The 144,179-nt window shown below is 44.2% G+C and overlaps 2 protein-coding genes and 1 pseudogene across 3 annotated transcripts; 2 read left to right on the top strand and 1 right to left on the bottom strand.

Annotated features, from left to right (window-relative positions):
• The first annotated feature begins 1,710 nt into the window (after window positions 1-1,710).
• LOC119827075 lies at window positions 1,711-11,604 on the top strand (annotated as a pseudogene).
• Window positions 11,605-21,266: 9,662 nt separating this feature from the next.
• Window positions 21,267-61,458, top strand: Capn7 (calpain 7). Of its 2 annotated transcripts, XM_038348654.1 has the most exons (21): window positions 21,267-21,588; window positions 24,319-24,427; window positions 29,758-29,915; window positions 30,784-30,851; window positions 32,922-33,122; window positions 34,916-35,002; window positions 37,932-38,058; window positions 39,818-39,903; window positions 41,775-41,868; window positions 44,967-45,113; window positions 46,642-46,748; window positions 47,778-47,898; window positions 51,593-51,737; window positions 52,783-52,882; window positions 54,759-54,894; window positions 55,364-55,439; window positions 57,206-57,351; window positions 58,264-58,326; window positions 59,056-59,186; window positions 60,113-60,205; window positions 60,290-61,458. In XM_038348654.1, exons 1-21 carry the CDS (start codon window positions 21,487-21,489, stop codon window positions 60,432-60,434), a joined length of 2,442 nt encoding a protein of 813 aa, XP_038204582.1. In that variant the 5' UTR covers window positions 21,267-21,486; the 3' UTR covers window positions 60,435-61,458. The 2 variants fall into 2 exon arrangements, with proteins under 2 accessions (XP_038204582.1, XP_038204583.1); XM_038348655.1 differs by lacking the exons at window positions 54,759-54,894; window positions 57,206-57,351.
• A 1,695-nt stretch (window positions 61,459-63,153) lies between these two features.
• Sh3bp5 (SH3 domain binding protein 5) lies at window positions 63,154-131,795 on the bottom strand. Its single transcript, XM_038348656.1, has 9 exons — window positions 131,497-131,795; window positions 129,680-129,742; window positions 109,153-109,281; window positions 77,366-77,530; window positions 69,847-69,977; window positions 67,861-67,903; window positions 67,024-67,243; window positions 64,788-65,048; window positions 63,154-64,523 (listed from the first exon to the last, which is right to left on the bottom strand). Exons 1-9 carry the CDS (start codon window positions 131,638-131,640, stop codon window positions 64,312-64,314), a joined length of 1,368 nt encoding a protein of 455 aa, XP_038204584.1. The 5' UTR covers window positions 131,641-131,795; the 3' UTR covers window positions 63,154-64,311.
• Between the last annotated feature and the right edge of the window lie 12,384 nt (window positions 131,796-144,179).

The raw sequence follows: 144,179 nt of genomic DNA, 5'->3' as shown, positions 1-144,179 counted from the left end.
GGTAGACTGCGAACCAAAAGAAAAGAAAAAAGGTCCCCATCTCGATTTGGGAGCTCCTTCCCAGAGCCTTCCCATAATGATCCCATTTCATAGGTAGGAAAATTGAGGTCACTGAGATATACGAATACTGATGGAGGTAGCAGGGTCTGGTGATTATTATTGTATGGATCTTATTTATTGTATTAGTATTTCTGGCTTGTTGCCAGGCCTGCAGTGGACACTAAGTGCCTGGAATTAAATTGATCCCAGTCTGGGCTGTATAATATGAATAAATGGGCCAGAGAAACAAGGGTAGGAGGAACCTTAAGGCAGAGAGAAGCTTTGCTTGGGGACAGAGGTCTGCCTTTGCAGAGGCTCACACCTTCCCTTCAGAGCACCTCTCTCTGGCACCTCCTCTTGGCCAGCTACCATCACCCATCAGACCTGGATTCTGGAGCAACCTTTTCTGAGTCCAAACCATGGCTTCATTTTCTTGGTTTGTGGACGTTCTTATAACCACTCAGTACTTCAGAGAAAAGCAGGAGTCGGAAGAAAACTAGAGACAGAAGTCTAAGGCTTCCTCCTCTCACTCCCTGGTCCCCATCACCAGCCAACTAGCAGCTATCTAGCCCCAGCAGCTCCTGTCCAGCATCCTCCTATTTTGGAGCGGGTACCATCCATTGCTTTGATAAAAGTTTAGACAAATTAAGTTCCCTTTACTCAATTTGTCACTTGACAGAAAAAGCAGTGAAAACGTAGTGCATGGGGAGGAAGCATCTTGGACTTCCTATATTTTTCCTTCCATCTCAGACCACTCTGCCTCAGGAAGCCATCTCCTAGTGTGTAGAGGACACAAGGTCCTTGTACTCACAGACAAGCAGTAGGGAAACCAGGAATGTTAGGCCCACAGGGTTGTCCTCTTCAAAGGGACCAGAAGATTGGGAACAGAAGTCGTTATAGCCTGGGGACCTTTGCGTTATCTGTGTGCTTAGACCACAGTAGATCTTCCCCCCAGAATGTCACGTGTAAGTCATATATAGAACCCATCTTCGTGGAAGATGCCACTAAAGAGTTTTGATGTAGCCGGGCTTAAGTTTTATTGTGCACATAATGAGTGAATTAAGTATCATCACCAGGGAAGTGTTTCCCTCCAAATTTTCCATGCTTAAATATGCCTGAATAAACTACACAGTGTCAGACTCTTGAAGTTTGAACCAACACTGGCGATGAGTCATGCTGAACCAGAACTTTATTCTTTCCTTATTGTACACTCTTCTGAGTGTAGTATTTGTAGAAACCCCCACATTGCTGTCTCAGCCCACAGAGCCAACAACACATTCTCCTCAATACTGTTTGGGTAGGTGACCATGCAGTAATGTGTCTCCAGCTTTGTCTTGAGTCCATCCTCATGCCCTTCCTTCTACAATGCTTAACCTCTCACCCAGATTCAAGACCATTCTTGGAAGAGGGTCCAAGATTCTGAGCCCCTGTTCTCCGGGAGCGGCAGACAGGAGAGTCTCCCCTGCTTACTACCTGTCTAGGCTGAAGCCCCAGATGATAGGCCTGAGATGTGACGTCTTCCACAGGACATTTCCAGCAGACGTCTAAGAAGTGCATAGGAAATGGTTTAGCATAGTCAGGTCCTGTTCTACATATGATGGGTTCATATGGAGTCGGGGTAGAATTCATCGCCCCCCCTGTGTGGGGATGAAAGACTCAGGCTAGTGGAGGATGAGCCTGTCCAGTGAGCCATCAAAAACCCCCAAACCTCCTGCACCGTCCCTGGAGCTTGGGTGGGGAAAGGTGAGTTGGCAGCCTGTTTCTCAAAGTGGATAGTTCTGGAAAGGGGAAAAGTGGAAGGGCTCCCACGAGACTCAGCAGACCCAGTTTTCCTGGGAGGTTGTGGTGGTGACCTTGGGTCAGTCAAGTTCTTTGGAGCCGAGAACTAATAGTGTACTTAGAGCCGTAACAACTCTGTCCTTCTTAGGTTGCCCTTGGTCATGGTCTTTTATCACAGACAGCAGAAAAGGAACTAATACAAACCCAAAGTAATTGATTTTTTTTCATTAAAAACATCACTTTCTGGTGCTACTATCTAAATGGCTCAATGGTTAAGAGACTCACTGCTCCTCCAGAGGACCTGGCTTCAATCTCCAGCACCCGCACAGCACTCACAACCATCCTGTAAACTCGAGTACCAGGGGAACCCTCTTCTGACCTCTGCAGGCACACACTTGGTGCTAGAAGTACATGCATGGCAAAACACCCATATACATAAAAATAAATAATTGAAAAAAAAACCCCACACTTACTTCAAAGAAGAAAAGACCCCCCCCTCAGTTCTTAAAAAAAACCCCTCCCAATATTAGAATCAATCCTCGTAGAAACCCGATTATGAAGGGGTGAAAAGTTGAGAGTCACTGCTGTAGTAGGGTTAATTGTCAATCTTACCAAAGATCCTCCAAGGAGTTGGGCTTCTGGGCATGCCTGTGGGGGATTGTCTTTAATATGCTAAAGTAGAAAGCCAGTCCACAGGAGTGGCACCATTCTCATGACCCAGGGGGACTGTATAAACAGATGGAGAGACCCAAGCACACATGTGTGCATTGCTCTCTCGGCTTTTGAGTATGGGTGCAATAGGAGTCGCCTGGCTTCTGGGACTCCTCTGCCAGTATGAACCGTACCTAGAGCTGTGGCTGAACAAACCCTTTCCTCAAAGCCCGCTTTCGTCAAGAGTGGTTTTAATTCATCACGAAGCAGATCACTAAGATGCGTGTGTCAAGTGTGCTGCCTGGAGTTTTCATTTCAACTCTTTTTTTTTTTTTTTTTTTTTGTTTTTGATTTTTTCGAGACAAGGGTTTCTCTGTGGTTTTGGAGCCTGTCCTGGAACTAGCTCTTGTAGACCAGCTGGTCTCGAACTCACTGAGATCCCGCCTGCCTCTGCCTCCCGAGTGGCTAGGATTAAGTCGTGCGCCCACCACCGCCCTGCTCATTTCAACTCCTTGACACATTTTAAAAGCCCTTAGAGGTGTAGCCAAGGAAGGCTGCTGAAACGGAGGCTTCGCGGTACCATAAAGACCTGTGCAGTGAATGAATCTGGTGCTCTCACACTGCCGCATCCTGGTAAGGGAAGGGAGGGCACAGGCTCAGAGGGCAACACTTCTGGGGGTAAGTGTGAGAAAGCCAGGGAGATGTACGTTTTTCCTCCAAGGAAGGATTTCAAACCGTAGAGTTAGTGGGTTTTAGTGGGTTGGTGTAGTCCTCCAAAGTTGAATTCTTCCTCTAGTAGCCCTGGTCTGTATGTCCTACTTGCTCCAACAGAGAGAACCCCTGAGAGGACAGGTGAATATTCTCATAACCACGCTTCTTGTACTTTTGGGTCTTGAGACTTTGTAGTGTTTGAGAAGGTGGAGGTTTATTTGGTTGGTTTATTTTGAGACCTTGCTTGGTTTTGAGTGTTTGTTTTCAATATGACTTTGTTGTTTGTAAGTCATATGGTGTGGACCCAGAAAAAGTAGGCCTAATTACTATTGAACGGCAAGCTTCCTGGTATATGTTTAACTACTCACAAGCCGTAAGGTTATGGCTGAGAGTGGAAAACAACTCTCAGCCAGAATAGGAAAACAGCAACAAACCAACTAACTATTTGGTCAGTTTGTAGGGCCTAACTTACTTCATTATTTTAGTATGATGTATTTTCAGTATAATTGGGAAAAGGAACCATGTTTATTTTCTAGTGCCCGGTAATGCCTAATTGTCCTATATGAACATGAAATTTATTAATCATAAAGATTAGCCCCTGAAGCACAATTAATAAAAAACTCAGAGAGAGAAATTGGAGCTTAACCTGAAGCAACAGCAAAGCAGCCAGTCACTGGCTCTTACCTTAACTTCAGTTCAAAAATGGTGATCCTGCCTCCAGGAATCTCAGAATGAGACTGTGTTTGGAGCTGTTTCCCTCCTATTTTATAATCTTCTCTAGTCTGGGATTAAATGTGTGCACCATTGGGATTAAAGGGCATGCACTGCCCAGTTTCTTCTTTGGCCACTAGTGTAGCTACGGGGATTAAATGTGTGGTTTCATGTAAATTTCTAATCCTTGAAAATTATTATTAGCACTGCCTGCCCAGTGGGGATGCTTTACTTTTCGGATCCTCAGGCAAGTTTTATTTATTAAAATACAAGTTAAATAACACTACATTTCCCCTTTTGTCTAAAATAAAAAGGCTATAACTAACTAAGAAAAACTATATATGGTAAGTACAATAACTATATACAATATATACAGGCAATAAGTATATCAACAATGTCTACCGCCCAAAACTATCTTTTGATATTTCTCAACCTTATAAATTTTACATTCTTTAGTGAATTTCTTTTCTGAGTCTCATAAACAAGGAAGACTATAACTATCTAGTCTTCAACTACCTCAGAAACCTGAGAAGGAAATAATATTCACCGAGTAAGCAGGAAGTTCAAGCAAAACAACTTTCAAAAAATGTGAGAGATGACAGAAACAGCTGACTGCCTGGACAGTCACCCAAAGTTCCTCTGCAATGTTGGGGCATCCATCTCTAGCCTACAGGCTTAGTATATCTGACAGACTTCTGTGGCAGGATATTTTGTGTCCTGCTTGTCTAATTAGGATGGCATACTATCAGCAGTCAAGCAAGGCAAGGGGGCATTTTCTTGCCCAGTGGCTTACATTTGCCACAAAGAAAGTAAACTCCTTGTGGAGTTTCTTCGAGCCCATTATCATCTCTCAAGTAGATTGGTGCTGCCAGGAGCAGACATGTCTTGTCATAAAAAGAAGAACCTAGGTTATTAAAACATCTTAAATGCCATATTCTGTAGATCTGTGAAGTGTTTGAAGATGACCTGTCTATCTAAAATACACATTGTTTGACCTTGAACACATACCTAATGTGACTACAAGTTCGATTATAATAGGTGACTGATTAACTAACCCGTATTTCCTATTATCCTAAACAGTTGGTAATTAATTTCAAGGACTAGAAATTTTCATTACAATGTAAATGAGCTGTATAGGTACAATACTTGAACAAGAGTAGAAATGTATGTGCAGTATGTTTAACAAAATCACAAATTTGTATCCATATACAAAATTTGTATACAATATACAAAAGTCCAATGCAATGTAAAACATAGTAGTTGCTTTTTTGTTCTTAGAGATAGGTTTCTCTGTGTAACAGCCCTAGCTGTCCTGGAACTAGCTCTTGTAGACCAGGCTGGCCTCGAACTCACAGAGATCCGCCTGCCTCTCTGCCTCCCGAGTGCTGGGATTAAAGGCGTGAGCCACCACAGCCCGGCTAAGACGCTATTTTTTACTTTAGGTTTTTGTCCCTCTCGTTCATTTTTTGTCGCTTGTCTGTTAGTTTTACTGACTTGGTTTTAGCCCGTGTAAGGCCAATGTACTCAGTTTAATTTTAGCACTGTGGTCACTGACATCCCGTAACCTCTGCCCTCCTTTCTGCTTGGGTAAAGTCCTAGAGGTTTCTGAAATCTCAAAAGGGGACCTGCTCAGCTTTTCTGCTTTACTTTGGTCTTCTCTTTCTACCTGCCATCGTGGTTCTCTGCATAATGGGAAGATATAAAAAGAAAAGGACACAATGTGTCCACTCCTGTCTTTAGGACCTGGAATTTACATTAACAGCCAAGATTTAGAGAATGCGTTTGTGGGGTTTCAGGAGCAGAAGGAACCATTCTCTCTCTCCCTCTGTACTGCATCAATCCTTTCCCTGTGGCAACTGCCCATTGCGATTCTGGGGGCAGCAAGACAGCGAAGGTGACCTTTGAAATGCACGAACCAAGTGTGCCACTGCGCACCGCAGAGGGGAGCTGCTCCTGAGCTCCAGGAATGGATTCTGGAGATGCCTTCTGACTTCTCACTCCTTAACCATGTCTGTCACACCCTGGGACATGCCGACTCCAGCACTATCATCTACTTACAAAGCCTGAAGGATTCATTCAAAGCTAGGAGTGGGTACCCAGTGGGTTTATGTAACAAACAAGTTTTTACAATTCCATAATGCTGGCGTAGACTGTAAGACAAGTTACTTTGTACCTTCGTTGAATTAATCAGGTAAGTTTAGGAAGTGTGAGATTTGCAAATTAATTTAATTGCCACTTGGAAGATGGGGAGGGGAGCCTTGTCTACTTTATGTTTATAGCAAATAGTATCTCTAGATGTTTTTTGGCTTTTAGAACCCAGTGTATCTCATAACTTAGCAGTCTATGTCAGAGTCAATATCAAATTTGCTGATGGTGTATTCTATTTATGCGAAAACCTCATATACATGCCACAAATTATCAAATGATTGTGACACAGAGATGACTAAAACAAAATATTTTATTGTTTTTTGAATTATTGTTGAAAAAATGTTGTAGGCTTAACAGATACTTGTTGAAAAAAAATGGTGGGCAGCTGCTGGCCACTCGCTGCGAGGGTTGGGTAGACATAGAGGCTTGCGGACTGTGGGCCCCTGACCTGAAAACCATCTTCTTTATGGTAACTGAGCTCTCTGTTTTCTTTGTATGGGACAGTTTAGAAACGCATTAGTGACGGAAAGAGGGTCATTGTTTTGAAGAACCACCTGGCCAAAGTTGAATTCCCTTTAAAACTTTTGAAAATGGATTTTTTCGGATTAATGGAGGACCGTACCGATTCTCATATGGTCGGACACCAAATTAGAATCCACTTAAAGCTTTTATGAAAGCAGGGCTTACATACCTAGAAAACTCATCAGCACCTACTTTAGAACATCACTTAACTTTGTGGAAACAGAGAGAGCTTTCAGAAAAACTAAGGTACAGGATGGCAAATGGTGGCGATCAGAATCAAAAAGGTGGCAGGTGAGGCTTTGAAGGGAGAAGATTGTGACAGTCAACCTGAATTTCTGCCACCATCCAAGTCAGCCTCCAAAACATAAAGGAAAACAAAAATCACAAAACAATGAATCAGAAAAGCCCAGTTTCTAATTCACAGCTGACTTTACCAGTAAGATTTGAAAAAACTTTTTGAAGAAACAGTTTTTAAAAATTTCCAGAGCTGTATACCAGGATTTTGCTACCATCATGAAAATGCTGAGAAGCTAAATTCAGGATGGGTGCACAGCCTTGTTGCCGCAGCGTTTGCCGCAGCGCAGCCCAGACCTTTACAGAGTTGTGAAATGGTTCAGATCCTCAGACAATCAGGCAATTGAACCTGGCCATGATTAATTCCGTACTAGTAGTCTATGGACTTGCTATTTCTCTCCTTGGAATAGGACAGCCTGAGGAGCTGTCTGAAGCAGAAACCATTTCAAAAGGATCATGGAGCACTACCCCACGAAGGGCTTGACTGCTTGGCCTGCTGTGGAATAGGAAAGGTGTATCTGAAGAAAAAACAGGAAGTATGGGTGGCATGCAGGCAGACATGGTGCTGCAGAAGGGAGCTGAGAGTTCTGCATCTGGATTTCTTGAGGCTCTTAATCACTTTGAAAAAGCAAAGACTTTGGGTTATGGGCTCCCTGGAGTTCTAACGTGGCCTACAAGTAGTGTGATCATTGAAGAATCTAAGCCAGAAAAATCAAGACCATGTTGGAGAAATTTTGTTGAAGGAATGCAAGTTTCCCCCAGTGCCTGGTGCTGTTTGCTGCTATCAGAAGCGCCGTGGATATTCCAAAATTCAGATTTACCTAACTGATCCAGACTTTAAGGGTTTTATATATGAATCAGGTGTTGCCAATACTGTAAGGTAGAATTTCACATGAACTGCTGGAAAAAGTTAAAAATGACAACTTTTAATGATAAAATCGACAAGGATTTTCTACAAGGAATTTGTCTCATGCCTGACTGTGAGGGAATCATTTCTAAGATTATCACCTTAGCAGTAGGGGTCAAGTTAAATGTGAATTTGAACACAAGGTTGTAAAAGAAAAGGTTCCTTCAAGACCTATTCTGAAACAGAAATGTTCTAGCCTAGAGAAGACTGAAAGAATGCAAAAACAACAAAAAAATGAAGAGAAAGATCCAAAAACAAGAGGCCAAAAAGTTAGCACCAGAAAGAATGGAAGAAGACTTAAGAGAAAGCAGCCCACCCAAAAAACAAAGAGCCAGAAGGAACTGTAAATACTGTTAAAAGTTGTCAGTTTCTTGATGACAGAATCCTGCAGTGCATCAAGCAGAATGCCGACAAGATTAAGTCTGGTATATTGAATACTTCCACACTTCTCCAAGATCTGCTTTCTTGGAAGGTTCTGAGCACGGGAGACTACACAACATGTTTTTTTTTTCTAGGAAAAAAATTCTCCATGAAGCAGTAGACTATGTTATCAGTCACTTGATTCAAGAAAAGAACAGAGTGAAGGCATGAATATTTCTGCATGTTTTGAGTGAGCTTCAAGAAGTAGACCCCAAGTTGGCTCCCTTTACTCAATATGGAGCATCTCTCAAGGAACTTGATTTTAGCGTCATGACTTTCCTCTGGAATGAGAAACATGGCCATAAACTGGGCTCTATAGAAGGAAAGCAGCTGGATTACGTCTGTGAGCCTGAGTCAGTGCAGGAAGCCTGCTGTTTGATGTGACTGCTGGCAGAGCACAGAGACGGGCTCCCCGCCTTGCACAGCGCTCTAGATGAGTTCTCTGATATAACGGATAGCTGACGCACTGTATTAAGGAAACAAGACAGCAATGAAATGCCGTTTGGTTGTATCAAGTAAAAACAAAGGTAAGAAAAAGAAGCCAAAAGACTCAAAGCCAATGTTAGCGGGATCTGGAACAACATCAGTAACAGCAAGTAGTAGGCTGTCACTTCCAGAAGACCATAGCAGGCGTGAGTCAGATCTGCAGGCCTCAAGCAGGATGTCAAAGTATTTGAAGCTCTTTATGACCAGCACAGTAGCCAGTATGTTGTCCGCCAATAAGCTGTGGGACGTTAACCCCAAACAGAAACGTTTGACTGTGTATGATTACTTCTCTCAGTTGTTGGAAGAGCATGGCCCCTTGACATGACTGACAAGGTGTTCTCTGAAGAACATGAGTGTTTCCCAAGGGCACTCGGCAGATGCTGGAAAAAGCAGGAGGTTTGAAGTCTTTCCTCCTGGGGTGTCCACGTTGTGTTGTGATAGATAACTGCATTGCCCTGAGGAAAGTTGCCTCGAGACTCAAGAAAAAAAAAAAGAAAGAAAGAAAGAAGAAAAACATTAAAGCTAAAGTTGAAGAAATTTCAAAAACAGAGAATATTTACGAGTTAACCCTACCACTGCATCCAACTGCCAGGGAGTTTAATAAACCAGATGTAATGAGCGCAGCAGCGTGTGAAGACATGGCGTGCGCCGAGTCCCTGAGACCAGTTCCTGAGGACTTGAGGCCCCCACTGGACTCCGATAGCCTCTTCTTGGCTCAGCCTCTGAGGACAAGCAGACTGGAAAGTGGTCTCTTCTGACTCTCCCACCCCACTCTGTGAGGGTGCGCACCACGGACCAGCCTCCTCTCCTTCCCCCACACCAGCTCATGAAGATGCCAAGCCGACATACAGGGCTCAGTCACACGTGGTCACAGGGTTCTGCACATACCTTCCTTTCCAAGGGTTTGACATCGGCCAGTCGAGGCCAGCGTACCTCACATGGTACCAAGCCTGTTGCAGCTCACCAGCATCCACACACATTTGGCCAGCATTTCTCTGAATATCCATGCCCGTGGTGCCATCTTTTGTAGCCAGCGACAGAGCAGATAAAAAAAATGCCACTGCATATTTCGAGAGTCGTAATTTGTATGCTGAAAATGACTCTGGGAACCAGATTGCCTCTGAAACCCAGATCCTTGAGGAGCCTTTGGGAATATTTGTGAAGTCCCAGAGCAGCTCGGCTGATGCTGCTACAGCTGAGAGAGCCTGACAGACACAGCAAGCATGGAGGGAGCTCCGACGGCCAGTGTGAAACTTCTCTAGAAAGTACCTGTGGGGTAGCAGATACTCCACCCACAGCTGTGGCTGCTGTACAGGTGTCTAGGAGTGTAATACATCAGGGAATCAATACCGAGCCACATGGACCTTTTGAGACACGGCGGGGGGGGCTTTCCCAGATTGAAAAGGAGTACCACCTGTTAAGAGACCAGCCGAGGGCAGCACGCTATGAGCAGATAAAACCCAAGAGCTCAGGAGAGACCAGGGATCTGGAAGAAAAGCCGAAAAGGAATGCTGAAGAAAACAAGATCTCAGAGACAGAGAAATTAAAAAACGGCAACAAGAGAAAAAAGAAATCCAAGAAAGATTGAAGGCCCTGAAGAAAAAAGTTAAAAACCTTGTAAACACCAGCGAAACGCCTGCCCTGATGGATTAGATAAGGAATGCAGGTCACATCTGGACCAGTCCATGGGAATCAGTGGCGTGCTCACAGAGGAGACAGCAGTGGAAGAGTGTGTCAGGAAGGGGAGAGAGGTTCACGAAGAGAGTCATCAGAGAGCAGCGACTGTGGAGATGTCTGTCCTTGAAAAGTGGAAGGAGTGAGAAATGTGTAAATTACAGAGTGTGGCAGCACAAGCAGAAGCCTATCTTAAGAACTTCAAGCTGCTGAGCCGTGATTCTGTGTTGTCCTGAGACAGAGCGCGATACATACTCCTGGGAGTCGTTCCCTTCAACGGAAGAGAAGAAATGGAGAGCACAAAATCTCAGTTTCAAGATCAAATTAAGGCCATTAAAAATGGCTTTTGGCTCAGTGAGCTTTCCAAAGTGCAGACTTCTGGGCTTTCCTTTCCTGCTTGTACAATGATTCATCCTCAGTTACCCTCTGAGTCTTCAGGCCATGAGGATCAAGGGCCGTGACTTCTGTAGACATGACTGGAGCAGTCCACAAGGATTTTCTTGTGGCACCTCCTAGTGGCTGCCCAGAGGGGGTTCCTGAACTGGTACCAGGATCACCCACCCAACAGCCTGAAGTTGCTCAGCCTGAAGAGCTCGAGGGCTAGCCAGGCGTTTCCATCAGAACAAAGCCCCGAGGCTGAGGAGAAACCACCCGGACAGGCTACTTGGTCAAGCCAGTCTCCAAAGAAGCCTTTCAAACATTTGTTATTGAACATTTGTCAGTGATATTCCCATGCTATTGCTAGCACTGAGCTTGCTGGTTTGTTAAAAAAGTTTGAAACAAAAACAAGAACTCACTCTGTGGATTAAGTATGAGGAGACTGCTGAAGGAGTAACAGAAACACATTCTAGAGGAACAGAAAAGAAACAGCCAAATCCAGGAAAAGACAAGAAGACATCTGAGGCTCATGCTGCTGCTGCTGTGGCTAAGTCCTCCCAGAGTACAGCCTTGGCCGTTGTGGGACCATCATCCAAACCATAGGCCAAAAAAGAGATGTTCCTTGTGAGCCCCGCACCAGGTGCCGATTCCTGAGAGCTATGCCATGAGATGTTCAAGTCAAAAAACACGCGTGTGCTAAATGTGGGCACAAGTTTCACAAAGGGTGCTTTAAGCAGTGGCTTAGAGGGCAGAAGACTCGCCCCACCTGCAGCAGCCGGACCTGCTGTCAGGAGTGTAGCCTGCAGCAGCCCTTGCCAACCCAGCCCAGCAGACGACGGAAACTGCCTTCTGTTGCCTTACTAATGCATTGTTCACTTGTGTGATGGCCTGACAGCAGTGTCCTGTTGCCCATGTAGACACAGATGTGCAAACTCTGACACTATGTACCACAAAGCTAACCAGCAAAGTCTTGAGTGCCGTCCAGATCAAGTCCCCAGCAGTGGCAGCCGTGTGTGGACCTCTGCGATGCTGTGGCTCCACATTCCTACGCTGTTGGGGCTGATGCAGGGGCTCTGAGACGAGAGGTTTCCTGGGGAAAGGGCTGTTGAGCACCTCAAAGCAGTGCTCATCCATATTCTCCCTTATTTTATTAATATTGAATGATATAATTTTTATACAGAAGTTATAATTTGATATATAGAAAGCTACATATTTAATAGACTTGACTTAAGTTCTTAAAATATTTGTTTTTATTTCGTGTGTGGATATTTTGCTGGAATGTATGTCTGTGCATCATATGAGCCTGGTGCCACTGGAGGCCAGAAGAGGGTGTTGGATCCTCTTGGACTGGAGTTATAGACAGTTATGAGCCACCATGTGGGTTCTTGGGCTGGAAAACAGGTCTTCTGGGAAAAGCATCTTTTTGATCTTAAATACTAAGGCCATTTCTCCAGTTCCTATAAGTTTCTTGATCATACATACTTATAATATAGTACCACTTAACCAACCATCCAGGTTATGTGTTTACCCCAACACACATACATACACACACATCACACACATACATACCACACACATATACAAACACACACATATACACACATATATATATACACAACATACACATACACACTACACAAATATACATACACACAAACACATATACACATATATACAACACACACACACCACACAATACACACATACACATATCACACACATACACACACACACCACATACATACATACACACATACAAACATGAACACACATACAAACACACACACTACACACATCACATACATATATACACATACATACACATACATGCACATACATACATATATACACACACCACACCACACTACACACATGTACACACACATACACACACACACACCAGGAATATTTGGAAGTACAGATATGATGGACATACCTGTACTACTTTAGATATTAAGTCACATATCATGGCACAACCACACTCTGTCATGATATACGATGTGTTTTATGTTACTATGTTCAGTTTGATAATATTATATTGACTACATCTTGTCTGCATTCAAGAAGGCAGTTACTCTGAGATCTTAGTTTCTTTTGATGCTTTTTCATAGTTTTTGTGTAGTGACAATCTAATCTACAGAAAATGTCACCATAAAAATCCATCATTATGTATATTAATATATGCTAACAATACATACCAATACATATAAAAGCTCATTTTAGCTAGCATATTGCTTCAATTGGATCCTTTCTAATACAAGCTACATTTTAATTATCACCTACTTTGGGGGATCTTTCCCCATGTGGTAAAATATACTATTATTTCATCATTATTGAATAATCTCAAACTATGTTCTAAAAACCCATTAAAATAGACTTCAGTAATTGGAGACTGAGGCAAGACGATTATGAATTCAAAGACAGCCTGTTATAAATGAGACCCTGTTTCAAAAATTTACAAAAATAGCAAACCAGAAAGTAGAATGAATACGTGAATGAAATAATTATTATGGTGGCGGCACACATTTAATTCCATTACTTGCTAGGCAGAGGCAAGAGGACTGCATGAGTTTCAAGGACATCCAGGGCCTTATAACAATACCTCACCAGGAAAGAAGCAAAGGAAAGAAAGAAGGAAGCAGGGAGGGAGTGGTTACTGCTTTCCTGGAGTTATCGTAAACTTTGAGCACCAACATCTCCAAGATTCGGTTTTCCTGTCCCAGTAAAATGGGAGCATTTGTTGTGGAATATCCTTTAACTATGTAAGGGTGTGTTACATTTGTTTATGTTGTGGACTATTTAACTATGTAAGGGTGTGTTACAGTTGTTTATGTTGTGGACTATTTAACTATGTAATGGGGTGTTTACAGTTGTTTATGTGTGGAATATTAACTTTAATGTAAGGTGTGTTACAGTTGTGTTATGTTGTGAACTATTTAACTATGTAAAGGTGTGTTACAGTTGTTTATGTTGTGGACTATTTAACTATGTAAAGGTGTGTTACAGTTGTTTATGTTGTGGAATATTTATGTAAAGGTGTGTTACAGTTGTTTATGTTGTGGACTATTTAACTATGTAAAGGTGTGTTACAGTTGTTTATGTTGTGGACTATTTAACTATGTAAAGGTGTGTTACAGTTGTTTATGTTGTGGACTATTTAACTATGTAAAGGTGTGTTACAGTTGTTTATGTTGTGGACTATTTAACTATGTAAAGGTGTGTTACATTTGTTTATGTTGTGGACTAACTATGTAAGGGTGTGTTAACATTTGTTTATGTTTGTGGACTATTTAACTATGTAAAGGTGTGTTACATTTGTTTATGTTGTGGACTATTTATGTAAAGGTGTGTTACATTTGTTTATGTTGTGGAATATTACTTTATGTAAAGGTGTGTTACAGTTGTTTATGTTGTGGACTATTATTACTTTAACTATGTACAGAGAGTGAAAGAAAGGTTAAAAAAGTCCTGAGGCAAAATGCAGATGAAGAGAAACAGGTTAATTTAAGTTATAAGAGCTGGTGGGACAAGATTAAGCTAAAGCCAAGCATTTATAACAATAAGTCCTCAGTGTCATGGTTTGGGAGCAGGTTGGTGGCCCAAGAGAAAGGCCTGCTGCAGACATTAATCTTACTACATAAGGTCTTATGACTAAGCAAGATGATGCTGGAAATGCACAGTGCCTGGAACATATAGACAAGATTAAGTTCTGTAACAGTATGGTCTTTGCTCTCCTGCTTATTTCAGGGATGATTCATCAATGCAGAGTCGGAAGAAATGCATGGTGGTCTAGCTTTCTCTCATTGGCTGCTGAACTTTGATTCCATGTCCTGAAGTCTGACCATCTTGGGAGACACAACCAACAGCAGTATCTAAGAGCTGGGACTATGGAATATGAGTATTCATAGGCTAGAAATAACAATGCTGTTCTCACACTTCTTTGTCTGCAGTGGTGCTCACTTCCTCTGTTTCTGATAAACCTCTCTTCTCTGAAAGCACTTGCAATGAGGGCGACCACTTCAAACTGACGCCTGCTGTAAACAGGGACAGCGAGCTATGTCTTTAGAATTTAGCACAGAAGAGAACGTGAAGTGCTGTGGTTTTCGTATTAGTTGAGATAAACCATTTTCCAAGATACAGGGTTAAACATATTATATTTCAAAAGCCAGTTTCTCTTGCTTTACCTTCTCTGTGTGTGGCAATGTATGTTTACACACATCAATGTATGTGATTGTGGGCACATATGATGAAGTACATATGTGGAGGCCAGAGGAAAACTTTGGGGGGGTTGATCTTTGCTTTCCACTTTGTCCGAGACAAGGTCTTTTTTTGTTTTTCCGATGTATGTGCCAGGCCAGCAGCCATGGCTTTTAGGGACTCTTGTCTACATATCCCATCTCTCCACTCACATCCAGTTTTTACTGGGATCCTGGGCAGTCAGCCTGGGATCCTCACCCTTTTGCCAGAGTGGCATTTACCCACTGAGCCATATCCTCATCATTTTTTGTTTCCTTTATAATAATGTGTCTATAGGAGGCAGAGGCAGGGGGATTGCTGCTAAATCAAAGTCAGCCGAATCTAGGTATTGAGTTCTAGGCCAGACAATGAGACTCTTGTCTTAAATAAACAAGTAGAATAACAGACAATAAAATGTGTTTCCTAGGAAATTTACAACTAATGTGGCTCACATTACATTCCCACTGGCAGCAGGGTTCTTAGATAAACATACTGTGTTCATCCACATAGTATAGACTGTAGCATTCACTCTTTAGTCGAGATCTTGACGGTATTCTGTCACCTTGTCACACACTAGGATCTCAGGCAATCATATGCTAAAATGGAGTCAGGAATCTAAGGAGACTGTTAAGAACAGCACTTGGGAAAGGAAATGGGAGGAAGACAGAATGGAAGGCAGCTAGGGGTCGTTAGGCAGACCCGACAGTATGCACCTTCCAGATTGATGAGTAGCTTGTCCTTTCATGGTGTTCCTCTTTGGGCAGAAATGGCTGGCCCATATATCATTGTCTTGATCAATTATCAATTGGGAGTTGGCTGTCTTAGTCTATTTGTGGTGCAATCCCCCACAAATACTTTCTGGGCTAACTTAGAAACAAAAGAAACTTATTTCTCACAGTTCTGAAGATTGGGGGTCCACGATCAAAGCACTCATACTGACCCCAGTTAAGATGACTTGTTGTCATGTACTCATATGGCAGAGGGGACCGGCTCAGAAGGGCCGGATGCTGTGTGAAGCCTCCGGATGCTGTGTGATGCCTCCAGATGCTGTGTGAAGCCTCCGGATGCTGTGTGAAGCCTCTTGTACAGGTCGTTTCCACCCTCATGACTTAACCTCTGCTCTTCACACTTTCACATTGGTGATTAACTTCCAGTCTGGACTTTGGAGGGACACATTCAGACCGTGGCAGGAGTATCTAAGAAGAGAGAGCCTTCGACTTGAAGGCAGAAAGAGACTAGGAAGAGGCCAGCAGCTAGGCCACATCATCCTCAGCCAGGCAGTGAGTTCTCTCTTGTACAGGGACCACTTATGTCTAAACATACCACAAACACACATGGTTATTAAATTCTAATAAGCATTTAATGATGTATATCTAAAATAATTTAAATTTCCTATGTACTTATTAAAACATATCAAAATTAAAATATATAATACAACAGTTCCAACACCCCAGATGCCCCCTTTTATCTTTTCCTAGATAGTATTAACCAGAAATAATCATTATTTCAACTTTCTCACTTAGATCAGCTTTGCCAGATCTAGTTTCATACAACTGAAATCATAGGTACATACCCCTTTTGACCTGGATTGTTTTAAAACATAATTATTTATTGATTCTTTGAAAAATTCATATCATGCAATCCCAATCCCACTCAACTCATAATCATCCCATATCTGCCCCCCACCCATACAACATCCCTCCCTTAAATTAATTAAAAACAAACAAACAAGAAAATTCCTTGATCTTCCATCATCCCATTGCCTCTCCGTTCATCCTAGCTGCATTGGGAACTGCAATGTGTCAGGCAGCATAACCTTCTGTTCAATCAGTTCCACCCCATAAAATGTTCCTTGCAGTAAGTCATTGGTCTGGTTCAAAGTCTCCGGCACACACCATCACCACTGGGCCCTCACTGAAGCTCCTCTGGATCCCCTGCTGTTTTCCAGAGTCATGGAGATTCTGCAGTTACCATTCTTCAGGACCAGTCCCAGCATGCACGCCAGCAGGTCAGAGATGGGGTAGATGTTATGGTGGGCCAACCCAAGGTTCAGGATTGTAGGCTGGTGAGGGTTGGAGTGAGGGGTGGGGCCATCTCTTCTTATTGCATGGGGGGGGGAGTGGGGAGGGTATTCCCCATGGGGGGTGGGCCAGCTCTGCTAGGCCCATGGGGCCATCACTGTGGGTGTGGGGAAGGTGGCAGTTCTCCTGCTGTAATGTCCCAGGGCCAGGGAGGACCTGACTGGCCCAACACAGCCCTTGGATTTCAACATGCATGGTTTCTATTACCTCCGGCGTTTACATGGGCCTTGGACATAATCACAGACCCCAGCTGTAGTAGGAACATGAACCCAGACATGGCCCACAGCAGCAGCTGAGGCCTGAACACAATGGCCCTGTGTGGCAGTGTAGACCAACCAGACTGGCATGGCCCCAGTGGCAGCACAGCCATCAGACACTAACATGGCCACAGGTTGTGGCCCAGATCCCTGGCAGTCATGTGGTCTTTGGTGGTACCATGGACCATGGACATCAACACAGAACTTAGCTGTGGTAGGACCAGAGACCCAGACATGGTCCTTCGTAGCAGCCCAGGCTTGGGTGGTCACCATGGCCCCATGCCACTCAGATTGTCATGGCCCCTGTGGCAGCATTTGGCCTGGATTCTTTAATTCCTCATGTCTTTGAGATTCATCTTGCTTTTCTCTTTTCATCCCTTTAATCCCACACCTTTAATCCTAGCACTTGGGAGGCAGAGACAGGCGGATCTCTGTGAGTTCAAGGCCAGCCTGGTCTACAGAGCAAGTGCCAAGACAAACTCCAAAACTACACAGAGAAACTGGAGAGAGAGGAGAGGAGAGAGAGAGAGAGAGAGAGAGAGAGAGAGAGAGAGAGAGAGAGAGAGGGAGAGAGATCTAGGCTGCCTTTCTTAAAAGGAGGAAGAAGAGGAAGAAACAAAAAAAAGATTAATAACACTCTGGAGCAGAGGCAGGCAGATCTCTGTGAGTTCAAGTCCAGCCTGGTCTACAGAGGGATTTTGAGGACAGTCAAGGCTACACAGAGCAACCCTATTCCAAAAAAACAAACTAAACCCAAACCAAAATAAAACAAAAAAGCTTCTTGTGTGCTATTCAATTGCATAAATATGACTTCATTCACCTACCCATTTTATTTTTTTAAACTTTTCTTAGATTTTAATTTAATTTTATGTGTATGGGTGTTTTGCCTGCATGTGTGTCTGTGTATCATTTAAGTGTCTGGTACCTGTAGTCAGGGGAAGATGCTGAGTACCCTGGAACTGGAGTCTGACGAACCATCTCTCCAGCCCCAACCCGTTCTGATCATTTCCAGTTTCAAGAGTAAAGTTGAGGAAAGCCTATTTATCTATGTCTCACGGTGGATATGCACAGTCATTTCTCCTGCGTATGGGTCTGGAAATGGAGCTACTGAATCAGAAGCTATGCTTCTTTTAACACAATAAGCAGCTATCAAACCATTTTCCAAGTGGTTGCTCTAGTTTATATACCCACCAGCATGGACTCAGTGCTGATTCAGCTGCTGTTCTTGAGCCCCTCCCAGCCCTGACAGCTTTCTCATTAATCACCCAGAGGTGCTGCCACCTGTTGGCTAGTGCGGGTCAGCTAGTCACCTTGCCTTAACACCCAGCTTATTTATTGAATGAAGTAATAAATTACCACTGCCTGACTAGGAGTAGTAATGAAATAGCTGATAAGTCACTTCACATTTATGAAGTCCTTCCTATGATCATTTTTATATTTAAAAACCAATTTTATCAGGGTGAAATTTTTTTATACTCATATAAAACACTAACACTTTGAGAGCTCAGTGATCCTTCCCCATCAACCATTCTATCCCACAGTTCTTGGTACATTCTGACATATTTTCTGTCATAATTTAGTTTTATGTTTTTTTGAGTATTAGAGATATAGAGTCAGAGAACATACTCCTTTGCCCTTGCTTTCTTTGCTCAGAATAATATTTTTCTTTTTTTGTTTTTCGAGACAGGGCTTCTCTGCAGCTTTTTTAGAGCCTGTCCTGGAACTAGCTCTTGTAGACCAGGCTGGCCTCGAACTCACAGAGATCCGCCTGCCTCTGCCTCCCGAGTGCTGGGATTAAAGGCGTGTGCCACCACCGCCCAGCTCAGAATAATATTTTTAAGATTCATCCATATTAGAATGTGTCAGTAATAAAGCTGAGCCGAATTTCATTGTGTAGTTACATCATGACATTTTTTTATTTGTGCTTTGAATTATTTCTAGCTTTTAGTTAGTAAAAATAAGACTATGTGCATTTGTTGGCTCAATTTAACCTTTCAAAACTATTTTTAAGGTAGCATCTTATACACCATAGATATGTATATTTACTAATTACAAGATAAATTTAAAAATAAAGTTGCTATGAACATTCATGGCTTTTTGTGAAAAAGTACTCCTCTTAAAATTATGTTTAGATTTATTTATGTACGTAAATATTTTGCTTGAATGTAGTCTGGTGTGTGGCTGATGTCCTAAGATGTTAGCAGAGAACATAGAAACCAGAGTTACAGATACTGTGAGCCACTAGGTGGATGCTGGGAATCCCTCCAGAGTCCTCTGCAGGAGCCAAGTGCTCTTAGCCACTGAGCCAGATGGCTCCAGCCCTGGGGGAAAAAGTATTTACTCTTAAAAGCACTTCTTGCCTTTTAGGTTCATGAACATCCTTTTTGAGCTTCGTGAAACCTGGGAGATTTGACAGGACAGGAAGGACCTGGCATGTGTGAGAATAAGTAAATATTTCTCAACTGATGAACAAGTATACAAATGTGTAATTACCCACCTGAAAGATGATTTGTCTAAGCCTCATCATGGTGCATTTGTGATGGACCATCCAAGACTAAGCCTCAGCCTAGAGCTTCCCTAGGAGATGACATGGAACAAAAGCCCTGGACCCATGCCTCTGAGGGGCTGGCATGGAGAAAATTCTAACGCTGGGGCTTGAGACAGTAAGAAGGGAAGGAGGAGATGACAGTCGTAGCTGGAACAAGGAAGGTGAAAGGCCCAGGTATTCAAGATGAACAGGGATGCTGAGCACGGCCTATTTATTTGGACACTGACTAGTTCCACATGGTTGCAACCTTGATAATGAACTTCCTGAACCACCAGCATTAGTGTTACTAGGGAGTCTTTCTTGAGTTTGTGGACAGCTGACACCACTCTGGACTGGATCACAATCAACTTGTCTTTTTTCTTCTGTGACAACGTTTCTCTGTGTATCCCTGACTGTCCTGGAATATGCTCTGAAGATCAAGCTGGCCTCAAATTCAGAGTTCTGCGTGCTTCTGCTCCTGAGTGCTGGGATTAAAGGCATTCATCACTACGCTCAGCTCACAATGAACTTTGAACAAGATATCCCGGTGACCTGTGTTCGTGTTTGCATGGAGAAGCATTGCACTATGACAGATATATGCTTCCTGGGGTTGTTCAGGGTTTTTTTTTTTTTTGCTGTGTAAAATGTGCTGGGCTAGTCCTCTTACCTCAGCCTCCAGAATGCTGGCTTCCCGGCATGTGTTACCATTTGCTGCTCTAACGTTTCCTATTAGTAGAATCATACTACAGTATATAATTTTGTCAAGACCTGCTACTTTGACGCAGCATGAATTTTGAATTTCATCCAAGTTCTAGACTCCCCTATTAGCTTATTTTTTATCACCGCTGAATTCAAACTTTTAAAAGGACAGAAGAAGGCAATTAAAATATCATATTTTATTTAATTACATATTTAAATTACAACGTTAAACATGTCTAAAGATATAAGTAAAAATACATCATTTGGTTCGTAGGCAATTCAAACACTACCACACTTAGGTGTACCTTGGGGAGTCATATAAAGTCATGTTTTAGTTTGTGAAAATGAACACAATCTCAAGATCACGCAACAGATCATCTCAAGAGCACGTCCTAGCCTCACTTCATATCTCTGATTTATCCCCAATTAATCCAGTTGGCGACGGGAGGTGCTACTGATTGTTTCTTTCCGCCTACCTGACACTTAGTGGATGAAAGGCTCTGAAGCGCATGCTCCTTTTAAGCAAAACCGGAACCGTCTGCCACAACCTCACCCGCGTGGCCGCCTCTCCTAGGCGGCCGTAGAGAAGCCCTCGGCGTCGACCTGGCACCTGCTTCTTCTCGCCCAATCCCACGAAACACCGTTTAGGCCCCGCCCACCTGCGGTGCCTTGAACCCCGCCCTCTCTGGAGGGAGTGCCTTGGGGCCGAGTGCGCCTGCGCAATGCCGCCAGTGGGCGGAGCGAGGACGCGAGGAGGGGAGGATGTGAGGAGGGACGGCCGGGAGGACTCCGAAGCTAAGCTGTTCAGTGCTAGCAGGCGTCCTGGCCGGTTTGAGGGAGTAGAGGCTCCGTCTTCCCTTCCTCCGCCCTCGAAAGTCAACTTCGCCGCTCCGCCCGCGGAGTCTGCGGGCGGCGCGGGCCGGCGTCAGGGCTTGTCTGCCTCCTCCGGCGTGGGGCCTGGGCACCATGGACGCGACGGCGCTGGAGCGGGACGCCGTGCAGTTCGCGCGGCTGGCGGTGCAGCGCGACCACGAAGGCCGCTACTCTGAGGCGGTGTTCTACTACAAGGTAGGGCCAGGCGTCGGGCGGGCTCGGGCCGGCTCCCCGGAGCGAGCGCTGGCGGAGGCGGAGGGGCGGGGTCCTGCTGCCCAGGCCGCGGTCTAGCTGGCAGATGCCCTGGCAGAGGCGGGCGGGGAGTGGACGGCCTCTTCGCTGTACCTTGGCCCTGATGTGTGGCCAGCCGTGGATGATCTGTCATAATATGCCAAGAGGGCATGTTCGATGTAGAAAAGAAAATGTAAATTAGAAAAGAAATGCATCTATTACCAGCATTTGATGTATATGTTAATGGTGGTTTTTCTAAACGTTTGTGTACACGGATTTTTCTCTCCGAAACTTGAATCCTATCGTTTATACTATTTTAACACTTCACTTCTGCGTTGTTCTAGATAATATTTTGTTGCTTGCATGTGCCACACTTGCAGCCTATTCCGTAGTTTGGTTGTGGTCTAGCAATGTAATGATTGCGGGTTCCTTTTGGGCATTTGTGATACTTCTTTTGGATGAATGACTGGGAGCACAATTGCTAAACCAAAGGATCATGCGCTTCCGCAGCTTATCCTGAGGGTTTGCAAACACACCCCTCCTGTTACAGCTTCACGATGTAGGCATCCTTGATTATACAGAGTAGTAACACCCCGCCCCCTCGCATATGTGCTATCAATAAAGCATGGTTTGCTTTCCCTTAATATTTATTGCTTTTATTTTACGATCTACTGTACACTTAGCGACTTTCGGTGTGTTTTAGGATCATTCATTTTAAATTTTCTAATTTTAGATTTTACATCCCTGTGTGTGTGTGTGTGTCTGTGTATCCGTCCGTCCCCATCCGTCCGTATGTGTGTCTGTGTGTCCATGACCCTCTCTCCCTCTGGGATCTAGCTATATAGTGGAGGCTGGTCCTTCTTGCCGTAGCCTCCCCAGGGCTTAGATTTCAGGAATGTGCCACCATGCCTGACTAACAGTTGATAGTTCCTAAAAAGAAAATTCCATTTTAGTTTTGTGAAACGACTTCCCAACTACTAAACCATTGAAACACTGCCACATAGTCTAATGGAGTAGCACCTGCTTATTTGCTTGTAATCCCAGCACTCAGGACGAAGAGGTAAGAGGATCGCTGTGTTCAGGACAGCTTGGACTACATTATAAGACTTTGTCTCAAAAACAAAACCCGATAGTACAATATAAAAATAGCTTTTTTTTTTAAAACAAAAGAAACCATTGAGACATTTTCTTTTAGAAGTTGTAATTTGAAAATTAAAATTCAGATCCTTTGAGGAGGGCTGTGGCTCTCCAGTGCTTCATAAAAACTGGAGTCAGGAGGATCAGCTTAGGGCATATGAGACACTGTGTGTGTGGGGGTGGGGTGGGCAGGGTTGGTCGGTCAGGGGAGAGAGGGAGAGAGATAGAGAGTCCTTTTACCCACATGTAGTCCCCAGCACTTGGGAGGTAAAGAGTGGTGGGTCTTTGTAAGTTTAAGGCTAGTCTGGTCTTCATCTCAGTTTCCAGGCTAACCAAAGTTACATAGTGAAACTGTGTCTTTATTAAGGGGGGGGGGGTGTTGAACTTTGCCCCGATTATGTTTTCACTTTTGAATATAAGTGAAATGAGTAAAATAAGATTAATAGTTATTTGACTTTTTAAAAAGCAAGGTGATTATTTGAAAATCAGTACTTAATGTGAAGGGTAAACTATTTTCAGGTTATTATTTAATTTTGAGAATATTTAATTTATATACAAGGGGTTCAGTTCATTGAAATTTAATGTATTTTAATAATTATGATAAATATATAAGATTAGATATTTAATGTTTGTATGGAAAATTATTTTTTTTCTCCCTTGAAATACTTGCTTTGTGGACCCTGAAGAAATGTTTTCTACCCCATCTGGCTTTTATGGTTGAATTTCTCATGGGTTGTAAACTTCATTTACTGACTTTGTAGGATTCAGTTAAACAGTTTCTGTTTAAAACCTGGTTTGCAAAGTGAAGCTCAGTGGTAGCTGCTTTGGAAACAGCATGAGGCCTGTGATCATAGCACACAGTTGACCTTGGAACAGTGATGGGAAAAGTAGAAGCTCTCTCTCCCTTGCCGGCCGCAGTACAACTGACTATGGAAGTTAAGGAAAACTGGACGGCAAATTAGGCTTTCTTAAGTTTGTTTTATAAAACTGAAATCTACTTTATGTTATTATATTCTACTGTGAGACTTTTAACTTTTACAGTTTATGACTTCTTTAATTGATAATTTGTTTTGGTGATGGTTTTAATTATTTGGTTTTGGTTTTGATGGTTCTGGATATTGAACACAGTGCTTTCCTTACACATGCCAGTCAACTGCTGTGCATAGCTAAGCCCTAGATCTGTTTTCATGCTTTTAAGACTCGGTGTGCCTTTTCACAGTTGTACAGATTACACATAAAAAACACAGAAAACATGTAAGTCACTCAGTGTGTCTTTTCAGAGTATACAGTTTACACATAAGGAACACAAAAAACATGTAAGTCACAACTATTCTGAAGAAATGTTTAATAATTAGGTTCTTCAATTTTAAGCAGAATATAAAAAGGATAATGAAAATGGAAAGATACTAAACTTTTAAACTTACTTGCTGTATAAAAAGAACTTGTAGATGCTTTTGTTTTGTTATGAAATGACTAGAAAATTAGAAAGTAGTAATTAAAATTTGTATTGTGAAAGTCTTTTGAATTCTTTAAATTATATTATTATTATTTTTTAAGGAAGCTGCACAAGCCTTAATTTATGCTGAGATGGCAGGATCCAGCCTAGAACGGATCCAAGAAAAGATCAGTGAATATCTGGAAAGAGTCCAAGCTCTGCACTCTGCAGGTTAGTCAAAGGTGCCACATTACTCCTGTGTTTGTCTTTCCTCTTCATCTTGGATCTTTTTCCAGACATGGTTTCTCTTTGTAGCCCCTAGCTGTCCTGAAACTCACTCTGTAGACCAGGATGGCCTGGAAACCACAGAGACACACCTGCCCTCCTGAGTGCTGGGATTAAAGGTGTGTGCCACTGCCTAGTTTCACCTTCGATCTTGACACTTGCTCTTTCTGTTCGCTGAGAAGAATCTCTTAAAGAGATTTAAGAAATCATGATAGGGAAATAAGAAAAATGCTCCAGATCTATGTAAAGCACACTTTCCTAGTTTTCTCTAGCTGTAGAGATAGTAAATTCTCGATAGTAAATTCTCCACATTGAATTTATTATTGACAGAGTTGCAGTGAATACCATGTCAGAACCTGTTTTAAAGTGTTAGGTCTGACACTAAAGTTAGGACACGAGTTGTTCTTACTGTTTAAAGACTTCAGCAGTAAGCAGTAGATTCTCAGACTTTTCTCTCAGTGTCTTCTACCTTAAGGAACTTTTTTTTTTTTTTAATGTCACACCTTGGAAAGACAACATGTAAACAAAGACCTGGAGCAGCTTGTATTTAGCTTTATGAACTTAGCAGTTGCCACAAGAGATATATTTTTAGTTTAGTGGTCAGTTTTGTTAGAGAAAAAGGGTTTGTGTTCAAAATCTGCTGTTCATATGGGTAGGAAAGAAAAATATTGCTGACCTTTGGCTTAGAAATATATTCATCTCACTGGGTGGTGGTGGTGCACGCCTTTAATCCTGGTACTTGGGAGGCAGAGGCAAGTGGATCTCTGAGTTCCAGGCTAGCCTGGTCTACAGAGCAAGTTCTAGGACAGCCAAGGCTAACAGAGAAACCATGTCTCAAAAACTGAAAAAAAGAAAATATTTGTCTTTAGGATGATTTTTCAATCTTTTATCTTTTTCTGTTGTTGGCTAATTCACAGAGGACTACTCAGGATTTCGTTCTAGATGGGTTCTGTTACTGTCCACCGCTCCTCAGTGGAATGAGTGAACAGTTATAAGCACATAATTAGGATGAAGTCTATGTTACCTGCTTTTGATTCCCTGTTACGACAGTCTTCTGGCTGCTGTACAGTGGTGTCCAGAAGTTGCCTGAGTTATAGGAATTGTTTGACAGAAAGTTACACTAATTGCTGCATTCAGAATATCTTTTTTTTTTGTTTTGTTTTGTTTTGTTTTTCGAGACAGGGTTTCTCTGTGGCTTTGGAGCCTGTCCTGGAACTAGCTCTTGTAGACCAGGCTGGTCTCGAACTCACAGAGATCCGCCTGCCTCTGCCTCCCGAGTGCTAGGATTAAAGGCGTGCGCCACCACCGCCCGGCCATTCAGAATATCTTGTTGGGAGCTCTGGGAGTGGCTCAGCTAGGAGACCTATTTAGCATGCTTTAGGTTCTGGGTTTCCTTCTTAACATGGGGTGAAGGTGCATAGGAGCTGCTGCATGATTAAAAAGAATTTCATTTTCCCAGCCAAGTAAATGAAGCTCTTAAATGTAATTGCCTTGTTTAAAAAATAAGTCACATTATTTCATATACTGTTTTCCAAGAAAATTATTATTATTTTTTTTAATTTATTTTTACTTCATGTGCATTATATGTATGAGTGAGCGTGTTGGGTCTCCTAGAACTGGAGTTACAGACAGTTCTGAACTGCCACGTGGGTGCTGGGAGTTGAACTCGGGTCCTCTGGAAGAACAGTAAATTCTCTTAACTGCTGAGCCATCTTTCCAGCCCCAAGAAAATTATTTTTAAAGTTCATAAAATAATCCTTCAGGATTATTTCCATGATTTCCCTATTCTCTCTATAGATATTTTAGTTTATTTCAACAGTGATGTACTGAATTAATGTTTGAGCTGAGTGGTAAATGGGTGGGTGGTACAGAGCCCACAGGAAGCCCTAAGCCAGATGTGGAAATCTAAAAATAGGAACATTGCAATCTTTTAGAAATCTCTTTCTGAAACATATTAGCCAAATGTGAACATAGACTTATCTAGAAGGAAAAGAATGTGGGATAGTACTAGCTTAGGAGTAGGAACTAGTAACTGAGGGAATTTCCATCTTCTTAGTCCATGGGCTGTTATATTCATTCCAGTCAGTGGTCTCTAAATTCTTCAAGTTCTTCCAACAATTGTGAAAAAAATACAATTTTTCCCCTAGAGAATTAGGAAATATCTCCCTAGTTTGTGTTATATTTTAAAATTTTAAAAATTGCTTTTAAACTGGTGTAGTGGTATGAGCCTGCAGTCCCAGTACTCAGGAGGCTTAAGCAGAAGGATCACTTGAGTCTGAATGTAAGGCCAGCCTGAGCAATATAGCAACAGTGCAGAACAAAAACAGAATGCATTTGATCCTGGAAAGTAAATTCTAAAGTTGATGCTATGAATGTGATTCTTTCTTACAGAAGAATAACACTAATCTCTTAAAGAATATGCCAGTGAAATAAAACTGGAAAAGGATTTTTAATGCAGACAATATCTTAATTGTTTGACTAATATTTTCCTTATTTTGTTCTGTAAATGTATTATATATAGTCTGTGAGAAGTCAGTGTGGTTTCTATATTTATTACTTTAAACAAAAAAAGGACTTTTTCTAAAAACCTTGTTTAGAACCTCAATTTTAGTCAGGTGTGATGAGACATGTTTATAATGCAGATACTTAAAAGGTTGAGGCAGGAGGAGTCTGAGTTTGAGGCTGGCTTGGGCTACATAATGAAACTCTGTCTCAAAATACAAATAAATAGATAAATAAAAATTAAGGTTGTGATGTAGCTTAGTTGGTATAGTGCCTGCCTAAAGGCATGATGCTCTCGATTTGATTCTTTATAACATAAACCACATGTGGTGGCACAGGCCTATCTATAATCCCAACATGCTGGAGGAAGATAATCAGAAGTTCAGGGTCATTCTTGACTGCATAGTAAATTTGAGGACAGCCTGGGCTATATGTGACCACTCTCAAAAAAGTTTCTTTTTAAAGAAAATAGAACCTCAAATTTCAAAATAGCCTGTTGATAGTCAAAAAACTCTTGACAGGATAAGTTAACTTCTGAGTAGAGAAAAATATCAATTTGAAGTTAACAAATGTAGATGTAGAGATTAAGATTATTAGACTGAGTTTCTACTTTAGGTTTCTCATTTTAGATATTTAATGGAAATGAATCAGCTAATAGAGCTGTCTTACTCTTCTGTCATTTGGCTTCTTTCAGTGAGCTTAATGTTTCTAAGATTTATTCATGCTATAGGATGTAGCTAATCATTCTCTGTCCTGCCAGCCAGCTCCCAAATCTCAACACGGAGACTTATTATTAATTATGAAACCTCAGTCCATAGCTTATTTTTGGCTAGCTCTTATAACTTAACCCATTTCTATTAATCTGTGTGCTGTACTGAGGCTCATTTACATCATCTACGTACTGCCCACACTGCTTTCCTGCTACTTCTGTGTCTCCTTGCATTTCTACCCTTCTTCCCAGCGTCCTCTGTGCCTGGAAATCCCGCCTAGTTATTGATTGTTCAGCTTTTTATTAAACCAACCAGAGTGACACTTCTTCACAGTGTACAAAAGATTATTCCACAGCAGTAGGATATATCAGTACTTTATTCCTTTTCATGGCTAGATAGTAGTCCATTGTATTAACATACTACAATTTGTATGCCCATTTATCAAGTGGTAAATATTTGGGTTTTCTCCCTTTTGTCTATTGTGAGTAATGCTGTGCACGTTCAGGTACTACGTACATTCTGTGCATAGTGGACTGTGTACACTCAGGTATAAAATGGCTGCACCATTTTATGCTTATTGTTCCACCAGCAGCATAGCTGGTTCCAGTTTCTTAGTTCCCTTATCTTTTTGCTCTTTTTTTTTTTTTTTGGTTTTTTCAAGACAGGGTTTCCCTGTAGTTTCTAGAGTCTGTCCTGGAACTAGCTCTTGTAGACCAGGCTGGCCTCGAACTCAGAGATTCGCCTGTCTCTGCCTCCCGAGTGCTGGGATCTTCTTACTCTTATTTACAAGCTCTCTCTCCCTCTCCTCTTCTCTCTGTGTGTGGAGAGTGCTGGGAATTGCCTGATATATGCTAAACAAGTGCCCTGCCACTGAGCAGTATCCATAGCTCTGCAACACCTTTTTTTAAAGACTAGACCTTGCTGTCCAGCTTCAAACTCTGATACCCCTGTCTCCACCTTCCAAGTGCTGGGATTACAGAGCTCTGCCTCCAGTATTGCCTTGTTAATGACTTTTATTTTTAGCCATACTGATGGATTATATCTCCTTGAGTTTTGATGTGCATTGCTTGAGGAGTAATGATGTTGAGCATCTACACATGTGCTGTGGACTGGAGAGATGGCTGAGGAGTTAAAAGTACTTGTTCTTGCAGAGGTCCCACATGGTGATTCACAACTGTCTGTAACTCCAATTCCTAGGAATCTTATACCCTCTTCTGACCTCAAGGGCACCAGGCATGATCGAGTGTATAGATAGATGTACATGCAGGAAAAACACCCATGGACATAAGCACATCTTTCAAACAAAACACAAACACACACAAAAACAAATTGAAATACTTATTTCAAAGACCTGTAAAAGCATGATGGCTTCTTCTGTACTCAGATGGATAAGAAAAGTGGGAACTTACCATCCTGGTCTAGTATTATCTGTACTATGTACTAAAAAATACCTTAAAATATGATGATTGCTACTTCTCGCCCATCTCATCCCTTCCTCCTCTTCCTTTCTCCTCCTCCTCTTTTCCTTTCTCTTCCTTTTCACTTCTTCCGCTTTTCCTTTTCTTGTAGTAGCCATAGAGCCCAGGGCATCCTATGAAGCAAGTTTGTTCTGCCCCTGAGATATGCCCCCAGCCCTATGTGTTTCTTAATAGTTAGCATGTTCCAAGTTTTTAATTTGTTCATGTGGAGGGAGAAGTATATGAGGAAGACTCTCCTTTTTATTGCTTTTTATTCTAATGAAGGGAGTGCTAGTAGAAAACAATTCAGGGGAAATTTTCAATAAAGCATTTCTAATACCCTGTCTCTGATGTCTGAACAATTGGGCTTGGCCAGGGGACTTAAGATTAGAGAGAGAAAGGAGAAATTATTCCTCTTTAAAAAGATGTTTGTTGTATAGCTTGCTAAGTCTTTTAAATGAGGGATGTAAAGTTTAGTAAGGAATGTCTTAAATATATTAAAATGTTGGTACTCCCTTGCTACATTTAAATAATCTTTCTACATTTAAATAATCTTTCTACGTTTTTTTTTTTTTTTTTTTTTTTTTTTTTTTTTGTTCTGTACTAGTTCAGTCAAAGAGTGCTGATCCTTTGAAATCAAAACATCAGTTGGATCTGGAGCGTGCCCATTTTCTTGTTACGCAAGCCTTTGATGAGGATGAAAAGGGAAATGTGGAAGATGCCATAGAATTATATACAGAAGCTGTGGATCTCTGTCTAAAAACCGTAGGTATAGTTATGAGTTAAATTTGATGGAATTATGTTAGGAAATTGCTTCCCTTACTCATGAATTTTATTTAATTTGAAGGAACCCCTACATTATATTGTTATGAATAAAACTAATTTAATCTTCATTGAAAATGTTGAGTAGATCACTAATAATAGAGTTTTATACCTTATTAAAGTTTAGCTGCTACTGAATCACTAAGCAATTGCTTTTAAAACATTATATTTGCTTATTATTATATTTAAACTGTTTAAGGTTATCATGTGACTAAAACTACTATAAGAAGGTTCACCATCATGAATCTGTAAATTTAGCATAAACTTTTTTCAATTTCATACAGTAAAAAATAAAGTAGTAGTTTGGGAGAGCTTCATTAACTTGCAATATAAAATCTATATGCTGAGTGGCTCTTAGTACTCCCTGATGGACCTTGATTGAGATGCTCAGCTTCAAGGGGCATCTAGTACTTAAGAGTACCATGCATTTAGGAGGAGGATGATGAGGTAATATAGTAGAGGATGTTCCCATTGTCTTTCACATGGAAGCTTTTTGGCAGGCTGTTGTGGTAAGAAAAACCATCCACTTTGATTTCTACAACCCTGGAGAACGTAGATAAGTGCTGGTCTCCCTGGTTCCTCCTGCGCAGCCTTCCCATGGTCCATGTTTACACATGTATGGTCTAGTTCACATTGTCTACAGAAATGGGACAAAATGCTCAGTATGGTTTTAAGTGATAACCTTTAAAGACAGAAATAAAATGTTGTCTTTATTTACTCGTAATTTCAAGAAATATATTTAATTTTGCATAGAAATATGGATTAAGCAAATTAAAGAACTATGCTTTAGAATGTCTCTCTTTCTCTTAAGTCTTATGAAACTGCTGATAAGACTCTGCAAAATAAATTGAAACAGTTGGCTCGACAGGCACTAGATAGGTGAGTTTTCTCACTTAAGTTCTTATCAATGGACAGCATGAATTTTGCTCTTTTTTTTTTAATCATAACATCTAAATGTGTGGTAGAGGTCTAAATGTTAGTCCATAAGCTGAGACTCAGTGCTTCAGACCAGGTAAGTAGCCCATTCATTAGTCAAGAAGTCTTTCAGTTTTTGCTTATTTAGAGAATTAACTGTGATGTTTGGTTTGTTTTATTGCCCTGTTACTGAGTGTCTGTGGTAGTCTTGTGACTTGACCCAGGACCTCGTGTATGGTGTTCATTCTACCACTGAACCATATTCCCAGCTCCCCGCAATCATATTTCAGATGGAATACTTTCTCTGTGTTGTATAATATCAGACTTCCAAAACAGCCTTTTCAGAAAGCCGTCCAGAGTTGCTATTAAAAGATAGACATTGAGAATGGCCTTGCGTTCACCCCCAACATCAAATTGTATATGTTGCCTTCATCTTAAGCTTGTGTCCTGAGACTTGCTAGACACATTTTACTTAAAGTTGAGTTTCCTCCAACACTTTCATTCTGATTGCTCTTCTTGTTTCAATATTCTTTTCCATTGTTATTACCGCATTGTGGGATATAAAAAAAGACCAGTTTGTTGTATTTTTTGTTGATGTCTGTGTTACATTCAACCTTTATTCCCTAAGTGGAAACTTGAGAAGACAGAGTTGCCTATTTTGTTCACTGCTTAAGTGAGCACCCTGCAGAATGCCTAATGTAGATGTGTTCAGCATGTATTTGGTGAATGAATGGATCTGTGTAAGTGAATAATGCTGCCTCTTTCAAGAGCTGAGGTAGAAAACTACTTTCTTGTAAAGGAAGGGAGTAGAAATTTCATCTATTCCTAGAATGTGAATTTTTGAAATTCTTAGTTTGAAGCTTTACCTGTAGCTGTGTTCTGGTCCTTTCATTGCAGAATAGCTTATCCCTTCTCTCCTTCGTCATCAGTGGAGCTTTAGTTTGTTTACCCAAACTCATGAAGTGTGAGCACTTGACACAGTTGCCTTCTCCAGTTTCCGTGACATGGGAATCACCGTGTTCACCGGGCATGGTTGCCTTCTCCATCATGATTTCTTTTATCAGCTCTAATCATAGTTGGTTTTTATTCTTGTGTAGATAAAGCCATCCAGTATTTCTGAGTCCTTCCTAGGTGAAGGTAGGTAGGGCAAGGTATCATTTAGATCATCCTTTGTGGATCTGCTGAAGGAAGATTAAGGACCTTCTTCTAGGAAAATGTATGTCTAGTGTTCTTGGCATATAATTTTGGAGTGTTATAAGATTCATGAAGCTCATATGTGGATCTTAGGTGAAGAACGTTTTTAGATTGTTAGTTCTTTGACAGAACAGTCAAAATCCCCTTGCATGTCATGTAATGCCCCCTGTCAATCAATTCCTACTTTTCTCTCACCTCGTCTCCTGCTGTCTCTCACTTGTACTTTTGACGGGGCCTGTATCCATCCTTTGATGTTACCATAGCTTGCTCTGCTGTTTGGTACTGCTGTGTGTTCTTCACTGCAGAGAAAGTTCTCTAAGACTCAAGCATTAAGTCTCAGTGCCCTTCCCTCCATTCACCCTCTTTTCTTGGTGACTAGGGCTATTATTTCTTTTGTGTATTCATTTGCATGAAACGTTTCTGTCCTGGCATCTGTCGTTTTGACACAGTTGTCTTTTTTTATCCACAAAAATCTTAAGGATATGATTTATACATTATTATATATATACCCTTTACCTTGCATATAATAAATAAAATGTTCATTTAAGTATTACTTACAAAATATGTACAGTAGCTTACATGGAGAAATTTTGGTTAGTATGTAAGGATTTTATGAACTGATTTTACATTAGGGTACTTTACTAACTCAAAGTAAGTTTTGTGTCCTGTAAGTTTAAATGAAATACCCAAGAGGTAGAGGCAGGAGGATCAGGGCTTCAAGGCCAGATTGCTACATAGCAAGTTTGAGGCCAGTCTCTTTATTGAGACCCTGTTTCATAAAAGGCAAAATCATAAATGTAAGAAAAAAACTAGAACAATTCTTCTGTGCTTCTGTTTTAGAGCAGAAGCATTGAGTGAACCTTTGACAAAGCCATTTTGCAAACTCAAATCAACAAATATGAAAGTGAAGACTGCCCCCGTAAGAACACATTTTCCTCTGGGACCTAATCCTTTCCTTGAAAAGCCTCAGCCATTTATAAGTCCACAATCATGTGATGCCCAAGGACAGAGATACACAGCAGAAGAAATAGAAGTACTCAGGTAAATCCACTCATGACTCAGGGTAATGAAAACTTTAACCAGTACAGACCATTTTATTTGGAATTACATGAATAATTACATAGCAGTATGGCAGGCTGCTAATTTTCTGTGTACCTTTGTAACCACAAGTCTTATGGGGATGGAGGGTTACTTTGAAATAGCCAGCAAACAAAAGTCTGGAGTTGTGAATCCTTTAATTTGTTTGGTTTTTTTCAAGACAGGGTTTCTTAAAAAAAAAAAAAAAAAAAAAAGACAGGGTTTCTCTGTATAGCTCTGGCTGTCCTGGAGCTCTCTCTATAGACCAGGCTGGCCTAGAACTCACATAGATCTGCCTGCCTCTGCCCTTTGAGTGCTGAGATTAAAGATGTGCACCACCGCCTGGCTACTTTTCACTTTTTAAGAGTTAAAAAAAAAATGAAAACAGAATTATGACAGAGACCACTTTGTAAAACCTAAAGTGTGTATTATGTCAGAAAATGTTCATAGACTTCTGATCTAGACAGACAGTTCTGTGTATTTGAAAGCAGTCTTGGGGGCTATTAAAAATTGAAAGCCTGAGTTTGACATAGAACTTGCCTGTAATCCCAGCACTCTGGAGAAAGGATACTTATAAATTCAGGTTCAAGGCCAGCCTGGGCTGCAAAGGAAACCCTGCCTCAAAATAACAAACAAAACAAACAACAACAACAACAACAAAAAAAAACCCCAGTAACAGCAAAACCCACGATAATGTAGAGATCCTTTACTGTCTTCTGAACCAGTTGATCAGGTGAAAGAGGATAAATCTCTGAACCAGCTGATGGTTCTTGAGTTGGGCAGGTCATATAGATGTTAATTTTAAGTTTTCAGAGATTGAGCTGAAAGGAACAGTGTTCCCTCCTTGGTCACAGCCTTCCAGAGCATTTTCCTTTTTTCCTGAAGATTTACATTACACATCTCTTAGTTTGGTTCCTTTGCCTAGGAAAAATAGTATGTAAACAAACACAGTAGAAACAAAACAATAACAAAAGGGTCCTTTTAAAGATGAGGCTTTAAATTACTGAGTGTCTTAATTAGGGTTGTTATTGCTATGATAAAACACCATGACCTAAGCATTTTAGGGAGGGAAGGGTTTATTATTCAACTATGCTTCCACGTCACTGTCCATCATCAAAGGAAGTCAGGAACTCAGGCGAGGCAGGAGCTCACATAGATACCATGGAGGGGTGCAGCTTACTGGGTTGCTCCTCATGGCTTGCTCAGCCTTTTTCTTATAGAATGCAGGGCCACCAGCCCAGGGATGGCACTCAGAATGAACTGGTCAATCACTAAGAAAATGCCCTACAGGCTTGCCTACAGCCTGATTCTATGGAGGCATTTTCTCAATTGAGGCTAGCCAGTACAGTGAGAATTCATCATTTTGGCTACTCAGAATCTGTATACTACTTTTGTATATACTGCACATTTGAAGTTCCACACTGTAACAAAACAACTCTTTTCAAACACAACTATCCTTCTTACAAGTGAAAATGATTGCCGGGCAGTGGTGGTGTATGCCTTTAATCCCAGCACTTAGGAAGTAGAGGCAGGGGTATCTCTGTGAGTTCAATGCAAGAGCTAGTTCCAGGACAGGCTCCAAAGCAACACAGAGAAACCCTGTCTTGAAAAAACCAAAAGAAAAAGAAAAAGAAACTTTTCCTTCAGTATTAGCTAAAAGACTGAGATGCTATTGTATTTTAAACTTAGAGTTTAACTAAAATTGGTGATTTATAAGATAGACTTGAAAACTTAGATCTTTTTCTTGTGCCTTATAGGACAACATCAAAAATAAATGGAATAGAATATGTTCCTTTCATGAGTGTTGATCTGAGGGAACGTTTTGCTTATCCAATGCCTTTTTGGTAAGTAAACACATTTAACTTTTATTTCCAGTACTCTGAAGTTCAATTTAATTCATAGCTTTGAAGTTAAATTTTATATGCAAAGTTGGTTGGACAAGAGGATTATTTATGGGAAAGAGGTGGAAAAATAAAGAGGTTGAAATAAAGATCTGAACAACATGAAGTTGTCAGTTTAATAGAGTGCCATGATAGAGAACCATTATATCTCATTGATCTTAATTGGCTTGGTTATGGGCTCAAGGGGATTTTTTTAACCTAACATTATAGACATAGTGCTTAATATAATAAATATAATACTTGGTACAGTGTAAGTACTGGGCAACCATTCGTCTAGTTAATGATTGGATCACAGTAGAAAAAACCCCAGAAAGTAATCTAAGTGTTTAGAGATATACTCAAATGCCTACACAAAAGATACTATAATTGTGAAATTATTAGAGTAAATCACTCTAGTATGTGCTATATCTATGTACTTACACTAGTGTATGATTATATTTAAGGAGATATAAATTTGTGTTTTCAGTTTAAATGTAGCAAATTAAATTACATTTCTCATACGAGAATGTCCAAAAGAAAAATATAGCATGAATAATAAAAGTTGAGACAATTAATAATATAATTGAAAAAGTAAAACATGAAATACAAAAACTCCTTTAATTTGCAGGAGATCAATGTGTTCACGGTGGTGTGGCCATAGACAAAGCTCCCTCGGTTTAGGAATTAGTATTCCTAAATTGGGATTTCTAAGTTCCACAGCTAGAAGTTCCCCCTCCACTTTTTCTTTTTTTGATAATTACTTGCTTAGTACATGTCTTAGATCATGTCTGTTTAACTAAGTTCCACCCTGTATCTAGCACAATATCTCTTTTTTTCTTTTCTTAAAATTTCTATAATATCTCTTTATAGTAAATACTCAAGATTTACTTACTGAGTGAATTATATTTGAAATTATAATATATTGAATTATATTATCTATTTGAAGAATAGATAAATACTAAAATTGACTAAGTGGCAGTATTTTCCCACTTTTGTCATCTAAATTATTTTACATAGAGAATAATTATAAGAAAAAATGTAAAAATTTAAATTCATTTAACAGATTGACAGGGAAAAGGCTTCATAATTTAACTTAATTTCGAGCAGTGGTTCTCAACCTTTCTAATGCTGCGACCCTTTCTCATGTTGTGGTGACCCCCCAACCATAAAATTATTTCGTTGTTACTTTATAACTGTAATATTGCTACTTTTATGAAATGTAATATAAATAACTGATATGCAGTATATCTTATATGGGACTCCCCCAAAGGGCTTATGACCTGCAGATTGAGAACCAATGATTTAGAGACTGATTTAAATTTTTTTTTGTATTCTGGTGATATGTTAACCTTTAAATCATAAGCATTGTAGTTTATAAAATACTTTAGTACCCTTATGAGTCTAAGAAATGTGTTTAACACTGACTTTAATCACCTAACAGTGATTTGAGAGAACAAATACCGTGGAATCTTCAGTTTATTCTATAGTATCTGTTACATGGAAGGCTAATAATGGATGAGCAATAGATAAAATTATAGGCTTGAATTAGTTTTGATTTTCTTCCTTACGAGTTTGTGATTGCTGTCCTTTAAACTCCTAAGTTTACTGAGCCCTGTCTCTATTTATACTCGGCTCCTGATATTACACAGGTTCTAGCTAAAGTGTTACCTAAACAGCACAGGTTCTGTGAGGTGATGATCAGAATTTTTGAGAGTCTAGGTATGACGGCACACCTGCAGTCACAGTACCCTGAAGGCAGAGGTAGGGTGATCATAAGTTCAAGACCACTTCTCAAAATGTAAAAACAACAAAACGTTTTTAAGCAGTGTTGTGGGCAGTTGTTTCTACCCAAGAGATTTGCAACAACATGGGCTCATAAAAGTCTAGAGGTGTCCTACCTACAGTGAAGAAACTAGTACTTTAAGTTTTCAGGTCATACTTGAGCACAAAATCTTCTTTATCTAATACTCATAAGCATTCTTGGATAAAAGAACTACACAAATTTGTTTTAGTTTGCATATTACACATTACCGCAAAATCTTTTGAAATCCAAAGAGACCCATGTTGCCATTGCTGTAGGAAGGTGAAGACTTGGGGTTTGGGGAGGTAGGCGGTTTTTATTTGGGTTTTATGTCAGCTTTAAAGAGATCCTACAGCACAGAGTGAGTACAGTGCAGTGGGTGACATGGTGGATGTGGTGCCACAGGCTTGGACTCGCTTGTCACCTCTTAGCTTCATGACCTTGGTGACCAACCAGTTTATGCTTGTCTAAAAAGTTCTTAACTGAGTAGTTATTTTGAGCATTTAAGTGGAGAATAATATATAAAGCATGTTGGTGTGATGCTTGGCACAAGGTCCCTGTTTAGTAAATTTGCTGGTCTCTCTGCCCTTTCAAGAGCAAGGGAAGGAGCTGGTAGTTTCCTAGGTCCTCAGTAGATCAGTGTGTATTGTTAATGACTCCATTTTATTGCTGAGTTTCCTGACCATCATAACTATGCTAAGTGTCTATACCATATTTTTAAGTAAATATAAACTTCTGTCTTCACTTTTTTTTTTTTGGTTTTTCGAGACAGGGTTTCCCTGTAGTTTCTAGAGCCTGTCCTGGATCTAGCTCTTGTAGACCAGGCTGGTCTCGAACTCAGAGATCCACCTGCCTCTGCCTCCCGAGTGCTGGGATTAAAGGCGTGCGCCACCACCGCCCGGCTACTTTTATTTTTTTAAACTGGAGAAGGTGTTCAGGTTGACTGATTTTAAGGTTAAGTGTAAAGAGCCAGATCTGACTGATTATTTCAGGAAGACAGAAGTGTAGCTGTGTGAAATTTGTGCCAAAAAGGAGGTTTAAATTAATTATTATTTAAATTAATATATTCTTTAACTTTTATTGTTTTCTCAGTGATAGATGGGGCAAGCTTCCATTATCACCTAAACAAAAAACTACATTTTCTAAATGGGTACGACCAGAAGATCTCACCAACAATCCTACAATGATATACACTGTATCCAGTTTTAGTATAAAGCAGGTAAACATTTATTTTGTATAATGTTTAAGAAAATTGGTACTCTAAGGAAATTTGAATTTAGATTTGATTTTTATTAGATTGTATATATTTAGATGCATAAGTATAATTGCAAAAATTTCTCATCCTTCTCATTATTTCCAGCTTGGTTTGATAGCACATACCTATAATCTCAACTCTCATGGTTTAATGCTGTCGTGGGCTACATAGTAAGTTTGAGACCAGTCTGAGCTACATAACAAGATAAATCTCAAAATGAGACCAAAAATTTGTCATTTTTTTTCTTCTGAGATAGCATCTTGCTCTGTTGCCTGAGCTGGCCTTAAATACAGTAATCGCGCCGGGCGGTGGTGGCGCACGCCTTTAATCCCAGCACTCGGGAGGCAGAGGCAGGCGGATCTCTGTGAGTTCGAGACCAGCCTGGTCTACAAGAGCTAGCTCCAGGACAGGCTCTAAAGCTGCAGAGAAACCCTGTCTCGAAAAACCAAAAAAAAAAAAAATACAGTAATCGCCAACATCAGCCTCCCAAGTAGCTGAGATCACGGGTGTGTGTCACCATGCCTAGTGCATTCTGTGCATTCTGTCTTTAACATTTAGAAAATAATATGAGAAACTGTTCTGAGCAATTACAGATTTTTTTTTCCAATAATGGGAATTGAATTTGGGATCTTGTGCATGCTAGGCAATCACTGTATAACTGAGCTACAACCCAAGCCCCAAGTATAGATTTTTGCATTTGTAGATGTGAAACTTGAGAATTGAATTTTATACTTGTCAAGGAAATTTTATACTTAATTATTTAAGTATTTAACTCTTGGAGGCTAGGGAAGTCCCTGCTGCATAAGCATAAAGACCTGAATTTGCATCCTCAGAAACACGTAAAAATTCAGGAGGGGATGGAGATGGCTCAGTGGGTAGGAACACTGGCTGCTCCTTCTGAGGACCCAGGTTCAATTTCCAGCACCTACATGGAATCTCATACTTGTTTGTAACTGTAGTTCCCGGGGGATTGAATGCCTTCTAATTTCTTTGATCAGTGGGCACACATGTGGTGCACAGAATTATATGCAGACTGAACACCCATACACATAAAAATTTTTAAAAAGGAAAAGGATGGCTGCATACTACTGTAACCCTGCCGTGGGGATGCAGATAAGTGATCCCTGATGCTATCTGGCCAGCCAGCCTACTTGAATTGGGAAGCTTCAAGTTCAGTGAAAGACCCTCTCAAGAGTAAAGGGCGGATAAGTTTGGTTCCCACTGCATGATATGGAGGTCATAAGCCTGCAACTCCAGCTTCAGGGGATCCAATGTTCTCTCTTGTCCTCCTTGAGTTTCCACACTCCATGTGCACATACAACCCAAAATAGACACATACAGAGATACATAGTTAAAAATAAACACAGACACACATACACGTATATTTTAAAAGTAAAAGGTAGAAAGTGATTGAATGGAACATACTTATCATTGACCTTGGGCCTACGTATACACATATGCCTATGTGTACATGCTTACACTCACACTAATACACCACCCCATAAAAGTATATAATATACCACAAACCTAAAAGTCTTCATTGGGATACTTTTTCTAGGATTTGTCTGGATAAAATATATGAGTTAGTAACATGACAGTTCTATTTTTCTATTTGAATAATAACCAAGATATTTAGTATAAAAGCTAAGGTGGTAGGTGTAATGTATAAATATTGTACAAATGCTGAAGTTACATGAATGAAAGAATATGTTCTTATTAACAGACAATAGTATCAGATTGTTCCTTTGTGGCTTCATTGGCTATCAGTGCAGCTTATGAGAGACGATTCAATAAGAAGTTGATTACCAGGTAAATTTTTGTGTTTGTCCTTTATATAATTGTTACTTAACTGGAAATTTAAGGCTTAGACCATATGCATGTAGTAGTGGAGAGGGTATATCACTAGATTATTATGACCCTTCTGTGGGTTAAATAGATGATTCCTGAATGTGGGAAGTTCGTCTAAAGAACGTACATACGTTGCAAAATAATGTATGTGGAATGTGTTTAGAAATTGATGTAATTAAGGTAGAAACCATGTCCTATTTATACTTGGTAATTTTAACTGTACAGAAAGTTAGCCACTAGATGACTGGTTATTGAAAACTTGGAATAGGTTAAGATGGGTGGCAAGTGCAAGATGTACATGAGATTTTGTAAACTTAACATACAAATTGTAGAACTGGAAAATATCTCTAAGTATTGAGTATTTGTTGGTATCATAATTGGATTGGATTAAGCAAAATATATTATAGAATGAATCTGATTTTTAACTTTTTTGTTTGTTTTTAAAGACATGGTCTTCATGTTGCCTGACTGGCCTCAAACTTAACAAAGATTTACCTGCTTCTGCCTCCCTTGTGTTGAGATTTCATCTTTAACTTTTAACATGGCTACAGGAAAATATAAGATGGCATGCATTTCTGTTGACAATAACAGCTCTAAATTGTATTGAAATGTTTGAGTTTTGTTCAGTTTTTGAAAGTTATATTAAGCTTAAAAGCACTCAGTATAATTATAACCATGCTTTTGTTTAGCTTGTCCTAAGAATAAAAGATAAATCAGGCAGTGCTTAGTTTCATTTATTTGCCATATAAATAAACGATTTGGAATGTGCTTGATTTGGTGCACACTTTTAAAAGAAAATTGGTAGTGAAAGTTCTTAAAATATCTCATTGTATAATTTAAAAAATTTTTAAATGTGTACGGATAGATGTTTTGCTTGCATGCATACATGCATATCTGTGCACCACATGCCTTTTGTGCAACTTTGTAATTTATTAATTATATGATCATATATGTTGTGTCTTTACTCTCTACACAAAAGTTGTCTAGTGCCCTTAGAAATTAGATGAGGGTTTTGGATTGCCTGGATCTGGAGTTAAAATGGGTATTAGCCACTGTGTGGATGCTAGCAACAGATCCCAGGTCCTTTGCAAAGACAAGAAGTACTTTTTTAAGTGCTAAGTCATCTCTCTAGAATTCATTATATACTTTTAATTTTGTGTAGCCTTATTAGAATGGTGCTAAGTGCTTTAATTGTATTTATTGAAATGATCTTTTAAAAACCATTGATAAAAGATAATTATAACTGGCTTAAAATATATTTATTCAGTATGTGATTTATTAAAACTTGTAGTTAAAAACTGAGTACTATAGACTGTAGTTCAGTTAATAAAGTGCTTGCCTAGTACACGGGGCCCTGGGTTCAATCTTCAATATTGTATAAACTTATAATGGAGTACACCTATCATCCTGCCATTCTGGAGGTGGAAGCTGGAAGATCAGAAGTTCAAAACCCTCCTCTGCCTTATAGTTAGAAGCCAGCCTGAAGTATTTAAGACCCTAACACAGAATATTGTGAAGATTTATGCTCTAGTTTATGATTTTAGAAGATATTTCCTTAAGCTGGGAATGGTGGTACTTTTGGTAGGTTGATGCAGGAAGCTTATGAGTTCAAGATCAGCTTGGCTACATAATGAGACCCTATATCAAAAGGAAAACCAAAACCAAGAAATGTTTAAAATATTAAAATAAAATAGTCTGTTCATTTTTATAAAGTTTGGAAGAAAATATTTATTAGTGAATGGCTTATATTTAAATGTAATGTAAAATTTTATATATTAGTTGATGCTGAATATTAACATTGGTATTTTAATACCTATTTTTTCTTTCCAAAGCATAATTTATCCACAGAATAAGGATGGAGAACCAGAGTACAATCCCTGTGGAAAGTATATGGTAAAACTTCACCTCAATGGTGTCCCAAGGAAGGTGAATATCTTTTTCCTTCCCAATCCCTACTTCCATCTCTTCTTTCTTCACCTCTTCTCCCTTGAATCTTGAGGGAAACAAACTAAGTTGACTGTGTAAAGATTTTAAAAGTCAATTTGGTTGATTTGAATATGTGATATATTGTATATACTACTACCAATAGAATCATTTGTTAGTAATTAAAAATAAAACAAGTTGAAATTTTTCTAATTTGTGTGTATTTGTGTGCATGCATTACATGTGTGCAGGTGCCTGTGGAGGCCAGAAGAGGGCGTCAGGTCCCTGGGACTAGAAATTACAGGTCCTTGTAAACTGATATGGGTACTAGGAGCTCAATTCTGGCCTCTCGAGGAGCAGCGAGTGTTCTTAACCACTGAGCTGTCTTTATAGCCCCATAAAAATATTTTCTTACAGATTTCATTGTTTTGCCCAAATTGTCTTCAGTTGGTCTCAAGTGATCCTCATGAATAGCTGGAGCTATAGGTATGAGTCACTGCACTAAAGTCTTTTTTAAAAATTGGTTTTCAAATACCTTATGCAGAGTTCTAAAAGAATTGCTAATGATTGACAATTTTTAATCTGATCTAAATTTTTGTTTTGCTTCCTTTTTTTCTGACAGGGTGTGGTTAATGTATCCCATTCCTGCCTCAACCCTGTAATGCTTTTGCCTCACCTTGAGAACAATGGAAAGGCTCTTTAACTCTTTTAATTAAAAGGAAATGAGGATCAGCCAAATTGTTTCATGGGTAAAGGCACTTCCCTTGCAAACCTAGTGGATGAGTTCAATTCTTGGAATGTAAATGTGGAAGGGGACTTGAGTGCCTTCACTCCTGCTATGACATATCCTTCCACACGTGTACATGCATCATACACATTCACACATAATAGTAATATTTTTTAAAAAAAATTATAAATTAACAAGAGGTTGGTGGTACATGACTTTACTTCCAGCATTCAGGAGACAAAGGCAGGCAGATAGATCTCTTGAGGCCATCCTGGTCTACATAGTGAGTTCATGCCATCCAAGACTACATAGTGAGACCCTGATTCAAAAATAAGTAAGTTAATTAATTAAGAAAACCAGGTAAGTCTGTTAGATCAGACTTATTTTAGCTCAGAGTTCTAAAATAATCATAACATAATGTGAGGAGCCTTTATTTTTCTTGTGACATATTTGCAGTTTTAAATCATGCTGTTCTGGCTTATTTTAGGAGTCTGAACTCTATAACAGGACCTTCCTTGCATAATTAGCATTCTGTAGCACCTGTCAACTCCCAGGTCCATGCACCAAATTCAGCATCTCCTGGGAACTTTTAGAATTGTAGAATTTCAGGCCTGCCTTCAGATATACTGTATCAGAGTTGTAATTTTTTTTTAAAGATTTACTTATTTTTGTTTTATGTATGTGGGTGTTTTGCTTTCATGCCTATCTCTGCACCATTTGTGTGCAGGACCTGAGCAGCTCAGAAAAGGGCCCTCAGGTTCTCTAGAGCAGTGATTCTCAACCTGTGTGTCACGACCCCTTTGGGAGTCAAGTGACCCTTTCAGAGGGGTCACCTGTCAGATACCCTGCTTATCAGGTGTTTACATTACGATTCATTAACAGTAGCAAAATTACAGTTATGAAGTAGCAATGAAATAATTCTATGGTTGGGGTCCCCACAACATGAGGAACTGTATTAAAGGGTTGCAGCATTAAGAAGGTTGAGAACCACTGTTCTAGAGCTAGAGTTAGACTGCTGTTAGCTGACATTTGTTTGAATGATAGGAATTGAACCCAGGTCCTCTAGAAGAGTAGTCAGTGCTCTTAACTACCAAGCCACCTCTCTTGTCCTCAGAGTCTATATTTTAACAAAATTACCTGGCTGTTGAGGCTGAAAAATCATTGTTCTAAAGCTCAGTGACACTCAAATTTTAGTGGCATTGATTGTTGTGATTCACCTCCCAAGTAAGTGTGCTTTGGTAGAGCTGAGGATTGAGTCTGCTAGGGCCTTGCTCATGGTAAAGCAAATGTTCTGTCTCTAAGATGTAATGACTCCCCAGTCTCCCCAGTCTCTCGCTGTCTCTCTCTCTCTCTCTCTCTCTCTCTCTCTCTCACACACACACACACACACACACACACACACACACACACACACATATATTTTAAATTTTTGGACCAGTGCTCAGTGAGTTACAGGTTATCCCTGAACTCATGCTTTATATAGACCTTGAACTTGCCATCCTGCCTCAGCCTTTGGAGTGGCTTAGAATGTAGGCTGTATCACAGCCCTGGTTTACTTTTCTCATTTAGTAGATCTGGATGAGACCAGAACTTGCCTTTCTAACAGTCTCAGTGCTAATCCTAATGCTGATGCTTTTGTTAGAATTAATTTGATTACTTAAACACTAAATAAACAATTTTGAGAAAGATAGTAACCTCTTGTTCAAAAGACCTTTTCAGTGTTGAGCATGGTGGCACATAGGCACATACCTATATCTAGGACTAAGGAGGTGGAGACTGGAGGATGGCTAGTTAGAGGCCAGCCTGGGCTACATACCTTGTTTCAAAAAGTTTTTGAAGTAATAATCTTTGTACTATTTTCAGATTAGAACTCTTATTTTAGCCCCATGTCTTCCAAATCATTTTCTTCTTCTTTTCTTTTTTTTCCAAGTCATTTTTGGTATTAATTAGATACCAAATCTTGTGGTATTGCTTGCTCAGTTATTTAAATGTATTTTTTAGTTAGAATATTCTACTGGTACAATCATATATAGTATAAATCTTTTTATAAAGATACACCAAAAATAGGAAGGCTCTTTTGTAATTTTAAATATAGTATACATTCTAGAATCCCTAATAATTTTAATTATATATATATATATAATATATATATACACACAAATACACATCTCTTATGTGTAATTATTGGCTTACTTGTCAGTGAGATTAGCTTGTAAGACTGAATAAAGACATTGTATTAAAATGGTAAGCATTTTATAAAGCTGTCGTTATCTTAATAATAGGTACATTGTGGCTGTTGTTGATATAAAGTTGGTTTTTTAATTGAGATTTAAAGATTGTTTCACCTAATGAAGTTAATGTTCTCTTTTTGCAGGTGATAATTGATGATCAGCTACCTGTTGATCATAAAGGAGAATTGTTGTGTTCTTATTCCAACAATAAAAGTGAATTATGGGTGTCACTTATAGAGAAAGCATACATGAAAGTTATGGGAGGATATGATTTCCCAGGATCCAACTCAGTAAGTCATGGATATGTGTTACAAACACACACTTAGGCCAACTAATATATTTTAAAGTTGAAAAGTTATAGTTGTTTTTGTTTATGGAAAAATAAATCATATTCTCAACCCCTGAGAAATGTAATCAGTTTTCTTATGATAAGGGTACATATTTTTTTATGTAAGGATAGCACATTGTATGAATTATGTATACAGTGAAGTCTGAAATATATGTGTGTCTGCTGTTACGTTGAAATAGAGCAATGTTTCCAGGTTAGAGAAGGGGTGGGTATCATATTGATAGTCTTGTGTATATCTTTAGTTATAAGTTCAGTAACAAGGAATTATTTTCCAGCCATTATTAATATAACCTGTAAAATTAAACTGTGTGCCAGGGTCCTTGATTTGCATGAGATAAACTATTAGATTTAAGCCATAAACTTGTCAAATTGACATAACTTTAAATTTTGATAATAACCAACCTGTGACCTTAGAAGTGGTCTGCCTTTCCTCATTGTGTGTCTGTAATAGAACATTTAAAGTCATCTCTTGGGTTTGTAAAGAATGAGTTAGTGGGTGATGGCATAGCCCTCGGGAAGCATAGGTAGGATTGCTGCAACATTGAGGCTAGATTGGACTGCATGTGACTTCAGGTTGAGATATAAGAAGACCCTGTGTGCATAGAAAACATAAATTTTATAAATTGCAAATTACCCATCATTTGTATTTGATAAATCTCCTTGCCTAATACGAGTCCTTCATCATTCTTCAGGATCTTAAAAATTAAAATGCAAGGCAGTGAATGGAAAGGTCATACTTATATCGATATTAACAGTTTTACTTCCCAACCTGCACATTCAGTTATGTTTTTTTCAGATACTTTTAATTTAGTTTTATAATTCATTGCCTTTTTGTTTGTTTGTTTGAGATGCTGTTTCTTTATGTAGCCCTGGCTGTCCTGGAACGGGCTGTATAGAGCAGGCTGGCCTAGAACTCACAGAGATTTATTTGCCTCTGCCTCCATCATGCCTACCTAGTTGATTGCCTTTTTATTCAACTTAGAGAAAGAAAGAGTAGGAGTGTAACATGCTAGAACAGACTGATTGTGAAAACCCACTGTATGATAAATAACTTGTCATCATAGCAATCTCTTGTATTGCATTTTGAGTCTTCTTATATCTACCAATAAAAAAAAGTCTTTTTTGAGGCTTTTAGATGGCTTAGCACTTAAGAACTCCTGTTGCTTTTGTAGAAGACGTGAGTTCTGTTCCCAGCTTCTAACATGCCAGCTCCCAACTGTCTGTGATTCCAGTTCAAGAGGATCTGATGCCTGTTCTGGTCTCCATGGGCACCAGGCACACAAGTGGTGCACAGACACACATGCAGGCAAAACACCCATACACATAAATCTTTTTTTAAAGAATTCTCGAGTTCAGAGAGCAGAAAAGCCACTTTATCTTCAAGATCATTATGCCAAATCAGTAGCTCTTCTGGGAATTTATTAACAGACTAAAAACACTGACAGTTCTGAGTTGTGTTTATATTTCAGAATATTGATCTGCATGCACTGACTGGGTGGATACCAGAGAGGATTGCGATGCATTCAGATAGCCAGACCTTCAGTAAGGATAATTCATTCAGAATGCTTTATCAAAGGCAAGTGTGTTTCCTCACTCTCTCCCTTCCTGTTTAAAGGCATCACACTTTATTTAGGGTAGGAATGGCAGAAACTGTTTTTTGAGAAGTATGGGTGGACCTCCAACTTGTGGTCCTCCTGCCTCAGCTTTATGGAATCACCTCTGCACACACTACCTCTAGTAGAAGCAGTCATTTTACATGTGTGCTAACTGACAGCCTTAGTTGTCCTTAGTTGTAGACACAGTTAATCCAAATTTTAGATGTCCCATAGTTGTTGAATATGGAATGTGGAATGTAGAAAAACCATATGCTCCTGCCAAAGTACTTATCAAGTCTGAGGGAAGGTGGGAAAAGAAGTCTTGAGACGGGCTCTGTGGGAGCCTTCTCAGCTTGGTCGATCACCTTCCTGGACCTGGGGGGAGTTGGGAGGACATTGGTCTTAGCATAGAGTGGGGAACCCTGATGGCTCCTTGGCCTTGAGAAGGAGGGAGGGGAGGTATGGGTGGAGGGGAGGGGAGGGAAGGGGGAGATGGAGGGGAGGGAAGGGGGAGGAGGAGGGGAGGGAGGGGGAGGAGGAGGGAAGGAGATGGAAATTTTTAAATATAAAAAAAATAAACCATGGGGGGAAAAAAAAAAAAGAAGTCTTGAGAGTTTAAACTGCAAATGGGTAATTTATATGGAAGTTCTGGGAAACTCTCCAAACCATAACAAACATACAGTATCGGAAGTAGGAAACTTGTGATTTGGTAAACAAAGCAAAATCCATTTTGGAGAAGTAAATTTGATATTTTATATCTGTATCCTTGTTTGTAAGGTAAAAATTTAGCACTTGTTTTTCTTCACTGATAGGTTTGTGCCTGAGAATTAAGTTGTCCTGGTGGAGTGGTGGGTAATAAAAATGATAATTCATCTGTTAAAATAGCCAGTTTTTAAAACAGTTTTCAAATGTGAAGTTTTTGTGTAAGCCAGCAGACAGTAAGAAAGATGGTGTGATCTGAGATTTAAAGTGTGTCGTGCTCTAACTGCCTGTCTCTGGTGCCCTTGCAGATTTCACAAAGGGGATGTCCTCATCACTGCATCAACTGGAATGATGACTGAAGCGGAAGGGGAGAAGTGGGGCCTGGTTCCCACACATGCATATGCTGTTTTGGATATTAGAGAGTTCAAGGTTAAGCCTTATAATTTAATTTTTCTTGATTGATAACATCTTATAGTATCACAGTGATCAGACTTTTAGAGCCATTCTACTAATGTAAGCAACTTGGTTTCTGCCATTGGAAATCAGGAGACCAAAGGTGCAAATGAATTGCAGTGACCTTGCAGTGACAACGGAACAGATGCCAGCACATCTTTTCTTCTCCAGGACAGTCACCACAGTCGAGACTAGTACATAGCTCTGACGGACCCAGGTGCATGTTGGTGCTTTGAATTAGTCATGGTAGAAAGCTCAAGGGCATAGGAGATACATATCTGTGAAAGGAAATATGGGAAGATGGCTAGAGATATGATTGGGCCTGTGTGCATGTGCATTTCTCTTCCTTGAAGTCTTTGCATGCTGTCAAGCCCTTTACAGCCTTTCCCAGTATGTCCTTGGGCATTCTGAGGTCTTCAAATGTGTGACCTTATTACTCTGCAGATTATTGTTATTTTTAAATGAAAAATTGATGAGTTCTCTGCAGTAGAAGATACAAGTGTCCTTCCTTAATTGGATAGAGAGGTGTGATCATTCAGCAAAAACAGTACCCATTATTTGTTAATTAAACTTCCAAGTTGGCACACAGAAATAGGTTATTTAGCCCAGGATATAATCTAAGAAATCTGTCTGTGATTTTGTTATGCAGACACGAGAGTTCCTTACAGAAGCCTAGATGGTATGGTCTATTATACAGCTAGGCAATATTGTGTCTGTCTGTCTTGCTCCTAGGGCCTTCAAGAAGAAATACCAGATTAAATCAAACAAGAGAAAATGGTGCAGCAGGAGACACAAGATGTGTGAAGCTGTTGTTAGCTTAAGGTAGCAACATACAGTTTGACAGTTAAGGCTTTTTTTAAGACAGGGTTTTGCCATGTATCCCAGGCTGGCCTTGAACTCCTAACCCTTCTGCCCGGCCTCCCAAGCACTGGGATAACAGGTACGTGCTACCATGTCTGGCTCCTTTTTTTTCTTTTTCTTTTCAGGAGGAGTATATTCTAAAATGATGATAAAAAATATAGGGAGTATATAAACTAGTGCCAGGCCGGGCAGTGGTGGCGCACGCCTTTAATCCCAGCACCTGGGAGGCAGAGGCAGGCGGGTCTCTGAGTTCGAGGCCAGCCTGGTCTACAAGAGCTAGTTCCAGGACAGGCTCTAGAAACTACAGGGAAACCCTGTCTCGAAAAACCAAAAAAAAAAAAAAAAAAACAAAAAACTAGTGCCAGAAGTATTTGTAATTATTGGATATTGTGCACTTTGCATAATTATATGTGCTATACTCTTTACAGTTGACTGTACAAATACAATAAGTTTATTTTTACAAGCCTCGCAATAAAAGAAAAGCAAATTTTAAAAAAGGTTAAAAAACAATTCCAGAGACAGGGTAGGAAACAAACTCTAAAGGCCAACCTGGGCTACATAGTCACCCTGGGAGATGTAATGAGACCTTTTAAACAACAAATGCATAGTATTTAACAGTAATAACTGTTACTCATAATATTTTGGCCAGTGATTGTGGTGTGTTCAGTTATAAACAAACAAGCCTCCTAGCTTAGTTAAAATGTGTATGTATAATGCATTGCACTCTGACTTAGGATGGCTATGATGTCACTAAGCAGCAGGAATTTTCAGATCCATTATAATCTTATGTGACCACTGTCATATATAAGGTCCACTACTGGCCAAATGCTGTTGTGACACATAATTGTTTTTTTTTTTTTTTTTTGGTTTTTCGAGACAGGGTTTCCCTGTAGTTTCTAGAGCCTGTCCTGGAACTAGCTCTTGTAGACCAGGCTGGCCTCGAACTCAGAGATCCACCTGCCTCTGCCTCCCGAGTGCTGGGATTAAAGGCGTGCGCCACCACCGCCCGGCTGTGACACATAATTCTATAGGAATGAAAGGCAGTATGAGCCTGCCACAACAGTTAAACTTTAAATCCTCCACTGGATGATGTTGCTGAGTGGCAGAGCACTTCAGCAGGCATGAGGGCATAGATTCACATAGATTCAATCCTCAATCCTTGGTAAAACTTTTATGATCTTAAGGCTTTATGAATTAGGCAGGATTCCAACCCCAACCATGTTGTATAAAATTGTTTATTTCCTTAAACATGTCAGTAAAATTGAATCCTTAAAGCAAAAAGTAAAAAGTTAATGCAAAGTTCAGGAAAGCCAAAAGGTGTGCTTGTTTTAGAATCGTAGTTTTCTCCACACAGGAAGTGCTACAGTTAACAGTTACTATCCAGGCCTGAGCTCCTTGTTTGTTTGTTTGAGACAGGGTTTCTCTGTAGCTTTTGGAGCCTGTCCTGGAACTAGCTCTTGTAGACCAGGCTGGCCTCGAACTCACAGAGATCTGCCTGCCTCTGCCTCCTGAGTGCTGGGATTAAAGGCATGCGCCACCACCACCACCTGAGCTCCTTTGTTAGAGCCTCCTGTGAGGTTGGTGTCAGTGCAGTATGAAGAATAGTAAAAGATAGTGGCCTGTGATTAAGTTTGGATAGTGAAACAGCAGCCTTTCTAGATAGATTAGTGCGTTTACACTAATCTTTACAGTCATTCTGTACACGTTGAGGCATTTATTAGAGTATGTGTAACCAAAATAAGTTGTGGCCCAGTAATAGTTTTTTCACTAATAATGTTCCCTTTCAGACTGCAGTCATGTGCATTGTTGCCCAGCTTGAGCAGGTTTTATAACCTATAGAGTGCCCACTTTAAGCATGTTTGTGAATTTCATGCTGTCAGAGTTGATCTTTGCTCAAATTCTTGATGTGTGTTGAAATTGAAAGCTTTAACTAGTGTTCTTTAATTGTGTATAAATTTGAACCTTTCCTGGGCTTGTCCTTTATTGTGTGTGTAGTTTTATTTCTGCTGTATTTAGTCTTTGAAACATTTACTCAAATATTCCCACCCCCTTCCTCCCCCCCTTTTTTCTTTTTAAGACAGGGTTTTACTATGTTGCCCTAGCTGGCTTGGAACTCAAGAGATCTGCCTTTCAAGTGCTGTATTTAAAGGCATATCCCACCATGCTCTGCCAATTTTGACTTCTTTCTAAAATGTTATGCCTATAAGACTTCTTTTCACAGTCTTAAAGCTACTTAAAATCTCATTTGTGACTTTTATTAATATATTTCCAAAAGTTTGTGTGTGTGTGTGTGTGTGTGTGTGTGTGTGTGTATCTGTATCTAACATGCTTGCATGCTCTGTGATCTTTATTCCCATTTCCCACCCTCCTTCAATTCTGTGTCTTCTCCTGGAGGGACTGTCCCATAGTTTATTCTAAGACACATCCATGGTTCTGTCCACTCACCTTACAGCATTTCTTAACCTATATTAAGGCTTTCTCCTTTGCTGGAAATAACTAGAATTTGTATGTTGCAGCATATACCAATTTTTTTCCTGAACTTTTCTTGCATTTCTTCCTCTGTTCTGGGCCCTTTCTGCTTATCAGTAAAATCTCCAGTCATATGCCTTTGAATGTCTCTGATGCCTAAGATCTGCCTCTGAAATTTCTACTCCTTTATGCTCCCCTTTTAGAAAATATTGATGTAAATTAAGAATTGATATTTGATAAGTGATGAAGTTTATTCTAAGATTATAACATGGTAAATCTCTTTCAATTTAATGTTATCTTTTGTTGTTAATCTTTTTGTTTTGTTTGTCTTTTAATATAGGGCCTGCGATTTATCCAGTTGAAAAACCCTTGGAGCCATTTACGCTGGAAAGGAAGGTACAGTGAAAATGATGTGAAAAACTGGACCCCAGAATTGCAAAAGTATTTAAACTTTGATCCTCGAACAGCTCAGAAAATAGATAATGGTAAATACCTCTTTGTTACTTTAATACCATTTTGGGATTGGGAGGTGTGTATGAGTACCTGTGTGTGCATGCATATGGAGGTCACAGTTCAATATCAAACATCTTCCTCTGTTGCTCTCCACCTTACTTTTTGAGAACAGCGTGTCTCGCTGAACAAGGAGCTTACTGATTGACTAGCCTGGCTAGCCAGCAAGACCCCAGGATCCTCCAGTCTTTGCCTCCCCAGTACTGGGAATATATGCACACACTGGCATGCCCAGCTTCTGTATGGGTGCTGGAGATGGGCTCAGGTCCTCATGCTTGTGCAGCAAGCACTTTGCTGACTAAGCCATCTCTCTAGCCTTTACTTACTTTTATGTATGTGTTTTGTCTGCATGTATGTATGTGCACCAAATGTGTGCAGTCTCTACAGAAATCATAAGAGGACTCCCTGGAAACTAGGGTTACACAAGGGTGTGAGCCATTGTGTGGGTGTTAAGAACCAAATCCAGGTCTTCAAGAGCAGCAGGTACTAACATTTGCTCTCTCAAGGTCCTCCCGCCCTTTAATAATCATTTCAAGATGAGATAGACCACTGGGTGGTGGTGGCGCACGCCTTTAATCCCAGCACTGGAGCAGTGGCAGGCGGATCTTTGTGGGTTTGAGGCCAGCCTGGTCTACAAGAGCTAGTTCCAGGACAGGCTCCAAAACTACAGAGAAACCCTATCTTGAAAAACCAAACAACAACAACAAACCAACCAACCAACCAAACAAACAAACAAACAAATAAATGATGAGATAGACCTGTCTCAAGAGTTTCTAATTTTTATTGTTTTTTTTATATATGTAGGTGTTTTGCCTGAATGTATATCTGTACAGTATGTGTGTGCTTGGTGACCTTGGAAGCGGATCACTGAAACTGGAGTTAAAAAGAGTTGTGGGCCATTGTGTGGGTGCTGGGATTGAATCTGGGTTCTCTGCAGATCAGCCAGGTGCTCTTAACCATTGAGTCTTCTTATTTATTGCTAAGATATGTTTTAGATTAACAAAGACATTTAATTTTTAGGAATATTTTGGATTTCCTGGGATGATCTTTGCCAGTATTATGATGTAGTGTATTTGAGTTGGAATCCAGCTCTTTTTAAAGAATCAACTTGCATTCACAGGTAAGTTTTTATACATTTTAGAATATGTGTCATAATAGTCTCTACATTTGAAAGATTTAAAAATTTTAAAATTTATGTGACGAATGAGAATGGGGTTTTCACATGAGTGCATGTGTCTGGGAAGCCAGAAGAGGATGGATGTTGGGTTCTGGGAATTGAACTCAGGCCATCTACAGGAGCAGAACACGTTCTTAACCACAAGCTGTCTCTCCAGTGCCTATTCTCCACATTAAAATTTTTAAATACAGTGATAATTCAGAAGGACCATCAGGCCCTCTTTTTGGTATTCCTGATAGAGATTTTTTCGATATTACTCTATTACACCAAAAACTTTTTAAAGGATGAAACAAAAAAAAATTCTGATAGTTAATGCATAGCAATGGTAGTGCACACCTTTAAGGCCCGCCTGTCTACGTAGTGAGTTCCAGTACATCCAGGGCTACACAGAGAAACCCTGTTTTGAAAAATAATAATTGATTAGGGCTGGAGAAATAGCTCAGTATTTAAGAGCACTGGCTGTTCTTCTAGAGGACAGAGTTCAATTCTCAGTGCCCACATGGTAGCTCACAACTGTCTGTAACTCCATTCTAGAGGGGGGGAATCTGACACCTTCACACCAGTGTATATAAAGTAAAGTGAAATAATTAAAAAAAGAAAAATACTTAATAAAAAAATCTTTGAAAGCTTATTTGCATTTGAAGCACATCACTTTTTTCTTTTTTTATTGATATTTATTGAGCTCTACATTTTTCTCTACTCCCCTCCCTGCCTTTCCCCTCCCACTTCAACCCTCCCCCAAGGTCCCCATGCTCCTAATTTACTCAGGAGATCATGTCTTTCTCTACTTTCTACTTTCTATGTAGATTAGGTCTATGTAAATCTCTCTTAGTGTCCTCATTGTTGTCTAAATTCTCTGGGATTGTGGTTTGTAGGCTGCCTTTCTTTGCTTTATGTTTAAAAACCACCTATGAGTGAGTACTTGTGATACTTGTCTTTCTGGGTCTGGGTTACCTCACTCAAAATAATGTTTTCTAGCTCCATCCATTTTCCTGCAAAATTCAAGCTGTCGTTATTTTTTTTCTGCTGTGTAGTACTCCATCATGTAAATGCACCACATTTTCCTTATCCATTCTTCAGTGGAGGGACATTTAGGTTGTGTCCAGGTTCTGGCTATGACAATCAAAGCTGCTATGAACATAGTTGAGCACATGTCCTTGTGGCATGATTGAGCATCCTTTAGATATATACCCAAAAGTGGTATTATTGTGTCTTGAGGACGGTTGTTTCCTAATTTTCTGAGAAATCGCCACACTGACATCCAAAGGGGTTGTACCAGCTTGCATTCCCACCAGCAATGCAGAAGGAAACACATCACTTTTTGTTTTATTTTTTCAAGACAGGGTTTCTCTGTAGCTTTGGAGCCTGCCCCAGAACTAGCTCTTTTAGACCAGGCTGGCCTCGAACTCACAGAGATCCTCCTGCCTCTGCTTCCCAAGTGCTGGAATTAAAGGCCTTGTCACTGCCGCCTGCTAAAAGCACCTTTTAAAGTAGTGTTTAAAAATTTACTTGTGGACTAGAGAGGTGGCGCAGCAGTTAAGAGTTCTTGTTGGTCTTGTAGAGAACCCAGGTTCAATTCCCAGCACCCACATAGTGGCTTACAATCATGTTAACTCCAGTTCCAGAGGATCTGATGCCCTCTTCTGGTCTCCACAGGCACCAAACACACATATCATGCACATAGATACATGCAGGCCAAACATTCATATACATAAAATAATAAAGTAAATATACAAAAAATTAATTTTTTTAAAAAAGTTTAAAAATAGCTTTATGGGAAATTGAATCATTGCTGTCTTTTTGTTGATTTTTCTTTTAGTTCTTGGGATGCTAAACAAGGACCTGTGAAAGATGCTTATAGCCTGGCCAACAATCCCCAGTACAAACTGGAGGTGCAGTGTCCACAAGGGGGTGCTGCAGTTTGGGTTTTGCTTAGTAGACACATAACAGACAAGGTATGGATACCTTCTAATTTACCGCATAGAAATTCTTTCAAAGACAATTGTTAGAACCATAGTTTTTATGACTAGCCAGTTCCATGTATATAGGTGGTCAGAAAATGTTTTCTCAAGTAAATGATTATTATCAGGTCAATTTCCTTATAATTATACACCAAAGTCTTAATCAGATTTCTCTGAAGGAGAAGTTTGCTTTTCAGTGAGAACATAAGGGTTGATACATACTTTGGAATTTATGAATAGAAAGCTTAGACTATTCGGGAATTTGGAAATGTTGGATCATTAGTTTTGATTGTAGAAAGGTTTACTGTAATCGTAATCATTCACATAGTCATTTATTCAGAAAAGCATGGCTCCTATAGAACTAAGTAGCTGAGTGTTCTTGAAAATGAGTTCAGTAGGCATTTAGAATAGAGAACATCCTGAGTCCATTTTCCTAACCACCTTGCATTCTCTGTGATTTTAGGATGACTTTGCAAATAACCGTGAGTTTATCACAATGGTTGTGTACAAGACTGATGGCAAGAAAGTTTATTACCCAGGTAAATTCTATTATTTATATAATTGAGTTGAAAAGGAAAGACTTGGATATAGGTGGCATGTAGAAATCATTAATGATTATGCTGTTGGGCTAATAAAATAGCAAAACAGATTGGGTATTTAGGTCTTGTTTTTAATTTTGAGATTTTGAGAATTTGGGTTTATATGTTCTTGTACATACCACCAGAACTTGATTTCTAAGAGGTGCAAAAGTCTACAAACCGCCCAAAAGAGAACAGAGGGAAGATGACATGGCTTGATTTTGTGTTTAAAGAGCATTGAGTTTCTTCTCAACGTTTATCAGTTACAGCCCAAATGAAGCATTTCACTTGAGGAATGATGGTTGAACTTGGGTTGCTGTAGTGTAAGGTAAAGAGGGCAGATATGTGTTTCAGGAAGGACCCTGGGATCAGGTGTCATAGTTACTAAGACGGATAAGAATTGGTCAGATGCAAAGAGGGAGCAGATTTATGTTACAGAGTAAAATCAGATGTTAATTTTTGGCTTGTTAAATTTGAGGTAATAAGACTTCTAAGTTAGGATGCCAAGTGAGCAGTTGATTTCTGAGCAGGGATATAAGGCAGGTTAAGGACTTGAGGTGCAAATTGATGATGCAGAGACATATAGGTAGCATTTGAAGCCTGTACTGTACAAATCAGTTTTGGAGAGGGCTGTAGGTAGAGCTGAATGCCCAGGACTGACCCTTAGGTTCTCATACATCTTGAGGCTGGGCAAAGGAGTTGGTACTATTACTGGAAAACTTGATCAGGATGCTGGTGAAACAATCGACGAGACAGTGAGGTTTGACAGAACCTCAGCAAAGGAGTATTCCAAGAGAAAAGTGAGGACACCTGTTTCCTGCTGTCTGAGAGGCAGAGAAGATACAGCTGGACTTAACATCTGGTAGTCACTGTTGACCTTGACAAGAACAGGCCAGTCCAAAAGGTAGCTCTAGAGAGGATCAGAATGAGTTCATGTTTTTCTTTGTTCATTCATAAAGGAAAATATGAATTCTTCACCATTACACTGGTTATGGAAGGCACTAAACTTTAGTAATCAGTATCTCAGTATTGCAATTGGCATGACGTGTAAGGTCAAGTCAAACTAGCTGTTTTCAAATGTTGATCATTATATAACTAAAAAAATAATTTCCACGCATGAAAATTTTATATGGCTTTATAATATCAAATACATTTTATTACTCCCTTTTAAAACTAAAGGGTTTTTTTTGTTTTTGTTTTTAGTTAAACAGTGTTCCCTCTTTTATGTGTAGTGATTTTTCAGGATACTTCTAGGGTTACAGTTTTATTTTCATCACACTAGATCAGGTATTTTGCTCTCCATTAACAAAATAAACAGACACAGATTAAAAATTTAGCCCGTGGGCTGTTGAGATAGCACAGTGGATAAAGGTGTTGGCTGCCAAGTTTGACAACCTGAATTCAATGTCTGTAATCCATGTGGTGGAAGGGGAGACTGACTCCCTCAAGTTACCCTCTGACCTCCACATGTGCACACACACAAATCACTGTTAACAAAACCCCCTTTGTAAAAAGCCCCACTAAATCATTAGTGAAAGGAAGATAAGATTAGTAGTTAAGAGGGACTTTAAGAAACTAATTTAACATCCTCTAAGGTTTATTTAGATCTGGGGTTGGGCTAAATAGATGTCTTTATATACCTTTTTGTGTCTTTAAAAAAATGTTAACCTTCAAGGAAGCTAATCCTGGCTCTGAAAATCTTTTCTATAAACTCGATGTGTGTGCAGCTGACCCACCTCCATACATTGATGGGATTCGGATCAACAGTCCTCATTACCTGACTAAGATAAAGCTGACCACGCCCGGGACTCACACCTTTACCTTAGTGGTTTCTCAGTATGAGAAACAGAACACAATTCATTACACAGTCCGGGTAAGAAATTCACCAACCATGAACCAGTCATGCAGTGACAAAACACAGTAATAAGGGTCTATGCCATGTTCTGCTTTATAAGAGGGGCCATTTGAGATAGTCTTGCTATGTACGGCTTCAAGATCACTATGTAGCGCAGGCTGGTGTTGAATTCATATACTCTGACCTCAGCTTTTAAAGTGTTAGAGAAAAGAATTATTTCTGAAAATCATTTTGGTTTTGTATGTTTATTAAATAATTATGCTTCCTGTAAAAATGTAAGTTGTACTTTACTTTGAATGACATTTTAAGTAAACACATTTTCATAGTGATGGTTTATTCCTGAGATAATGTGGCATATTGGATTAATAAGTGCAATTAAATGGCAGCTTTCAGTAAGGCACAATGATGGCAGCACACACCTATAAAAAGTTCAAAGAAAATAGTTTTCAACTGTCCTTCTGTTGTACATAGATTTGTTTGTCACATATAAGAAGTTCAATTTGAATGGAATGCTTTTTTTTTTTTCTCTAGCTTTGTCTGTAGCTTTGGGGCCTATCCTGGAACTAGCTCTTGTAGACCAGGCTGGCCTTGAACTCACAGAGATCCGCCTGCCTCTGCCTCCCGAGTGCTGGGATTAAAGGCATGCGCCACTACCACCCAGTAACTTGAATGAATTTATAATGATAAAAGAGATATTGGGAGCTTCGTTCCCCACTTGCAGAAGCTAAGGCTGGTAAAATTGTCCTGAGTCATACACAGTAACAGACTAAGCCAGAATCCTCTAGTTCCTGGTTACTTAAGTCCGACTTGATCCCAACTAGTATTTTAGCCATAGAATAGATCCAGTGTATTCCCTTAATCATTGTGATTAATTCTTGTGATGTTTCTCAGAATAATCTTTCGTGGGCCTTACCATGTTTTTAAATCTAGGTATATTCAGCGTGCAGCTTTACTTTTTCGAAGATCCCTTCACCATATACCTTATCAAAACGGGTAAGGAAGTCTCTGGGTTGTAATCTCACTGTTCTTTTTAGCTTTTTAGAAATCCATTTCACTGCCATTAAAACACTTCATGGGATTTTACAGAAATAAAGGGAAAAAGTGTTTGCCTATTTTGGTTAGAATAAAAGGTCAGTGAGCAACATTGTTTCTACGGAAATAGAAAACAAGTAATTCTAGAGACAGGATTAGGATAGCCTTGCTTATCAAAAGTCCATTTAGATGAACTGAAAGAGAATTTGAAAATAGTTTGCAGTGTGGGTAAAATAAATATTCAGAAGAGTCTAAGGAGAATTCCTGGTAGGGAGAACAATGTAACCGAGTGAGAGGCAGAGCATAGTAAAGCAGCCTGGCTGAAGGAGGACAGGCGGTCAGTGACAAACAATCCCACACCAGTTTGGAATTATGAGTAATAGAATGGTTATTTATTTAAAGAGGAAAAACTTACTGATCACGGTCCCAGCCAACAGCCCTCTGCACAATCAGGAAGGGAGCCTAGTCGCCAGAAGCAGAGCCGGAAGCCAGGAAGCCAGAGAGCGAGCCAAGGGTAGTTGCTGCTTTTTTAAAGAAGGAGAGACCATGTCTCAATGGGCTGGTATCTCAGCAGCTATTGGCTGAAGGAGCGGAAGGAGCTCCCGCAACAGACAAAGATTGGAGAAACATACTAAAACTGTGGTGGAATCAGAATGTGAAATTTTGTAACGACAAACTTATATGTTATAGATTAATGGAAAGTGGAGTGGTCAGAGTGCCGGAGGATGTGGAAATTTTCAGGAGACTCACAAAAATAACCCCATCTACCAATTCCATATAGATAAAACTGGACCGTTACTGATTGAACTGCGAGGACCAAGGTTTGTGATTTGTAGCTGCCTTTTTTTTTTGTGCTGCAGATGACCCTAGGGCTTTGTGTTTGTCAGCAACCACTCTAGCACTGAGCTATGTTTTTACTAACTTAGAATCGTTAGTTTTAAATTAATGATATATTAAAACTGATCTTAAGGGAACGTTTGGAAACAAATCCATGCAAACATAGGCAAAGGATTTTTGATAATTACAGCATTATAAAGGGGAGGTCAGCCCTTAGTAAGTGTATAGTAACTTCACCTATCTCACACCAGGCCTAAAAGTCAGTTCTGGATTACAGACTAGATGTTAAAAGTAAATAACTTCTAGAATATAATACAGATGATATCTGGTATGAAATGCAGTTCAGCATTTTTTTTCTATGAGTGTGTCTTGGAATGCTATATGAGTCACATACTAATTATTCTGTGAATTTAGATTTTGAATTTAGATTTCTTCTGTTCTGTAGGTTTTCTGTCAGTTACAGTCTTTCATCTAGAAATTTATGTTAAATGATGTTTTATCTTTTATATTATTCCCTGGGGAGCCTGTAGTTTAAAAAAAATCTAGCTGGGAGTGATGGCACAATGCCTTTAATTCAGCACTCAGGTGGCAGAGGCAGAGAGATCTGAGTTCAAGGCCAGCTTGGTCTACATAGTGAATTCTGGGACAGTCAGGGTTACTTTCTGAGACCTTGTTGCAAAAAGCAAAAGTCTGTGTTAAGGTAAGCTTGATGCGTTATTAGTCTTTATAGATTCCATTTTAAAACTAGATAGAAATTGTGAGTAAAAACAGTATGCAGAATTTTAGAGTGCTTTCTTGTTGGTAAAGAGTGGAGCACACACACATACATACTTTAATAGCTCACCTACACTTTACAGTGTCTTTTAAACTGTTTACTAACATAACAGTGCTGTTTGATTTCTAATACCAGGCAATACAGTGTTGGATTTGAGGTGGTAGCAGTTTCCATAACGGGAGATCCTGGTCCTCATGGCTTTCAGAGGAAATCTAGTGGTGACTATAGGTAACAGTGGCATTTTGTGTTCAATGTACACTTTGTGACATTATGGTCACATAATAACCTTATTCTCATTTTCCTTCAATATAGGTGTGGATTTTGCTACTTAGAATTGGAAAATATACCTGCTGGAATCTTTAATATCATCCCAAGTACTTTTTTGCCTAAACAAGAAGGACCTTTTTTCTTGGACTTTAATAGTACTGTCCCCATCAAGACAACACAACTCCAGTGATAGAGAAATCTCAGCTATTACTGGATTCTATATTTTGCAGTCATTGGCTCTTCAGACAGAGACAAATTATGATGGTAAACCATCAGAATGGAATTCAATCAAAGACATGTTACAGTGAAATCTGGTACTTGTCATGCTGTTTGCTAAGAACTGTACATAAAATTACCTTAATCTTATGAGTACTGTTTACATGGTTTTGTGCATACAGAGTTGGCATGTATTTAGGGGCTAACTTTGTATAAAAACTATATATGATTACAGATTAGATTCAGCTATCACTGTGAGATGCTTTTGCTAACAGGACAAAGGAACTGAAACAAGATGAGGACAAGGGCCACAGATCCACTGAATGCAAGAGCCGGCTATTTTAGTATCTTGAAATACGTACATTATGTTTCCCATTTTTTACAGAGCACGTAAGTTTAAGCTGTTCATGTTGAATCCCACCATATATCTGAGGCAACTAATTACCAAATGAATCATGCCATTATAACTAATTTGAATTTTTCATTGTGTGTTTAAATGTTTGTTGCCTAGATGTTATGAAAGAATAAAGCTTTAAAAAGTACCATTTAGCTTAGCATGAAGATGCTCAGGCTTAAGAATGAAGGTTCTCAGTGTTAGATAAATCATTCATTGTAGAGAGAGAACAGAGGTATATTTATTGCCATTTTTTAATTCTTAGCAGGTTGGTGAAATGTAGTAATCTGAGACTGGAAATGTTAAAGTTTAGTGTATAGAGTTTTAAACCTGCTCCATAGTTGGTGCTTTCATAACAGGAATTTGGAGAGTCCTTGAGACTTTAGTATGTGGTGATCGAGTTATACAGCATTCATAAAAAGTGAGTTACCAGGAATTAGTGTTGTGTAAATTCCCATTTGTTTACATAACAATACAGAATGATGCTCAAGATTTTAAAATTCTGAAAAACAGGATGGGATCTGTTATTGTCTCTACTTTATAATTATCAAAACTATTTCTACTGCCTTTAATTGAAATAAAATATTTATACTTATGGAAACTATATAGTTTAACCTCCAGAACTTGATTTGAGTTAATCTACTGTGTTTTTGGTAAAAGACAGGTGTATATTGAAAATACATGCTTCAATGATTTTTTTTTTTTTGAAACAGGGTTTCTGTGTTGCTTTGGAGCCTGTCTGGAACTCTCTAAGCTAGATTGGCCTCCAGCTCAGAGATCCGCCTGCCTCTGCCTTCTGAGTGCTGGGATTGAAGGCCTATGCTTCAAGGATATCTTAATTCAGTAGTTGGAAGGTATTTATCAATGAAATTTTTCTTAACTAAACTCTTAGGACTTTTGATTTAGCCATATAAACTTGAAATGTGAGTATAAAGGTTAATTTTTGCATTTAAAAAACCTAATAGAAGGCTGAGAGGCAGCTCATTGGCACAGCACTTAGCATGCCCAAGATCCTGGGTTCAGTCCCCAATAGCACAAAAACAAAACCCAGTGGAAAAGACCTATATGTAAACAGTATTGATTCCTGTAAGCAAGCTCCATGGAGAAATCAAGTGTAGGCACTATTCCTACCATCCCGCAGCCCAGCTGCTTTCTATGTGGGGACAGCAGGCTGGAATTGACGGTTGGATCTGTGTTGTAGGAAGGTGACTTCATTGAATCAGAAGCACAGTAGTGGAACAGATTTTTTAAAAAGGGAAAAATTAGAAATTGCTAGTGAGAGGAGGGGATGGCTCAGGTTATCTCATTTCAGTACATGCATAGATGTTAAGCTTCCAGAAACTCCCCCTTGACACAAAAAAGAAAATTATCCAGAAAAGGTTACATCCTAAAATTAGTAGCACATGGTTCGTGGTCACCTCAGGGGGGAAGAAAAAGCCAAAGAGGGCCAAAAACTGAAATTGGTTAGTAGCTGAATTTCAGACATGGTGACCACAAAGACGAACAAGAAGAGTAAAGAAGTCAAAATAACAGTGATGGGACACAGGTTGTGCCACTGTTGTGTCTCACTTGGACACGTGAGAGGAGGTGAGACAGGAGCCAGGATCAGAGGTCATTCATGCATTCCCTTCCTGATTTAGGAGACAGGCAGGTGGCAAGCAACCAGATTATGAAGCCCCAGTGCTCAAGTAAGGGGTACAGTGCTATGCTTCCCAACACAAAATCCATCTGCCATAAATGCTTACGAGATTTTACCATGTGACTCCAACTTAAAAGGCAGATGTAAGGACCAACATTCAGGGTGACAGGTACTTGATCCTGTGGTGATCCTGAACATTAGAGTACACAGCTTTACTCCTTTCCCATCCTGTAAACATTGCTGAGGGAGAGAGGGACTAACAGTGATGGGCACAGCTAACTAGGATGTCATCCCACAACACATTTCAGTGTGTAGCATATACATTAAAATCCAATACTCTAGCTTCCTATTAGAAAATGCGCTTTAGAGCCAGACTGAGTCAGATGAACCCGTGTTGCAGGATTGTAGCTCCCCATCCCAGCCATCCCCAGGAGACTACACTGACCAGTGAAGCAGAGACCCTCTTTTCTTGGGCCTGTGGCTGCCTGCCTCTATCTCTCCTCGGTGCTCCCCTTTGTAACACCAAAGGTGGAATTCTAATTCAGACCTTGGGATTTTGAGCCTAAACCACCAGGATGAAATGAGAGCAGAGGGCCACAGCATCCCATGGTCCTTAACAAAGCCAGGGACGTCCCAGAGTGGAAGACACACAACAGTGGCTTTCTCAGCAGAAGTCACAAAGTTTTCTTAGTTTTTATTACCCTCAAGGTATTAAAACAAGTACAAAATAACCTTGTAATTAGGATAATGTATCCATCAATAAAAAAGAAGAAATCACTATTGTATGAAGCTATACACACATGGCTAAAATATACAAGCTGTGACAGAATTAAAAGACAATTTGAAATGGGGGGGTTGCTTTCTTCAGAAAAGCCAAATCAATAAAACAGGACAAAATACAGTGCCCTAAATACGCATAAGTATAAACACTAAGAGTCTAAACACACTACTATTGGCATAACATCCACTGCTTCTATTTCCCAGCCCCTGCCAGCACATGCCTACTCCCTCTAAAGAATACTAGGTGCAGCATAAACCTTAAATAGTCTGTCTAGATAGAACAGTGGCATGCACTTCTAGAATAAACCCCCTCGGCTGGCGGGCTAAGGTTAGGCTGTAAACCTCCCGCAACCACAAACCCCGTATGCTATGTCCCTGCTCCCTCATTCCCCATCCCCATATTGGCATTCAGTCACCTTTCCCACCCCCAAAAAGTGCAGTTCATGGTACCTTTCCTAGGAAATGGTTATAATGGGTGTCCCAGAAGACATGCTTTTTTTTAAAAAAAAATCCCCCTCTGCGCACCAGAGGTGATGAAAATGAAATTGTGTCTTGGCATTGTTTTTGAGATTTCACTGGGTCAAAACAATGTGTTCTGAACACTTGAGTTTCTGTTTGTGAGTTTTAAAATTATTTTGGTGCCCTGTGATATAATGGAGAGAACATCTCAGTTTCCCCAAATAGAGGGATAGAGATGTAGGCTGGTGACCCCAGTCTGGCTAAGTGTCCAGTTTCCCTCCTGGCTCGGGTTCTTTCACAGAAACTAGTTATTGCTTCTACACTGCCGCTGCAAGGGAACGTTCTGCAAAAGCTGTGACCCTGGTCACAGTTTACCTGCGATGGCTCTGCTCTGAAAAACACCAGCCCAAGAGCTCTTACCAGAGGGAAATGCTTCAGCCCTCAAGGTCACTGAAACTTGGTTAGTGCAGTTTAGAGTAAATGCATACTATCTGGCTTGTGTTAAATGAGTATTGGCACGATGTTTCTCAAGTTTCATGTATAAATGTGATTTGCACATGGGCCATAGCCCTGGGTGAGTCAGCCAATCTGCACCATTTTTATGTCAGCGATAATCCCATCTCTTCCTTTTGAGCACTGTAGGGAGAGGTGCTTCATACGGGTTTCCAAGGCCTGGCCTTCAGGGGGTGTGCTGCTTTGGCTCCTGCCCTTGCCACCACCACTGTTGCCGTGAACACGGTTGTTGTTGGCTCTGTCACTCGTTTTATTCTCAGCCCCTTCCGCTCTGTCTCCTGTAGAGATACAAAGGTTGCCGAATGGGAGCTGACAGTTCCAGCCGCCTAAGCCCTCTACGATTCCCACTGCCACCCACCATGCATCTCAGGGCCTCTCCAGCATTGGATGATACACTATTTATCCCTTAGTGTGTATCCTAAGATGAGATTTACTATCCTTACTTTGGAGTTAGGAAGCAAACCTCTCTAGCAGGAACCTGCCAAGGGGATTGCTCTAAGGAGAGACTCAGGGCCAGGCAGAGTGCCAGGGGTCAAACTTACCTCGTTCCACCTCACATTCAGGGGAGGAGGCCCCACTGCATTCACTTCGAGGGCCCAGTATTGGAAACATCATTCCAAATTCAGACAGGGACACGGGGCTGGGCAGATCCAAGCTGCCAGGCCTTGCCACTGCAGGGAACTGGTCAGGCACATCAGATGGACTTGTTGGTCCTGAACTAAAGCTGGACACAGACTGAGTTTCTGAGTCGTCTTCAGACACTAAGTTGCTGCAGTTGTCGTCTTCAAAGGCTTCGGAAGCCACTGTGGGGTGAGAATATCAGTCACACGGAGCCTGCTAACAAGTAGCCCAGGTCCCTAAAGGCTTGCAAACAAGCTCTCTGCTGGCAGGCAGGCAATCCCACAGCGTGGAGTGCAGGTTCTACAACCGTCCTGAGCCTTCTGACTCACCTCCTGCTAGGTCCCATAGAAAGTCAGTGTTCCAGAAATAAAATTAACTCCTGCACTATAATTTTGCGCTATAATTTTATGCCAGCAGGTACTACCTAGAGAAAGGATAGCTAGGGTAAAGCACATGTCTAGCATATACTGCACTGTAGAAAAGGGAAGATAAATTTAGACACTAGCCCTTTGTGATGTGTCCTGCGGAGGCAATCTTACAATGAAGACTGAAGGTCTTCCTTCTGGCATAGACAGCAGTTGCTGCTGGAAAGGGCAGCTCTGCATGCAATGTATGTCTGTAGTAACTTTTGATCTCATAAGCCTGCCTAGACCACTGTTTGCAACAAAGAACAACACTTATTCTGGTGCATAAACAGAATAACCAAGGCTCAGAGACACACCATTCTTGTTTTCAGAGCCTCTCAGCCTGCATTCTCGCTTTAAGATCCTTTCTAGTTCTCATTATGCCTATGGCATCTTTTTTTTTTCTTTTCTTTCTTTTTTTTTTTTTTTTTTTTTTTTGGTTTTTCGAGACAGGGTTTCTCTGCAGCTTTTTTAGAGCCTGTCCTGGAACTAGCTCTTGTAGACAAGGCTGGCCCCGAACTCACAGAGATCCGCCTGCCTCTGCCTCCCGAGTGCTGGGATTAAAGGCGTGCGCCACCACCGCCCGGCGCCTATGGCATCTTTAAAAATGGTCTAGCATTCCAGAGAGGGTTGCTATAAGTTATATATATATATACACACACACACACACACACACACACACACACACACACACACACACACTGCTTGAGACAGACTGAATTCAGATCCGGACCCCACTGTTGACTGTGTGGCCTTGTCAAGCTACTGCTCAAATGATCTACATACAGGATTAATGAAGTGATATAAAGCAACTCATTCATAGCTATTAATTATAGTTTCATTTCTCTTCAACCTGGCGATTCAACCTTTGTTGATGGCCTTCAAGAATTACTGAGGATGGGATTAGAGCGGGTTCAGTGGCTAAAGAGCACCTGCTGCTTTTCTAGAGGACTCAGGCTTGATTTCCAGCACCCACATGGGAGCTTACAACTGTAATTCCAGAGTATCCAGTATCCTAACACCAAGCAAGAATGTGGTATACGTAGATACATGTAGGAAAAACTCATACACAAATTATTTTTAAAAATACTAATAAGGAAAAGAAAAAAGAATTGCTGAGGAAGGCACCTTGGAGAGTCACAATGTATTATTCCACAGGAAAAGAGAAGCTGCAAAGTGTTCACTGTCACAGGGTAGCTTTCTTGATTAACAGAAACTAGGTCAGTCTTCTATTCTATCTGCACAGGATATCCTTGGACAGAAGAGACCCATGTGCTCAGACCCCAGGGAGAGCTGCTAGCTGTCACTTCTCACAACCCTCCTGACCACTCTACCCAGCAGAGAAGACACTATTCTCACCACACAGCTGAAGCAGCTAACACACCAAGACCCCAGCTAGCCCACTCTATGCCGTGGTAGAGTGGGGTCTGAATCAGATCTGGGTCCCAAATCCCTTTTAATCTTCCCTCAGAACATCTTAAAGTTTTGAACGTTCTAAAGTGAGCTTAGACTCTCTGAGAAGGGTAGGGATAGAGCTGGAACATTTCCCAAACTTACTTGATCATGGAATGCTAACATTCAGTAGCAATCTGACAAACATAGTGTCCCACAAATCATGAGAAATTACCAGATAGCCTGCAGGGTTGCCCAACTCTCCAATTCTTTAGTGATAGGCAAAAGACGGGGTCTGTGGGACAAGATGGCCCTGAAAGCAGATCACATATGCTGTGTGGTCCCTGCTGGCCAGACTCACCAGAAATGGCATCAGGCTCAGGTCTGCTCCCAGACAGCTTCTCCACTGATATGCTGCTGCCCTCAGCCCCCACGCCACAGCCCCGAGGCCCCATGGCATTGGAACGTCGGCGCTCGTGGATCTCATCTGAGATTCTCTCCAGGCTCTTCAGGGCTGCCTTATACTCGCCTTTTGCCAGGGCCAGCTTGGCCTGAAGGTCATCCACTGTCTTCTTCAGTTGCTGATTGGGAAGATGGAGGACCTGGTAAGCCAAAGTGGCTCTGTGTATCTCCATTGAGAGAGGGGCTACAGATGACTACAACAGAACTTTCTAGAACACCCAAGACATGGCCTAAGGAGGATCCAGTTACTTTTATTGTGGCTAACCATTCACTGTAAAGAAAATGACTATCATCTCAACACCAGTCCATGTGACATAAAAATACGCAGAAACAGCTATTAATGGAATGTAGCCCTCAGGGAAGGAACCGTACACTTGGTCACAGACAAGTTCTTGGCCCCATATTTGAAATCACCTGTAGAGCCACTTCCAGTGTAGACTGCTGACCCAATCCCCAAAGGTTCTGGAAGTAAATGGAGAGCCTGGGAACTCTACTACAGACGTTTCCGGGACCGCTTGTCTTAGGCACTCACGCCAAGATCGAATAAGTTAGTACCATTCAGTGAGCAGTGAGTGGCAAATAGCTCCAGACTACACACAACGCCCAAGACCTCTTGAGTACTGAGGTGGAGGAACATGTTTCCCTGTCCTCCCCTCACATGGGTCATTCAAAGGCCTGTACCACACTAGAGTTGAGTTGGGGGACAAAACAGTAACAAATCCAAGGTCACACGTACCTCGAGTTGCACATAGTACTTTGCCTTGAGCTCAAAATAAGGCCTGCAGAAGACAGGAACAAATGGTAAGAATATGATCTTATGGTCAACTCCTATAGATAAATTTGCTACAGCTAGTCAGGCCATGGCAGCGACAGACACCAGCAGAGCTCCTGGCTCACCCAAGGCCTCTTCGTTCCCATCTCAAAGTTTTAGAAACCTTGCATCCTGGTTCCTTTTACCCTAGGAGACTGCTTGGGTCTACTGACCAATAAAGAAGACGGGACTGAGGAACAGGCTGCTGAAAACACTTCCTCCGCTGGGACCAACTATGGAAGAAAGCAGAACCACTCCCTGTCAGCTGGGTATAGCAGGACCACCACTTCCTCAACCTCAGATCAGTCCTCTTGTACAGTGATTAAGACTAGGTGTTAGTGAGCTAACCAGGTTATAGGCAAGGAAAGATATAAGACCCCTGGACTCTGCATCAGACAGAAAAGCTGGCACTTTATAGCAACTTTGGTGTCTGAGCTATTTCTCGTCCATCAAATTCCTAAGTCCTGCATCTGTAATTGCTGATGACGATTTTACATTGGAGGACCCCTTTGGTGTGCAAGGAAAATCTGAAATGTAGGTATAAGTGGCCAAATGGGGTGAATATCAGCCCAGCCAAGGTGCAGAGAAAGTGTGGTAGGTGTATGAGATTCCAGGTGAAGGAAATATGAACTTGTCAAAGATGAAAAAAGGGAAGCAGGTGTGACCAAAGCAGGAGGGGAAGGCACTAGAGCCCCTGAAGCCCTTCCATGGAAGCACAGACGGGCATCTAGTCTCACAGGCAGACAGGAGTCATCAGAAGCATCTGGAGAGGCTGGCAGAGTGTGGCCACAGGAGTCATGCGTGAGCAGGTCAAATGTGAGAAGACTGTACAGAAGGCACCATGAACCTTAAACTCCACAAATTCACACCAGACAAAGCAAGCTCAGAGGCTTCCCCTCTGCAATAGGGGAGGGAAGGGCTTTCCACCTCTCCCAGCTGTGTCCCCTGGAAGTGCAGTGGCAAACAAAGCGTTTTCTCTGATGCATGGATGTAGGTGTGTTGGAGGGAGCAGGCAGAAAGCAGGGGCAAGCCCAGGAGAAGACATGGGGCATACAGAACACGGAGGCTCCACCTCTTCCTTTAATAACGCCTCCCTCCTTTAATCCCAGCACTTGGGAGGCAGAGGCAGGCGGATCTCTGAGTTCGAGGCCAGCCTGATCTACAAGAGCTAGTTCCAGGACAGGCTCTAGAAACTACAGGGAAACCCTGTCTCGAAAAACCAAAAAAAAAAAAAAAAAAAAAAAAAAAAAAAAAAAAAATAACGCCTCCCTCCCTACTTACCTGAACCCCAGTTCTCTGTCAAGCTTCTAGCTGTCCAGTCTCAGGACGAGCAGATAACCAAAAGTTTAGCACATGCTTTCTGTCCCAGTTCTGGCTCGCTGTTTCTCTCTAAGGCCCAGTGAATGAATCAGGGACCCAGTCTTCCCAGCTGTGCTTCCCACTGATTGTTACTTGGTCAACATGTAGGAGGGTGTCAGAAGAGTTTGGGGAAAGCACCGCTACCCTAACTTGTAGCATTTCATCAGCTACTTCCTTGATCCATAGAGACCATGAATGATGAGCAGAACTCACCCCCATGATGCTGATAGGTAAACTGAGGGACAGGGCCCCAGTCCACACCATCAGCTACAAAGCCAAGCATACAAACCAAGCTCCCGAAAGCAGAACCTCTAGGCCAAATAATGGTTTGCTTTGGAATTTCCTTTTCCCGTGTCATCTCCTGTTTCCCGCCAGCATCCTTGCCCATGGCAGCGGCAGCAGCAGGAATACTATGGTGTGTCATATGTGACTACAGGGGCACAGGGCGCTAGGCAGCAAGCTCCAGGCAATCCCTCAGTGAAAGTACATAAAAGGGGGAGCAGATGCAGAAGAGAGCCGCTCCCACCCAGGGAAGGATGTGCCCAGACTTACTTGGATTTGTTGATGGCCCGCTTGAGTTTCTTCTCCAGCTGCCGCATACGGCCCATGGCAGCATTGTACCTGGCTGCTGTCTCCTTGTGTACCAGTTCACTCCTTGTCTTGGTCTGCTCAGCCTCCATGACCTTTCAAACAACAGCAGAGGCCAGCCTGGTTAAGCTCAGAACAGCACCCAGCTGGCGTACTGCTTATACTTATATCATTAAAAAAAAAAAAGTTCATTGAAGCCAGGGTGGTGGTGGCGCACGCCTTTAATCCTAGCATTTGGGAGGCAGAGGCAGGTGGATCTCTGTGAGTTCAAGGCCAGCCTGGTCTACAAGAGCTAGTTCCAGGTCAGGTTTCAAAGCCACAGAGAAACCCTGTCTCGAAAAATCAAAGAACAAACAAAAAGAAGTTTTTTGAGTAAATCTACAGGAATATTAAGATTAAATGTCAGTAAAACAGGATCTGCTTTCTTCCTGACGTACTTTAAAAAAGCCTGTCAGATAACGTACCCAAGTTGACCCAAGTACTGGGAAAAAAAGGCAAAAGGTAAAAATCTTGAGAAATTTGTGAAACACTCAGATCCAACCAATATCTATTTTCTTCTGCTTGGGCCTGCAGAACCTAGGAGAACCCTGAGGTGGTGTAAGGAGGGGGCCCGCTTGTTCTTCTCGGCCAGTTGGCTAGCTTAGCCACAAAATAACCACACAGAAATTTTATCAATTAAATCACTGCTTGGCCCATTAGTTCTAGCCTCTTATAGGCTAACTCTCACATCTTGATTTAACCCATTTCTATTAATCTGTATATCACCATGTGGCAGTGGCTTACTGGGAAAGATTCTAACTGGTGTCTGTCTTAGGCAGAGGATCCATGGCTTCTCCCTCACTCTGCTTTCTTCCTCCCAGAATTCAGTTCTGTTTTTCCCCACCTACCTAAGTTCTGCCCTATCAAAAGGCTAAGGCAGTTTATTTATTAACCAATGAAAGCAACACATAAACAGAAGGACCTCCTACACCACTAAGGCCAGCCTGATAGACAGGCAAATGCCCTAAGAGCACAAACTCCTGTGGTCACACTCTCCAGATGCTTCTGGATGACTCCTGTGTGCCTGTGAGACTAGACACCAGTCTGTGCTTTCCATGGAATGGCTTCAGAGCTACCTAACTAGAAGAACAGTAGAACAAAAACACACCCACACTATGCATGATGGCAGGAAAGCCAGTGGGGCAGCCCTTCCCCAAAGGTCCTGAAGTTAGCTAGGCACAGAAAAGTCCAGAATGCAAAGGGGTCAGACTTCAGCAACACAGACATTGAGAGAAACGATTAATAAATGGGACCTCCTGAAACTGAGAAGCTTCTATAAAGCAAAGGACACAGTCAACAAGACAAAACTACAGAATGGGAAAAGATCTTCACTAACCCCAAATCAGACAGAGGTCTGATCTCCAAAATATTCAAAGAACTCTAGAAATTGGACACCAAAAAAATCACAATAAAAACAATGGAGTACAGATCTAAACAGAGAACTCTCAACAGAAGAATCTAAAATGGCTGAAAGACACTTAAGGATTGTTCAATATCCTTAGTCATCAGAGAAATGCGAATCAAAACAATTCTGAGATTCCATCTTACACCTGTAAGAATGGCCAAGATCAAAAACACTGATGACAACTTATGCTGGAGAGGTTGTGGGGTAAAGGGAACACTTCTGCATTGCTGGTGGGAATGCAAGCTGGTACAGCCCCTTTGGATGTCAGTGTGGCGATTTCTCAGAAAATTAGGAAACAACCTTCCTCAAGACATAGTAATACCACTTTTGGGTATATATCCAAAGGATGTTCAATCATGCCACAAGGACATGTGCTCAACTATGTTCATAGCAGCTTTGCTTGTCATAGCCAGAACCGAAAACAACCTAAATGCCCCTCCATCAAAGAATGGGTAAGGAAAATGTGGCACATTTACACAATGGAGTACTACACAGCAGAAAAAAATAACCACAGCATGAATTTTGCAGGAAAATGGATGGAGCTAGAAAACATTACTTTGAGTGAGGTAACCCAGACACAGAAAGACAATTATCACATGTACTCACTCATAGGTGGTTTTTAAACATAAAGCAAAGAAAGGCAGCCTACAAACCACAATCCCAGAGAACTTAGACAACAATGAGGACACTAAGAGAGATTTACATAGATCTGATCTACATGAGAAGTAGAAAGTAGAAAAAGACAAGATCTGAGTAAATTGGGAGCATGGGGACCTTGGGGGAGGGTTGTAGAGGGGAGGGGAGAGGCAGGAAGGAGAGCAGAGAAAAATGTAGAGCTCAATAATGAAAAGAAAGGAAGGAAGGAAGGAAGGAAGGAAGGAAGAAAGAAAGAAAGAAAGAAAGAAAGAAAGAAAGAAAGAAAGAAAGAAAGAAAAGTGTCTCCCAGGAGAAGTAGGGCTCCCCAGCTGTGCACAGGCTCTCATTCCACCTCGGCTCCCAGGCTGCAAACAAGCAAAGCCTTTCTAAACTTAAGTACCCAGAACATCCTAAGCACTTGGCTATCCTACCTGCAATGCCTTCAAAGGTAACACACATCAGGATTTCTACCTCACCAAGGAGACTCCTACATCTGCAGCCTAGAATCAGGCATAAGCTGGGTGCAATGATGGGTGCAGTGATGGGGGAGGAAAGTTTGGGGCCCAGGGACAGAAGCCTCCCCCACAGGGAAGGTGGACTAGCATGGAGCAACTGAGATGGAACCACAGAGAAAGCCTTCCCCGGGGCCACCCGTGGCTCTTGAAAGCTCCCATTGGTCGTGTTTAGCCCAGACTCAGGTTCCCTATTCCCATCTCAACAAGGTGCTCTTCTGTCTCACTGCCACCACCCTCACACCTCAGAGCCATTCCCAGGTACCCACTGGGGCAAAGAACAAGAGGTCACACCTGGAGTCGACAGCCTAGCAGGGGATGAGCACTCCTGCTGCAGTATGTATCTATCATTCAAAGCAGTGTGGGATCCAGGCAGCTGGGGTAGCTCTGGCTGCTCTAGGGGAGCTGTGATAGCGGAGGCAGCATTTGGAGTCATCATGTCACTGGGTTTTGTTTCATTGTCTGAGATGCTGTATTCCCCACGTATCTCCATAGCATCTAATACACAGTGCATGTATCCCGGTGTACCGCTATGCTCAGCTCAGAGGAAACACTACAGGCTACAGCTTTCTTCTGCATCCATATGCCCCACTTGCCACTGCCACAGCATGACCACACAGGACGTACAAAGATGGGCAATGGTGCTTAGTTTTCCACATCCTTCTCTGAGGTAGACCTTAGCTCAGGTGACCTTAGCTCAGGGACAACTGTCCAAGATGAAAAGAGTCTTCTCCTCCAGTCAGGTGGTTTAGAATATTCTCCCAACATGGGCCTCATCCTGAAACATTCGTCTGGACGGAAAGGGCTTTCCCATCTCCTCGCAGTTTCTCCGAAAAGCTCCAAACTGTTTCCCACTGTGTTGGGAGCAGTGAGACCCCAGATCCTGAATTTCTTGTAATCCTCTGATCTGAGTGCCTACAGCTGCTCTGAGCATGAGACCTTCAGGAGTTCCTGATGGCAGGAGAGTGGTTTCTGGTGGGTTTGCCTGGGGTGTGGCTATCTCTATATAATCTGCCCCTGAACACAATAAAGGAGGCATTCTTGGGGAATTCAAGGATTACCCGTGTCACTGTCTCGCTGTCTGAGTGTCTGTCTGAGTGTCTGTGTATTTTAACCTCCTGCCCCTTGCCTGAATCTCGCGAACTGGGTAATAGCGCACAGAGCGCAGACACGGGGATGTGGTACGTGGCACCACCGCACCTCTAGGCCAAGGAGGGGCCATAAGGTGGCCCTCGACTCCCTTCAGGCAACCTTCCAGGAGGTGACTCTTCTCCAGTTCCAGCCTTCATGGCTATCCTGGAAGCCTGGAGGAGCTGTTGGTTGGCTTCGTCTTGCCATTTCCTCTCCAGAAGCCCCTGCTGCCAGCTCACCAGCAAGGACTGCCTTCCTGTGTCCACGCCACACTTACCTCTTCCTCCATCTGGTCAAAAAAGCTAATTCCTCCCTCCCAGGCTGCCAGCACTCCTGTCTCAGAGAGTTGAAAGCCCTTGCCTTCCCTAGAAGACCGCTTCAAGATCAAAGCAGCCAAGGGCTGGAGAGGCCTCTGCCGCCAAACCTCCCTCTGGTTCTGGGGAACAGCAGACACAGCCCCAAGGGAGGCTGCTCAGCTGCAAGCTCGGCAGTGTTACTGGAACCATTTGCTGTTTGCCAGCACCAAGCCAAGAACTGTCCCCATGACCTGTCTATGGTTACATGTGACCACTAGAGAATATTGGGGCTCCTGACATCTAGGGTGTTAGCTTCTGCTAAAGCTTCAAGTATGGGCATCTAATGTTACCAGTAGACTAAGAGAAGACAGATGGGCTCAGGTGAGGAACATGTGGAGAGATGGAGGAGAGGGTTATAAAAGCTCCGTTCCCCTAATGAAACAGGCTTTCTGGCATCTCCAGACGTCAGCCAGTGTCTACATGGCCTTCTGCTAAGGCAGCCCAGCATGCTACCCCCACAAGGCCTGGCAAATGGTCCCCAGGAGCCCCATTGGGAGAAATGCTCAATTCAAACAGAGGGTCACAGGCATTCACGCTATTTCAGAGCCAAACATGAGCATCTGGACTGCAGGGAGGATTGGGTCTCTATTACCCTGCAGGCTGAGGCAGGGCAAAGGTCATGGTCTCGAGAGCATTTTTGTGTGCTCCCCTCCCCCTTGTTGCTGGGGATGGATCTGACTGCCTGCAAGCTAACTCCAAGCACTTGTTCTACTACTGAGGTACCTGCCCAGAGGGGAGGATCATTTCTCACCAGTTCAAGGAGAATCATCCTAGGGCTATGCAACCATGAAGGAACCAGAGAAAAGGAAGAACTATCCGTGATGGGGAAGGCCTGGCCTGGGACCCAGAACTCCCCACTGATCACACAGGTTGCTGCTACCATACCTAACATAGATAGACATAGATGAACCGGATGTTTGGGTCCTTTGTTTTGGTGGTCAAAGGGTACACATCAGATGGGCATGGGCCACTGCGAAGCCCCAGCTGAACTGAAGAGGCTCTGAAGCTATCTTGCAAAGCTCCACAGTCTGCTTGCTGCAGACCCCAGAGCCTTGTTTCCATAGGCCAAGCATGTGATTCCGTGGAGACAGTGTGCGGGTCTCAGGAGCCTCTGTGGGCAGCTACCCACTGCCATTACCCCGCGACTAAAACGTGGACTTTCCTATTTCATAGTAACATGCAGTGGTTTCTTCTCCTTTTTGAAAAGATGGGGTTCCCTCCATAGCCCAGGGTAGCCTTGATCCTCCTGTCTCAGTCTCCGGCCTGGCACCAAAGGCACACACCACCATGAACGGGCACATCTGGTAGTCTCTGCACACACCACAACGAACGGGCACATCTGGTAGTCTCTGAAACGGCCTCTTACATGTTGCTACAGATCTACAGCTTTGGAGGGCAAGAGTCCCAGAAGGAAGGGCAGGCCTGAGGCTTGTCTAGTTGCTTTTTTCTCTATCAGGCTTGGCTTTGCACGGGTTCCAACCTCCCCTTTAGGTTTCTCTATAGCTGACCCAGTAAGATTTATCTGGCGAGGGATGGAGATAGAGACAGAGACCCACATTGAAGCACTGGACTGAGCTCCCAAGGTCCAAATGAAGAACAGAAGGAGGGAGAACATGAGCAAGGGAGTCAGGACCTCGAGGGGTGCGTCCACCCACTGAGACGGTGGGATTGATCTAATGGGAGCTCACCAAGGCCAGCTGGACTGGGACTGATGGAGCATGTGATCAAACCAGACTCTCTGAATGTGACTGACAATGAGGGCTGACTGAGAAGCCAATGATAATGGCACTGGGTTTTGATTCTACTGCATGTACTGGCTTTGTTTGGATGCACACCTTCCTAGACCTGGATGGAGGGGGTAGGGCCTTGGACTTCCCACAGGGCAGGGCACCCTGACTTCTCTTAGGACTGGAGAGGCAGAGGGGAGGAAGGAGTGGGAGGGAAATGGGAGGAGGTGGAAAATTTTAATAAATATTTTTTTAAAAAAATAATATATATATAAAAGATTTTCTATCGGCTTAAAAAAAAGATTTTTCTCAGCCTTGCTGGGGCTACAAGCATTATGGCCACTAGGGGGCAGGAAGCTCAAGGCTGCCAAGCCACGGGCAGAGCTGATTTCCTGAAGTCATTTGTAAGCCAGGCTTTTCTATTTAAAGATACTCAAGCCCATTTTAATCATCAGACCCCCAGGACTGAGCCACTGTGGCAGGTGACAATGTCGGGGTATAGCCACTGGCACCGGATCCTGGACCTCATTTCTAACACAGCCTTTCTGACACTCATGGAAACCAGAGCTACAGTCTGCGTCTGTCTGCCTGCCTTACAACAGCCCCCTGGCCTCACTGGAGAACAGGCCTGTGCCAAGGAGACCAAGACTCAGAAGAACAAGAGCTGTACCTGGAGGAAGGAAGCAGTATCCGGGAATATTCTGTAAATATTCAGCAAACTCGGGTCTACAGTGTCAAGCAGGTGGCCCCACTTGCTGGAGTGGGAATGTCCCTAGGGTGGCGATACCGTGGGCCTGGAGGGAGCAGTGCTATGGGACCAGTGCTCTTTACAAACGAAACCTGAGGGGTGGGGATGTAGCTCAAGGTTAGAGTGCTTGCCTACAATGCCAAAGGCCTGGGGCTCCATCCCAGCACAAGAAGAGAAGGCTCATTTGTCACTTGGTTCTGGAGACCATGGCCTCTGAGAAGCAGGCAGTCACCACAGATGCCAGCCTTGGTTCTAGACTTCCTAGCTTACCGAACTGTGAGAAATGTATTTCTGTGTGGGAGCCCTCAGTTTATGGTATTTTGTTAAGTAGTCTATCTAGACCAAGACGATTATTACTTCCAGCTCTGAGCCAGAGAGTGAGTCCTGGGAGCAGGTAGAGAGCCACATTATGGTGACATAAACCCCACAGTGACAATCACTCCCAGCTACTGCCTACTGCACATCACTTCCCAGACCCCAACTTCATCTGGAAGGCCCTGCTTGAGCGCCCACTTAATTCTGGGCTAGGCACTTCGCCCACCAACATACACACACCCAAGTGCAGGTTCAAACTGTTATCAGGGCTTCCACTGAGGACTAATGGTCCTTCTGGAGTACTGGGAGCTAACCTTGGCAAGTATCCTGGCCCCTCTGGGAAACCCAACTCCACTGCCAAGACATTCAGGGTCTATGTGAACCAGATAAGTTTCAGGCAATACAGAGAATGATTATCCTCACATGTCACCGGGAGGCTGTCATGCCTGAGCATGGCTTAAAGCCAGGCCAGCCAAAAGGTTCTGGAGAGCAGACAGCCTTTACAGAAGTATTCCATGCCATCCAGGAACCTCTTTATACTCCTGTGGGGAGTCAAAGAACATACAGCAGACGGGCCCAGCTCCCCATGGCCAGCATACACACGGCCCTCCTACCCTCTGAGTAGCATGATTCAGCATCTCCTGCCACGCAGAGTCGAACTGCCGCTTGTCATCCTCCAGCAGCCGCTGCTCAGCCAGGGAGATGGTCTCCTTGGCAGCGCGGAGCACCTCGGTGGCCCTCTGGAAGTCCTGTGTGGCTTTCTGAGCTTCCAGCTGAGCCTGTTGAGAGAGGAGGGCTTGTGAGGCCTGAGGCAAAGACCAGGAGTCCCCGGAGCCCATTACCAGCCCCCCTTCGGAGAGGAGTGGCCCAAGGTAGCAGGGGACTGGGACAGGGTAGCAGGGGACTGACTGATGGCTGAGTGGAACCCAGACAGGTGACCAGACAGTCTTGGCAATCTGGAGCGCAACAGAGAAGTAAATGCATAGATCTTGCATCTGTGATGACAAGGGCTAAGGCAGCTGAGCCAGGCAGATGCAGCAACCCTGGGCACCTTCCCTTCACACCACACAAAAGTGCCCCAGGGACCATGCTGGTGGGACTTCATGCTACAGATGAGGCAGAGAGGCTGCAAACAGCCTTTCCTGAGACTCCAAAGCTGGCCAGAAGCAAGGCTTCAGGCAAACACCCCACAACACGAGTGCCAGCCTGGTGTGGCCAGTGGCTCAGTCCACAATAGGCCGGGCATGACCTATTACCAGTACCACCCTGCTTTCGGGAAGGAATTAACACAAACTGCAGCCATCCTTATAGCTACAGCACACCCAGCATGTGTGATGCTTTTGTGTATGTGTGTACATAGGTTTATGTATATGCATGTGAGCATGTGTGCATGTGTGTACATGTGTGTATATGTATGTATGTGCACATGTGTGTATGTGTGAGTATGTAGGTGTATGTGTATACGTGTGTGTGTAGAAGCTTGAGGTTCATCTTGGAACCTTGTTCTCTGTGACAAAATTCCTCACTGGCCTGAAACTCACCTGTTGAGCTAGGCTGGCCAGTGATCCCCAGGAATGCATCCACCTCTCCAAAGCTGGGATTACAAGCATGTACCACCATGCCTGTGATCTTATACAGGTGCTGGGGATAGAGAACCCTGCTGCTCGCCCAGTGACCTCTGTACTGACTGAGCCATCTCAGGTCAACATGTAACTCCTGGGTATCTGAAATGTGGTTAGCAAGGAAGGAATACAAACATCTCTCATGGCCGGGAGAGCTCGGGGGTGAATGTGCCTGCTGCACAAGCAAGGACTAGAGCTTCAGGTCCCCAAACTCACAGAAACACTGGGGAGCTGTGGCGGCTGCCGCAGCTCAGAAAAGGAAGACGGGATCCTTGAAGCAAGCGGTTAGAGAGACTAGTTATATCTCAGACCTCTGGCTTTGGCTGAGGTCCTGCCTCAAAAATTAAGGTGGACAATCGACTGAGGGAGATCCCTGGTGCCCACCCCACACATGCACATGTACCTGTACATTCATGAGGACTTGCTCATGTGTGTGCCACACATGTGGATAGGCAGACACATGTATGCACACCTGACACACATACACAAGAAAAAAACGCCTCATTTCAAAGACTCAACACAAAAATGTTAATTATCCCATTAGCCATTTTTCTGATCAATGATGAGATAATATTCGAGATACAGTAGACTAAATCAAATATACTGAAATTAATTTTACCTCAGTGATCCCCAGAGAGTATAAATGTGCACAGGTGACTCTCTCACACCACCCCTTTTGGACATTTGATGCTCCTCCCTCAAGAGTATGCTACATCATGTGACCGCACCAGAGACAGGCAGGGGAGATGGCCTGGTGGGTAAAGCACTTGCTGTGTGTGTGTGTGTGTGTGTGTGCGCCCACGTGCGTGTAAGGACCTAAGTTCAGGTCCCCAGAGCCCACATAAAGCCAGACCTGGTAGCACGCATCTGTAACCGGGCATTCCACAGTGAGCTGGAAGACTCCCCAGCTCACAGGCCAGTTGTTAGCCAAGAGCTGCACCGGAGGCTGTCTCTGACCTCCACATGCAGCACACTGCAGCACGTGCTCCCAGCGACAGAGAAAGCGGCGCCACACTACAGGCCCCAACCTCCCTTGGGTTCTCCTCCAGTTTCCCACCCACCAGAACAGGGGCAGGCCACCGCTACCTGCTAATCTGCCACTCCCTCTTTCCTGCAAGTCAACAGGTTCCCTGGGGCAATTACAGAAGCCCTGATGGGACACTAACAGAACTGCCCCTGGGACTTCGGAGGGGGATCAACAGGGCCCCCAGAGAAAGTCTCACATGACACAGAGGAAATTGTCACATATACTGAAGAGAATTTGCAAAGAAAATTAAGAGGAAAAGAAACAAAGAAGCTGAGCGCACAGAGCACAGCAGCCCTAGGGAAGCTCAGTGACCTATGATGGCCCGCGATGGGCATCCTCCTGGTCTAGCCTGTGCATAGCCACAGCCCCAACTCTCCAGACCACAGGAGGGTCACACAGGAGACTGAGCCCCATCTGCTGCTGAAGGGCACATTCGTTTCCTGGCTGCCCAGATCCAAATAATCACACAGAAACTATGTATTAATTACAACACTGCTTGGCCAATGGGTTATGTATATTCCTAGTTAATGCTTACATCTTATTAATCCATTTCTATTATTCTGTGTATTGCCATGAGGCTGTGGTTTACTGGGTAAAGTTCCAGTGTCTGTCTCCTTCGGTGGCTATGTGGCGTCTCCTTGCCTCTGCCTACTCTCTCTAAAAGTCTCTTCCAGCCTAGCTATCTTCTGCCCTGCCATAGCCCAAGGCAGCTTTATTCATTAACCAACAAGAGCAACACATATACAGAAGGATATCCCACATCAGCCTTTGTGGTTTGTTATTTTGTTTGTAGTGTGTGTGTGTGTGGGGGGGGGGTATGTGCATGTGTGTGTTCATTTGTTAAAAGTAGTTTTCTTAGCCGGGCGGTGGTGGCGCACGCCTTTAATCCCAGCACTCGGGAGGCAGAGGCAGGCGGATCTCTGTGAGTTCGAGGCCAGCCTGGTCTACAAGAGCTAGTTCCAGGACAGGCTTTAAAAAAAAAAGCTACAGAGAAACCCTGTCTCGAAAAACCAAAAAAAAAAAAAAAAAAAAAAAAGTAGTTTTCTTTTAGCTGTACAGTATGGGTGCTGGGAATTGAACCCAGGTCTTCTTCAAGAGTGGTATGTGCCCTTAACCACTGAGCCATCTCTCCAGGCCTGCATGTGTTCACTTGCATTGTATGGGCGCACATGGGTGTGGGAGCCTGAGGCTGACAATGGTGTCTTCAGTGGCTCGCCACCTTATATAGCGAGGCAGAATCTCTCATTTGAACCCAGAGCTCATCAATTCAGCTAGTTTAGATACCCAGCTTCTTCCAAGAGTTTTTGTCCCTCTCCAGGAACTTGGGTTACAGGTAGGTGCAGGGGTCACAGCTGCAGTCATCACACTTGGAGAGCAAGTACATTACTCCCTGAGCCACCTCCTCAACCCGTGTTTGCTTGTTTGTTCATTCATTCATTCATTAACTCACTCACTTTAATTTTGAGACAGGGACTCTGTATGGCCCAGACCAGCCTCAAACTTGAATATGTAACTAGGAATGAACTTGAGAGCTAGAAATGACTTAGTTCAGGTTAAGTGCACTTCCTGCTCCTTCAGACCATGACAGGAGTTCAAGTGCTAGGTAGCACTCAGGTCAGGTGCCTTATAGCCACCTGTGACTCCAGCTCCAGGGCACCCAGAATGCTCTTACACACACACATAAAGAAAAAGGCAAAAAAAAAAAATCCTAAAAAGGATGTTCATGAACTCCTGCAGTGAGCACACGGTGGAAGGTCAGGAAAGACCCCTCACCAGACACTGACTCAGTGGGGTCTCTGGGGACTTCCAGCCTCCAGAACACGGCTGCTGTTTAAGGTCTCCAGTCTATGGCATTTTGTCACAGTGATACCAAGAAGTGAGGTGCTATATAAGGAATACCTAGGAGGTGAAAGCAGCTATGGGGACTTCTGGGGTACATGCTGGAGACCACCTTCCATAAAACACCCCCCTCTCCTTTGTTCTGATGTGGGATTCCCCTCTGTACGCTGTGAATGTGTGAATGTTTTGTTAATGAATAAAGCTGTTTTGGTCCTATAGCAGGGCAGAATAGAGTAAGGCTGGAATTCCAAGCAGAAATAGGGGAGAAAGTGGGCCGAGTCAGGGAGATGCCACGTAGCTGAAGGAGATAGATGCCCAGGAACCTTACCGGTAAACCATGAGACTTGTAAAATATAGAATAACAAAAATTGGGTTAATTTAAGATTCAAGAGCTTGCTAGCAATATGCCTAAGTGATTGGCCAAGCAGTGTTTTGATTAATACAGTTCTTTGTGATTATTTCATGTCTGGGTGGCTGGGAGCGAACAAGTGGTCTCCACCTACAGCTCACTCTCTCTGGTTTGAAACAGTGTCATGTAGTCCAGGATGACCTCCCACCTACTACACAGCGAGGTGGGGTGTGAATGCCTGGTCCTTCTCCCCCATCTGGGATTACAGGTACACACTACCACACACACAGAGCACTCCTCACACACTTCCTAAACTGTACACACAGGCCACACAAGGTAGGCACACGAGGGGACGGGACATTCTATGGCTCACTGGCCAGCAGACACAGAAGCGTGTGGTTCTGCCTCTACTGAATACCCCCTGGATACTCTGCTCCAGAACACAGAGGCCAGCCTTAAATAAGGGGCCCCAGGTAAGTTAGGAAAATGAGTAAGTTAGGAACTCTCCTATGAAGACAGCTATGCATCGTGAGAGGCGCGAAGCGCTGATGGTGTGAACAAGGAGGTCGGTTATTAAAGTCTCTTAGGATAGATTTCTCAGGCATTGGGCCTGTGGTCACGCCATCAGAATCATCCAAGAGCTAATACCTGTATTCGCGATTTAACCTGAGAGGGTATCCCAGTTAGATCACAAGATGCGGAACTTCAAACCCAGAGAAAGCTGGTTATCTAGTTCGGGCATTCATTCATTCATCCTGTGGGTGAGACCCAGGAGCCCACACACTCCGGGCAAGCACTCTCTTGCTGAGCTACACTCAACTTCCTCATTTCCACCACGGTATGAAAGATGGCACCCAGAGATCCTTGACACACCTAATAAAATCTGAAGCACAGCAGAGGCCCGACCACATGATCTGACTAAGGGCTCTGGGCTCCGGGCTCCGGGCTCTGGGGTGTTGCTCAGGTCATGCAGTGGTTCACTCAGCAGAGACAACCAATGAGCAAACTGGAGAGGTGAGGCCTGCATCTAAGAGTACCACCGAAGCAAACACTAGCTCTGCTTGGGCTGTAAGACACCGACAGGAAGGGACTGGAATCCCTCCGTGACTCAGAAAGGCTGCTCATGAATGAGCTGGATAGGTGACCTTCATTACACTAGTCAGTCGTGTGTGCAAAGCACCCGAAGATGTATGGGTGTTCTACACAGTGTCACAGACGGGCATCCAGACACTGGTCTTGGCTACAACAGAGGTTTGGGTGTAACGAGGTTTACAGGCCACCCAGTCTAAACCCCCTCATTTTTCTAAGGAAGGCTATGAAGTGATGCATCTCGGACATATCAAGCCCCCGGCCCCTGAATCATGAAGCATTGCTGCTGGGGTGCTTCTGACACGGACATCATGGATGGGAGGGGGGATAATCTACAGTCAACAGTAAGGACAAGGACAGTGACCCTGGGACTCAGCCTGAATCAGCATCAGCCATTTGTACTTCCTCCTCGTGCTTGGACCTCCGTCACAATGACGAGCGACTTAGACAGATGCCAGCCACGTGCGGCAGGGCCTCTAGGAACAACCCATTCCAGCTCACACTCTTCCTGTGCCTTCAGGGACACAACAGATGCCACCTTCTCCCTGCCCCCCTCTCCAGAAGGGTGCACCCACAGTGCTCCTGGGGCTTCCTCCCACATCCACTGTGCTGCAGCCGTGACAGCCCATCTGCTGCGGGGCTGCTGATGGCAGGAGTCCTGGGCCAGGCACGTGGCCGGGGCATGGGATAGGGACAGATAGCAGTGACTGTTCTTCCTGGGCGCTGCACGTTAGGCAAGAATGAGCTACATTCTATACCTATAAGCTACAAACTACCTTCTGCGGTGGCAGTTTCCCCAAGGCAGTGAGACAACTCCATCCCACACATCGACGCATGACTTGGCCTGCAACTATGCCATCTGCAGGATAGGCAGCTAGCACTGCCTATTGGCATCTAAGACACATATGACTCTGATAATACAATCATCCTTCCTTCTACTGGGGAGCAAAATGCAGACTCAGGGCATAAAAGTGGCTGACTCATTCATTGCCCAATACTACAAGGTGGTGGCATGCTGCCTTACACCAGAGGAGATGCTGAACGCTCACTAGGGGAAAGCTACATACTCTGTCATCATCCTCACGACAGTCCTCGGCAGCTAATAAGCTGGCGCTGACAAGAGCGAAAGCGTGGATAAGGACCTAGGGTGGGCTAGGGCTGCAACTCAGTGACTAGGATGCATAAGGCCCCAGGGCCCATCACAGAAAGGGGAATGAGGAAGGAAAAGAAGAGAAAAAGGGGAAAGAGGGGGGTGGATGGGGGAAGAGATGGTTGGAGAGAGAGATGGGGAAAGAGAGAGGCATAGATAAAGTACCTGCCATGCAAGCCTGATGACCTGCATTCAATTCTGAGAACCCACAAAGTGCTTTCTGACCACCATACCAGTGTGCACACATGCACACCATACATATAATAATAAATAAAAAGAGGTACTTTAACCTCTAAAAGAAAACAGAACTAGGAAGCTGGAAGTGGAAACAGTGTCCCCCCAACCCTGGTCTTGGTCCCAAGTCCTAGTGTCAAGGACCTGGAAACATCAGGAGCCCTTGGCCAAGTTCTGACCCCCGCAGGTATAGCCTTGTTGACCTGGGGACTGTGAGGAAAGCTACCCATATTTCCCAGCATCCCCAATACAAACAGGCCCCCTGTGGTGTCCCAGTTCCCACTATACCAGCATGCTAACAAAAGACACATTCCAACGCCTTGTACAGAACCAGCATTGAAGGTTTAGACAATTGGGTCACTATGAGGCAGGAGGCTGTGCCCAGAGACACGGGAGGAACGGGGCACATTCCTGGCATTAACAAAGACCGCTGTCTTGGGCCTGCAACCTTGAACAAGTAGCTCCCCGTCTCTAGCTGAAATGCCAAGGCCTCTGATAACACCCAGGAAGCCTCACACTATCTAAGCACAACGTCACCACAAGGACCCACAGGAAGTGTCCTGCAAGGCAGAGGTTGGTCGAGGCACATGCTCAGGGGACAGTCATTGAGCAACTCTGCTTGGGCTGTCTTTATTTTTTAAAAAGATTTGGGGTATGTGTGTGTATGTGTGTGTGTGTGTGTGTGTGTGTGTGTGCATGAGTGTGAATATGCATGTGTACCTGTGATCACACGATTGCCACTGGACACCTCAGAGCTAGAGTTAAGACATCTGCAAGATGCTCAGTTTGTCATGTGTGTGCTGTGATCCAAACCCTGGCCCTCACAGCTGAGCAAATACTCTTAACTGCTGAGCCAGGCATTTCCTTCCCCTGACGTTTTTTTCATACCATATATTTTGATCATATTCCTTCCCCTCCCCAGTCCCTCCCAGGCTGTCTCCACATCTCTACTCACCCAACTTCATCTCCTTTTTCTCTTTAAAAACAACAACAAAAATGAAAATCAAAACAAACAAAACCCAGCAAGACAAAAGAGTACCAAAACAGAGCACGTGCTCCCTGCCCGCCCCCGCCTCAACCACGGAGTGTGTTTTGTGCTGGCCAACTATTCCTACACACGAGGTCTGCCCTGGAGTGTGGCTGATGAACCAAGTACATGCCATTAGGGAAGACTGATTTTTCCTTTCCCAGCAGGTATCAATTGCAAATATCTTCTGGGTGAGGGGGTGGGACTTTGTGCCCACTTCCCCCTCGCAGTGCTGGGATGTGGGCTGACTCAGCGCAGGGCACGTGTGTGCCTTCACCATCTCTGTGAGTCTGTATGGCCATGAGCCCTGTTATGTCCAGAAGGTACTGTTTCCATGGAGTCAGTCACCACTTTTGGCTCTCACAATGTTGCCACCTCCTCTCTTGAATAGATCCCCGAGCCTGCACATCTCCTTTTCTTAACAGCTAGATTACACTCCATTGTGTAACACACCCTGTTTCACTGCCCATTCAGCAGCTGATGGACATCCAGGCGGTTTCCAGTTTCTGGTTATTGTGACTAGGGCAGCAGTGCACACGGATGAGCAAGTGTCTCCGTGGTAGGATGCAGGGACCTTTGGTATATGCCCAAGAGTGGCACAGCTGGGTCATGTCTCCGTGGTAGGATGCAGGGACCTTTGGTATATGCCCAAGAGTGGCACAGCTGGGTCATGTCTCCGTGGTAGGACGCAGGGACCTTTGGTATATGCCCAAGAGTGGCACAGCTGGGTCTTGTGGTAGAGAAAATTGCGGCCCCTCCACATTGATTCTTCCCACAGTGGCTGTAACAGTTTGCCCTTCCACCAGCAGTAAACAAGTCTTCCCCTTCCCTGCATCCTCGCCAGCTCTGCTGTCCTTTGTCTTATCTCGGCGATTCTGATTGGAGACGAAAATCTCAAAGTAGTTTTAATTTGTGTCTTCTTGATGAGTAAAGATTGAGCATTTTATTTTATAAGATAGTTTACTTATTTTTATTTTATATGCATTAATATTTTGCCTGCCTGTATATCTGTGTGAGGGTGTCAGATCTTTGAGTTATAGACAGTTGTGAGCTGCCATGTGGGTGCTGGGAACTGAATCCAGGTCCTCTGTAAGAGCAGCCAGTGTTCTTAACCACCGAGCCATCTCTCCAGTCCCAGACTGAACATTTTAAAAGTGTTTCTCAGCCATTTGTCTTTCATCTTTTAGGAATTTTCTGTTTAGTTCTATACCACATTTTTAACTGGGTTGTTTTCTTGATGTTCATTTAAAAAAATTCTTACCCATTCTAGATACTAACCTTCTAGAAGATGCACAAAATGGCAGGTTTTTTTTCATATTCTATAGGCTGAACTTGGCTTGAATGATGGTGTCCTTTACTATAGCAGCTTTTCAGCCTCACGAGGTCCCATTTATTATGGTTGGTCTTTGTGCCTGTGCCATGGGCATCCTGCTCAGAAAGTCCTTTCCTGTGCCAATGAGTTCAAGCCTGTACTAATCAGGGTTCTTCAGAGCAGTGAACTTATAGAATGAATCTCTTTATAAGGATGGGATTTATTGGGACGACTTACAGGTCCAGCTAATTCAAGAATGGGTGGCTATGAACAGAAAGTACAAGAATCCACAAGTTGCTCGCTCAGTCTACAAGGCTGAATGTCTCAGCTGGTCTTCAGTGTACGCTGGAATGCCAAAGAAGTAGGCTCTAGTACCAGTGAAGGAATGAACTTGCTCTTGAGAGAGCAAACAGGCTGAGAGCAAAAGCTTCCTTCTTCCATGTCCTTATATAGGCTTCCAGCAGAAGGTATGGCCCAGATTAAAGGTGTGTGTTCCTGCCTTAAGATCCTGATCAAAAGTGCCTTCGTATCTCAAAGATCCACACTAGAAGTGAATTCACCCACTTTAAACCTAGCAAGAATAATCTCCCATAGGTGCACACTTACTTCATTTCTGTATTTTAGCTCACTCCAGATATTAGTCAAGTTGACAGCCAAGGGTTACTGTCACAGAGTCTAGCCCCGACTCTCCTCTAGGATGTCTGTTAGGATATGTTTGCAACTTCCATAAAGAGTTCACCAAAGTGCCTCTTTCCTTCTTATTTTATTTCATTTTATGAGACAGAGCCCTGCTACACAGTCCTGGGAATCCAGCACTTGCTATGTATACAGGCTGCCTCAAACATATACAATCCCCCTGCCTCAGTGTGTGTGTGTGTGTGTGTGTGTGTGTGTGTGTGTGTGTTTGAGACAGGGTCTCTATGTAGCCCTAGCTGACCTGAAATTAACTACGTAAACCAGGCTGGCCTTGAATTTAAAGATATCTGCCTATTTCTGTATTCTAAGTGCTGGGAGTAAAGGTATACCCAGCCTGCCTCAGTCTCCTGAGTTTGTTCACAGCTCATGCCACCGCACCCAGCCCACGTGTCCCCCCTCCGCTATAGCTGCTGATTTTCTGCTACACGGCTCTTTCCTTAAACTCAAAACTATGACACTGGCTTGAGCAACTGCAACTGAGCCAGAGGGGTGGGTCACACTGTACACCCAAAAGACACAGCTGTTCCCAGTCAAATGCTTTAAATCTGGCAGGTCCAGACTGTGGACCACAGGCTGCCTGTGTCCCATGATAGCCAGGAATGCAGCCAGCATATTTGTAGGTGACATCATGTCACAGTGTCAAGGAGCTGGACACTACTGCTTCAAACCAGTCACAATTACACACTTTGAAGGATGTGTTTAATTGATGTTTATGTGTGTTAACCTGTGTGAATGTGTACTGTTGAGGCCAGAAAAGGGCATCAGATCCTCTTAATCTTGAGTTACAACCTTGGTGAGACTCCATGTGGGTACTGAGAATCAAACTTCTGCAAGGTTTGGGTAAGCAAGTCCTAACGATGGAGTCATCTTGTTAGCCCAAAGAATGCATCTTGTAAACAACCGAGAAAGGACTGAATTACATCAAGTTATCATTAACCTAGATGTGACCCACACACACCCCATTGCTGAAGAATGAGTCCAGAGCTTTGTGCACATTCCGGAAGTGCTTTACTACTGAGCTACACCCCCAGCCCAAGATGTAATCTTTTAAAGCTTCCTATCCACAGGAGAGAAATACCAAACGTGTTGGGAGGCAAAGTGATATATACCAGGTCCATGGATTGCTTAGAATTAGATAAGAACAAAAACTAGAGGCAGAGAGGAAATGAAACACTGCTGGAGAGATGTTCTCAAGTGCCGCTGCTGAGCCCAGTGTGGATTACAGGGAGGCGAAGGCAGGATCCCGAGTTCAACGTCATCCTTGGCTCTATAGACAAGACCAGCCTGAACTATATGAGACCGTATTTCAGTGCCACCATCACCTCCCATCCTCAGGAAGAACTGTTAGTGCTGGCAACAGCACACGGTGTTCACTAGTTACTCTTTCAATTTGTGTGTGTGTGTGTGTTAAGAAATTCCTAAGTAGCCAGGCATGGTGGTGTACTCCTTTAGTCCCAGCACTAGGGAGACAGAGGCAGGCAGATCTCTGGGAGCTTGAGGCACTGGGCGCCTACATCTTCAGACAGGTGTGGAGAATTCAGGTCCATATCTATAATTTCAGTACTCAGAAATCCAGAGCAGGGGGAATTTGTAATTTGTGTGTGGTGGCGCTGGAACCTGGCAATTGTTTGGGATATTTGCATGTGCCTTGTAAATTGCCACCGAGCCATGTCTCTAGCGTTCTCTTTTCGTAATTTTTAATTCTGAGGCAAAGACTAAGTTGATCTGGCTGGCCTTGAACTCTGAAAGCTAAGCAGGCTTTGAGGCTATGATTCTTCCTCAGCCTCCTGAGTTAGTAGATTACAGACCCATTTTACCAGGCCAGGCTTGGCCAGGAGGATCTGGCTGCACGGGAGACACTTTCCACCTACCCTTCCTATACCCTACCAGGCCACCTGCAGGGCAGTGCTGGGTGAGTGTAGTCTCCATGCCTGCACGTGGAAGGCCTGGTGCTCTTTGCGATATGCACGTCTGGTGATGTCTGGCACCATCTGTCTGCCCTAACGACCACCCCAGCATAGCCACAGCACGAGTCCTGTCTCCCCTCCATTCAGTGAGCCACAGTTCCCCGCCCATTCCATATTCTTACACCTGCCACTCCCTCAACAGGAAACACAACCCTACCCCCGACACCATCCTGGGGGACTCCTACTCACCCTCTGAAACCCACTTCAGAGTCCCAACTTCTGGGCATTCTCGGTTGACCGCAGAATACTGACCTTGTGTTAATTATTGTCTTCTTTCTTCCGGCTCTTTAAAAGTTATCAGTCAGAATTGTTCTCAGAATCCCATTCTTCTAAGATGCTGGTCGCACTATGTAACCCAGGCTGAACGAGACCCTCCTGCTTCTGCCTCCAGTGCAGGAATTACAGGTGTGTGCTGCCACGCGTGGTTCTTCTTTTCAGAGCTCCTGTTTAACTTAGATGTCCAACCTGTGGCCGCTAACTTTCAAAGTTGTAGATGACTTTCTGCACCGCCCTGCAGCGGCTCAAGTATGGTCAAGAGTGGCACAGCTACCACAGGTGACTATAGGGCCCCCCAAACCTGCCTGCACTCCAGTATAGCATCCTTCTCACCCCACAGGCAGATGGAGGAGGAAGTGTCCTCATCCCCCAGTGTGCCACAATCAGGTTCTCCCTGCACAGATATCTGCCTGACAGCACACCACTCACAAGCAACCCACCGTCCACAGGACAATAATCACCATCAGGCCAGAGAAACTCCGTAACACTATAAAGACATAAAGAGACACGAAACCATCACGTTCAGAGATTCAGAGACAGGGGTGGGTGGAGGGGTAGCCACAAAAGGCCCACAGCCTCCGTCTGCCACTCCACCAGCCCACACACTAACTCTGACCCATGCCAGTCTTTGAGTCAACCTTGTGCGCTCCTTATGCCCACTTGGAGGCTGCTTTCCACAGTGCTAACATAAGTTCACGGTCATTAACAGTCTCCATGCCTCCGTGACAGAAAGTCAGAAGGAGTGGCTGGCCACGGCCCCTACTGTACATGCAGAGCCTGTGGGGACATCTGTTCTGGGCAGGCTCCAGCCGCCTCAGTTTGGGGCTTCTGTGGCTTCCCTTCAAGGGGCTGAAGATTGAGGACTCAGCATTCTATACAGAAAGACTTCAGCAAACACCACTTCACGCCATGGTGGAGGCTCAGGGGCCTCCCAGTCTGAAGACCTGCGTCAGAGCCGGGGGGGGGGGGGGGGGATGAGGGGAGAACATGATGGGAGGAAACCGAAGGGCAACTCGAATTATAGCACCAACACCACTAGGTGGAACCTGGCCAGTTCCCAGGCCCGAGAGCCTTGGGGTCAAGATGCTACAGCAAAAGTCCAATCTACACCATCCCCTCATTCATTCACAGTAAGGCAGTCTTCCCTAGGACCAGGGAAGCCTCCTGAGGGTACAGCTGCCGCTTTTGTCTTTCATGTGTGTGTGTGTTTGTGAGTGTGTGAGCGTGCACATGCATGTGCTACATGTGTCCAGGTAGCCAGAGAGGCCAGAAGAGGACATCAGATCTGCTATAGTGAGCTGGGTGGATTATGGAAGTTGTGAGCTACCCAGTGGATGCTGGGGACCAAAGTCCAGCTCTGTGGTAATGCAAGAGCCCTCTTAACCACCGGGGCTCCCCATTCCTCCAGCCCCACTGCTGCGGTTTTCCTTTGCCATACCCACAAGGCTGCCAGTGTGTAAGAAATACTAGTTTAATTAAGGTATCTCGCTATGAGCCATGTTGTGTGCAACCCCCTCATGGCCACTTAGTTTAAGGCATTTGTGATTCTTTTTGCTCTCCTATGGCTCACACAATAAAATCCGTCTCCCTGCGCATTTGTTCTCGGAAGTCTCCAAGGAAGGACAATGTGAAAGCACACTGCCAGGGGTATGCGTAAGTCACCTTACTTACGCCTCCTTCCAGGCGGATCTCTGTGAGTTCGAGGCCAGCCTGGTCTACAAGAGCTAGCTCCAAGACAGGCTCCAAAGCTACACAGAAACCCTGTCTCGAAAAACAAAACAAACAAAAACAAACAAACAAACAAACAAAAATAAAAAAAAAATGCCTCCTTCTCCTTCTCTAGCTCATCCCTCACCATACCTCATCTTTTCCGGGATAGAGGTTGCATAATCCCGATCCCCAAAGAGACTTCAGCAAAAACAGGCCTGGGGGAAACCTTAACATCTTGGAACTCACAGGTCCAGGGTTCTGTGTTTTGCCATATGGTAGCATGTGTGAAAACAACATTGAAACCACCCAGCATCTTCTGAGGTGTGGTCAAGGATGCAAGAGAACTCTGTTCTAACCCTCATCTGGTCTTAGATGTTTTGCCCTTGGTCAAGAAGCTAATATCCCAGCTATGACTTTTCAAAATACAGAAAGACACCCATAGAACCCGAATGGCCTTTACCAGGTGCTGGTGAAGTCTGGAGAAAAGTGGATGCTGACTTGCCCAGGGGCATAAAGGAAACGATCCTCAGATAATGAAAGGACCAGCGTGCATTTCAGAAAAGACTAGTTTGTATAGTGATATTTTATTGATGTTTTAAAAAATAAAGCTTTTCTAAAGATGAGAAGGGAAAAAGCTAAGTCACTAGAGGCCAGGCAGTGGTGGCACACACACTCCCAGGATTTGGGAGACAGAGGCAAATGGATCTCTGAGTTCAAGGCCACCCTGGGCTACACAAGATCAAGGCAAAAACAAATCCAGGTGGTGGTGGCTCACACCTTGACTCCCAGTACTAGGGAGTACATGCCTTTAATCCTAGCACTAGAGGGGATATAAAATGGAACAAGAGAGAGGCTTAGCCTTCTTAGTCTATGGTCACCTAGCCTTGGTAGAGGTAAGACTTCTCTACCAAGTCTTTGGCTGCTTTGCTTTTCTGGTTTTCAGGTTGAACCCCAATATCTATCTCTGGGTTTTTATTATTTGTGCTACAAGTTTGTATCTCATCAAGAACTTAAGAATCACTACAAGAGGCCATACACGGTGGCATGCACTTTTTTTTTTTGGTTTGTTTTTTCGAGACAGGGTTTCTCTGTAGCTTTGGAGCCTGTCCTGGAACTAGCTCTTGTAGACCAGGCTGGCCTCAAACTCACAGAGATCCGCCTGCCTCTGCCTCCCGAGTGCTGGGATTAAAGGCATGAGGGTGGCAAGCACTTTTAATCAATTCCAGCACTTGGGAGGCAGAAGCAGGCAAATCTCTGCGAGTTTGAGGCCAACCTGGTCTACAGTGTGGCTCAGTCCTTGAGAAAACAAAAACCACCACCAACAACAACAAAAACACCGTAAGAAAAACAATGTGGGGAGAGTCTGAGAGTCCACAGGCACTCAGTGATTACACACTTCTGAGTGCTAAAGCAGTGTTGAGCAGGAGGCTGACGTCACCAATGCAGATGCCTAAGTTAGCTCTTTTAATAAACTGATTTATCGGTTAAAAAAGGGCTGTGCAGTGAGACGGCTCAGGAGGTAAAGATTTGTTTTGGAGCTTGATGGCCTGAGTTTGGTTCCCAAGACTCACATGGTGTAAGGGAGTGCTGGCCTCTGTAAGTTATTTTCTGACCTACATACACACATGCACACACACACACACACACACACACGCACGCACGCACGCAGGATTTTTTTTTTAAGAAAAGGGAAAATTATCAAACTTTTTGGAAACCAATATCTTGAATGCTTTTGCCACCTGGTTGTTTTTCTCGATATCATTGCAAACACCTTGGAGACCCTGAGTCTCATCACCAGGACAGCAGATAATCTGCACCGAGAAACCCAGGTCAGCCAGGGATCCTGGCTTCCCACGCCTGCTTGCTGACTTCTAGGGTTTCCCTTGTTCACTTGGCTCTAGCAGTTGCCTGGTGCACTTAGCCCATTAGAAGTACCAAGCTCCACCCCCGACCCAGCCTCTAAGCCGGTACAGCTGGATTCACTCAACCACAGGCTGAACATCCCCCTTAGAACCACAGTGTTTCTGATCTTGGGCTTTGCAGCTTTTATAACAGTTACACAGGTTTTATTAGTTAAACATCCAAAATTCTAAAATTTCCATTAAGCCCCAAACCTTTTTTATTTTTATGTTTTTGAGGGCTAGTCAATCTGGGGAGGAAAGGCAACAGAATGTGCAATGACTCAGAACACCCCTTGACTACTCGGGAACTGTGAGGAGAACGCGATGTCTTGACAGCTGTGAGCTGGTGGGGGCACGCTGAAGGACAGCATTCAGTCAGCTGTGAGCTGGTGGGGAGAAGCACGCTGAAGGACAGCACCCAGTCAATTGTGAGCTGCTGGGGAGCGGCACCCAATCAAGAGTTGTGCAGCTGGAGCAGCCAGGGCAGTTGGAATTTGAAAACTTCTTGCCCTCTGTTTGCCTCTGAGGCAAAGTGTTCAGCAGTTAGAGCTCTTCAGGGAACAGGACCTGAGTTGCACTCAGCACAAATCCAGAGTACTAACTTTTCTTTTTCTTAAATGTATTACATTTTATTTATTTTGTGTATACATGGGGGGGGGTGGTATGCATGTGCCATGGCATAGTATGAGGGTTCAGAGGACAACTTGTGGAAGCTGGTTCTCTCCTTCACCACGTGGGTCCTGGGGATCAAACCCTGACCAACTAACTGGCTTGGCACCTGGCTGATGTATCTTGCAAACCTGTGAACAGTGGACTTTGAAGTATCATCCCCTGTGATTGTGTAGTAAGGTGAGCCTAGATGCTGTAGAGGGGAGTAGAGTCTCCAGGAAGAGACAGGGCTGCGGTTCAAGTCTGCACAGTGCCCGTTTGCTGCAGGGAGGTCTCTTTGTTCTGTTCAGATGCCAATTGCTTCAGCATCCTCATGGAAACCTCTGTAATGTCTGGCCACATGCCAGGCACCATGATTCAACCACAGAACATGTAAGATTAACCATTGTGTGAGCTCCTCTGGGTGAGGCCATCAACACAACTGACTTTGGAAAGATAGCTGGGCTGGGAGGTGGTGCAGAGATGCGGGGGCACCAGGAGATGGGCTGGGGCAGGGGAAACGCTATCCCAACAGTGCACACCAGCCACGAGGGCTTGTTCTGAGAGGGCCCTGGGAAGTGAGTCATTCAAAATCATATTTCTAAAAGGAAGTCTGAGTGGGTTCTACAACTTTACGAAACACAAGCACATCCACTTAACAGATGTGTGGGAGGCAAGGATTTTCCTCACAGGACTCTGATACAACACAAGAGAAAGGAAGTCGCCCACACTGCAAGGCTGGCACGTTAGTCAGCCGAGGAATTTGGGTTGGCACACAGTGCTTCTCTGTCCAGAGGGGTCCCACATCTGCTTTGTGGGTCACATATGCCTGCCTGTCATCTATTCCAGCCAGGTGCCTTTCTAGAAGATAGTAAACCACAGAGCAGAGATGGAGAGACTGTTAAGGGGCCACCCAATATCCATTCTCCCTTTTGTCCCTGGAAACTGATCTAGCAAGCTCAAAGCCAAGCCTAACAGCTCCTGTGACCACATAACCAGGTTCTAGTAATAAAGGGAAGCAGTATAATGAGGTGAGTCTTTAAAACAAGGGATAAATGCCCTCCCCTCCTCGCCGATCATCCTGGAATACAGATGTGGGAGGGCTAGTGAGATGGCTCAGTGCTGAAGAACACTTCCAAAGGACCCCTGTGCAGTTAGCTCAGCACCCAGCCACCTACACCCCAGCTCCAGAGGACCAGATGCCTTCTTCTGGCCCACCATTTGTGCATACATGCATGAACACATACCCTTAAATAAAAAAAAAAAAAAAACTTAAAAATACAAAGAGCCCGGTACAGATACCTCCTACCACCGTGGAGGACTCAGGCCAGTGTGGAAACAGACTTCCCAGGCTTTTCTATATGCAGAGACTTCCAGTGGGCTAGCCTGGGCCTCAGGTTGGGATCTGGTAGCCCCGGGAGCTCTCATAGGCATCCTTTTTACACATAAAGAGACCCAGTAGCTCCTCCAGAGCCCAGCTTCTGCCAAGGCTGGGGCGAACTAACAAGCAAACAGTAGCTTTTCTGGTGTCCACTGAAACCATCCTCCAGTAAAATGTACACAGAGGCTCCCTAGACAGCGTGTCACAGCCCAAATGCGGCAGAGCTGCTGCTCTCCCTCCTAAGGAAGCAGCGGCTCCCCAGAGTCTAGGAAAATCTTACACAGAAAGAGCGAACAGTCAATAGTCCGTAATTAACTAATTAAAGCAGTCATAATCATGAAGATGTCACTATGGCAACCAGCGTGAAGGTTCCTCAAAACACTAAATATAAAACTACCCTACCCTATGACCCCACTGCACAACTTCTGGGCACATCACTAAGGACTCTAAGTTACTGTGCCACAGAGCTCCAAGGATGCCCACATTCATCACAGGACTGCTCGTAACAGCTGAGGTATAGAATAGCCTAGATGCCCATGAGCAGATGGCAAAGAAAAGGTGGTGTGTTATCCGCCACGACGAATAAGCATGGCATTTCTAAGAAGCATTAGTGGGTCTGGAGATAACCATTGCTCTGGTTACTTCACTGCCGCTGTGACAGGACTCTGAGCAAAAGCAGCAGGGGGGAAATGGGCCTCCTTCAGCCCGTGCTTGTGGGCACTCTTGGAAGGAAGCTGGGGCAGGAACTTGGGGCAGGAATCTGAAGGCTGAGCTCTGCTATTCCACACAGCATCACCTCTGGCCAGGAGACCCAGTCCAGGGATACAGGAGGAGATGGAGGCTGCTGCGGCTGGCTGGCTCACACACGGGCTCAGCTTTAGCTACTTTTCCTGTCTAGCTCAGGACTATAGGCCTCCCTAGAGACGGAGGCCACCCACTGTGGGCCGGATCCTCCTGCATCAGCTAATGAGGACCACGCTCCTCAGAATGCCCACAGACCAATCTGATCGGGCAATTCCTCCACTGAGACTTTCCTCTCAGATGACTGACTGTTGGCTGTCACGCTGACTGAAACCAGGACAGTCATGTCAGGCAGAAGGGCAGGTATCATGTGTTTTATCTCACATGTGGAAACCAAGCTAAAAAGAGGAAGCCATGTGTGGGTTTGCACATCTGCAGTCCCAGCACAGGGATGATAGGTGGGTGGGATGATTGGGAGTTCAAGGTCATTCTTGGTAACACAGTAAATTCAGTGCTGGCCTGGGCTACAGGAGACCAGTTCTCAAAACTCAAACAGAAAAATAGGCTGAAGGAGGAGACTAAGGATTCACAGACATCCTAGCCTGCACAGTGAGACTTGTCTCAAAACTATTAATTTAATTCTTTTTCAGAAGACATTGTATAAAAAGGACTGCACAAAAGCAGAGGACAGTGGCCAGCGAGGGAAGAAGACAGCATCACAGATGATCACACACGCATGAACACACTATCATGAAACCTACGGCCTTACAATCAAATATGCAAACAGAGAGGAAGAGGCGGGCAGAAAGCAGAAGTCGGGTGTTGTAGCTTGAGAAGTTAACCCCAGGCTTCCTCAGGAGGCTGAGGTTGCAGGACTGCCATGAGGTCAAGCCTGGGCTACACGGTGAGTTCTCAGTCAGTATAGGCTACAGAGAGAAAACATCTCAAAGGAAGGGAGGGAGGAGGAGCTGAAGTGAGGAGAAAACTACCAAGAGAGAAATCTGGAAGTGGCTGGAGAAGTCAAGGAAGAAACAGCCTCAGAGGGGCCCAAATTCTAGGAGATTCTTCAGAGAGCCAGCTGACGTGGTCTCCCATGAAGGCCTTGGGAATTCTGTCTGGTGCTGACCGGCCCCCAGCAGCTTTGTTATTGGGGCTTACGGGGCAGGAAAATCCTCCAGTTCTTTAGCCGAGTCTCCAGGCTTGGCAATCACCCAGCTCAGCAGCACCAGATCATCTTCGCTGGTGCCTGAGCCTGGCTCACCCCAGCTAAGCAATAGGTGTGTGCACAACAGGCCTGCGTGGCTTCACAAGCCGTGAGTCAGAAGCCCAAAGGAAGGGCAGCTAACACCCCAAGCTCTCCTTCACCTGCTAACACCTCAGGGCAGCTTCCTTCTTGCCAGACGTAGCCCATAAAAATAAATACAAGAGGCTGGAGAGATGGCTCAAGGGTTAAGGGCGCTTGCTGTTTGAGAGAGAATTCCTGGAAAGAGGCTGCGGCTGCAGAGGCAGACTGGCTGATAACCGGCTGTGGAATGCTGCAGGTCCAGAGGACAATTACCTTATCTCAGGCTAGCTGGAGGCCGGCCCCTGGACATCCATTCCGTGCCTAGTCGGTATCAGAACATCTTGTGACTAACAGATAAAACCCTTTGGAATTTAGTAACGTAACAGACCACTAGCTTCCATCAAGCCAAAAGTCAAGAATGTCATCGAGTAGCATCTCAGGCTCACAGACTACCCCATCCTGCTGTGTCTGCATCCCTAATGCACCCAGTCTGTTTTCTAAATGCCTCGATTCATAACCTTGTTTTGTTACTATAAAACTCCATGAACACATGTGGTGGTGCACACCTTCAATCCCAACACTCGGGAGGCAGAGGCAAGTGGATCTCTGTGAGTTTGAGGCCAGCCTGGTCTACAGAGTGAGTTCCAGGACAGCTAGGGCTACACAGAGAAACCCTGTCTCAATGAAAAGAACATACAAACAAAAACAAAAAAAAAAAAAAAAAATGAAAATTCCATGAAACTGCCTGTGTGGAAACAGGGAAGCTGGATAAGCTAGCTCTGAGTTTCCTGGGACTTGGTCCATCAATCTACTTCTAGAATAAATTCTTATTCCCTTCGAGGTGGACAGTTGTGTTTTTACATCAACATGCTCTTGCACAGGCTGCCCTTAACCTGCTGTCCTCTGGAATGCTGGGAGTACAGCTGTATGTATGTCATGTTTATGGGTTTTTTGTTTTTGTTTTGTTTTGTTTTGTTTTGGCAATTCTGGTTCTCAAACCCAGGGCCTTGAATAGACTAAGAAAATGTTTTACTGAGCTACATTCCCAACCAAATTAATTCACCAGATTTTTTTTTTTTTTTTTGGTTTTTCGAGACAGGGTTTCTCTGCAGCTTTAGAGCCTGTCCTGGAGCTAGCTCTTGTAGACCAGGCTGGTCTCGAACTCACAGAGATCCGCCTGCCTCTGCCTCCTGAGTGCTGGGATTAAAGGCGTGCGCCACCACTGCCCAGCTTCACCAGATTTTTTAAAGGGTCATTTTCATGGGGAAATATAAATCAAAGGGGGAAATATAAAGTCACATGTGGGGGTGGGAAAAAAGGAAAGCAGGGGCACCCCCAAAGTAAAAAAACAGGAACTGAAAATATACCAAAGTGCTCTTGAGAAGCCCTGCCCTCTGGCCAGAACTCAAACCATGTTGTGTGACAGCATAAAAGGCCTACCTATGTTGACCAAACTGGTTACAGAAACACATGCAAATTAAGAGTTTCTGCAACTCTTTCCAGGGAATGCCTGTGGCGTGCAGAGAGGAAGGAAGGGACTGTCCATCTACTCCAGTGCCACATTCTAGCAAAAACAGGAAGCACAAGTGGGTGTGGAGGTTCCAGTCAGCTCAGCTCTCAGGGAGGCAGAGGCAGGAGGATCGCACGTTCCAGGTCAGCTCGAGCCACGCATCAAGTTCCTGTCATCTCTCTGATAAAAATACATAGCAGCTAACCAGAAATACCAAGGGGCTCCGTGGCTTCAGACCATGTAGAGAACTCTACAACACCGTTCTTTTCTCACCACTGTACCATGGTGCCCATGTGCTGCCCACCCAGCAAGGCTTCCTGGGAATCAGCATGCCCCAGAGGAAAGCCAACTCCCAGGATTTAGAAAAGCAGGCCGTTGGTAAAGAGTCCCGGGTATGGCAATGGGCTCCTCCTGCTTCACTGCCTGGCTAAGACTTTGAACAAGCAATCCTCTGGGACGATCTTCCTGCCACCTACACTCAGGAAGAGTCAAATGCAAGTGCGTCCATGCCACTGCCAGGGAACCCTCCTCCAGACGGGCCAGGCCATATCTCTTTCTAGTTCGAGCCCTGGGCCAGGATGCTTGAGGCAGAGCTCAACAGCCAAGCAGGAGGTGCAGCCAACCCCAAGGTGTGGAAGAATTCGCTGCAGTCAAGATGTGTCCCTGTGTGTTGGGGGTGTTGGCTTGGCAGAGGCTGCCACTCATCTCCAGAGCCCACTCAAGTTTAAAAGTGCTGCTTTCAGTCAGGTGTGAGGCTGCACATCTTTAATTCCAACACTTGGCAGGGTAGAGCCCTTAGAATTTTAGGCCACCCTTGGTCAACATAGCAAGTTTCCAGGCCAGCTTAGAGCTACATTATGAGGACCCTGTCTCAAAAAAAAAAAAAAGAAGAAGAAGTAACTATTGGCTTCCTGAGCACGTGACACACACTAGTGATCCTAAGGCTAAGGGCCACATGGACTAGTAATGAAAAACCATATATGATATATATGATATATATATAATCTATCTGATATATATATGAAATATATCATATATATCTATATAATGAAGGTAGAGAACAGATTTTTATGAGCTCAAAGGCCTGGTGTACATAGGGAGTCCCAGGCTAGCCAAGGGCTATATGGAAAAACCTTGTCTCAAAACACACACACACACACACACACACACACAATAAATAAATAATAAATAAATAAATAAATAAATAAATAAATAAATAAATAAATAAAAGACAAGGAAGAAAAGAATCTCAGCTTTCCCAGACTCTGCAGCCAAGACTGCCAAAGCAGGGCACATCCTCTGGGCATGAGAGAGGCTAAGGGCAGCCTTCCACTTCCTCCACACTGTAAATCAATTCTCCTGGGGGCCGAGCACCCCCTCACTCCACTGCAACGCTTACTTCAGAGGCAGTATGCATGACGCAGTTCCCAGAACTGGCCTGTGGCCACCCAGAGGAATGTGGACCGGGGCCACAGACGTACGTCATCAAGCCGGATCTTCTCACCCAGTCCCACAGTGAGAACTGACTGGGCAGAAGGATGGCACAATGAAGCCGTGCTGCAGTACCAACGACGGACAGTGTGCTGTGAGGGGGGCCCAGGCTAAGACAAGCACCTCCAACATAACCGGCCAGCAAGCCCTGACAAACCCGTGTTCGATCCCTCGGGACCCCACGTGGCAGAAAGAGAAAACTGACTCTTGAAGGCTGTCTCTTGAAGGCTACATGACACAGCACACGTGTTCCTGGACAGACAGACATGCACATCAGCAAACATAAAAATCAAAAGGAACCTCTGGCTACCCAAGCTATAGTGATAAATATTTGTGTTTTAATAAGTAAAGCTTGCCTGAAGATCAGAGGGCAAGGCAGCCACACTAGTCTAGCCATACAGGACAGGGAGTGGTAGCATACACCTTTAATCCAGGACTTGGGAGACAGAGGGATCTCTGAGTTCAAGGCGACTCTGGGCTATACAAGATTGAATCTGTCTAAAAGAGAAAAAAGAGCTCACACAATGGTGGGATCACAGGCCTTTAATCCCAGCACTAGGAGGTAGAGAGAGGAGCAGAGCTGGGTGGAGAGCGGGAATATAAAGGGGAAGAGACAGGAGTTCAGTGGAGAGTGGAGTCTGAGGTTGTGGAGAGCACTGAGGACTGTCCCTTTGTTTGTCTGAGCCTTGGTAGAGGTAAGAGCTCTCTAGTGGCGTGGCTGCTTTGCCTTTCTGTTCTTCAACTTGAACCCCAATATCTCTCCCTGGGTTTTTATTACTCATGCTACACCCAGCCCAGAAGAGACAGGTAGCAGAGAGGAAGGACCTGCAGACAGACATCAGTCCGTTGTGCACCCTGCAGTCTCCTCAGTTTGCCCACGGGTTGGTCAGTCATGATTATACAGTCTCTAAGTGCCTACAATGTGCCAACAATCGGATGGCAGCCAGAACCAGGCAAACCAGGGTCCAGTCCTTGCCGCTCTCTTCTCAGGGTCTGGGAACTCCTCAACCTGTTATCCCTGAGAATGAGGAAGCTAATCCCACTCTGACACCTTGACACAAATGATCTAACTGCCACAGGCCAAGCTGCCTGGTACCTCCTCAGTCACTCAGGACTGCAGTGCCTTGTGGCCAGCTTAATCTCCCCAGGCCGGTTCTAACAGGAAGTCCCTTCAAGTGTGTAAAAGAGTACCTCCCCTCTCCTCCATCTTTAACCTCTTGACTCTTGCCCTTCCACACACATCCTGTCACATCCTCCCTATCACTGAATTTCCTGCCCTCTCAAGATGTCTTCCCCCTAAGGCGTCCATCCAGCCACCTCCACCTAATTGTTCTGAGAAATGACACACACCCAAGCTAGACCTGCTCTCTGACAACCACCCTATTGCCAGTCAGACCGCCCCACACAATCCTGAACAACACTAACAACTAAGTCATTAGGCATTAACCTGCCCTTGTGTTCACTCAGATGAGGCCTCCGAACTGGAAAGGTTTGGGTCGAGGGCCCCCCCAAAGCACATCGTCAGGCTCTGATATTAATTTTATCATTTGTAAAATAATGAGGAGGAGGGAGAGGGTGGGAAGATGACTGAGCGATTGAGAACACCTAACTGCTCTTCCAGAGGACCCAATTCTATTCCCAGCACCCCACATGGTAGCTCACAAACCATCTAAAACTCCAGTTCCCGGAGATCTGACACACTTTTCTGGTTTTTTTTTTTTTTAAGCTAATGATAGCAAGCATGATACCTAATGTAGTTAGAACCTTAATCAAGTGGCGTTTCTGACCTGGGCGTGCTGGTTCACACCTGAAATCCGAGCACATGGAAGACCAGTTTAGGCTACTCTGACTCAAAGCCCAACAAAGCTAAATGGTGCTCATTCATATAGGAACACCACACAACATAAGAGCTCTCCTGCATCCTGCCCCACCATGCCCCAGTGGGTCTGCAGCTTGTGCCCATTCTCTCATTGGCCCTTCATGCTCCATCCCTGAACGGTACCTCAGCTCCCTTGACCGCTTTTCCCAGGCCCCTAAGCAGACATACTTAGCCCTGTTCATATTCACGCCACTTTCCCTTCCCTTAGACCTCTGTTCTCCTGCCATCCCCACGGCCTCTCTTTTTGGCCTCCAGGCTTTCCTGGTCAGTAGCATCCCATAGAGATGTTATTCCATGGCGTGGTCAGCACACTAACTGGGCCTCTGGCTCTTAGCAAGCCCAGGTGACCCCCTGCCTCACACATGAATTCCATACCTGCAAGCGTACCTGGTTGCTAAGCTTCCTTCTAACCCCAGATCAATGCTTGGGATGCTCCCAGGGTCCTTGAGAGACATGCAGGGAGTGACAGCAGCCATCTCAACCATGTTCTGAGCTGGGGAGATTCTGCCTTCTGGTTCTGCTCTCATGCAGTAAGAGGATCCTCTCTCCATGGCCTATTTTTTACATTTGTGTTCTTTCTGCGATTTTGCTACTTAAATTAGCCTCAAAGGGCAGTGATAGCCGGGCGGTGGTGGCGCACGCCTTTAATCCCAATACTCGGGAGGCAGAGGCAGGCGGATCTCTGTGAGTTTGAGGCCAACCTGGGCTACAAGAGCTAGTTCCGGGACAGTCTCCAAACCAAAAAAAAGGGGGCAGTGATAGAGAGATCCTAGAGCCAGTGAGCACACGACTGTGACATACCTCACGGAGCAGAGCCGTGTGCAAGCTGAGCTTCACACAGCCGTGGGCTGTTGGTGGCAATGAGTCGGTTAAGGAGTTAAGTGTGCAATACACATTTCAGAGAAAGGAAGAGGAAATTTGCCAACATGAATGTGTTCGCTCTCCTAAGTGCTAGAACATCCGTGGTACATAAAGAAGCTACAGACAGATGAAAAAGTAGCTGCACTTGTGGAATGCATTTGGTACTGATGTTTTTATGTATCTGCTCCCAGTCAGGAAAAGTCTTTCTCTTATTCTATCTACCTAGATTATTTCTTTTGTTTGTTTGGTTTTTATTGTCTTTTTTAAAAGACTTATCTTCATTATTTTTAATCAGGTGTGTATATGTGTGGCATCAAACTCCCTGGAGCTGGAGTTGTAAGCAGTTGTGAGCTGCCAGGAGTTGGTGCTGAGAAACACTAGGGTCCTCGGCAAGAACAGTATGTGTGCTTCTCTGTGCAGTCATCTCTCACTGTATTTTTTTAAAGTAGCAGATTCACCATAGATATACGATATTTGACAGAAAGATTATCTAGAACAATGCATTTTCAAACTAATGCTTCCAGGACACTAAAATAATCACCAGGGTAAATTACACGAACGCCTGCAGGTGGAGATCATTTTTCTCCACCTCCTGGAATAGGGCTGGTCAGGTGACTCACTCCAGCAAGAAGGATATCAACAAACATAAAATCAAGCAGAGACCTAAGAAGGGTCTCTTTCTGTTCCTGAAATCCAACACCACGTGAAAGGACCAGTCTGTCCTATTGAATGAGAGACAGTCACCCCTGCCACCCCAGGTGACAACCAACCAAGTCTAACAAATAAGGTCATCCATCCGAGCTGCTGGCAGCCAACCGTGTACACCCAGGGTTGGCAAAACCACTGCTTAGCAAAGCCATAAGCTAAATAAGCATTTCAAGCCACTACATCACAGATGGTTTGATTTGTAGCATAGCTGACAGACAACTCATTTTATTAGAACGGGAGGCTCTGACTCTAAGAGAACTGCTAAGGTCCCATAGCTAACTGGTGACCTGGGGATCCTAAGCCGGGCAAGTCTGACGTCACAGGTCAAGCTCTGCCAGTTCTCCTCCAGCCAAGTCACTTCACAAATTCCAAACGTTTCCTCACTTCACGACTCTCCTACAGAAGGTTAAATGTAGAACATGGCCTTAGGTGGCCCCATAAACATGCAGCGCTGAGCCTTTTGACCTGGTCATTTTGTGCTGACACTGCCCTTACAGATGACAAAGGGCTCTGCCTCCCCATCCAACCATTTCAAAACAAGACTGCCTGTGCTGACCGACGAGCGCGATGTGGTAGTTCAAGCAGGAGCGTACCATCACCCTAAAAGATGGGGGAAGTGGGATGGCTCAGAGGACAAAGATCCCGATCACCAGGCCTAAGTATCTAAGTTTGTAGCTACAAATATTCTATGTCCCGCTGGTCCCCCTGGACCGGGTTTTCTTGGCCCACTTGCTCCCAAAGCCACTTATAAAATAATCATCCTGAGGCTTAATTTTAATTACATATTCTTTGGCCTATTAGCTCAGGTTTCTTATTAACTCTTACATCTTAAATTAACACATTACTCTTATTTTATATTTTACCACGAGGCTCATGGTTTGTTACCTCACATTTTGCTTCTTGAGCAGCTGCATGGCGTCCACCTGACTCTGCCTTCTTTCTCCCGGCATTCAGTTTAGTTTTCCTGCTTAGCACTACTCTGCCCTGCCATAAGCCAAAGCGGCTTCTTTATTGATCAATGGTAATAAAACATAATCACAGCATATAAAGGGGAATCCCACATCATCTCCCCTTTTCTGTATAAATAAAAAGGAAGGTTTTAACTTTAACTTAGTAAAATTATATATAACAAAACATGTATCAAGCAAGAATTACAGTATTTAGTCTATTTGTATCTGACAAAATTAAATATTTTACCATCTGTCTTTGTGAGTCTAAAGTTTTATATCTAATTTATCTTTTATTATAACTAAGGGAAACTATAACTATCTGTCTTGAACTCCAAAGACCCCATAAGGATATAATATTACTTAAGTAAACAAGAAGTATACTGTAAGACTAGAAGTGACAGACATCTAGCTGCCTGGACAGTCACCCAAAGTTCTTTTGTAACATTGGGGTATCCATCTTTAGCTTATAGGTTCCATAATATCTGGCAGACTTTTCAGTGAAGCAGAAAATTTGAAGATCTGATCTGCCTTTTACTGGCAAAGTTCATTTGTTTCTTTCTTTTGTGTCCTGCAGAATGTCTGGCAGACATTTCTTCTGTGAAGCGGGAACCCTGAAGGACCATCCTGTCTTTGGAAAGTTTAGCAGTCACTTTTCTGAGGGTCTTGCATGTCCAGTTCATATAGCATACCACCAAGCAGTCCAGGCAAGAGCAGTTTCTTGCCAAATGGCTAGCCTTATCACACTGAAGGCAAATTCCATAATGAGTTTCTTCAATGACCATCAACCCCTCTTTAGTAACTAATGCTGCCAGAAGCAGACATGTCTCACCATCAAGAAAAGTCTACTATCTTAAAACATTTTAAATGTAATATTTTATAGGTCTTTGAGGTGTTGAAGATTTTCTAATTGAAATATATTTCTGTATATCTAGAAAACCTAACATGACTAAAAGTTTGACTATTATAGATGACTATTAATCTGTATTTCTTAACTGTACATTACATTTTTAAATAAGCTGTATAAATGTAATATTTTTACACACACACACAGTATTAACAAACTGGACCTTACATTTGTATCAATAGACCAAAATCCATACTAATGTAAAGTATTTATCACCATATCATATTCCCCTTGTTTTTTGAAAAGAAATTTACTATGACCGTTAACCATTTATAGCCAACCCTTTTAAAATGAAAATAAACATTTATAAACAGTTATTTTTGGAATTTGGGCATAGTTTTCTCTAAACTGCTTCCTGTTGCTTGTTGGGTGAAGTATTTTTAGGGTTCACAGAGGCCTTTCAGGGTGTCTTGTTACAGCAACCAACATTGGACTGGAAGGAATCCGTAGGTTCCCATCCTCTGTGGAAAAAAAAGTAGAACCTCTTTTCCAAAGTAACATAGCCTTAGACTCAAATTCTGAAGTCAAGATACCTTTAAAAAATTCAAAGAAAACACAATAATGTACATAATCCAGACTCTGTCTATTTTTTATCTTTATGTGGTTTTTAAAAATATTTTTACTATCTCCTTAAAGACTTTGGTTTGTTTTGTAAAACAATTTATTTCTTTTTATAACTGTCTCTTTTTCAGTCTCTCCCAAGCCTATGTACATTTTTTTAAAAAAACACACTGTGACTTGTTTAGAGGTCTTTTACGTTTGAATCTGTCCTACTGTGTATCTGTAATCCTTTCCAGACCAGGAGCATTTTTTTTTTAAAAATGGTAAGCAGCTTGGTTGTGGTGGCCCTGGATGCTGGCTCTGCCTCTCTCAGCCTCTCAATATGGTGGAGGTACCTTCACTGTCAGCTCTGGGACCGCCCCGTGGGAGTTCTGCTTACCACCTCAACTTTGGGAAGCAGCATGCGGCACATAAACCCTTTTTGTCTCAGTAAAAGCTAAATCTGCCATGCAGCATGCTGCACAGTCTGGAAATGTTTCTCTGTGTGTGGTGGTGGGAATCCACCATGCTCTCCTGCCTGTGTACATCTAGCAGCTCTGATCCAGGTACTTGCTCAGGTGGGGAGTACTGAGCTGTGGGTGCGCTCTCAGCTACTTTCCTCTTAATCCAAAGCAGGCGTATAAGCACTTGGACCTGAAGTGGGTGGTGGGTCATGTGGGTCAGCCCCACATTGGGCACCAGATGTAGCTACAGTAATTCTCCATCTCACTGGACCCCCTGGACTGGGTTTTTTCTGCTTGCCTGTTCCTGAAGCCACTTATAAAATAACCATTCTGAGGCTTAATATTAATTACATAGTGTTTGTCCTACTAGCTCAGGATTCTTATTAACTAACTCTTACATCTTAAATTAACACATTTCTACTATTTTATATTTTACCACAAGGCTCATGATTTGTTACCTCACATCTTGCTTCTTGGGCAGCTGCATGGCGATGGCCTGACTCCCCAGAATCCACATTATAGAAGGAGGGAACAGATGTCAATAAACATACACATGAAGGGAATGCTGACATGTGACACACTAGGGGTGAAAACTAGGGATATACATCAAATAAAACGATTCAGTCACAGATAATGAACACTCTTTGATAACTCAATACTTATGAGGTGTCTAGAGTAGGCACGCTCCTAGGAGAGGAAGCAGAAGGATTGTTGACAGGGTCTGTGGTGAGAGGAGTGGGGAGTTGACTCTCTAGTCATGGCTACAGCATCTAAATCGGAGAAAAGTTCTGGTGGTCTAGGTTGCATAGCAAAATAAACGTTAAGGCCACTCAACTGGTACACTTTAAGATGGTTAAACGGAAATTTTCTTGTTATATTCTTGTTTTACCAATTTAAAAAGAGAAAAGCAAAACAAAACAAAAAACCCAGCAAATAAACAAAGGTTGGATTGCCAGTGATAACGAGAGGTCCAAGAATACCGCTGAGGTAGTTCGACCCCACAGAACAGAGCCAGCAGAGGCACATGCCACCGCAGACACATCAGGGCCGCCCTGAAAGCAAGCTTTCACCCAAGCACAACAGCTCTCAAGTCAGTCCCCTACCACAGCCCAGTTTAGAAAAGATGGCATGGTCTGGCTTCTCTTTGTACTACCTGGACTTGGTCTCAGGGTCACAGGACAGCCTGATTTATTGTCAAGAAAAAGATTTGATCTTGAGAACAAGGCCATACAGAGTTCTGACGCAGAGTTATAATTTTTGCTGGTCCTATGACTACATGTCTTTCTAAACTCATTACAGAAAGCCAAGCTGTAGGAAAGGTTTTTCTCCTTGTAAGTATCCTATGGGATTCAGTGAGACGTTGGCTGGGGACACAGGCATTCCAGATGTGCGAAACCGCCACTGAAGAGTGCAAAGACAGAGGGGGAGGAAGGGAAGGAGGGAGCAAGTAAGCCAGTTCTAAATTTTCCACAATAAATCTTTAAAAAAAAAAAAAAGACATTGAAACCCAAGCTCATCCAGGGACCCTGCTATCAGACACAGCCTCTCATTTCAGCCCTAAGAACAATGCCATCAGCATTTCAAGAACGCGATGCAGAAGCTCAGGATGTACTCTTAGAGGAAGTGCTTGGCAGGACCCTCAGCTACAACCCTTGCTGGGCGAGTCAGAAGGGTTTGCAAACATCAAAAGGAAGGGATCTGGGATGAGGCCAAGGAAGAAAACAGGAACCCCACTTGGCAGCAGCTGAGGTGGACACTCTCCTACCATCAGAAAGGTTACAGGGCCACTCACAACATCTGGCTCAAGCCCAGGTAACCTGTCACCCAAAGAGTGAAATGTAACATCCTGCCTGCCTCAGCCTTCACAAGCTTCCAGTTCCTCCATGAGAGACCAAAGTCCCTTGGAGCTGAGGGCAGAGGCACCCCATCCCTTCTCCCCACTTCCCACCAGCAAGCAGGAAAAAGGTCAGTGAGAGGCTTTGCAGGTTCAGCTGTAGATTCAATTCCCTCAAGACTCATCCTGCCTCTGTCCACTGCAGCCAGCTACTTCCCTGCTAGGACCTGGAACTATCTGGCTACACCTGATAACTGAATAGATGCCCAAGGGATTAGGTGACCATGGTTGTTATCCTCAGTGTCAAAAGGAAAGAGAAGGAAGAAATATGCCACAATCCACTGCTCCCTCGCAGGTAAGGTACCTCCCAATACAGCTCCCTCCTACCCCTGTCCCAAAGGAGATTTGGGCAACAGAAAAGAAAGGAAGGTTATGAAACCCATGAGGCCCCACCCACCAGGTATGATTTGGATAAAGCCAACCAGACAGCTTTGCTCCCTCAGCTATGAGCAGGAAAGGTTTGGAGGGATGTGAGTGATGATGAGAACTCTAAGTCAGGGAGGTAGAGGAGGATGAAGGATTGGCTTGTGGTTCCCACGCCCATCATTTACTTGTTTGTTCATTGATTCCTTCTGTAGGCAATACCCAAGACAAATCTTGACATGTCAGGAGGTAAGAAGTGCTACCCGAGAGGAGGAACGCACAAACTCTGGACACATTCGCAATGCCCATGAGTCTAGCTCTCCAACTCAGAGGAATCAGCCAAGTCATGCCACAAGAGACATATCAGCACCCATACGGTGTCAATGGTGTCATGAGCTCAAGTGGAGCTGATGGGGGCAGGGTCGAAGAAAAGCGATCAAATACAGTCATCCTTGTACAAAACCATGGCCATTTCACATAGGACGAGTATGTCTATCCTGCAGTGGGAGATACAGAAATCTAAGGGTGACCCCCAAGTGCAGTTGGGAGCAGTGGCAGGGGAGACATCTGCAGGCCACCTTACCTGCCTTGCCACCCTGCGGGCCTCCCAGTAGGGCTTTGAGTCCTCCACAGATTTGCCGATTTTCTTCACGAGTTCGTCTAGCTTCACCGTTGCCTCGACCAGGACGGATCGGAATTTCTGACGTGCGTCCTGTAGCCAGGAAGAAGACAGAGGAAACATCATCAGGCTCAGGGAGGAAGCTGCCAACGCCTGCTGCATCTGACCAGAGACACCTGGATGGAATTCACACATCGCAGGAGCCCAGTGCCAGGCATCTGAAAGCTGCCAGTCATTCTAAGAAGGATCCAGAACCCACACTGTACAACCAGTGCTACCACCAGCTACATGAGAGCTTCAAGCTTGTCACGTGACTGAGAAGAAATCGTATTTGCAACTTACTTTAGCTACATGTACATGTTGGGCTTTCCAACCACTCATCCATCCAGTCACCCATTCGGAGTCACCTTACCATGGCACCGAACACTCAGATCTTCCTGCCTCCACCTCCCTGGCGCTGAGATTTAATCCGCATTCACAACTACACCATGTAATTTAGGTATTTTATTTATGTGATTTAAAAATCTTGTAAAAATGTGCACACCCTTAACCCCAGCACTTGGGAGGCAGAGGCAGGTGGATCTCTGTGAGTTCAAGGCTAGTCTAGTATAGAGGACAAGTTCTAGAACAGACAGAGCTATTACACAGAGAAATTCTGTCTTGAAAAACCAAAAAAAGTATCTAGCGACTTACTGTGGGATAATGCTGTTGTATATTGCAAAGATTTGTCACTCATATTGGTTTAATAAAATGCTGATTGGCCAGTAGCCAGGCAAGAAGAAGTTGGGGCAACCAAACTAAGAATTTTGGGGAGAGGAAAAGCTTAGATGCAGTCACAAGCCAGATGCAGAAGAAGCAAGATGAGAATACCTCACTGAGAAAAGGTACCAAGCCATGATGGCTAAACATAGACAAGAATTATGGGTCAATTTAAGTTGTAAGAGCTAGTTAATAATAAGCCTGAGCTAAGAGGCCAGTTTATAATTAATATAAGCCTCTGTGTGTTTCTTTGGGACTGAACGGCTGTGGGACAGAAACTTCTGGCTACAATGACTTATGTTAGACACCCTGTGTATGTTAAACCTTCCTGGTCATCTGGGTAAGAACTCTCAGTGGTCTTCGGTGGCTTCAGTTCATATGACCACACCATTTCCCACACTTCCTCGGAGCTCTAAACCATGGGACTCACAAGTGTTAAACAGAGTGCAAGCTTGCCCTGTGTGGGGCCCTGACCTCAGGGCCCTTCCAGCCTGGCAGAGCAGGGCTGCTGTGAAACTCAGAAGCAGACTCTCACTAGATCTGCAAACCTTCAAAGGAGTAGGCAGGACCTACACAGAAGCCTGAGGGGGAAGAGACTCTTGAGGAGCGGGGGCTGATCCCAAGAAGGACACAATGGCCTTCCTTGGCTGAGAAGAACAAAAGGATGGCAAAGTTTACAGGCATCTAAGGAGCCAGATGTCTCCTGATTAACCTCACAAACTTGTGTTGTACATGTTCTCCAGTTCATACCCTCATCATCTCAAGCTACAGGCTTGGGGGGGGGGGGGGTCTGACAATACTGCTGGCTTTCCAGAACACAATGGTGTGGCCTCTGCCATCCTTGGGAGCTCCTGAGTCCGAATCCCACTTCTGACACGGGCGTTTGCCCCAGTTCTGTGTCACTGTCACGGTTTTTGTAGTGTACACAGTCATCGCTTCCTAACTGAAACCTTCCCTCCTGGAGAATGGCAAGTCCCTAAAGATTCAGGAAGTCCACAAGCTTACAGGGTTCAGGATGCCCAGAATGGTACAGCAGCCGTAAGCCCCACCCCCTCAACTACATAAGCCCCAAGCCAGGGCTGGCAATCCTCCTGTGGAGCTGTCTGCAAGTTGTCTAGCTACAGATTCTAAGAGTCATCATCCATGCTGGGGTGGGATAGTAAGAGACAGTGGGTCTCTTCCTCTGTAGTCCAGGCTGACCTTGAACTCATAGCCCTCCTGCCTCGGCCTCCCTGGGAGGCTAACACCATAGCTTGTGATGGATTTCAGGGCAAACGACCTGATATATTTGGGCCTTCTCGAAGGTGTCTTGGGCAGTGAGCCCATCATCAGCCTGGCTAACATCCTTTTGTGACCCTCTGTACTGAAAATGTGACCGCTCAAGGGCACGGGGACGGGGGACACACAGGTTTGGCAATCATTTCCCCAACAGTGAGCTATACACGTCGGCAGTACACGATCAGCTCCATCCCACCACACTCCCGCTGAGGTGGCTAAAGAATGGGATGGAACCCTGAGAAAGCCTGGCAGGGCACAGTGGTAGGAGAGAAGGCAGCCCTACACTCCACTATTCTTCTCTTCCTTAAAACAGTATCCCTCCCTGTCACCACTCACATCCTTGGTTTCTCTTTTGCTCAAGCAGGAACTGGACTTCTTATCAACTGCAATTGCAATAGCCCTTTAAAAACCATGAGACTGCAGCATGCACCTTTAGTTAGTTACTATATTAGCTACGCTAATGTGGGTAGGAAGAGAAGGCCGATCTATGAGCCATCCCGGGTACAGTGTTGCAATTAAGCACAGCTGGTTGCGGGAGGGCTTCAGTCACTGGGGTACAGTTGGTGGGATTTAGCTCAACTAAAAAGATTTCCTTAAATACTATCTGAACAGCTAGTTGCCACAGACTTGTGCCTCCTGCTCCATTCCCGAGTTCTAGAAAAGACTAGTTCTTTGTCAGCTACATCATAGTCAAATGATCCTCCAAGATAAGAGTAGAGCTGCTTCAGGATGGAGTGCACAGAAAGTTGTTTTCTTGGGAAACGATCCATGAAGACAGGTAATTAGAAGGACAAACACCTCTGGAAGATGGGCAGGTCTTTACCTGTCAAAACATGAGCTATTGTGCATGTTTACACCTGCCCTGTAATTCCAGCCCGAGGATCTGGAGCTCAAGGTCAGCTTGACCCCGCCCAAAAAACAAACAAAACCCCCAAAACAAAACAAACAAAGCCGTTTACCATCCCAGGGCTAGTGATTTGCTGTTTTGAGATGGCTTGTTGTCTTGTCAGGTAGCCCAGGATGGTCTGGACTTCACACTCCTCCTCCACCTGTAAGTGCTGGCATTATAGGTGTGTGCCACCACACCCAGCAACCCAGTTGACTTAAAAATCTGCACGCCAAGGAGTTCTGAACTGGTTCCCGCTGTGCCATGTCTTCAGATCTTCTAAGCTTCTGTGACTCACAGGGAGGGTAATTTACTTAAGCGGAGAGGAGAATTGCTGACAGTGGCGGTCTCCTTGTTTGAATGTGTCAGTGTGTCAAAAGCACAGCCCCACATCAGATAAGAACTCCAGCTAAGCCACCCAGAGCCAGTGTGCCTTAGGAACAGGGTGTCAGTGTTACACTATACTGGGGACAAGTCCCTGTTTTCTAGCCAATCAACTTAGCTGAGCCTCAACCACCTCGCTTGTAAACTGGGAATAATGAGTGGTTTCACGGAGGAGTCCCCAGAACCAGCTGCATAAAGACGGGGTGGCAGAGTTTTCAAAATAACTGTCCTACATATGAGAGACGGCACGGACTTCAAAGGTTCCTTGGTGATGCTGTTTATAAATATACAGTTTTGGTTCAGGAAGAGAGGCTTCAAATGCCTGGGCTGAGCCTGAAAATGACCCTGTAAGACAGGATCAACAGGAACCACGGCCACAGAATGCAGATAAGAAAACTGGAGCCAGGTGACGTGATTGCGAGGCTACAGGGCCGGTATCTCTCACGCTCGACAGTGAACCTTCCAGTCCAGTGCGCAGAGGTCTCTAGGTTCCCTTAGTATGCGGTCTGCAGGATCCACTGGGTGATGTTAGAACCCACTTTCATAATACAGTAGGACTGGACTTTTCATTCTTAAAAAATCATTTACTGTGTAGGCGTGTGTGCGCAGCCTCGCTTGGAGGCCAGAGGCTGACTGTACAGTTGGTTCTGTCCTTTCGCTGATACAGTGACTCCAAGAAACATTCAAGTCAGTGTTGGTGGCGAGTGCCTTTTAGTCACTGAAGTTCAGTCCCTTGCCTTCTCACCCTCATCCTCTCATGAGTGTCCCCTGGGGTTTTCCAGAGGCCATGTGCCTTGTGGCATCACAAGAAACAAATGCAGACAAGAGACAAACACTTCCACTGTGATGAGATGCAATTTGGATCTTCCTCTCTCTAAACCCGAGATAAATACATTATACACACACACACATACACACACACACACACACACACACACACACACACAGAGCCAGGCACACACCTGTAACCCCAGCACTCAAGAGGCAGAGGCAGGCAGATCTCTGTGAGTTTCGGGTCAGCCTGGCCTAGAGCGAGTTCCAGCACAGTCAGGGCTACACAGAGAAACTGACAAAGAGGGGGAAAAAAATAACCTTTTATTGGATGGTTGCCCATGTGTAATAATGAAGCTTCCTCTTTGGGCAGGGTGAAGTAAAAATAAACACCAGTTTAAATGACTACGTGGAGCAGGTGTCCACGCAGTCCTGGGACACGGAGGAAACGGTGCCAGCAGGCGGCTGCCCAGTGTGAGGGATGAAGCCGAGTGATGGCCATGCCACTGTCGGCAGGAACACTCCAGAGTCACGGTAAATGGGGCCACTGAAGCGTTTGGGCTTACCCGCCGGTAGTGGGGAGCCTGAGCTGGGGAACTGAGCTCACTGCAAACTGTGCTCTCCAAAGCTGTCCAATCCAGTCCTTGAGAGTACTTGTGGGAGCGCCCAACACGCGCGAAGAAAGCACTTGAGTGATGTTTGGAGAAGGAAAAGTGCTCTCTGCCAGTTCAGAGAACTATCTGAAGGGCTCAGAGGCCGTAACCATACCACAGGTGGCTAAAGAACACTTGATGATGTTTCCGCAACACATTTTAATTAATTTAAGCTTTAACTTCAGCAACCACACACGGCTAATGGTTGCCATATTGGACAGCACAGCCCTATCCCTAAAATTTGCTCTTAATGACTGCATCATGCTCCCGGGACCTTCTGGCTGCTGCTACTGTCTGTCAGTTTTTCTCTCGGCCCATACCCCACAGCCCTGTGACAAAGGGAGCCAGGACAGCTTCTACCTGAAGAATCCCACAGCAGGCTTTGAGGCTGCTGACTGTGCAGGGTGGAGCAGGGACCAAGAAAACAAGTCAGGAAGGCTGAGCAAAGCAGGAGGGTGCAGGGCCAGGAGGCGGCAGAGGCGGCCAGGGGGAGCCAGGGTGAGGGTGAAGAGCAGCAGAGGCTGGGGCTAGCCTTGTGTAGCACACGACACCCCTGACCACTACGCAGGTCCCACTCCACGTGGTGAAGACACCTTGGTTAGAAGGACCCCACAGCCACAGAGGAAATGAACAGGACGAGAGAGAAAGCACAAGAACCCTAAATTGGGGAGACCTCCAGATCACTGTTATCACAGCCCCATTCCCTTGGTCACATTCTTTCTCCACTTTAGCCCTGACTTTGGTAGTAGAGCCCTGTGGGGGGCCTGCCAGTCTTGCTGGTTCCCTCCCTGAGGACTCTCCCCACACAGCGGGGAGCCCTGATACCATGTTTCTGATACAAGCCCCTTCCACAGAGACCAGAACAGAGAAAGCCAGAAGGAGAGACGAGCCAACCAAGAACCCAAGTGCAGACAAGAACAAGAGGTGGCAAAGGAGCCAAGTACCTGGGCTCTCGCTAGGGACAGAGTAACGTGGTCATGGGGTCTGTCAGTTGGAGGACTCCTTTGCAGGATGAGAGGCACAGTAGTAACTGTGTGGAGACGATCACGTGCACCGAGATCTCTGGGAAATCTAGGCTCTCCCAGGAAGATCCAACAACTCTTTCCTCCCTCAGCTCCCAGAAATGACTCCTACGGACTTCAAGAATTTTGAGTGGACAGTGGGGCAGAGCACAGAGGTGTCTACACCTGGGCAGGCGCCAGGTCCCTGGACAGTTGTGGTGTCCAAGCCAGATCCTGCTCCTTAACCTAACCTTAACATGTCCTCACACGAAACATTCTGGTTAGAACCAAGAGTAAGAAAGATAGGGGCCACCACACAGCATCTTCCAGCAGGTTCCTCCAAAATCAAGGGGAGGGCTTTAGAGACATTTTAGGCCTTGGTAGGATCCATCCCCTCCATGCAGAAGGGCTCTCGTTAACTCTGATTTGACTAGAAACACTCCCACACCGGCAGATGAATACCTAGGCCCATACAGAAGCTCACAGCCTCCCTTGAACACGCGGTGGGTGTCCGGATTCCAAGTCAAAATTGGAATGGGAAGAAAAGCTTTTTAAAAAGCTTTTCATTCTAAAATAACTTCAAGATTCGAAAAAAAAAAAAAAAGTGCGGGTAAAATGGAGATGTGAACATTTGGTGTGTATTTTCCAGAGAGAAAATTGCCTTATGTGATAGCTCGGTGACCAAAATCAGAACATTAACCCTGGCCCACTGCTACTGACCCGATATATGACTATGTACATTGCACCAACCATCTCACGTAAGTCTGGGGGCACACACCTATCATCCCAGCACCAGGAAGGCTAGGACAAGAAGTGTGGGTTATAGACCAGCCCAGATCACACTAGAAAAGAAAAAGGGAAAGGAGGGGGCAAAGGAAACGAGGGAGGGAGAGGAGGTGGGAACAAGGCTTTCCCCGGGGTTCGTATTTTCACTTAGTTATCTTATTCCATCCTTCTACTGTCCCTTGATCTCAAACCTTCAGTCTCAGCTTTCACGACCTTGATCTGTTTTTAATAACATGGGGCAGTGATCTAGTCCCTTAGTTAGGAAATGGCTCCTTTTCAGGTCACCTCTGTCACCAATGCTATAGGTCCGCGCCACAAGAAAGGGGGCTAAAGTCATTAGGAAGAAATGCTTCAACACCCAAGGCCCCAAACTCCAGAGACAAAGAAATTCATCAGCCTTTGCAAGAACCCAAATGACTGCAGGGAAGGCCACCCTATGGGCTCAGGCCAGCTAGAGAGACTGACAGGCCCTACGTTTTCTGGTGTGCCAGCCACACACACATTCTTGAACCCACAGGATTCTTTAAGTACCAGGAGACAGAATGGCTCAAGTTGCCCAGCTTCGCTGAACTCAACCACAAGCAGATGGTTTCCAGGCTTAGGCCAACAGGTTTAACTGTTTCTAATTTGAGACCCATGCTTAAAAACAAATCTGGGTCATTACATTTCAGACATGCAACTGACGTGCACATTAACCAGGCAGATTTATCAACCACCAGTTGAGCCGCTCCAAATACAAGGTCCACTTTAGGAGAAGCTTGAGTTCAGAACCAGGACGACAGGGCAAGTTCAGAGCCCAGCCACGGGAAGCTCTGGAGGTCATTTTGCACTGCCTCCGCCTCCGCCCTCAGCCTGCGTCCACCCACCACAGCATTCCAGGCAAGCCGAGCTGCGTCACTTCTGCTGGCTCTCAGTCTGTCTCTCTCCTGGCTGAAATCAGCGTGGAAGCAAAGGAGCACACAGAACACAGGGTACAAAGAGTCAGTGTCAAAAGTCCCTGTCACCTCTTTACAGACACACCAGAGGCAGCTGTCAAAGGCGTCTGCTTCTGGGAGGAAAACGGGGCTTGAGGACAGAGGCCTCCCACTTCCAACCTTACTTCTCCAGGCGCTTGAACACTTTGTGTTAAGTACTGTTTCAATAGAGCTTAAGTTTTGTCAGATCTTTACTAGCCTAAAATCTCAGCTATCTGGGAGGCCGAGGCCAAAAGCTGGCAAGTTCAAGGCCAGCCTGATCAACTTACTGAGACCATATCTCAAAAAAAATATATAAATATAAACATATATACACACACACACATACATACACAGGCTAGGGATGTCAGTAGCATAGACTTATCTTGAATGCATGAGGCCCTAGGCTCAATGCCTAGCACTGTAAAAAATTAAACTACATTAAAGTTTAATCTGTTGCGGCACAGACTGACAGAAAGCTCCTGAACTTCCCAGCGTGTCAAGACTACAGGTGCTTGTACTGGAGGGAGCATGTGACTAGCCGAAAACTGAAATCCCAAGGCTGCTGAACGGAGAGCTGGAGAGGACTCTGCCCACCAGTTAACTCGCATGCTTCCGGGTCACAGGTGAGGAAACCAAGTGTGTCCCCCACAAAGGTAAACGCCTGATGTCGCCACAAAGATGGGCAAGCCAGCTTCCAGGCCAGTGCTCTCTTCGCCAGTCTCGACAGGGGTCTCAAAGGCCTCTTCCCCATTCCCAAACATGAACCCCCACATCATTAGAGCACATGGATTCCAGCCTCAGTCCTGGCTGTGTGACCTGGGAGGACCCACACTTACCACTTCAGTGTCTGTTTCTCTTCAGCATCCTTCAGGGCTATTATTAAGAGACCAAGATTACCTACACAAACACTTAACACATACTTAGCTCATAGTAAGCGCTCGCTGAATAGCTATTTTTATGCAGGTTAGTCAACAAGAGAAGGTAAGGGCAGACCTGGCCCTAGCTCAAAATTACATACCAGGGACCATACCAGGCATTGTAGGAATACCATTTAATCATTAACAGCCTTTGCCAGATAAGTATTGACTTTTGCATCTGAAAGAGAAGAAAATTAAAATCCAGAATAGCAAAAACAACCCAGGGCTGAAAAGATGCCTTGGGAGTTAAGAAGCCCAGCTCTTGAGAGGACCTAAGCTTGTTTCCTAGGACCCATGCCACAATTCATGGTCGCCTGTAACTAATTCTAGAGGCTCTGATATCTCCTCCTGGTTTCTAAATCAGACACACACGCATGTGCACACATACACACACACCTTAAAAGTAAAAATCAGGGCACGGTGACACACACCTTGAATTCCAGTGCTTGGGAGGTAGAGGCAGGTGGGTGGATCTCTATGAGTTCAAGGCCAGCCTGGTATTTGTAGTGAGTTTGAGGGCAGCTGGGGCTATATAATGAGACCCTCTATATAATAGAGTAAATATTTTGTTTGTTTGTTTTTTGAGGCAGGATTTCGCTGTAGCTTTGGAATCTGTCCTGGAACTTGCTCTGTAGACCAGGGCGGCCTTGAACTCACAAAGATCTGCTTGTCTCAGCCTCCTGGAGTGCTGAGATTAGGGTGTGCACCCCCATCACCTGCCAAGTAAATCAATCTTGAGATGGAAAAACAAAACCAAACCCAAATGTCTCCAAGGCTGCACAAGGAAGGCAGCTCTCCGGAACAGCCAACAGCAGCCTTTAACCACAACGGACCGTGGAGTTTCTTTCTCCTAGCTACCCCTATCAAAACTCTCCTCGGCGTTCTGACTCTAAGTTTCACAGTGTTAGAGGGCAGCTTCTTGAACAAGTTCCAGTGGGGAAGTCGATCCAGTTTCTAGCAAATGAATCGACACTGGGATCTGATTTCTCTAAGAGACCCAGCAGCCAGCTAGGAAGGACACGCCAAGGCAGGAGTGGCCAATGGACCTTCAGAAGGTGCCCTCCAACTTAGCAAGTATAATTTCTGTCCCTTCTGCTCTAGGTGGCACTAATTTTTTTCCATCAGGCATTGAAGATGTAACATAATTTTTTTAAAAAATAAAACCTATATTTGTGTGTGTGTGTGTGCGCGCGCGCGCACGCGTGTACAAAGTCATAGACTGCGTGTGGAGTTCAGAGAACAAGTTGTAGGAGTTGGTTCTCTCCTGCCACGTGGGTCCCAGAGATCCAGCTCAAGCTGTTGGGCTTGGCAAGTGTCCTTACCTACTGAGCCATCTCAAAGGCTCACAGAGACCATTACTAAAGAATGGCAAAGCAGCAATAGCTCCCTATGTCCAATCAAGACCTACAGCACTGCTAAACATCTGCTCCCTGTCCCTTCACGTGGTTGTCCCTTCATGTGGTTGGTTCATGAGTTCTAGCCAAAGTCCTTGTTTTGCTGGCTCGTTAAACATTAAAGTACCTCTCAGAAACGTGAACTGCTTGTGATGTGTGCCCTCAAAGGAAAGGAAGAGTCGCTGTGTCTCTGTAACCATCATGAGTATGGTAGTTTCTAAACATGACCCAGAATTCCTCAGCATTGCTCCCATTAGGAGGAATCTGGAGTCAGGTCCGTCTGTGCTTGGATCAAGAAAACACAGAAGTACCATATGGAAAGTTCGAAGGATTAGACAGAAAAAGCTGTCAAATTTCCATGTGGTCATCTTGGAACCAGCAGCACTCTGGGAGATGCCACACATCCTAAGAAAGGGAATCTGAGAATACCATATTGGAGAGGTACTTGCCAACGTTCTAGTGAAAACCACTAGCTTAACTCCCAACCAAGGGCCAACAACCTGTCAGGCACCTGAGTGGGCCACTGTGGATGCCATCATACCCTCAGATGACCACAGCTCCAGCTGCTACCTGGCTGCAACTGCAGGAGACTCCTCAAGCAAGGACAGGCCAGCGGAGTCTCATTGCCTCCTCTCCAAATCCTGAGGCTCAAACCATGTCCTGAATAAAATGGCTGCTGTCAACGCCAAAGTGGCAGGTGCAGTCAGAAAGACCACCACCGTCCCCTTTTCACCTCTTCTCCCCCGCCCCACAAAAAAGTCAAACATCAAAGAAGAGACAAACATTCAACTGGTGGGCTTCACATCTATCACAAGAGCCTGAGCCCTTCCGCTGCTGGCCACAGAAGCCATAAGAACCCATTCATCGTGCTTTGGCCTGAGTCTGACGCCAAACAATGAGAGCAGCCCCGCTGAGCGGCTTTGGCCATGGCTACAACAAACAGCGGATCTTCCTTCCATTGTCTGCCTGCTAGCAGTTAATTTCAGTCAGTGCAAACATGAGTATCTCTCACAGAACCCGGCAAAACACAGCAAAGGAAAGCTCAGACAAGAATAGAACAAAAATTTTCCATCTTCCTGTAGGGAAATGAAAGGGGCTGATTCACCAAGCTCTCTAAGAGTTGCTTTGCAAATTTCTGTGACGCTCTTGGTTAAAATCCACTGGGGGTGCAGGGAGCCGTCTATGCTTACTGCTAAAAAAAAAAAAAAAAAAAATCCATGAGTAGAACGAGGAAGTCCAGAGAAAAGGGCTGAGCAAAGACAACTGGGATGCCTGCCAAAGACTGAGTTAGAGAGATGTTTAATACCCCCAGCCAAAACACATACGCGCGCGATGTTAAATGTCCTCACAACAAATACCGAGGAAGGAAAGAAAATCATGGTTCAGTATTAAAAGGCTAAGGCCCATGGGGACCAGAGCGCTGTCAATTTGATCGTTCCTAAAGCAATGGAGGCAATGCTGAGTCCATCTACCAACTGCCGCAGCCCGCCTCCTGCAGTACACCTCAGAAACAGGGCTGCGACCTGGGAGAAACCTAGGGATCCAGTCACGTGGCAGCACAAAGTCAGTTTGTACTACAAGACAGGCATGTGTCACCCAATGACAGTACCAGCTAAGGACCCAAGAATGTTCTCATGGGGTTTTACAGCTTCAAAATGAGACAGTCCGTTTTTGCTGTCAATGGTGTCAATTTTAGGATTACGTGGCTATTTCTATATTTTAGCCAAAGCCCCGACTGTATCATTTGCCACTGTGGCTATAAGTGGATGAACTTGTCCAAGCCTTGAACCTTTTATACACGACTTGAACCTACATGTGCCCACAAGTCTTTGTCCATTTAGAAACGACTCAAATACGCTGGGCATGGTGCTCACACCTGTTACCCCAGCTTTCGGGAGGCAGAGGCAGGAGGATCTTGAGCTCCAGGGCCAGTCTGAAATACAGACTGAGACCTAGCTCAAGAGACCAAGTGGGGGCAGGGCAAACAAAAGACTTATAATCCTCCCTGAGCTACATGAGAGTTTCCAAAATCGAGATGGGGAGAGGTATTCAAATACTCAAATACAAGCAGGAATTATATTAGTATCTTCAATGTTTTCCATTGCTTTTCATCAACCGCGCAAACAAGCGCTTCCTGGTTACGGCCCAATCTAAATTGCCTTTAAGCTGCTCTTTATTCCCCGGGAGTCACCCCAATCAGGCAACCCCGACCGTCCTCGTTTGCTTTCTGCCTCTGTAACAACACCGACTTTAAAAGCAGGTTAGGGAAGAATCAATCTAATTCACCTTCCAGCTTATATATAGCTCATTGTGCAGTGCAGGAACTAAGAGGCAGGAACTGAGAGGCAGGAACTGAGAGGCAGGAACTGAGGCACTAATTTGGAGGAATGCTGCACAAAGTCCTGCTGACCTCATGACTGCAAAGTCATCTTGCCTAATCCTGGCCAGTACAAGCCCTCTCTCTGGCTCCTTGACCAGCACCGTCTTCTCTGACCAAAAACGACCATGGAAGCACCTAGGGGAGGACAACTGAGCCATCACCAGACCTGGAGCCAGCCTAGCCTAGACGGACAACTCACCAGAGACTTGTTCAGCAAGCAGGCCTCAGCCCTCCTGCCATCCAAACGCCTCATAAGTACTCCACCCTGAATGACTCTCAAAAGTAGATACTCATCCAGCATCTTTTCTCGCTCCCTGAGCCACCTGAGGACCTCCCCACAGTCACAGATGAGACTGGTGTTCAAGGCCACCAGACCTCATATTTTCACCCAAATTATGTGATGCTAAAGTCATGGTCTTTCCTTTCCATCTGCTCCCTTCTCCACAGCCCTGGGCTTACCTGACAGCAGAGTCTCAACACAGCCATCTTACAAAGGAAAAAACAGGCTCGCACATCAAATGACCTTCTCAGGGTCCCACAGCTAGTAAGCGGGGGAATATGGGATTCAAAGCCAATCACTCCACACAAATCAAATCAAATGATTGTTTTCTCACCTGATTCCAAAGACGGTTAAGCTGAGGCAGGGGCATGGCTGAAGCACAAGGCCTGAGCACCGTTTTTCTCTGGGACATGGTGATGCAGACTAATCACAGTTACTTTGGAGGCTGAGGCAGGAGGATTGTAAGCTTAAGGCCTGACTTGGCTACAGAGTAGGCTGGGAGACGTAGTTCAGCAGTACCTCTCTCTCCCTCTCTCCCTCTCTCCCTCTCTCCCTCTCTCCCTCCCTCCCTCCCTCCCTCTGTATCAGGTGGAGAGTAGCAGGCCCCATAGAGTTTTTACAGAGACCTGTTGTCTGGGCCAGTTGCTAACATGGCCCAGTAACAGGGGCAGACAGATTCTAAACTCCTAACTTCAACTACAAACTCACCTGTTTCTCTGGTGAGTTCTTTTTTTTCGAGACAGGGTTTCCCTGTAGTTTCTAGAGCCTGTCCTGGAACTAGCTCTTGTAGACCAGGCTGGCCTCGAACTCAGAGATCCGCCTGCCTCTGCCTCCCAAGTGCTGGGATTAAAGGCGTGCGCCACCACCGCCCGGCCTCTGGTGAGTTCTTAACCCTGTTCTCACAGACTGAGGAGCCTCATCATGAGCTCCACTGAGGAAAAAAACAAACAAACACTGGACTACAGACAGACTCAAGGCACTAGGTCCTGTTCTGCTGTGTTTAGAAATGGGGCCTTCAAAACAGCAACATTAAGTGTGGCTGTGCGGATAGGGCCCAGCACACAGATAAGCGTGCTCACAAGAAGATGTGATAGCTGCCTTCTTCCTCGTGAGAAGATAGCCCTGTGCAAGCTGGGAAGGGAGCCCAGTCCTGGGTGTCTGGCCTCCTGCTCCAAGAGAAAACAGGATTATGTTGTTGGAGCTAACGATAAGACAAAAGCAGTGACCTCCTTCCCCAGTCCTTGCACAGGCAATGGGTCACGTGTCACGTCGGCTCTCTGTTCCACCTCTAGCCTGCTCTGGAGGGTGACTTAAGATGGCCTGAGTCCCCTTTAATCCCAGCACTCGGGAGGCAGAGGCAGGCGGATTCTGTGAGTTCGAGACCAGCCTGGTCTACAAGAGCTAGCTCCAGGACAGGCTCTAAAGCTGCAGAGAAACCCTGTCTCGAAAAACAAAAACAAAAATAAAACAAAAACAAAACAAAACAAAAAAAAGATGGCCTGAGTCCTTTAGGCCTGGACTGTGATGGTCTCTGCTCTGTCAGGGCCTCCTGTGTCCTCTTTTGGAACCTCTCTCACTCCATCCACTATCCAAGGGGTAGCAACCGTGGCAGCAGACACACGCCTCACGTTCTGTCCATCGCTGCTGCCCCTGGTGTCTCAAGTGTCTCAAAAAACCTCGGGGACAAGCCGATATTCATTTCAACCAGACCTCATATGGAAGACACAGTCAGGCTTCACACAGCCCAACTGCCCTGCCACCAGGCCCAGAATTTAGTGCCCACTTCAAGACATAGTTATTGGCTACTTAAAGTCAGTTATCACTTCAAATGCTCTAGCACTTTCTTCAAAGCACCATGTTGCTTCATGGGACCTTCCTGGCCCAGTGCCCACCATGTCTACATACACACAGGAGAAACTGGTAGGCTGGGCCGGCACTGCCCTTTAATAAAGGGGTTTTCCTCTTCTGACTTGGCCTGATAATCCACTAGGGACAGAAGTCAGGCTCTCCAATGGGCGCCCTTCATTCCCGCCTACCCCCGAGTTCCCAAGCTCAAAACATGGCTGTTATTTTCATTTCTGGTTTTTGCTTTCTTTCTTTTTTGGGGGGGGGTCGGGGTTCAAGACAGGGTTTCTCTGTGGCTTTGGAGCCTGTCCTGGAACTAGCTCTTGTAGACCAGACTGGACTCGAACTCACAGAGATCCACCTGCCTCTGCCTCCCGAGTGCTGGGATTAAAGGAGTGCGCCACCATCGCCCAGCTGGTTTTTGTTTTCTTAAGTGAAATGTTTGCTAGTTCCCAGGGGAGGAAAGGATAAGTTCTGTGGCAGGCCTCAGGCAAGCGGAGAGACTCCAGTGATTTAATTCCAAGCCACCTTGTGAGACTGCTCCTCCTCCTCTGAGAGCAACCGAAGCAGATAAACATTCACCACGCAGGGCTCTGGCCGCCCAGAGGAAGGGGGTTGGGAGGAGTCAGCTGAATGACAGACTAGCAGGTGCCCATGACCTTCCCCTCCTGCTCTCAGCCCATTTCACAGTCCTAAGATACCCTCCTCTCAGAACATGGAGGAGAAATGCTGAAAACAGTTTAGTTTTTAAGGCATTTTATGCCTATGTACGAATACATACACATAGAGGTCTTATTGTAATTAGTCTAAATCTTGGCTCTAACTAGATTTGGAAATTTTGTATCTAATCTGTTTTAAGAAATATTTGAAAAGAGAGGGGACAGACAGCAAGATGTCTCTCAGTAGTTTAAAGGTGCCTGAGCTCCAACCCCAGATCCACTCACATGGTAGAAGGACAGAACCTGACCCCACAAAGTTGTTCTCTAACCTCCACGTGCAATCCATGGCACTTGTACACGTACACACCGCACACACCCACCCACCCACATACACATACAACTCACATAAAATAAAAAAAATACTTCTTAATGGGTCAGGCATGGTGACACACCCCTTTAATCCAAGCACGAATGAGGTAGAAAGCAGGTGGATCTCTGTGTGTTTGAGGCCAGCATGGGCTACAGAGTGAATTCCAGGACAGCCAGAGCTATATAGTGAGACTGTCAAAAGTCTTTTTTAAGACTATCCGGGTAGATGTGATGGCATACTCCTGTTAATCCACCAAAAGTTATGGTCACCTGTGGTATTCTGTTTTGTTTTTTACATTTTTAAGACAATGCCTAACGAATCCCTACCGCACAGCCCATCATAATATTGTACTTCACATTAGTTCCAAACTCAGCAGTAAGGTCAACCAGTGACTCGAACGTCCAAAACCGTGGGCCTTCCTTTTCCTTTTTTGCAAGTTGGTTATCTTGGGCATTATTTTGTCAGAGCAATGGAAAGCTGAGCAATGTATTCGGATATCAGCTCAAATCACTCAGAGCCTCAGTGGTGAACACCCTGCACGTGAGACTTAAACACGGCCGAGGGAACTCTCCCGGCAGCCAGAAATAATGGTACCCGTAGATTAAAGCGCATGGATAGGAATTTTGACTTGAGGCAGGGAAGCTGTTTGCCAACGTGAGGGATGGTGATTAAAGGGAAGCTCTGTTCTCACACGCACACAAGTGTCATGATGCTGTAAGTGATAACTAATGTGTGTGTTGAACTCTAACGTAACATGGACTAAATGGGAAATAAGTGAGCATGCGTTAGTTCAACGTTAGTGAATTGATAATATACATTAAATAAGTAGGTTTGTTTTTTTTAATGGGGGGGAGGTTCTAGAGATTGGAGGCAGGGTTTACCACATACTAGAAAAGTGATCCACCACTGAGCCACATATCCCCAGCCCTTTTCACAAGCTTTGAGTCAGGGTCTCAGCTAGTTACTGGGCTAGCCTTGAACTCTCCCTATAATCCAGGATGATCTTGCTATCTTCCGGCCTCCACCTTCTAAGTGGGAGCTGGGTCTGTAGCTTCCTGCCTGGCAGAATACGCGTCTATGTTTTTTGGAGACAGGACCTGGGCTGACCTTGAACACTGATAGGCCTCCACCTGCTAAGTACTGGGATTAACAGGCTGGGGACAAAGTTAAAACCCAATTAGCCTCCCAATTATAGGCATGAGCTACCATGCTGGAGAAGCATCTTAATGTGGAACCCGCTCTTAGCCACAGCTGTGATCACTAAACCTGTGCATGGGAAAATAGAGGCAGGTTCTTTCGGGCCTCCAGCCATATGTCTATCAGCAGTCAAATACCTGACCTTTGAAAAATTCATTCATTTATTTCTATTTAAGCCAGGGTCTCATACCATAGCCCACTGCTCTTGAATTCACAGTAATTCTCCTGCTCCAGTACATTTTGATTTTGTATACGAGTCTCATGTAGCCCTGGCTGGTCTCAAACTCACCATGTAACTGAGGATACCGTTGAACTCCTGGCCCTCTGGCCTCTACCTCCCAAGTGCTAGGATTACAGAAGTGAGCCTGGCTACATACATTTTTGACCTACACCCCCAGCCCCACACAATTGTTTGCTCCTTGTGCTGAGCTTGTCCATGGATGCCTTCTTACTCCATGCTTCTGCCCAGGGATCTGCAGCATAGCACTCCCCAGTTGTATATAAAACAGTTACCCGGCTCCCCATTCCTCAGTTCATTGAGGGCAAGGCTTTGTCTTGTTTACCCATGCACAGTTCCTGATCCAATGCTGGAGGCCAGGGCTTCACATAAACACACGGTTCTCAACTCCAGACTTGAGCATTATGATCATGAACTTGACAAGAAACACTGCTAGCCCTGTGCAGTCCAGGGCCACACAGAGCTACTGAGTTCTCAAACACAGTAGGTTAAGCTGGGCGGTGGTGGCGCATGCCTTTAATCCCAGCACTCGGGAGGCAGAGGCAGGCGGATCTCTGAGTTCGAGGCCAGCCTGATCTACAAGAGCTAGTTCCAGGACAGGCTCCAAAGCTACAGAGAAACCCTGTCTTGAAAAACCAACCCCCCCCCCCAAAAAAACACAGTAGGTTATAAAAGGAATGTGCTCACAGTGAAAACTGCACCGATTTTGAGGACCTAGGACAAACATCTGTAGCTGCTGGGGACAGTATGGTGGAAGGATGCTTCCCTAGCTTGTCCAGGATCCCAGCTTCCACCAAAGGGCCATGTACACCCCTACCCGCCAGAGAGTGAACCCAGGGCCTTGAGCATGCCAGGCAGTATTCCTCTCCCAAGCCACACTGCCAACCCCCCCAATTAATCATTGTTACTAATTAGCGACTCCCTGTTGAATTTATACTACTGTGCATATTCTGGATTAAAGAAAACACATTACAATTAATTTCCCCCTATGTCTTTTGTAATTTTTGTTGTTGTTTTAGACAGGGTTTTTCTGTATAGTCCTGGCTGTCCTGAAACTCTGGCTTCTACCACTTTGGCTTTGAACTCAGAGGTCCACCTGCCTCTGCCTCCCAAGTGCTGGGAGTAAAGGCATGTGCCACCACTGCCAGGCTGTCTTCTGTAATTTTTAACATATCATCTAGGGAGTTTTAAAATTGCTTATGCGGCGTGTATAATACCTCTCTGAGTTGGTCCTGGTTGTGACTACACCAGGGGAAGGCCACTCAGCAACACAACCCAGCCAGACTACCCTCAAACCACCCAGCTCATACCACTCAGGTGTGAATTCCTGGTTGTCAACTGACTACATCTGGTATTAGCTAAAACCCAAGCAGTTGGGCACACCTGTGGAGGATTTTTTTCTAAATTACATCATATAAAGTGGGAATACACACTTTCAACCCTGGTGTTTTGAGGTGGGAAGATCCACTTTTACCTGGGCCACAGCTTCTGCTGGCAGAAGCCTATATAAGGGGCATGGAAGAAGAAAGCAAGCTCTTTGCCTGCTTGCCCTCACCCTTGCTGGCAAGTCCATTCCTTCACTGGTATTAAAGCCTGCTTCTTCAAGATTCTGGCTTATGCTGAAGCCCAGCCTAGACATCCAGCCTCACGTATGCTGAAGCCCAGCAGAGACATCAGCCTCATGGACTGAGCAACTACTGGATTCTTGAACCTTCTATGGTGGACAGCCATTGTTGGCACAGCTGGACCACAGTGTTTAAGCCATTCTAATAAACATCCTTCTATATAGAAAGATTCATTCTATAAGCTGTTCCTAATACACCAGGGCTCCGAATGTGCCCCAGAGCCTGGCAGGAAACACCTGTCCAGTGGCTTCCTGTGACACACCAAATCTGTGGAATTTGGAAATGAGGACTAAAAAGAGTTTAACAAATGAACCAAGCTAACCCCATGAGGCAGGTGCCGTGGAGAACGAGCTAAGGGGCTATGGGATTGTCTTGTTCATTAACCAGAATGGTGACTAACAGTGGGTTAAGCAAACAAAAGGGACAAAGGAGGCTATTATCTCTCTTGGAAACTGAAACAGAAAGCCAGACCACCCCCTTGCCATCTCCAGTTTTCTGCCTCTGCCTCAATGGTCCCTGATTCCCTCCCTCCCTCCCTCCCTCCCTCCCTTTTCTCCTTCCTTCTCTCCATGAGACAGGGTCTCTTGTGCTTCAAACTTGGTTGTGGCTATGTGACCTTCAACTCCTAATTCCCCTTGCCTCTGCCTCCCAGGTGCGGGGACTGCAGACACGCGTGCTATGCCTAGCCAGCTGCTCCTGATTTCTGCTCATCCCTGGTTTCACAAGTCCATCAGTAAAATGTTTGTCTAGCATGCATAAGGCCCTAGACTTCATTCCAATGCTGCAAACAAACAAGCCAAAACTTTTGCTCAAAACAAAAAATAATATTTTTCCAACTTGTCTATGTACACTGGGATGCAGACATTAAAGATTCAGAGGAGCTGGGTATAGTGGTATAGGCCTGTAACCCCAGTACCTAGATGAAGGGAGAGTGGTGCAGAGTTCAAAGGCATTCTCTACTATGTACTGAATGTTTAAGTCAGCCAAGACTACATGATTTTTTTTTTTTAAAGAAAAAAACGAAAAACATGAGCAACTCATGGCTTCCCTAGTCAACTATCCAGAGCTCTGGGCTGATAACAGGACCAAACGAAAGCTTAGGGAAAACCTTTGGTTTGTGTTACTGTTCTCTAGAAATGATCAAGATATTTTTGCTTGTTTGTTTAATGTTTTAGAAACCTGAGATTGAGAGTTTTCAATTGCTCAACTTTACAAAGTTTGCCAATTCCTTATATAGATCAGCATGAGAATTAGTGATAGATGAGCCGCCACACAGCCCCGTGTGACTCACTGCCAACATGTATCTGCTGTTATCAGAAAGCAGGCTGCCAATAAATCCCAACAAAGTATTTTCTTCTCCCCCACACCCTCACTCTGAGGGGCCTGGTGTTCTCACAACACTAGGTAGTCCCTCTCCGCCAACGGTCACGCACACCTTGGCTAGCAACCCCAACCACTACTAGAAATTGGTAGCTTCTGAGAACCCTAACTTGTTTACAGGAAGCTGGAAAATCTTCAAATTCAAATCAAGATGTTATCTCTCAAGATTTTTCCCAGCAGGAAAGCCCTTCCCAGTCCAAACAGCTTTTTGTTACTCTTAAGATAATTACATTCTACACACACAGAAAACAAAGGAATGAGCAAGAATGTGGAAAGAGGAGTGAATTTTTAGTATGGGAAGGCAAAATATCTCGCTTAAGTCTGAGGAAACCTTAAACAGCTCCAAGCATGAATGGGAGGGGGCACCCTAAATTAAATAGTGAAGAGATGTGAATTCATTCATTCTTCTCCATTAAAGAGTTCAGCTAAACCACAATTCTTTCAGCTTTTCCACAGATACCAGGATATTTGGGACATAAGTACTGTTGAATACTCTGCTCAGCCCTTGATTTTGGCCCCACTGGAGTCTCCATAATGAAAACAAGACATGAAATTGGATCCACATGCGTCCGCCCACAGCCTGGGCTCTGGTGTAGTTAGTTGGCTGTCAGGCACATGCTGGAGTTGGGGCCTCCTGCAGTCAACCTCCAGCTATTAAAACAAAGTAAACCAGCCCAGGGTCAAGGGTGCTGACACTATTTCACCCAAGAACAGTGCCCCAGCTCTCCGTACCTCAAGTTCAGTCTCCTGTCTGTTGATGTCATCCGTGGATTGATTTAACCTCTCCAGTTCTCCCTAATGAAGAGAGAGAGAGAGAGAGACAGATTTGAAGGATGCCTTTCGTTAACTAAAGTAACAGTCTACACCTGGAAAGTCACCCTGAAGGATGACAGTTCATTCTTAAAACAGTGGTGGTTTGGCATTTCTTCTTTTTTTCTTTTTTTTGAGACAGGGTTTCTTTGTAGCTTTGGAGCCTGTCCTGGAACTAGCTCTTGTAGACCAGGCTGGCCTCAAACTCACAGAGATCCGCCTGCCTCTGCCTCCCGAGTGCTGGGATTAAAGGCGTGGACCACCACTGCACTTCTAAAACCTTTTGACACTGTCCTTTTTTGACAACATCTTAAGGTCCTAGGGATTTATGTTTCCCTGAAATGTAATTCCCCCCCCCTCCCCCAGGCAAACTAGCTGTTAGAAACAGTAAGTCACCCAGTCAAAACAGTACCCTTTGCTTTAGAGAAGAACTTTGCGGAAGACCAAGCCAAATCACAAACCCAGTGAGCCAGGCAAGTAAAAGACTTCTCGCATTGGCCCATCAAGTGGGTCTGTCTTTCCCTATAGATGGGTTTTCTTCCCTAGTCGCCCATTACTCAGTCTTCCTGACAGGGGATGTTAGTTGGTTAACTAGCTTTAACCCTGCTCTTTTTAAACATTTACAACCTGACATTTCATAAGAAGTTGCCAACATGAAGTTAACTCATCTCTACTCTGAACAAAGGGTCTTGCTAACACACGCTAAAACCACAAAATTCCATAGACCAAACCTATGGTCTGAATTAAGAGTAGCTAAGATCTCACCCATCTTTAGTGTATTAAAATGAAAAAGATGAATTTAAAATGTAACCACTAAATTAAAAACAAGCTTTTTCTTCCTGTGCACTTAAAACCAATTACCGACCCAGAAATTGCAGAACATGCTTAACAACAATTTTTAAAAAAAGATTTATGGAAAGGGAATAAAAACGGACCATGGAAAGGAATTTGCCGTGCTTCCTACTTAGGAGGGTGAAGGGGTTAAGCTGTCACTTCTGGATCTCGCTTAGAAATTGCTTTTTAATCATTTCTCCTGGAAATGGAGGCAAGGAAAGCCAGGCCATTCCCTTCTCTGCCTCCACGCGTCTGCTTTGCACATCAGCTGTCCCTAGTTAGTGTTCACACCCGACCTCAGGGAAAAGCAGGGTTTTAGACAGTTTCAGGCCAAGGCAACGAAGCCCTCTGTGTGTTGACGATGAACCAAAAAAGGAGGGCGGGTGCGACCAGGCATCTTTGCCAGGTGAGGGCTACGCGGCGCCGGGCACCGGTGCAGCCCACGCCGCAGGGGCAGGCGAAAACCACCCGGCCCCACTCGCACACCATGGTGTCCGCGTCCACGCAACCGGGGTAAAGCTGCTCCGAAACCCGGAGGCTGTGCAGCGTTCAGGGTATCGAGAGCTGCACCAAGGTACCCCGACTCCGCTAGGGGCCCCCGCCCCCCTTTTCCCTTTGTTGCAATCCTCCTGAACCGCTGGTTGCGTTGCAAGGACCCTCGGGTTGGGCCAAAGGTCTACAGGGATTCCCCCAAATAATCAGGCCATGTCCACGCGGGCACGGCAGCCTCCCGCGGGGAGATCGTGAAATAGGGTGTTCCAAACCTCGGTGCAGGTCCTGAACCTAAACGGCCTCCACCCAGCGACCGAGGTAACCCGGGGCTGCAAGGCGTGGGTCCGCGTGGACGCCGACTTCCGTGGCAGCCTTGGCCGGGTGGGGCTGGGGGCTCCTCTCCCTCGTCTTACCTGGATCCGGGGGTCCACCTCTTCCTCCTCCTCCAGGCCCTGCTCCATCCTCTCTTCCTCCTCCTCTTTCTCCTCCACCTCCCGGGCGGGCGGCGGGAGCTCTGCCGGCTCCTCAGAGCGGCTCCGCTTCAGCGCCGCGTCCATGCGGGCAGCCGAACGCTCCGCAGCCGGGTCGCAGAGCGCGCGGTGGAATCTGAGCGCGCCGAGGGCCGCCTCGCCGCAGCCAGGAAGGGTCTGGGCGCGCAGTGCTGCCACCCGGGTGAGCCGCCCCGCGGGTGCCGAGCGGCGGAGGAAGTGGGCGCGACCGCCCCCTGTCTGCCGCGGCCCGCAGCACAGGGCGCCCGCTTCGCCCTGGCCGCCGGATAGTCGGCCCGTCACCCGATGCTCTGTCACAAAAAGCTCAGTGCCCTGGAGTCCCTGCCATGACCACTAGGACAGGCGCCGCCCAGTGGCTCACCAGTCCGCGCCTGGGCCGCCTGCTTTAATTAAACATGCTTCCTCTTGCCTCCATTGAAGCCAATCAAGGCACGGAGGAAGTTCAGGTGATTTCAATCCTCCGAAGCTACCTTTGGAAGCCTGGGTAGGATTGCTTATGGGGTCAACCTGGGGAATTGCATCCACTCGGTTTCCCAGAAGAGGGAACTCTACAATGATCTCACCTGTACAGCGAGTGCAGAGGCTAACCAGCCAGCCACCGAAAGGACATCCAAAGGCTGGGGTCCACTGCGGCAAACCCAGGCACGTTCTCTTAGGGCCTACCTGGATATCCAAGAAGCACTGAGAGCCCTCATGGACTGGGCGTTTTGTTTGTTTGTTTGTTTGTTTGTTTGTTTAAAGAGATCACACTGCCTGCTCGTGGGTAACTCGGTCATTGTAGGAACCACGTGGTTTTCCTGCCCAGCTTCAAACAAGGAACCAGAGCTCGCCCTAGTGAACTGAGCATCACGAAAGGGCTTAACAGTACAGGCATTTCTCTGTGTAGTTTGCAGGTGTCAGGGCCACTGTGAGGTCAGGGAAGTACCTGGTCAGAATGTCCTTAGCAAAATGGACACTTGTGTGGCGGGGAGCTATGGCCCATCACATGGAGTTTTGGAGGACAGCTTGCTTGAGAGAGAGTTTCCGGGAGCCCCTGATCAAAGCCACCTTACTACAAAAGTAGCTGCTGCTGGGTTTTTTTTCCAGAAGCAAAGGGAAGGGTTACTCGGGAAGGTCGCACTCCTGTCTAATGGAGCCGGTGCAGGTGTGTGGCCTAGATTTATTTCTAAGAGATCACAGCTATTCGTTGTTGGCATCTTTGCTGGCAGTTTCTTGGAGAGATGAAGTTCTTTGCTAAATATGCGGTGGCCTTTGTTTCCAATGATAAGGCTGGAACAAGATGGCCATCAAGGGTCAGACCCACTGTGTAGTCTCTACTTCCAGGTCCTCACAGGTTAAAACTGGGGTTCAGTCAGGTTGTGTTCCTTCTGCGGCTCGGAGGAAGGAATGACTTTCCTCATTCAGGGTTGGACTAAATTCAGTCTGAGGATCCATCTTCCTTGCTGACAGACAAGGCCAGGCACACCCTAAGGGGACGTGTGCCCTGCTTGTCGTATGGTAGCCTTCTTCAAAGTCAGCACCAGAGAATCTGTGTCACACCCCTCCGCGTTCAGAGTTGCCTGTCTGGAAGAGCCTGATCCCTTTTCGCGTTTAACAGTTCCCTTATTAGGTTAGGGTCTAATGATTTCCCATTCATTCACTTGCTTGTCTGAAACAAACTCTAGCCCAACCATAGCCCGGCATGAAGTTCATTAAGTAGCTGGAACTGGCCTTGAACTCCTGGTTTTCCTACCTCCAATGTGCTGGCACTTTCTGTCAAGCACTTGTTCTGTAGCCCAGGCTGACCTGGAAGTTACTATGTAGTTCATTATATAGTCGCACTGGCCTAAATCTTTTGATCTTCCTGCCTTGGCCTCTAAGGCATCCTGTTGAGGAGAGGGAGGAAGGATTGAGCACAAGGTAAGGGTATCACAAGGGAACCCACAGAAGAAACTGGCCATCTCCTTGGCGCTCACAGACTGGACCAACAACTCGGGACCTGCCTAGGGTCTCTGCATATGTCTGATGGTTGTGTGGCTTGGTCTACTTGTGGGACTCCTGGCAATGGGAGTGGGCCTGTTCCTAAGGCTTTGGCTGGCTTTTGGGAACCTATTCCTCATACTGGGTTGCCTTGTCCAGCCTTAATACAAGGAGAGGGACTTTGTCCTACAGCAACTTGATATGCCATGCTTTGTTGAAACCCAGTGGGACGCCTGCCCCTTTCTGAAGAGAGGTGTAGGAGGAGTGGGTTGGGGTGGGGGCCAGCAGGTAAGTGGGAGGAGGGGATGGGAAGAAGAGGGAAGGGGAAGCTATGGTCTGGATGTAAAATAAATGAAAATTTTTAATTAAAAAAAACTACCCTGGACTTATAGGGGCTCACAGAGACTGAAACAGCAACCTGGGAACCTGCATGGGACTGACCTAAGCCCTCTGGGAGGCCCACTGGTTTCAGAAGAGAAATGGAGGAGAAGGGGTGGAGTGGGGAGAGGGCAAGGAAAGTGACCAGGAGGAGAGGAGGGAGGGGAAGCTTCAGTTGGGATGTAAAAACAAACAAACAAACAAACAAAAATAGATGAAAGAAAATCTTGGGTATCTCTTTGCAAGGATATTAATTCCATTTGCTCAGACCTCTACTCTCCAGGCCTTGTGACCTCCTAAGGCTTCACTTCCTAAAACCATCAATTAAGAGTTAAGATTTCAGCATAGGAATTTGCAGGGAACCAAATAAAAACTCCAGTCTACAACCTGAGCCAAGCCCCAGAAGGTCACAAGTTCCAGACCAGCCTGAGCCACAGAGCCAGAACATCAAAACAAAACAGCAGGTGCTTGTTGTGGAACGTCAGCTTAAGGTGTGCTATGTTTGTTTATGCTGAGGGAACATTAGTTTAAATGATTTAAAGATGTGTTACATTCTTTTATGTTGCGGTTAACTCTGTGAAGCAGTGGTTTTTGACTGCCTAAAACACCTGATTGGCCTAGGAAAAAGATGAACAGCCAATAGCAAGGCAGGAAAAAGGATAGGCTGGACTGGCAAGCAGAGAGAATAAACAGAAGGAGAAAAAGAAGGAAGGAGGAAGCAGGAGAGATCAAGGAGAACAAGGAGAGGAAGATGCTAGGGCCAGCCACACAGATGCACAGCCAACCACAGAGTAAGCAGGTGCTTGTTGCAGAATACCAGTTTAAGGGGTGCTTGCTCTGACCCCTTCCTCCTCCTGTCTGCTTCCTGGCCACCGTGAGATGATCAGCCTCCAACGCAACCATGATGTTCTGGCCTGACAGAGCCAGCCAACTATGAACTACAACCAGGGACTAAAGTGACTTTTCCCTTAAGTTATTTCTCCCCTCTGTCACAGTGATGACTGGGGGCTGGAGAGATGGCCCTGGATCTTCCAGAGGACCCAGGTTCAAGTCTCAGGACCACATGACATCTCACAGCTGTCTGTAGTTCCAGTTCCAGAAGACCGTGATAACTTCTTCAAGCCTCTGTGGATACCAGGCACACACGTGGTGTACAAACATATGCAGACAAAACACCTATACACATTAAATTAAAAAAATATTTTTAAAAGTCTTATTAACACAGGTGGGATGCCTTAGTTAAAATCTTGAAAAATGCTTTGCTTAGAGATTGCACTGGTGTTATTTATTTTTATTGCCCTGTGACTTTTTTAAAAAAAAAATTTTCCTTCAAACAGTAGGGGAAAGTATGCTATCTGTGTTTTTATACTGCATTACCACTTCAAGATACAGATATTTCTGGGTAAAACTCATAGCCTTTGTGCTTCCCAGTTAACCTCTAAAACCATGGGAAGAAACTGGGGAGGGAGGACAACAGGTGTCTGTCAGGCCATGCTTGTGTCTCTGGCCAGGACAGTGGTCACTCCTGGTCTGTGTCGGATGAGGTCTTCTGTCCTCTGTGACCCCATTATTGCAAGTTGTTGTCTGTGCCTGTGCCATCCAAACCTGATGTCCAGGGTGATCAAACAAGCAGAGCTCCAACAGAGAGACCCTTCCTTGTTTGGTCCAACCCTTGGGGAGCTGAACTTGAGGGTATTTCTTTTCTTTTCTTTTCTTTTGATTTTGGCTTTTCAAGACAGAGTTTCTCTGTAGCTTTGGAGCCTGTCCTGGAACTAGTTCTTGTAGACCAGGCTGGCCTCGAACTCCCAGAGATCCGCCTGCCTCTGTCTCCCGAGTGCTGGGATTAAAGGTGTGCACCACCACTGCCTGGCTTGGTATTTCTATTTTTATACCCATTTGGATCTATCTACTAAACAGTCAATGGAAGTCCTGTGCTGTTCCAGGGGTATCACATTTCCATCTTCAGGAGCACAGCTGTGTTGAAAATGTTCCTCTCTTTTCCAATAAAAATGTTTTTTCTAGGCTAAGCATGGTGGTACATGTTTTTAATCTCAGCAGACTAAGAAACATTAAGAATTAGTCTTGTTTTGATTTCGGAAACAGGGTGTTATTATATAGTCCAAGTGAGTTGCACTCATAGAGATTGCATGCTTCTGCCCCTTAAGTGCTTTGATTAAAGGATGCACCAGGTTACTATTAGTCTCCCAAACACTCAAACTTTTGTTTAGCACAAGAAATTCAAACCTTGTTCTCTCTTTCACCTTGTAAGATGTTACGCTCATCTTTTATCTCCACCATCTTGTGATATCTTTATGCAAATGTTTTAATCCCTCCCTCTAGCAAAATGTTTGTATACACACACACACACACACACACACACAGACACACAATATTCTTGGAACTTAAGTGACCCACCTCTTCCCCAATTTCCTTAATTTCCTTTGCTCCAATTCATTTAAAACTAGCCAGTCTTAAGAGACTGTGAGGGTGGACCCCAGCTAAAGGGAGACACACACGGTTTCTACCTGGCCCACTATAAAAACCAATGGGCTGGCATGATAGCTCAGCACTTGAGAACTAGCTGATCTTCCAGATGACCCACATTCAGCTCCCAGCACCCATTTGGCAGCTTTAACAACAGGGGATCTGACACCCTCTTCTGGGCTCTGTAGGCATTGCATGCATGTGGTGCACAGACATAAAACATGCAGGCAAAATACTCAGGTACCTACTTTGTATAAAACTGAACTTCTTGTCCTGAAGTGCTTGCTAGCCCAATTTGGATCTTGCTGTGTACTTTTTGCAAGAATAATTCTGCTGAGCTACTTTCACTTTGTGATCCTTTGTGTGACACAGGAACTGTTTATAACAGTATTCAGGAAGCAGAAGGGTCTCTGTGAGTTCGAGGCCAGCCTGGTCTACAGACTGAGTTCCAGGACAACCAGGCTATAAAGATAAAACCTGTCTTGAAAAACAAACAAACAAACAAAAAACCCTTTTTGTCTTTTCCTCCAAACTGTAGAAACCCTGAATTGGCGGGGGAGCAGGGGACAAGGAGACACAATTTGTGAGCGATGTCTATGAATCCAGCTTAAGGGAATAACTCGTCCAGGCAGGGAAGGCCTAACTGTAATAGCATGAGAATGCTCACATCTGGACAAATCAGAAAGCAGAGACAGGAACACTGGTGCTCAGCTGACTTCTCCTTTTCCCATGTTTCAGCTTAGGGACAATGACCACCTACTTTCAGTGTGGGTCTTCACTCCATGGTGAGACCTTTCTAAGAGACACCCCCACAGACCGGCCAGGGGGCTGTCTCCTGGATGATTCTAATTCCAATCAAGTTTATAGTGAAGATAGGTCATCACAAATACACACTATGGAAAATGAGGTACCACTCAGTTGTCTGTCCATTTAGTCGTCTGACAAATACTTCTTGGGTACTGACCACCCCAAGCTGCCAAGTGACTACTGTGACCTAAAGACAGGACCTCATCACAGACGGCGTATGCTCTATTACAGAGTCAGACGAAACACCCAGCGTCAGGTGTGAGCAGCGCCAAGACGAGGAGGTTCTATTGTGGTTAGGACACATGCGCTTACTATGCCAGGACCTGAATGCTATGAAAAGACACGCCACTTGTGCCGCCTTTCGGGGAAGAACACTTTAGTGATGAGAACATCATGTGCGAAAGGCCGAGATGGCAATGTGCTGGGGGAGGAGGGGGTGGGCAGAGCAGGGATGTGTGTGTGCGCGGCTAAGAGAGCAAGGCAAATGAAATCCAAGACCTGCCAGTGGGTAGACTTTGCAGTTCCTGTCTGCCATGGTAAGGAATTCAGATGTCATCCTATTTACTTTACATACATTTGTTAATTCAAATGTATGTGCACATGCACAGCCACGGTACACACAGAGGTCAGAAGATACCATGCAGAATCAGTTTCTCTCCTACTACTGTGTGAGTGGAACAAACGCACGTTGTCTGGCTTGGCAACAAATACTTGGCCTGCTGAGCCATCTCAACGGCTCCTTTATTCTAAGTGAATGATTGTACTATACCTCTGACTCTGGGGTGGAGGATATTAAGTCAGGCAGAGGAGGCACAAGGCCAGGCACAAGGCCATTCCCAGGTAATCCCCCTCAACCAGCCCTACGGACTACAGCAGCCATGTGAGAAGCTGGCTCCCTCCATGCTGCAGCGCCTTGTCTCCCTTCTCTTCCTCTCTACCTTAAAGAACATGACACATGTCCAAGGCAGAACCAGTTTAACATCCACCTTAAGCTCCTCAACAATACACATCGTGCACCCATTCCCACCTCGCCACACAATGGTTGGGGCTGTGCACTCAAAGGTATCTGTTTATTGCTGTGATTGTGTAACATCAGTGTGTTGCCAAACTGTCCTGCCCTGTGGCCACCACCCTCTAATGAGGCCCTTTATTTGTGCGTGTACTTGTTAGTGAGGTGTGTGCATGTGCCCAGGTATTGGGGGCACAGGGGTTCTTGAACTCACAGAGAAGCACAGAGAAAACCAGGGATTTTATACAGTATTCCAAGCTTCTATCACATAATTAATAATGAATAGATATCAGTTTGATAGCTGTAAATATGGCTGCCTGTGTCCTGGACATTTCTGCTGTCAGGTACATAAAGATCTGTGCTCAAGGTACAGATAGGTACACACTAGTCAGCTGCAGAACACAGGCATGGCATAGGGGCGTGGAAACCCCAGCAAACTAACGGTTCTTTACACATTTCCTTTCTAGGACCTATTACAACTAAAAAATGATAATCGTCCTGCTTATGCTAGCAAATGATATAAAAATTTTAATATTAATCATGTTACTGAAATACCTTACTATCTACAAGGTCAAACTATTATGGAATGACATATCAGATACTTAATTGGTAAATTAAAAAATAAAGGGGGAATTTACAAATCCTCATAAACTATTATACTATTTAGCTATACTAACTTTAGATTTAAAAAAAAATATTTCAAGGGATAATGTTTTTTCTACTGCCCAAAAGAATTTGCCCTTAAGAAGACTCAACCTAAATTAAATGCTAAATAAAAAGAAAGAGCCCAGTGTTATAACAATGAGACAAGATAATGCTTGAGTCTTTTCAGAAAACAAGTCCCAGATGGCACCTGATCTGATGGCCTCCGACCAGGACATCCAGAGACCACCAAACGAGTGAAGGCAGAAGACAAATCCATCAAGGGGAGAGGGTCCCAGGAGGAAGAGGAAGTTGGTAACCTGGGGAAACAGCAGGACTTTAACTCCCCAAGCTGAGGCGTTCGGGAAACAGTAAGGACTAACCCAAAATTGATACTGTTATGTTTAATGACTACTGCATGTTAATTCTTATCAATACAGAATCCAGATGCCTATTGTCAGGGGGTTAGGACACCCCTGTGACAGGAGACATATGCTATTGTTTTGCCAAGGTTTATGTAGAGCAGGATGTATTGCACCCTTTTCGCACAGCAAAAACATTAACAGAAACTAATCAGATGGATGGATTGAAGATGGCTTTCCTTTCCTCAGCGCTCTGTTCGCTATTCTCACAGTTCTCTCATGCTTGCCCGGACAGAAGCACTGCATTCAACCTTAACGTCTATTAGGGCCACTATTTTTTCTTTAAAAGAAATTAGGAGATGTTGGGGGCACAGAGGTCCTTGTACTCACAGAGAAGCCCTAAGAGAACCAGGAATGTTAATCTTATAACTCAACTGAGGAGACACAAACCAAATACCTGCATTCCATCTAGAAAGCTGAAGGAGGAGGCTGTTAATGACCTCTCTATGGGAGCAGACCTCACTCTAATTCCCCAAAATAGTTATCCCAGACTCTTCCCTCCCTAGACCATTACTGTCCTTGGAGAAGAAGTCACAAGTACTTTATGGCCTGCTGACCTCTATGCTAGTGGTCAGAAACCACACTAGATTTAGGCCTCAGGGCCAAGTTACTCTTGCTAGTCTTGAACTCACTCTGTATACCATGCTGGCTTTGAACTTTGGATCCTCTTGCTTCAGCCTCTGGAGTAGCTGTGATTACAGGATTATACCACCATGTTCAGCCATATACAGCCAATATTTAAAGCCAAGAGACTGAATGAGATCACTTAGAAGATGAGGGATGGAGAAGGGAGGGAGAGAGAGGAATCCAACAGGTATGGTGTTAAATACCCATAATCCCAGCACTCAGAGGCTGAGGCAGGAGGATGATAAGTTCCAGGTCAGCCTGGGCTATAGAGCAGTCAGTTAGTTTTTTGTTTGTTTGATTTTGTTGTTGTTGTTTTGATTTTTAAATTGACCTAAAACCTGTGATCCTAGCACTTGGAAGAAGGAGACATGAGATCACGAGTTTAATACTAACCTCTGATTCACAACCATTTTGAGGCCAGCGGGGTCACATGAGGCTCTGTCTCAAAAATATAAATAAAACTGCAAGTGGGCAATCTTTAGAACAGCAAAGGTAGCCACAAAAATAAACAAATCAACTGCTGGACAATTTGTTTACATACTTTCTATGATACATCATATGAGCATACACGGAAGCTGTCTGATCAGGTTCCACTATCAAAACAATCATAAATAATAAAATTTGTGAAACACATTTGAGTCCTGTATAATTCTCCCAGGGGTCTCTCTTCCTCTTGTTATTCAAATTCCTGTCTCATTCTCATTGGCAGTATCCTTTTGGCCCTTGGTCTTTATCTTGTGGATTTTCCTCTCATCTCAAGCTGCCATCTCTTCATGTGGATAACTCTGCAGACAGATCACTTTCCTACTCCTTCTGAAGTCTGCTTTGTAGATGTAGACTGTGCTTTCGTTTTCCAACTGCCCAGACCAAAATAATCACACAGAAACTATATTAATAAAAAAAACAGAGTTTGGCCAGTGACTTAGTTGTATTCATAGCTAGCTCTTACATCTTAAATTAACCCATTTCTATTCATGTATGTATTGCCATGAGGCTGTGGTTTACTGGTAATGTTCTGGTATCTTTCTCCTTTGGTGGCTACTTGCTGTTTCCTTGACTCTGCCTACTCTTTCTCTCTATCTCGGTTCAGATTTCCCACCTGGCGTTACTCTGCTAAGCCATTAGCCAAAACAGTTTTATTCATCAACCAATAAAAGCAACACATATACAGAAGGACATTCCATATTGCCAGAGACCTGTATTTTGTTTATAGCCATCTTAAGTCCACAAGTTAAGTAAAATATTCACCTCTGTCACCTCTGCAGGGCTAGTTCTGGACTGAGGAAACTAACCTAGTATCTTATCTCCCTGTGAGACCTGCAGGCCCCAGGCTTTAGAAGCAATAAGCATTTCCTTTGTTAGTATCTCTTTCTGTCTGCCAGAGATGCTTCCAGACCTGAATTCCAGCAGATCTGACTTTCCAGAATCCTACCCTCCCCCTGCCCTTTTGCTATAAAATGCTCCTGAGAAAAAAATAAAGTTTGTAGCTTGATCAGAGAGCCAGACTTGCTGTCGTTTCTTGTGTCTCTTGCCCCTCCATTCCTCTCTCCAGGTTTCCAGAGACCCTGATTTGTGTCCCGCTGGCCGGGACAGATGGCCCTGAACAGGGACCTGAGGACAGCGTGGAGGCTTGAGAAATGTCACTGGGCAGGAGGACAGGCCTGCCCACTCACTGGAGCCACAGCGGCCAGCAGCAGCAGCACTGGCTCAGCTAGAGTTGCCACGGGAAACCTGACTGTGAGACAGATTCAGAGGTTTCCACACAGTGGCGCAAGGTAAAAGAATTTTTATTTTTTTTATTTTTATTTTTTACTATGTGGCAAACATTCGGTAAACAGGATATGTTTATTCGTGGACTCAAGGAGTTCCTTGAGACATGGGGAGTAAGGGTGAAAAAAAGGATTTGAAAAAGTTCCTTGACTATATTGGGGATCTCTGTCCATGGTTTCCCCTGGAAGGAGCTAAGAGTAGGGGATTTCCTTAGGGACATTTATCGTCCCTTTGGGCCTGAGAGAGTCCCAGTCTCAGCCTTTTCTTATTGAAATCTTATTAATGACATCCTTAGGGTTTATAACCATCATCCAGATATTAAAGGTTTAATTACTTAGGGGGAGAAGGTTCTGAAGGAAACCTCCTGCGTCTAGAACAGCCTCGCAGCTGCCCTCCCGCTGCCCCTCTATTATCATTGATATGTCTGACGAGGAGACTGTCCCTTTAAAATCTGTCTCTGATCATATTGTGCCTCGATTAGAGTCCAAATCAACTAAAAACCAACTATACCCTGATTTAAGAGATCTTTCTGATACCTTAACACCCGAGAAAGAGGCTTCCGTGGAAAGAGAGACAGCAAATACCATAATCCCTACCCCCCCCCCCCCAAGGGGACGGACGCAATTGCCTCCTTGGCACTCTCCGCTGCTCGCAATCTAGACTTTTCCAGTCACCCACAGCCTAAAATCAAAGCATTCTGAAGATGAGGAGGAGGAGGAATCTGTAATGCAGGGACCTGGAAGGACCCCTGGGGAGGACGCTAAAGCTCCCTACTCTGCCTCAGAGGAGGAAAATAATCCCCAATCAGGTTCTGCCTCTGAGGACGAGGGCTTAGAAGCTCCCCTACAAAGGTATAACAACTTAAGTTTACGGTATTTGGAAAAATTAAAGGCTGCTGTCGCAAATTACAGGCCCACTGCTCCTTTCACCTTAATATTATTAGACAGCTGCACCATATCATCTCCCCCTTTCTGTCTAATTAAAAAGGAAGGTTTTAACTTTACCATACAAAAGTTATCAAGCAAGAATTATAGTTATAATATCTAGTCCATTCACATTTGGCAAATAAAGGAAAATACTCTATCATCTATCTTTGTGAGTCTAAAGTTTTATATCTAATTTATCTTTTATATTTGTATCAATAGACCAAAGTCTGAAGCATGATTAATTAAAACTCAGAGAGAGGAACTGGGGTTCAACCTGAAGACCAGAAAAGCAATGAACCAGCCACTGGCTCTCACCTGGACCTCAGTCTCAAATGGGTGATCCTGCCTCCAGGAATCTCAGAATGAGACTGTGACTGAGAACTGTTTCTTCCCTTCTTACAATCATCTCTAAGGCTGGGATTAAAGGCGAGTACCACTGGGAATAAAGGCATGCACTGCCTGGTCTCTACGACAAACTAGTGTGGCTACTGGGACTAAAGGTGTGTGTTACCACTACCTGGTCTGTTAGGGGGACTGTTTTACTCTCTGATCTTCAGGCAAGCTTTATTTATTAAAATACAAGTGAAATGCCACTGTGCTTCCCCTTGTATCTAAAATTTAAAAGGCCATAATAAATATAAGAAAAACTAAATACAATAAGTAAAGTATAATAACTATATGCAATATAAATAGGCAATAAATACATCAACAATGCCTAGTCTATTTGCATTTGACAAATTCAGAGAAAATACTCCACATCTATCCTATCTTGGTGAGTCCAAAATTTTGTTCCCAGTTTACTTTCTACCACAACTTACATTACTATCCAAAACTATCTTTTCATGTCTTATATTTTACATTTCTTTACATTTTTTCTGAGTCTCGTAAACAAGGGAGAGCTATAACTATACTTATTTAGTCTTTAACTACCTCAGAGACCCAAGAAGGAAATATTAAGTGAAAGCAGTAAATAAGTAAATAAAAAATATAGAGATTACATGCCAAATTGGCTTATCTAGAGGAAGGAAAAGTGACAGTGGATTTGGGTATGTTGGCTCTTGTAACTGAAAAGTCCAAAAAAACCCTGGTATGCTGGTATATATATTTTTAAAAACACATATGGGTGTTTGTATGTATGTCTGTATACCAGAAGTCAGAAGAAAATGTCAGATTGCCTGGGAATGGAGTTACAGACAAGTTGGAGCCACCATGTAGATGCTGAGACTCAAACTTGGGTCCTCTGGAGAGCAGCCAATACTCTTAACCACTGAGCCATCTCTCCAGCCTAGGCACATTTAATGCTAGCATCAGAGGTACATGGATCTCTGTTTGAGGCCAGTACAGCCTACATATCAAGTTCCAGGTCAGCTATGGCTACTCTGTATCCAGAGTTGGTGGCAATGACAGAGGCCATATGACTCACAGAGTCTAAAATTATCTGGCCCTCACTAATCTGCCTAAACAATGCCATGCTATGTAATTCTTACTGAGGGATCTGAGTTGTTTGCTAAATGTAATGAAGAAACCACTGGAGAATTTTACAGCAGTGATCCATATGATCTG

This window comes from Arvicola amphibius, chromosome 12 (genome assembly GCF_903992535.2).
Source record: "Arvicola amphibius chromosome 12, mArvAmp1.2, whole genome shotgun sequence".
Lineage (NCBI taxonomy): Eukaryota > Metazoa > Chordata > Mammalia > Rodentia > Cricetidae > Arvicola > Arvicola amphibius.
The sequence above is the reverse complement of the archived record's forward strand: the minus strand, read 5'-3'. Positions and strand labels throughout refer to the sequence as shown.

Coding starts and splice junctions, on each gene's coding strand:
- Capn7 (XM_038348654.1), top strand. CDS start 21,487: ATGGACGCGACGGCGCTGGAGCGGGACGCCGTGCAGTTCGCGCGGCTG. Junction 35,003..37,931: donor GCTTATCCAATGCCTTTTTG/GTAAGTAAACAC, acceptor TTGTTTTCTCAG/TGATAGATGGGGCAAGCTTC. Junction 39,904..41,774: donor AATAAGAAGTTGATTACCAG/GTAAATTTTTGT, acceptor TTCTTTCCAAAG/CATAATTTATCCACAGAATA.
- Sh3bp5 (XM_038348656.1), bottom strand. CDS start 131,640: ATGGACGCGGCGCTGAAGCGGAGCCGCTCTGAGGAGCCGGCAGAGCTC. Junction 109,282..129,679: donor GACAGGAGACTGAACTTGAG/GTACGGAGAGCT, acceptor TCCTGGCTACAG/GACGCACGTCAGAAATTCCG. Junction 64,524..64,787: donor TGAATGTGAGGTGGAACGAG/GTAAGTTTGACC, acceptor GTATCTCTACAG/GAGACAGAGCGGAAGGGGCT.